This window comes from Phaseolus vulgaris, chromosome 5 (genome assembly GCF_051622355.1).
Source record: "Phaseolus vulgaris cultivar YP4 chromosome 5, ASM5162235v1, whole genome shotgun sequence".
Taxonomy (NCBI): Eukaryota; Viridiplantae; Streptophyta; class Magnoliopsida; order Fabales; family Fabaceae; genus Phaseolus; species Phaseolus vulgaris.
In genome coordinates this window covers 41350787-41490539 of record NC_143502.1, presented here as the reverse complement: position 1 = coordinate 41490539, position 139753 = coordinate 41350787, and the positions used below count along the sequence as shown (strand labels likewise).

At 32.1% G+C, this 139753-nt stretch overlaps 21 protein-coding genes, 1 non-coding gene and 2 pseudogenes across 40 annotated transcripts in view; 7 read left to right on the top strand and 17 right to left on the bottom strand.

The window, feature by feature from the left end:
- LOC137835829 (putative phospholipid-transporting ATPase 4) overlaps nucleotides 1-6521 on the top strand; it is a 7119-nt gene extending 598 nt beyond the window's left edge. For 2 of the 4 annotated variants that reach the window (XR_016520792.1, XR_016520793.1), the window contains exons 2-11: nucleotides 271-2219; nucleotides 2389-2499; nucleotides 2782-3058; nucleotides 3143-3231; nucleotides 3359-3443; nucleotides 3533-3742; nucleotides 4061-4178; nucleotides 5034-5132; nucleotides 5302-5493; nucleotides 5584-6521. Coding sequence is in view for 2 of the 4 variants with exons in the window: in XM_068644537.2 (XP_068500638.2) it covers nucleotides 403-2219; nucleotides 2389-2499; nucleotides 2782-3058; nucleotides 3143-3231; nucleotides 3359-3443; nucleotides 3533-3742; nucleotides 4061-4186; nucleotides 5034-5132; nucleotides 5302-5493; nucleotides 5584-6249 (3672 nt within the window). In the remaining 2 variants the exon portion in view is untranslated. Of the gene's footprint in view, nucleotides 1-270; nucleotides 2220-2388; nucleotides 2500-2781; nucleotides 3059-3142; nucleotides 3232-3358; nucleotides 3444-3532; nucleotides 3743-4060; nucleotides 4187-5033; nucleotides 5133-5301; nucleotides 5494-5583 lie in introns of all 4 variants that reach the window. The other 2 variants (XM_068644537.2, XM_068644538.2) reach the window with 1 other exon arrangement.
- Nucleotides 6522-7967: 1446 nt separating this feature from the next.
- LOC137835828 (casein kinase 1-like protein 2) lies at nucleotides 7968-9911 on the top strand (annotated as a pseudogene). The gene is made up of 7 exons (XR_016521248.1): nucleotides 7968-8186; nucleotides 8269-8309; nucleotides 8795-8864; nucleotides 8973-9138; nucleotides 9199-9289; nucleotides 9390-9457; nucleotides 9650-9911. The product of XR_016521248.1 is annotated as a casein kinase 1-like protein 2 (transcript).
- Nucleotides 9912-13169: 3258 nt separating this feature from the next.
- LOC137834420 (uncharacterized) lies at nucleotides 13170-13940 on the bottom strand. Its single transcript, XM_068642476.2, has one exon. The coding sequence runs from the start codon at nucleotides 13776-13778 to the stop codon at nucleotides 13416-13418; it is 363 nt and encodes a 120-aa protein (XP_068498577.2). The 5' UTR covers nucleotides 13779-13940; the 3' UTR covers nucleotides 13170-13415.
- A 4351-nt stretch (nucleotides 13941-18291) lies between these two features.
- Nucleotides 18292-21556, bottom strand: LOC137835838 (eukaryotic initiation factor 4A-10). The gene is made up of 5 exons (XM_068644551.2): nucleotides 21331-21556; nucleotides 20722-20791; nucleotides 20514-20620; nucleotides 19237-19667; nucleotides 18292-19084 (listed from the first exon to the last, which is right to left on the bottom strand). The coding sequence occupies exons 2-5, from the start codon at nucleotides 20787-20789 to the stop codon at nucleotides 18449-18451; spliced, it is 1242 nt and encodes a 413-aa protein (XP_068500652.1). The 5' UTR covers nucleotides 20790-20791; nucleotides 21331-21556; the 3' UTR covers nucleotides 18292-18448.
- A 3967-nt stretch (nucleotides 21557-25523) lies between these two features.
- LOC137835837 (seed linoleate 9S-lipoxygenase-3) lies at nucleotides 25524-29374 on the top strand. The gene is made up of 9 exons (XM_068644550.2): nucleotides 25524-25967; nucleotides 26098-26384; nucleotides 26454-26694; nucleotides 26787-27107; nucleotides 27210-27295; nucleotides 27445-27552; nucleotides 27682-27986; nucleotides 28074-28337; nucleotides 28417-29374. The coding sequence occupies exons 1-9, from the start codon at nucleotides 25751-25753 to the stop codon at nucleotides 29168-29170; spliced, it is 2583 nt and encodes an 860-aa protein (XP_068500651.2). The 5' UTR covers nucleotides 25524-25750; the 3' UTR covers nucleotides 29171-29374.
- A 26-nt stretch (nucleotides 29375-29400) lies between these two features.
- TRNAP-UGG (transfer RNA proline (anticodon UGG)) lies at nucleotides 29401-29472 on the bottom strand. The gene has a single exon. It is a non-coding gene; the product is annotated as a tRNA-Pro (tRNA).
- Nucleotides 29473-30559: 1087 nt separating this feature from the next.
- LOC137835835 (linoleate 9S-lipoxygenase) lies at nucleotides 30560-34244 on the bottom strand. Its single transcript, XM_068644547.2, has 9 exons — nucleotides 33986-34244; nucleotides 33556-33839; nucleotides 33235-33472; nucleotides 32816-33136; nucleotides 32608-32693; nucleotides 32378-32485; nucleotides 31975-32279; nucleotides 31621-31884; nucleotides 30560-31517 (listed from the first exon to the last, which is right to left on the bottom strand). The coding sequence occupies exons 1-9, from the start codon at nucleotides 34191-34193 to the stop codon at nucleotides 30761-30763; spliced, it is 2571 nt and encodes an 856-aa protein (XP_068500648.2). The 5' UTR covers nucleotides 34194-34244; the 3' UTR covers nucleotides 30560-30760.
- Nucleotides 34245-45803: 11559 nt separating this feature from the next.
- Nucleotides 45804-50756, top strand: LOC137835836 (linoleate 9S-lipoxygenase). The gene is made up of 9 exons (XM_068644548.2): nucleotides 45804-46196; nucleotides 47466-47749; nucleotides 47939-48176; nucleotides 48269-48589; nucleotides 48716-48801; nucleotides 48885-48992; nucleotides 49084-49388; nucleotides 49479-49742; nucleotides 49829-50756. Exons 1-9 carry the CDS (start codon nucleotides 45989-45991, stop codon nucleotides 50583-50585), a joined length of 2571 nt encoding a protein of 856 aa, XP_068500649.2. The 5' UTR covers nucleotides 45804-45988; the 3' UTR covers nucleotides 50586-50756.
- A 1721-nt stretch (nucleotides 50757-52477) lies between these two features.
- On the bottom strand, nucleotides 52478-56726 carry LOC137835827 (seed linoleate 9S-lipoxygenase-2). The gene is made up of 9 exons (XM_068644536.2): nucleotides 56239-56726; nucleotides 55755-56044; nucleotides 55392-55632; nucleotides 54844-55161; nucleotides 54598-54683; nucleotides 54386-54487; nucleotides 53999-54303; nucleotides 53604-53867; nucleotides 52478-53480 (listed from the first exon to the last, which is right to left on the bottom strand). Exons 1-9 carry the CDS (start codon nucleotides 56486-56488, stop codon nucleotides 52727-52729), a joined length of 2610 nt encoding a protein of 869 aa, XP_068500637.2. The 5' UTR covers nucleotides 56489-56726; the 3' UTR covers nucleotides 52478-52726.
- Nucleotides 56727-61166: 4440 nt separating this feature from the next.
- LOC137835826 (mitochondrial import inner membrane translocase subunit TIM23-2) lies at nucleotides 61167-62171 on the bottom strand. Its single transcript, XM_068644535.2, has one exon. It carries the CDS (start codon nucleotides 61979-61981, stop codon nucleotides 61415-61417), a length of 567 nt encoding a protein of 188 aa, XP_068500636.1. The 5' UTR covers nucleotides 61982-62171; the 3' UTR covers nucleotides 61167-61414.
- Nucleotides 62172-63382: 1211 nt separating this feature from the next.
- On the bottom strand, nucleotides 63383-66087 carry LOC137834419 (U-box domain-containing protein 51). Its single transcript, XM_068642475.2, has 8 exons — nucleotides 65934-66087; nucleotides 65737-65834; nucleotides 65518-65639; nucleotides 65239-65421; nucleotides 64879-65146; nucleotides 64721-64780; nucleotides 64221-64631; nucleotides 63383-64096 (listed from the first exon to the last, which is right to left on the bottom strand). The coding sequence occupies exons 1-8, from the start codon at nucleotides 66085-66087 to the stop codon at nucleotides 63383-63385; spliced, it is 2010 nt and encodes a 669-aa protein (XP_068498576.2).
- Nucleotides 66088-68506: 2419 nt separating this feature from the next.
- Nucleotides 68507-70439, top strand: LOC137835824 (uncharacterized). Its single transcript, XM_068644533.2, has 2 exons — nucleotides 68507-69768; nucleotides 69927-70439. The coding sequence occupies exon 1, from the start codon at nucleotides 68520-68522 to the stop codon at nucleotides 69765-69767; it is 1248 nt and encodes a 415-aa protein (XP_068500634.2). The 5' UTR covers nucleotides 68507-68519; the 3' UTR covers nucleotide 69768; nucleotides 69927-70439.
- A 1168-nt stretch (nucleotides 70440-71607) lies between these two features.
- LOC137835825 (threonine synthase, chloroplastic) lies at nucleotides 71608-73949 on the bottom strand. Its single transcript, XM_068644534.2, has one exon. It carries the CDS (start codon nucleotides 73911-73913, stop codon nucleotides 72366-72368), a length of 1548 nt encoding a protein of 515 aa, XP_068500635.2. The 5' UTR covers nucleotides 73914-73949; the 3' UTR covers nucleotides 71608-72365.
- A 4530-nt stretch (nucleotides 73950-78479) lies between these two features.
- Nucleotides 78480-83234, bottom strand: LOC137835823 (PHD finger protein ALFIN-LIKE 3). 2 transcript variants are annotated; one of them, XM_090302019.1, is made up of 6 exons: nucleotides 82865-83112; nucleotides 82351-82383; nucleotides 81628-81694; nucleotides 81297-81525; nucleotides 80517-80655; nucleotides 78480-79040 (listed from the first exon to the last, which is right to left on the bottom strand). In XM_090302019.1, exons 4-6 carry the CDS (start codon nucleotides 81401-81403, stop codon nucleotides 78756-78758), a joined length of 531 nt encoding a protein of 176 aa, XP_090158145.1. In that variant the 5' UTR covers nucleotides 81404-81525; nucleotides 81628-81694; nucleotides 82351-82383; nucleotides 82865-83112; the 3' UTR covers nucleotides 78480-78755. The 2 variants fall into 2 exon arrangements, with proteins under 2 accessions (XP_090158145.1, XP_068500633.2); XM_068644532.2 differs by lacking the exon at nucleotides 81628-81694 and having other exon boundaries at nucleotides 82865-83234.
- A 1652-nt stretch (nucleotides 83235-84886) lies between these two features.
- Nucleotides 84887-87627, bottom strand: LOC137835822 (nuclear transcription factor Y subunit A-8). 2 transcript variants are annotated; one of them, XR_016521231.1, is made up of 6 exons: nucleotides 87398-87627; nucleotides 86574-86842; nucleotides 86121-86233; nucleotides 85973-86047; nucleotides 85438-85637; nucleotides 84887-85366 (listed from the first exon to the last, which is right to left on the bottom strand). XR_016521231.1 is itself a non-coding variant. In XM_068644531.2 (6 exons), exons 2-6 carry the CDS (start codon nucleotides 86806-86808, stop codon nucleotides 85100-85102), a joined length of 843 nt encoding a protein of 280 aa, XP_068500632.2. In that variant the 5' UTR covers nucleotides 86809-86842; nucleotides 87398-87627; the 3' UTR covers nucleotides 84887-85099. The 2 variants fall into 2 exon arrangements, 1 of the variants encoding a protein (XP_068500632.2); XM_068644531.2 differs by having other exon boundaries at nucleotides 85438-85590.
- A 3454-nt stretch (nucleotides 87628-91081) lies between these two features.
- On the bottom strand, nucleotides 91082-98605 carry LOC137835821 (polyadenylate-binding protein-interacting protein 3). The gene is made up of 15 exons (XM_068644529.2): nucleotides 98269-98605; nucleotides 96816-96979; nucleotides 96572-96733; nucleotides 95878-96014; nucleotides 95508-95698; nucleotides 94601-94778; nucleotides 94253-94483; nucleotides 93400-93527; nucleotides 93204-93267; nucleotides 93056-93089; nucleotides 92571-92887; nucleotides 92321-92461; nucleotides 91877-91972; nucleotides 91727-91783; nucleotides 91082-91418 (listed from the first exon to the last, which is right to left on the bottom strand). Exons 2-15 carry the CDS (start codon nucleotides 96949-96951, stop codon nucleotides 91389-91391), a joined length of 1902 nt encoding a protein of 633 aa, XP_068500630.1. The 5' UTR covers nucleotides 96952-96979; nucleotides 98269-98605; the 3' UTR covers nucleotides 91082-91388.
- A 2693-nt stretch (nucleotides 98606-101298) lies between these two features.
- Nucleotides 101299-103372, bottom strand: LOC137835820 (pentatricopeptide repeat-containing protein At2g13600). 2 transcript variants are annotated; one of them, XM_090301976.1, is made up of 2 exons: nucleotides 103126-103372; nucleotides 101299-102105 (listed from the first exon to the last, which is right to left on the bottom strand). In XM_090301976.1, the coding sequence occupies exon 2, from the start codon at nucleotides 102051-102053 to the stop codon at nucleotides 101370-101372; it is 684 nt and encodes a 227-aa protein (XP_090158102.1). In that variant the 5' UTR covers nucleotides 102054-102105; nucleotides 103126-103372; the 3' UTR covers nucleotides 101299-101369. The 2 variants fall into 2 exon arrangements, with proteins under 2 accessions (XP_090158102.1, XP_068500628.2); XM_068644527.2 differs by having other exon boundaries at nucleotides 101299-103372.
- Nucleotides 103373-107045: 3673 nt separating this feature from the next.
- Nucleotides 107046-108673, top strand: LOC137835818 (endochitinase PR4). The gene is made up of 2 exons (XM_068644525.2): nucleotides 107046-107522; nucleotides 108094-108673. The coding sequence occupies exons 1-2, from the start codon at nucleotides 107117-107119 to the stop codon at nucleotides 108501-108503; spliced, it is 816 nt and encodes a 271-aa protein (XP_068500626.2). The 5' UTR covers nucleotides 107046-107116; the 3' UTR covers nucleotides 108504-108673.
- A 391-nt stretch (nucleotides 108674-109064) lies between these two features.
- Nucleotides 109065-109708, bottom strand: LOC137835819 (uncharacterized). The gene has a single exon (XM_068644526.2). It carries the CDS (start codon nucleotides 109665-109667, stop codon nucleotides 109095-109097), a length of 573 nt encoding a protein of 190 aa, XP_068500627.2. The 5' UTR covers nucleotides 109668-109708; the 3' UTR covers nucleotides 109065-109094.
- A 3460-nt stretch (nucleotides 109709-113168) lies between these two features.
- On the top strand, nucleotides 113169-114395 carry LOC137835817 (pentatricopeptide repeat-containing protein At1g62350). Its single transcript, XM_068644524.2, has 3 exons — nucleotides 113169-113629; nucleotides 113706-114101; nucleotides 114198-114395. The coding sequence occupies exons 1-3, from the start codon at nucleotides 113336-113338 to the stop codon at nucleotides 114225-114227; spliced, it is 720 nt and encodes a 239-aa protein (XP_068500625.1). The 5' UTR covers nucleotides 113169-113335; the 3' UTR covers nucleotides 114228-114395.
- Nucleotides 114396-114633: 238 nt separating this feature from the next.
- Nucleotides 114634-120215, bottom strand: LOC137835816 (uncharacterized). The gene is made up of 10 exons (XM_068644523.2): nucleotides 119861-120215; nucleotides 119311-119461; nucleotides 119017-119200; nucleotides 118398-118468; nucleotides 117893-118030; nucleotides 117715-117806; nucleotides 116539-116810; nucleotides 116080-116165; nucleotides 115787-115888; nucleotides 114634-115054 (listed from the first exon to the last, which is right to left on the bottom strand). Exons 1-10 carry the CDS (start codon nucleotides 119971-119973, stop codon nucleotides 114893-114895), a joined length of 1371 nt encoding a protein of 456 aa, XP_068500624.2. The 5' UTR covers nucleotides 119974-120215; the 3' UTR covers nucleotides 114634-114892.
- Nucleotides 120216-122565: 2350 nt separating this feature from the next.
- Nucleotides 122566-125656, bottom strand: LOC137835815 (peroxisomal membrane protein 13). Of its 2 annotated transcripts, none has more exons than XM_068644522.2 (5): nucleotides 125376-125656; nucleotides 124770-125003; nucleotides 124328-124650; nucleotides 123721-123813; nucleotides 122566-123120 (listed from the first exon to the last, which is right to left on the bottom strand). In XM_068644522.2, the coding sequence occupies exons 1-5, from the start codon at nucleotides 125398-125400 to the stop codon at nucleotides 122899-122901; spliced, it is 897 nt and encodes a 298-aa protein (XP_068500623.2). In that variant the 5' UTR covers nucleotides 125401-125656; the 3' UTR covers nucleotides 122566-122898. The 2 variants fall into 2 exon arrangements, with proteins under 2 accessions (XP_068500623.2, XP_090158144.1); XM_090302018.1 differs by having other exon boundaries at nucleotides 122566-123417; nucleotides 125376-125580.
- A 1857-nt stretch (nucleotides 125657-127513) lies between these two features.
- On the bottom strand, nucleotides 127514-128665 carry LOC137835814 (putative purine permease 11 pseudogene; annotated as a pseudogene).
- A 174-nt stretch (nucleotides 128666-128839) lies between these two features.
- Nucleotides 128840-139277, bottom strand: LOC137835813 (protein NLP8). 11 transcript variants are annotated; one of them, XM_068644515.2, is made up of 8 exons: nucleotides 138959-139265; nucleotides 138734-138843; nucleotides 138379-138631; nucleotides 137093-138189; nucleotides 132498-132542; nucleotides 131575-132318; nucleotides 130966-131089; nucleotides 128840-130416 (listed from the first exon to the last, which is right to left on the bottom strand). In XM_068644515.2, exons 4-8 carry the CDS (start codon nucleotides 138050-138052, stop codon nucleotides 129353-129355), a joined length of 2937 nt encoding a protein of 978 aa, XP_068500616.2. In that variant the 5' UTR covers nucleotides 138053-138189; nucleotides 138379-138631; nucleotides 138734-138843; nucleotides 138959-139265; the 3' UTR covers nucleotides 128840-129352. The 11 variants fall into 11 exon arrangements, with proteins under 11 accessions (XP_068500616.2, XP_090158522.1, XP_068500617.2 ...); XM_090302396.1 differs by having other exon boundaries at nucleotides 137093-138185; nucleotides 138375-138631; nucleotides 138959-139262; XM_068644516.2 differs by having other exon boundaries at nucleotides 138572-138631; nucleotides 138959-139262.
- Nucleotides 139278-139753: the final 476 nt, after the last annotated feature.

Genomic DNA, 139753 nt, shown 5'->3' with positions numbered 1-139753 from the left:
AACCGTCACAAGATCTCTCTTCGGCTTTGTTTTTTTTTTTAACTTTCGGATTTTTTTTTTAAATTTCTGATGTGTGAACGCTTGAGGGGTTTTAATGTTTGCTCTTTTGTTTCGATTTCGTGTTTCTACGTTTCGCGCATCAATTTAGGTTTTTTTTGGGTTGTTTTGGTCAATTGGTAGCTGTCTTTTAGGTTGCTTGATATTTATCTAATTATCATCACGTTTGTGTGCAGTGGTTGATGGCTTTGTTTTGTGTATATATTTTGTCAGGTTTCAGAAAAACAAAATTGGGGATAAGGGGGGAGGTTTAACTGGTCCCCGGAGGCTAGAAGCAAATTTAGGTTTTGCTTTTTGGTGGTGATGTGCAGCTATAAACTACCTTTGAGCTGAAATCTGGGTAGAATGGCACGGGGGAGGATCAGGTCGAGGCTCCGTCGGAGCCATCTTTACACATTTGGTTGCCTGAACCCAACTACCACTGAGGAGGTGCCTCATCCACTTCAAGGTCCTGGCTACTCGCGAACAGTCTTCTGCAACCAGCCTCAGCTCCATGAAAAAAATTCTCTATTTTACTGCAAGAATGATATATCAACCACCAAGTACAATGTCATCACCTTCATGCCTAAGGCATTGTTTGAACAGTTTCGGAGGGTTGCTAACATATACTTTCTTTTGGCCGCTTGCCTTTCGGCTTCTCCAATTTCACCTTTCAGCCCACTGAGCATGATTGCTCCTCTGGCGTTTGTTGTGGGACTTAGTATGGTGAAGGAGGCAATGGAGGATTTTCGCAGGTTCCTTCAGGATGTCAAAGTTAATCGACGGAAAGTTACTCTCCATATAGGCAATGGCACTTTTGGCCTAAGATCGTGGCAGAAGATTGTGGTTGGGGATGTGGTAAAAGTAGAAAAGGATCAATTTTTTCCAGCCGACCTGCTTCTCTTGGCGTCAAGTTACGAGGATGGAATATGCTATGTGGAGACAATGAATTTAGATGGGGAGACCAACTTGAAGGTGAAGAGATCTTTGGAGTCTACCTTGTCTCTGGATAACGATAAGGCTTTTAAGGATTTATGTGGAACAATATATTGTGAAGATCCAAATCCCAATCTTTATACTTTTATTGGGAACTTTGAGTACGAAAATCAGGTTTATCCTCTTGATCCTAGTCAAATTCTCCTCAGAGATTCGAAGCTTAGAAACACTGATCATGTTTATGGAGTGGTCATTTTCTCTGGACACGACAGCAAAGTCATGCAGAATTCTACAAAATCCCCTTCAAAAAGAAGCACAATAGAAAAGAAGATGGATTATATCATATATACTCTTTTCACTGTCCTTATATTGATATCTTTTATTAGTTCGATAGGATTTGTTGCAAAGACCAAATACCAAGCCCCATCGTGGTGGTATTTACGGCCTGACAATATTGAATACCAGTTTGATCCTGGGAAAATTGGATTGGCTGGGATGAGCCATCTGATTACAGCGCTCATTCTCTATGGATATTTGATTCCTATCTCGCTTTATGTTTCTATTGAGGTTGTGAAGGTGTTACAGGCAACCTTCATTGACCAAGATATTCAAATGTATGATGATGAGACTGGAACTCCAGCTAATGCACGGACATCAAATTTGAATGAAGAGTTGGGTCAGGTAGACACCATCCTCTCTGATAAAACTGGCACTTTAACTTGCAACCAGATGGACTTTTTGAAATGCTCCATTGCCGGTACCGCATATGGTGTTCGTTCCAGTGAGGTTGAACTTGCTGCAGCAAAGCAAATGGCTTGTGATCTTGAGGAGCCGGACTTGGATATGTCTAATTTCCCCATGCGTAAGGAGACTAAAGGGCCATGGGAAAATATCACTGAAGATGTAGAATCTGAACTGGGGACTGTTGTTAATTCCAAAGGTGATGAAGATCGAAGGACTTCCATAAAGGGATTTGGTTTTGAAGATGATCGCCTTATGAATGGTAACTGGATGAAAGAACCCAATGCGGATGTCCTTTTGATGTTTTTCCGGATATTAGCAATTTGCCATACTGCCATCCCTGAACTAAATGAGGAGACTGACAATTGTACCTATGAGGCCGAGTCACCTGATGAAGGGGCTTTTCTAGTAGCAGCTAGAGAATTTGGTTTTGAATTTTATAGGAGAACTCAATCAAGTGTTGTCATTCGTGAAAGATTTGCTGCCTCAGGACAAGTGGTTCAAAGGTGAGATGATCCTTCACAACAAAGTCTACCATGCTTATCCTTTTCCTATTTTTTTGTGAGAAGGGGGGTGTTCTGACATTTGCTTTTGAATGATTTCCTTTTTGATGCCATAATTCTTACTTTTTATTTGTATGCTTATTTATTTTTGTGTTTTGGTTGAGTTATACAGAGAATATAAAATTTTGAATCTGCTGGATTTTACAAGCAAAAGAAAGCGCATGTCAGTGATTGCACGAGACGAGGAGGGAAACATCATTCTTTTTTGCAAAGGAGCTGACAGGTTAGCATATTAGTGTAATTTTTGTCTTTAATATTGTCAGCTCAGCTGAATGGATGGTGTTAATGATCAAGTAGGACCTTCTATCAGTTTCAACAATGGAATAATTAAAATCCTCTTCATGATGGAGTTTGTATTCTACCAGCATAGTATATAATCACAGCAATTCCCTTCTTCCAGAGAAAGTTTGTTGTGAAAATACACGTGTATGCTGTCTTACTATAGACACTTTTAATGTCCCACAGTAAACTTTGACATCCGTTATTTTTTTGCTTGATTGTGCAGTATCATATTTGATAGACTGTCTAAGAATGGAAAAATGTATTTGGACGCTACTACTAGACATTTGAATGAATATGGAGAAGCTGGTTTGAGAACACTAGCCGTGGCCTATAGAGAGCTTGATGACCAAGAGTACTCTGATTGGAATAAGGAGTTTCAGAAGGCCAAAACAGCTGTTGGGCCTGACAGAGAGGCAATGCTTGATCAGGTTTCAGATGTTATGGAAAGGGAGTTGATACTTATTGGCGCTACTGCTGTGGAGGATAAACTACAGAAAGGGGTAGGTTTATCATTATTTATATGGTCATATCTTCCTGCTTCGCTCTCTGCCTCTACCATATCTCCAACATTTTGTTCTCCTCAGGTGCCTCAATGCATTGACAAACTTGCTCAAGCTGGTCTAAAGATCTGGGTATTGACCGGGGATAAGATGGAAACTGCAATCAACATTGGGTCTGTCTTCTGCAAATTATTTAACCACATAACACCATTTCATTTTTGTTCTAAATTTATTTGTCGAGTTACTTGAAAATGTCTCTGTAATTGAATTTTGTGAAACTTCTGTTTCTGTTCTCTGCAGATTTGCTTGTAGTTTGCTTCGACAGGGCATGAGGCAAATCTGTATCACAATGAATTCAGATTCTGCGACTTATGATGCGAAAGAGGTAGTTTTTTCATTGAGATAAAGTAGACAAAATTCACTAATAGACATGAGTTTCATCTGATATTAGGCTTGGCTCTTGTAACCCCACAGGTCATCAAAGGAAACATCTTGAATCAAATCACCAATGCCTCGCAAATGATAAAGCTGGACAAGGATCCACATGCTGCATTTGCATTAATTATCGATGGGAAAACTCTAACATATGCTTTAGAAGATGATGTCAAACTCCAATTTTTGGGACTGGCTGTTGGTTGTGCATCTGTTATTTGTTGTCGTGTGTCTCCAAAGCAAAAAGCATTGGTAAGAACTTTTCCTTTTTCATTGGTTCCATTGTGAGATCTACTGTAATAGTTTATACTGCATCTCAATAAAGGATCACTATTAATGATGCTACTAGCAATAATTGGAGTGAGAAACATTGACAACTACATGTGTAGCTCTATGTTGAGGTTAAAAGATTGGTTATGGAGTTCTGTTGTGAATTATTTTTATATAAATGCCTCTGCAGGTAGATTTGATCGAACTTAATTTAATCTCTATCTCGTTATCAAGTGTATGAGTATATATAAAATGTGTACTGCTTTGTTGTGTCTTACTCCCTTATTCCTTTGGAGTCAGGTTACAAGGCTAGTGAAAGAAGGAACTGGGAAGACCACTTTAGCCATAGGTGATGGTGCAAATGATGTTGGCATGATTCAAGAAGCTGACATTGGTGTTGGAATCAGTGGGGTTGAAGGTATGCAGGTCAGTGTCCATCTCTTTTACGCATAATTATGCACGCTAAATTATATCTGCACATGATGTATTCTAACATACCTTTTCATGTCTCAACACTATATGATTATTCATTTTCACAATACAAATCAAATTTTGGTTTTGTATACCTTTAGTATTTTAAAAAATGACTGAGGTTAGGAATGTTGGGAGCCTGTCATGTTTGTGTTTTAGACTTCGTTCTTCAATTTGGACTCAGGAGAAGTTTTTTGTCAAGCCTTTTCAATAACTTTATTGTCATTAGCGCTGACCAAGGCCGAAGCTTCTTGCTTTGCATGGAATCTATCTAGCTTCCTTGTTTTATTAAAAACTACCACATGAGGAACATCCAGTCTGAATTTACATATTTCTGATGATATATTGAAGAGCAAAAGTTTTCATTGTGCTCAACACTATTTCCATCCTATCAGCTGCCCGTTCCCTGAATGTTAACAATGCATTCTGCGTAATAGTTAATAAAATTAATATTTATTTGTAAAATTTCTACTCGATTATTTGGTCTAACTTGTAGTTTTTGCTATGAAATATGAATATGGGCTATATCCAAATTGTCAGCTGATCAACATTTAAATTAACAAATTTGTGTGCTTCCATTCATGTGAAATAATGCAAAATGATGAACTTGCTGATCACAGTTCATATTTACAATGTTACGTCATCAATTGTGAAGAATAATTTGGTTAAAATCTACAATTGGCCTAGAACACTCGTTCTATAGTACTTAGGATAAAGAAAAAACAGATGTGTACCTTTTCTGTTTGGAAGCATGTACCATTTTGTTGAAGTTGTGGAACTCAAGCTTTCAAATTCTTTTCAGGCAGTAATGGCCAGTGACTTTTCTATTGCCCAATTCCGGTTTTTGGAGCGGCTTCTGGTAGTCCATGGACACTGGTGTTACAAGAGAATTGCACAAATGGTAATTGATATTTTTATCTTGAATCTTGATCATTATTCTCATGTCTTCAATGTCTTTGGTGTCATGTTCACTGTTATCCTGTGCATGGATAGAAATAAATGTAATATCTTTTGCATTTTGTTTCTGTTATGTATATTTCCTTTCTAAAGTAATTTGTTATGTATACCAGATATGTTATTTCTTCTACAAAAATATAGCATTTGGCCTCACCATTTTCTACTTTGAGGCCTTTGCGGGCTTCTCTGGACAATCGATTTATGATGACTGGTACATGATATTGTTCAATGTTGTTCTTACATCATTGCCTGTCATTTCTCTTGGAGTTTTTGAACAAGATGTTCCATCAGAAGTTTGCTTACAGGTTTGTTCTGTTGAAACGCCGTCAATGTAGTCTGTATTTGTGTCCGTGTTTGGATAAATCTAACCTTTGATGTGCCATCGCTCGTTGCAGTTTCCTGCACTGTATCAGCAAGGACCCAAAAACTTGTTCTTTGACTGGTATAGAATCTTGGGATGGATGGGGAATGGTCTTTATTCCTCCCTCGTCATCTTCTTCCTTGTCATTATCATCTTCTATGACCAAGCATTCCGTGTCAATGGCCAGATCGCAGACATGGCTGCTGTTGGTACCACGATGTTCACTTGCATCATATGGGCTGTCAATTGCCAGATTGCACTGACAATGAGCCATTTCACATGGATTCAACACCTCTTTGTGTGGGGCAGCATAACCACTTGGTACCTGTTTCTCTTGTTATATGGCATGCTTCCACCAAAATATTGCAAGAATGCCTACAAAATATTGGTGGAGGTTCTTGCTCCTGCTCCTATTTATTGGACAACAACCCTATTAGTAACAATCACATGCGTTCTTCCTTATCTCGCCCACATATCCTTCCAAAGATGTTTTCACCCCATGGATCATCACATTATCCAAGAAATCAAGTACTACAAGAAGGACATTGAAGATCAACACATGTGGACGAGGGAGCGGTCTAAAGCAAGGCACGAAACGAAGATTGGATTCACGGCAAGAGTGGAAGCAAAGATTAGGCATTTTAGAGGTAAGTTGCAGAAAAAGCAGCAGTCTTCAGTGGGGTCTTTGTCCCCATCATGACAATTAAAAACACAATCTATTAGTTTCCAATGGTTTTAGGAGTTGCATTTTTTAATTTTTTTTAGCTCTAGTCTCATTTAAATTCTTTTCGTGCTTAAGTGTGGGGGTGAATTAAAGCCCCATGCATTAAGAAAAAAAGCATGGGAGCTGTTGTATGTAACATATTTAAGTAGAAGAGCTCACCAAGCTAGTAAGTTCTGAATGATCGAAAGTGTATTTCAAGTGATGCTGAAGAAATGAAAGCAGCCAAGTAGTGTTAAACAGTTTTACAATTTATGTTTTCTCTGACAGTATAGCTTGTTTCGAAGTTAAAAAACTATATCATTGCATTTTTTTTTATGAAAAACGCCATTTCTTTCATTGAAAAAATGTTCACATTAATTTTATTTACTCATCTTAATCACATTCAGTGACTCGCAATTAACTTGATCAGTAGTTCAAAATTATCTTCTGCTAGTAAAAACTGTTGAACTTTTTGCTGACTGATATTTAAAACTCTATTAAAGCACTTGTATAGAAATAGAAGCTACGAGAAAGATTAGAAATCTGAAATTAAAAAGTGACAGAAAAAGAAAGTTAAGTGTACTCATCCCCAAGTGGATGGAAATGGAGTCTAAAAAGAAAAGAGGACAAAAATGGTTATAATATTGTTGCCACATGAGTACAAATTCTCGTACAATTTTCTCTTTTGTATCTGTCACCTGTCAGGACTATTTTTGATATGGCAGCACTGATCTATCTGTACTTGACAACTATGGCTATCCAGATCTTCCACTCACAACAAAAAAATTACATCAAAATATCTTCTTTTGCTTTATACTTATCAAATTATTTTTCTTATTCTGCTCACATTAGAGTATGACCTTCTTTTCATTTACTGTCACTACAAAATTCTATTATTAGCTAATTAAATATAATTTTAAAATAATTATTGCACAAATATATATAATTTATAATTAAACAATAATACAAAAGCCTTTTTTATCATCAATAAATTTAAATGAAATCATTAAAATATCAATATACAATCTCGATCTAAGTGGTAAAATAACCTTTATAAGAAAAAAATATAGATTTAAGTGTTGTCTGTAACAAAATTTCTTAAATTTTGTGTAAAAAATATGAAAATAATAATATTTTTTAAATATACTCTCTTAATTTAAGCCGAATATGAAGGGTTTGGGAGTGTGTTTAACAAGTTATTTGACAATAAAAAAAAAACTGACTGTGAGAATGTTTTCTATTAAAAATAATTAATCAAAATTATAAAAATCAAGTCATTAATAAATCTAGCAAAAATTTCTCATTACCAACACAATGATAAAAAAAAACTCAAGTATTTTATATAATCTAATTTGACTATTTCATAAATTGGTTTAATAAAAAAAGTTTGTTAAAATGTAAATCTATTTTAGTGGTTTTTATTTCTGAATTATACCCTAATTGTTTTTATTTTTCCTTTTGCTATCCCTACACTTAATTTAAATATAATTATTATATATGAAAGGGAAAAAAGGATGAAAAATACTTAAATTTTGTTAGAAGAAGAAAAAACCACAGTAGCAGACAGTTGCTGCTTTCTGCATGCTCCTGAAAAACACATAAAGAAAATCCGTTTGTTTGGATGAAAAGCGCAAGGAGAAGAAGAGAGCATAGGCATAACAACTCTCTCTCTCTCTCTCTCTCTACCCTAGAGAGAGAGGGAAAGTCTTCTTTCCAATTTTATCCTCACTTTTTCCTTATTTCGCATTTATATCCTCTTCCTTTCCACTTCAATTTCTCTGCTACTTCAACCTCCTTCCTTTCTCAGTTATCAATTTATAGGGTTTAATTCCTCAGCCTAGGGTTTCGCTCTCATCCAATGGAACCTCGGATTGGAAACAAGTACCGTCTTGGCCGCAAGATTGGTAGCGGATCCTTCGCCGAGATTTATCTTGGTTTCTTCTCTTTCTTCCACGCTTTTAATTTATGCTTATTTACTTTCGTTTATTTTTTATTTTAATTTTGTTTTTCTTTCAGGTGTGAATATCGAGACAGATGAAGAGGTTGCAATTAAGCTCGTGAGTACTGTGACTTACTCCAATTCAGAAATTGTTGACCTCTGCTTTTCATGTTTGTTAATCCGAAACACAATTTGCATGAATTGGTAAATGTTACTCTACTTCTTTTAGGTGTGTGTGGTCCGTTGTTTATCATCTTTTGTTGGGAAATTGTAAAGAGTTGTATATATATATTATGAAGTCTCGTGGAGGTGTTGTTAAGTTTTAGCGAATGTGCTTCATGGGAGCGTGTGATAAACAATGTAGTGTTGGACGATGTTTTAATTGATTTAATTTTTATAGAGGAATTAATAGTGCAAAAGGTGTGCCGTAAGTCTGTTTCTTGATGAATTTGTCCCTTGTGCATATACTTGGTGCAGCTTATCCTCTGTCATTAATGGCATCGATGATAGTTGACTTTTTAAAGAACTGTGTTGACTGTTGAGGATTAGAGATATGTTTTAAGAAATGTTTCTTTTTCCATTTCTCTTTGCCTTTTGATTCAGGAAAATGTCAAAACCAAGCATCCTCAATTGTTGTTAGAATCAAAGTTATATAAAAGGCTGGAAGGAGGAAGTAATGTCCTTTCTTACTAAATTTCTATCCTTCCTATCTCTTTGCTTACTGTGTGGAATCTGTATTACTCAGCTTAAATGTTTTTGGTTCACTATTTTTATTTGACAGCTGGGATCCCAAGCGTGAGATGGTTTGGTGTTGAAGGAGACTACAATGTCCTTGTAATGGATTTACTGGGCCCTAGTCTTGAGGATTTATTCAATTTCTGTACCCGGAAATTGTCCCTCAAAACTGTTCTCATGCTTGCTGATCAGATGGTGGGCTGTCTTGTATTGTGTAGATACTCTTCTAATTTACGTTTACATTTTGTTTTAAATGGGGCAATCTCATACAGATAAATCAAGTTTATTCATTCCAAATCATTTTTACATAGGGACATCAAGCCAAACAACTTCCTAATGGGTTTAGGGAGGCATGCAAATCAGGTATTAGTTTGATGCTTGCTTTTGTAATCATTTTATTTTTGTCCCTTTCTGTCATCTCTTGAACTTGGATGCATCCTAATAAAGTTGACCTCTTTTATAGGTTTATGCCATTGACTTTGGTCTTGCTAAGAAATACAGAGACTTCACCCATCGACATATTCCTTACAGGTATGTTGTTTCTTTTTCATTTTTTTTTTATTTTGTGTGCTTGTAGCAAAGCTAAAACTATTTTTTTTAAGAATTAGGATAGTGGTAAACTGAATATGGCAAATCCAATATCTGAAAATGTTATATCGTTATTTAAGGACACTGACTTTTTAGAGTGGTTTCCTAATAAAAGAGTTGTTGCTTTTTATTCAGCAGCACAGTGGTGTGTGGTGGGGGAAGTAGGTGGTGCCTCTGGTTTGTTACTTTATGCAGCTGTGAAGTATTCTAATTGCGGCAAATATGAAGCTAGTTTATTTTCACTAGACCTCTGAGTAGTAGTAGAATAATATTGATACATCTGTTAACTACCAAATGTGAATGTGTGATATGGAATTGCTTGAAAATTTTAATGTACCTGCTATTCAAAGTTCTATGATTAACTGAACAAGTTAACTGATAGTTGCTTATATGAAAATTGAAAGGTGCAAGTGATAATATAGAGTTTACACAGACAATCAAGTGGGAAATTTAGTAAATTCTCCTCTTTTATATTTTTTAGTAAATTCTCATGTCTTTTTTATCATGTTTATTAACATTCAAGTGGGAAATTTCATTAGCTACCAACTGCGTTAAACGGTGCTACAATACTACAAATTTCAGGGAGCGACCTCTTTTCATGTGCAAAAGAGGTACTGCTAATGGTGTGTTTGGTTGGAAGAAAAGAAATAGGCTAAAGCAGCTTTTGCTGCAATTTATTTGGGCAATTCGTAACCAAGATATGTCTTTCTAAACGTGATTTTGTGGGTCCATTCATCTTCCATTAGTTTAGAGATCTGTAGTTCTAATTTTGATGAGATTTTTTTGAATTATTGAATGTGATTGAGAGGAATAATTTAATTAATCACATATTTTATATTCATGTATTCTTCATTGAAATCGCCAGAATTAATTGTCATTTTTAAACAAATAGGTCTTATTTCGTTGAGAAAATGTCGATTATTGGGCAAGAAAGTTTCATTAAGGTACACATTAAAGCTATCCAATCTATATTTATAACTGATTCTAATAGTGTAAAATATATTTAATATTTTTAAATTTAGAGATATTAAACACGTAACTTTTTACTTAAACGAATTTTACTTTTTACTTCTGTTTATACCACTATAAAAATTAGGGAAATATTAATATTATTTTGTTCTAAAACAAAACTTCAGTGCTTAATTAATTTACACATATATTTTTCCATTTTTTATATCGATATTTTAGCCAATAAATTATTTTATACTAGTAATAATTCATACAATTACATTTAAAAATTGTCTGTATTGCATTAAATAATAAATAATTTAAATTTGATGAGTTGTTAATTTATATGGGACTTGACTCAATGATGGCCTGCCATAACAAATTTTGATATCTATAATGATTAATACATCAAATTGCGACTCTAAATTAATTTGCCATTGATGTATTATTTATTCAATAGGTCAAGACATTGGTTTAAGATTTAGTATTTTTATTGGGGTTTAAAGAGCTCAAGTTAGTATTAATAAAATATTATATATAATATCTTAATTCTATGATACAAAGTATTAAATAAAATACGAATGTATTAAAATTTTAAAATAAAATAAAATAAAACAAGTTATCGTACTAACATTAAGATTTTAATAATATTTTAATTTATTATAAACCGTATTCCTATTTTTTATACTATAATAAAAAAAATTCATTATAAAAAATTATATTGATCGCAACACTATCAATATGGTAGTTATATATATTTTTAAGAATTAGTAATTATATAACTGTTATGTTTTGATCACAATAAACATGGTAATTATATATATTTTTTAAAATTAGTAATTATATAATTATTATTTTTGAATAATAATATATGATTAATTGCACTTAAAAAATTTATGTATTTTTATGTATAATAATAGATGCATTTAAAAGATTAGAAAATTTATGTGTATTCCTATTTATTAAAATAAATTATAAATTTATACTCAGATATAAAGTGGGCGAATAAGAATATTGTTTATTCAATTTTTAAATAAAAAAATAAAAAAATATAGATATACAGGTTTGTCGGTACGGCTAATATTAAGTTAATATTAAAAAATTATTATTGGTTATTATAAGGGAGCTTAAGAAATGATAGTGTAAAAATATTATCATTGGTTTTGGAAATTTATGTACAATTCTAAGAAGAATAATGGCTTCCTGTGTAATTCTGCATGCATGTCATTTCCTTTCAATTGTATTAACTTGTGTATATTGTTGAAAGGCTAGCATTGATGACCTAAAAAAATATTATATAAATGTGGTGATATAAAGTTTCCAAATAGAATTTATCATATATTTTTTTAATGATTTTGGGACCATTTATCCCATAAAAAATTGAGATTAGAGTTACTAATTTTATTTTGATGAGGTGATGTATAAATTTTGCTATATGGTTTAGAAATATTGGTTCTAAATTTTCCTAAAGTAATTGTTATTTCCTGCATGAGATACTCTGAAAACATGATTTTTTGTAAAAAAAAATTATATTATAATGTGAATGTGGTGTTATCTTCGTTATAAAATTATGTATAGCTTTATAAATATAATAAATTATAGTATTGAAATTAGTGGATTTTTCAATTCATTAAACCATACAACGATTTTTAATGAAAAACCTTATTTAAATGAAACAAAATTTTCTTTTGTGTCATTACACTTGGTTATGGTGTTATTAATTTGAAATAAGTCAAACAAAATTGTAAAAAAATTAAAGTTTATTAATCTTAATTTGACTCGCCTCTCTTAATAAATACTATTTTTAAAATATAATTTAAAAAATTATGTGATAAAACAAATTGATTAAGACAACATTTAAACCATTTGGGTATGGAAAATCAACTGTGGATATTAACTTAAATCCATAATAGAAAAAATATCAATAAATTATTTTATCTCTGAATACATATATTTCAAGCCTATGTTCTTATGTTTTTTCTAAAGTCATCATTTAAGTGTTTTATTCTCTCTTTAATAGAGACAAAAAAGTATTAAACAAAATAAATTTTTCTGTATTGTTGGTTGATGAAGCATTGAAAAAGATTTGTGACTTTGTTTGAAACTTTATTTTCAAACCAAATTTGTATACACAAAGTCATTGAGGTCTGCAAGATTGGTAAATGCAGTTTGGAATGTTTAATGATATTTGTGAATGTTGAATCATTCTATCAATATGAAATAAAACAGAGATGAATAAGAGATACAACAAAGATGAACAAAACAAAATACTAAATAGAACAGAGATTAATAAGACAACAATAAAGATGAACAAAACAAAATAGTAAAAAAAATTAAAGAATATGAGAATGAATATTTTTTTTTAAACTAAAAAAATATCAGATAAATATTTCATATTCCTTCTATATTTAACTAAAAAATCAATAATTAAATCCTAGAATCATAACCCAATAAAATAAACTTATTCACCACCATAAAAATAAACAACTCATAATTGAAAAAACCCTCAATTAATACCTTTAATAATAGGATTAACTAGCAGGGATAAAGGAGAAAACTTCTTCTTTGGGCATCATTTTCTTCCTTACCCTCTTTTGCTTGCTTTGAATTTAGAAACAGAACAGAAACAGAGTGATTCTGTCATAAAGCTTTCATTTATTTTCTTCTTGACAGATATAATTAAAATACAAATTGACCAATCAAAATCTAATTCAAACCCAGTAGATTCATCTTAAATTTGAACTGATAACAAAGGAATTCAGTAGTAGTAGTAGTAATGGATTTTCATACAAAAGGGAGTTAAACTTCTTAACCAGAAACACAATCTTGTTGGAATAGGATAGAACAGAACTACTATCACAGGATGATTTAATTTAAACATTTACTGAGACAAGAAAAAAAGTAACTCTGATTACAGAAAAGAAAAGATGAAGATGAGAGAAGAAAACATGATTCACCACCATCCATAGAGAGCTTGAGTGTATGTATGCTTGATCCACCTGAAACTCTTTCTCAAAGAGCCTTTCATTTTGCCCTCTGCTGCATATATTTTATAGCCAGCAACTCTCTTCTTCCTCTGCAACTCAGGATCACTAAAGCTCCAACTTTTTGATGGTTTAGCAGCTACCCTTTTGCCCTTCTTCACCTTCATCTCCTTACCACTGCTACCTATCTGGTTTACATAACCAGAAGAACCATTATTAGCACTGTGACACCTCAGATCTTGCATGCTTGTTGGGGCCACCTTGCCTCCACAGTTGCTTTCAATCTGGAGCCTTTCATCTCTGCATGATTTGGATCTGAACTCCATCACCATGCCAACCACAATGCCCTCAAGAGTAGTAAGAAAGAACAAGTTCAGATAAAAGGGTTTCTGGCTTTGCTTTTTTGTAGTTGTGTATTAGCCATAGTTTATTGCTTCTGTTACTTTATTTTAGACTGTATTATAGTGTTGATCTTTTTACATTACAGTTCATATATTTTTTTTTTGCAAAAGATTGTGATATTAAATTGAAAACTCTTTGTTTAATTTATATAATAAAATCTTTTTGAGTTGGAGGCAGCAGAAGATGACATGTTTTGATTATGAAAATGTGTAGGGTAGGGTGACACTGATGCAACTTTCTTTGCATAGCATAACTTTATGGGCATTTGGATTCACTAGCTTTCACACGTGCAAGTGTTAAAATTAACAGTCAAATGGAGCATAAAATAACATTTTTATTACGACTCATTTTTATAAAAATATCAAAATGGAATTTTTTGTTCTGTAATTGTTTAGATTTATAGGGTTTAGGTAATACCTGCTACAGGTTTGGATAATTGATTCTGATATCTGGATTGTGTCTTTCTTTTTCGTATTTGCATTTGATGTTCGGTTAATTTTGTAAAAGGTTATCCGACGATTGAGTAAATGTTTTGCATCGAAGTAAATGATATATTGATAAAAATATATCTTATTTTTTTATTATTATTTTTATTTATAGTATTAATAGTAAACTGTTTTGTTTATAGATTATATCTAATACATATTTTTAATAAAATAATATTATCTAATTTATTACATGTTTATCAAATTTATATCGTATTATCTTATTTATCATATTACCTTATTTATCACTTATTTTTTATTAAGGTCCATTTCAAACCGGATTATATTCTATAACAAAATATTTAAATAATAAAATAATATTTTTATCCGTGACTATCCTGAATAAAGACTTAGTAAATAATAAATTTCGAAGATTGAGAGATGAATAGATCATGTAAGAATAGAAAAAAATTAAAAGTTATTTTGTGATTATATGTTTCAATTTGAAAAGGTTTTTATTCAATTATCTTCTGATTACTGTTTTTTGTTATATATTTATAGATCATATATAAGGTTTACTTTTTTATTTTTTTATTTACCAACATTCTAAATTGTAAAAAAATCTCTACGATAAATGTTTTATTTGTAGCTTAGGTTACGGAATGTATAATACTTTTTAGATAATTTACCAAGACTCCTTTAAATATAAAATATATTTAACATGATTTTTAGATAATTTACAAAAACTTCTACAAATATAAATATATTTTAAATATTCTATTTATATCTTTTTAAAGTTTATTAAGTTTGAGAAAGATGATAGAGAATAACTATTCTCTAACTTTTAAAAGAATGAAGTGTAAGATGTTTGATTCAATTTTTTGTGTTGAATGAAAAAAAAAAGAGTAAGCCTTTGCAAACAAGGTACATCAGTTTCATCTGTGATAGAAGAGATTTAGTGAAATTATTTCACTTAGAAACATAAGCTTAAAATTACAACAATTGAAGATCATGATGAAATATATAAAAAATAAATAAAAAAAATGAACAACCGAGAAAGGATTTGAAGATAATAAAATCTAGAATGATTTAAAGCAAGAGAATTTTATTTAAACCTTGCAAAAAGAGTCATGAAAATTAGCTTACTTCAACTAATATGAAGTAATAAAATAATAAGAAAAATATGTTGAAATCCAGCTAAAATATCTAAAAAAAATAAACAATTCAATGTTAAAATCATTTATTTTAGACAAGATAATCAAAAGATAAGAAAAGTTGAATGGTTTGGAGGAATATCAAATCAAGGGTATTCATCATGACAATTCTTTCACATTTGATAAAGAATGGATTCACAACCTCATGTTTTTAAACAAATAACATTAACAAAAATGAGAATGAAGATAAAAAAAAAATGGTGAAAGATGACGATGAAAATGGTGAGGATGAAAAAAAAAACTGGGAAAGACAAGTTTAAATTGTTAAAATCAAAACTTGTTTTTTATCTACACAAATAATTCTTATCATTTTCTAATGAGTTTCTTGTAATTTTGAAGAATGTATTTATTTTAATGATATAATAAATTCAATAATTCTTTTTAAAATAGATTTGTTGGAGATCTCATATTAACTAAATATTAGAATATTTTATTATATATAAGTGGTGCAAACCTCATCCCATGAACCAGTTTTATGAGGTTGAGTTAGACTTAAAGTCTACTTCATAATATGATATGAGAGTCATTTAAAGTTTATCCTAGCGAATGTTTGTTGCTCTTATCAGGTCACCCGCTATCGGATCGTTATCGGATCACCCATAATATGTTATTTCACGCACGAGCGAGCTGTCATGCTCGACGTGAGTAGAGTATGTTGGAGATCCTATATTAAGTAAAAATTAAAATATTTTATTGTATATAAGTTAGTGCAAATCTTATTTCATAAATCAATTTTAGACTTAAATAATCTTCTAAATAATTATAATAATATAGAAAATTTTAACTTTAACTCAGATTTATAAAATTAATTCATAAAATAGGTGTCAAAATTTTCACGAGACTCTAAGATGAATCTATGTTGATGAAAAGGCAAAATGCTCTGATTTTCATTTGACCATTCTGGACCACCCTCTTGAATACTGCTCCCATGGTTCCCCACATGTCACTGCTTCGTTTCTGCAACCCAAATTGTAAAAGAAAACCCTCCATTTCTGCAACTCACATCAACTTTTCACTGCCAAATTCAAGTCTAGTAAGAGGAAAAAAAAAAGACTCTAAACGAAATCATGAATAGCTTCCAAAGGTAATTATTAGGGACCTCCCAAGTTCCAATATTTGTCCTCTTTCATTGCAGCAAGCATTTGGAAAGTTGCTCTCACAATTTTCTACAAACTTGGCTTTAAAGTTTTGGCCGAAAGTGCAATCTCAAATCAAATCAATTAATTATTATTAATAATTATGATGATAAGTGTGTTAGCACCATTAAAATAATGATGTTCAGTGTAATTGCTAGTGTCCCACTAAAAGAAGTACTTGATGAGGAGTTAGCATGTATCTTTCACTCTCAACAACACTTTCATTATGCACTATTATTGAAAACCATGGATTTTAACACTCTACAAATGTGTTCTTCTCTCTAATTTTTCTTGGTGGGATGGGGCACACATGGTGTGATAACAGTATTATGCATGCAAAACTTTGCGTGTAAAATAATCTGCAATTATTTCAGTATCACTTTTTTCTTCAATCAATCAAAACCAACTATTTCATTGCTATTTTAAAGTTTAATCTTAAGTAATGATATTTGTTTGTTCTTATATAATACTGTTGAAATAAATTTGTTATTTTTATATGTCTGTACTAAAATAGCATTTTTTTTTAATTTTATGATTATTTTCATTGTTATTATGTATTAAAAATGATTTCAAGAGAAAAATTAAAATAAATATAATAAATAACTTACTTAACTTTTATATATCAATACACCATGCAACATATAAATATAATATAATATAAATTAAATAATAAAGAAACATAAACTTAAATAGTTTAAATACTACATTGCCATATTTATTTAAGATTATTTAAAGATTTTGTAATGATTCCCTTCCATCAATTGAACAGTAAATAATAAAATTATCTTCTTTTCTCGCAAATCATTAATTTTTTCCTTAAAAATTACATAAAATGTGAAAAAAAAAATAACAATACCTCCTACTTTTTCTCCTCTTATTAGTTAGTTTGAAGTTTAGGGTTTAAGAATAACGAAAATCCCACAATTTTTTAAAGAGCAATGATAATTTGATACTTCTTACTTCAAATTACACCTCTTTAAATGATAAAAATATCTTTTTATATTTCATAACTTCTATTATTTGAAAGGTGCAATGCAAAAAGTTCGGTGTCAAAATAATATTTTTCTTTCTTAAATTATGCAAATATGGGTCCTAACAAAGAATGGAAGAGAAGAAATTGCTCACTCATCGATATTATAACGCGTAAATCTCAAAAAGTACAGAAAATGCTACACATGTAATACATATACATATTTGATGAACTGTTAAAAAACTATCTTTCATCCTCTCTAAACAATGATATTCAAAATAATTATTATAAATACACTATTTAACAACATTATTGTATAACTTTTTTTTTCTTTTTATTATTATTGTTATACCAGATTCATTTGAATCGAAAAAAGGAACAACTCAATCAACTAGCTGCTTGTTTTTTTAAATAAATAAAATGAAACATATAATAACCCTCAGTGTCAAAAAGAAAAGGACATAAGTTCAATAAAGAAAAAACAATTTAGAGCCTTCAATGATAAAATCATAAACAACTGTCATGATTGGACCGATGAATGTAATTTCTTAACCACGACATCTTTAAATAAAATTAAATAATAACTCTCAATACACTAAATTTCACAGAAAAACTAACATTATTCCACACCTTGGTTACGATGAAATATATATTTTAACACAAATAAGCAAAAAAGGGGTCTTTGGGCAACCTACTAATGAAGCAAATAAACAAATTTTATAGAATCCATTATAAATAAAGTAAAGGGTCTTTGAACTCTACCGGTAAAAATTGAAAAAGAGAAAAAAACACAAAATAATAATTGTCAAAAAAGTAATAGCTCTGATGACTTAACAAAGCATAAAAATTAACCCATCAGAGCAAATCAGCAACATTTGAGGGCAACTCCTCTACAGTGACGTTGTAGAACTTCTGAATATCAGATAGCATTCTGGAATCATCGAATGTCACAAAGTTTATGGCAACACCTTTTCTTCCAAAACGGCCACTTCGCCCTATGCGGTGAAGATAATTTTCAGGTTGGGTTGGCAGATCATAGTTTATAACCAAAGACACTTGCTGTACATCTATACCACGAGCCAAGAGGTCAGTGGTGATTAGAACTCGAGAAGAGCCAGAGCGAAATTCACGCATGATGATATCACGAGTGTTTTGGTCCATGTCTCCATGAGTGGCTGAGACTGTGTGATCATTGCTTCGCATCTTGTCTGTGAGCCAGTCAACCTTGCGCCTTGTGTTCACAAAGATGACACTCTGGGTGATAGCCAAAGTCTCATAAAGGTCGCATAATGTCTCCAGTTTCCATTCTTCCTTGTCAACATTCACATAAAACTGCTTGATACCCTCAAGGGTCAATTCATCACGCTTTACCAGGATTCTCACTGGCCTATTCATGAACTTTCTGGTAATCTCCAGGGCCTCAGGTGGCATAGTAGCAGAGAACACGCCAACCTGAATTTGACCTGGCAGTAGCTGGAAGATGTCATAGATCTGCGTTTCATGCACGAAAATGAAAACTGTTCGTTATTTAACTCAAGATTACTTCATCTATCAGTAATATGCACGAAAGAATGTTAGATGAAAGTCAACAAAAAAACACCAAATTCAATTTTTTTCAACAACCGAATGGAAAACAAACAAACCTGATCCTTGAAACCACGTGAAAGCATTTCATCAGCCTCATCCAAAACAAACATCTTTATGTGATCAGGGCGAAGAGACTGTCTGCGCAGCATGTCAAACACACGCCCAGGAGTGCCAACAACAGTGTGTACACCAGCTTGGAGAATGCGCTGATCCTCACGGACACTGGTCCCACCAACACAAGCATGAACCTTGACGCCAAGATAATCACCGAGAGCTCGCATAACCTTTTCAATCTGCTGAGCAAGCTCCCTTGTTGGTGCCAAAACCAAAGCCTGGCACTGAACCAATCCATAATCTAGTTGCTGCAAAATTCCTGAACAGAATGTAGCTGTCTTTCCAGTTCCAGACTGTGCCTGCTGAATCACGTCCAGACCTTTGCAGAAAGGAACAATCCCCCTTTGCTGAATTGCAGAAGGCTTCTCAAAACCTATAAAACGAAGAATAAGAGATTACACATCAACTTGGGCTACAGTTAACTTCATATAACATTTGTTTAGTTCTTCTAAACATGCCACACTCATCAAAGAAGATTTCGGTTTAAAACAATAATAAATATAGATATCACATGGTTGTTCCCTGCAGATCCGTTTGTAATCTTCTACAAAGTAGTTTGAAATGGTGTAAATTCAGAAAACAATAATCCCAAGCATATGATGTGAAAAAAAAAAGAGATTCAATGCCCTTTATTGGTACATTACTTGATGCTATAAACTCCCCAACATCAGGGGGTCCAGGCAGGGGCCAAATAGTAGCATCCTTGTTTTGAAAAGGTCAATTCAACATTTAGATCCTACGACTCCAGGTTAATGGTGACAACCCTAAAAATTGCACCAAGACTCCACTTCAGTAAATTAATTAATCCAAATTAAATGATAATTTAAATTGTTTTGCTAAAATTTAATTACAATTGTAAGAAGTTCCAGATATGTCAATTGCAGAGACAATGAATGACACGGTATAACTCCAACAGGGTAACCATTACAGAGAACAATGTCTAAAATTAGTTAATAAAAGTAGTTAATCCAAATCTTCAAAAATACTGACTAATTGACACTGACATACACACTTTACTTTTTAAACACACACTTTATTGTTGGTGTATTCTGTAAAAGGTAAATTCAGTTGCCTCGAAAAGTAACTTTGGAGATGAGTCGAATCTTTAAAAAAAGAACCCATCAACCATTGTCAAGAGTGTTTAAAAGATAGTATTCCGAATATTTCTCTAGTATTGAATAAGCACAAGAGGAAACAAACAAAAAATCATTTGCCATACCATAAGCATATATGCCTCTCAGAAGATTTTCTTGTAAACCCATTGCATCAAAACTATCATAGACTTCATCATATGAGGTGAAAAACTCTTGTCCATCGGCAGAAAGCCTGCAATTAATTTCCAAAACAAAAAGGTTACAGAAAACCATAAGAATAAATACACGTCAAGCGTCACACGCAGTGAAAAACAAAAAGTGCAAGGAACTTACAATTCACTCATTTTGGAATCATAATGCCGACCGTCAAATTGAGAACCCTCAGGAGCCAATCCTGCCATCACTGCAGAACAGAAACTTCAGTAAAATTAAACAGACACGTGTACATAAAAAGACCTAACAAATCCAAATCCGACAACAATAATTAATTCCCAATAAATCATCGTGAGAGAACGCAAGTGAAAGAAGGCGAAGGCGCTCTTAGCTATGCAAAATCCTTTTCTTTTCGAACGATGCCAGATAATAAGAAAAAAAGGTTAAACAACAATTCAAAACCACCTATAATAGAATAAAAATACATATTAAACCGATCAAAATTCGGTGAATTAATCTAATCTGCGCCAAAACAGAAAATAAAAAAAGCACCAATCGTAAAAAAAAAAACGATGATGATTCAAAATTTTAGTTCGAACTAAACACAAAACAAATAACAAAAACATAACACCTAGAATCGAATGAAAAAGCTTGGCGAAGAAAGTAACGAGATGAAACACAAATTCAAAACACAGCAAAAAGAGTGATATGAAAACAATAGAAAATGAAACAAAAGCGGATTTGTTAAAATGATGAACGTTGGTGAAGACAGAGAGAAGTTAGGGTTACCTGAAGTTGGTGGAATAGAGAGAAAGAGAGAAGCAAAGAATGGGAAGCGAAAGAGGAATTAGGGTTTCCCAAACTCCTCGGATCTGCGCCGTGGAGTTGTAGGGAAGAGAAAGGAGAATAGAATAGAAGGAATGTGTTGAGTTTAGGTTTTTTTATCTCATTACTTCTGCTTTTTCTTCTACTATTCAATTCTACCTACTTTTTCGTTACATCACCCAAAACAATCGTATCAAAATAAATATTATTATTTTAATCATAAATAAATAATAAATATGTTTTTTATAATTGATTGTGTACAATATTTGTATATTAAGATTTTTATTAGTTTTACTAATTCAGATAAGATTGTGGTAAATAATTAATTAGAGTTTTCAATATTCTTTTTCATGGTTCTGTGTTTGTTTGAATAAAAACCAACAATAGCTCGAATTTAAAATAATCTTTTATATATAGATTATCATTATTAAAATTTGGCATTGAATGAATAAAAAAATGTCCAATTTCGTAGCAGAAAAATTCTATTCTTACGTAAATCTATCGTTCTATTATTAGAAATTGAAATGAGTGGTATATCATAAGTGAATCAACAATTAATGAAGTGATGTTAGTCCTAATTTGGTTACTTTTTTAATAATAATAATAATAAATAATTAAAGTATGTCAAAAGAAGTAATAAAATAATTAAAATAAAAACTATCATACTTTATGTTATCACTCTGTCTATGAAACACGTGTCTACGAAACAGTTAATCTTCATCTCCTCTTCTTGGTATCTCATACTCTTAAAGATTATTTTGGACTTTCGGCTACTATGTTCACTAGATTGGGTTTTGGTTGGTTCTCGATTAGAGGATATGGGCTTTTACTTATCTAATGGGTCAGGATCAACTTTCAGTTTCTGGGTTCAGGAGTGCTCTTAGTGGGTGTGTGTTCCTGTAAAGGATTCAGACTCCGATAATAAAGTCATATTCAATTTACTCAATTATTAGATACAATCACTCTACTATGTTAAACATATCACCTATTTATAATGTTCATTGTTGAACTTTTACTGATTTAAATTTTTACTTTTCGCACCTTACATTTATTTATTTTATTTTAACTTTGATTTTCTTTACAGCTTGTTTTTTATAAGTTTAATTTATAGATTTTCGAAAATAATATAATTTATATCGAATTTTTAAATTTATATGCGTTTATTTCTATATTCCAATTTATTAAGTAATTCTTTTATGATATAATAAACTAACATACTAGGTTTAATTGAGGCAAAACAAAGTCCCAACATATAATTTTTTGATCTATAAATTGATTATTGGAGTTAAATTACAATTTTTTAAATCTTAAATTAAAACTGTGAAATAAATAAAACTCACGGGTATGGAATTAAAGAAAAAAAAAACTTAAAAAAAGTCCATGTTTAAATAATTATTATCGCAGACAAGTACTATTGATGTTCCTATCATCATCTAATTTCACAATTTAGAAAAACTAGTTCATAACAGAAAAACTGAGTAAAATTAACTATTTCAAATATACGTTAAAAGTAAAATGATACAAACATATTTTGGGTTTTTTATTTATGATTAAGTTTATAAGACTTATATTAGTAACAATGCTTATTTATTTTTATAGCAGTTAATTCATAATATCTACAGTATTATTTAATTTATTGTAAAATATACTTTCTTTTAACATCGAGAATTTAACATAGTTAAAAAATATAAGTCGTTATTACTGTTAATTAATGTCAGCCATAAAATACTTTAACTAGACTTTAAAAAACATTAGTTTGTTTTATTGTTATATTATTATATTATTTTTAAAGGGTATTAAAGGATATGGATACCAGAGGGATCTTAATATTAATTGGAAATTTTTTCTAATTACCAGTTGTTTCTCTTTATAGAAAAAAATAATTGGTATATTTTTTAATTATCAGTTATTTCTCTTTATAGAATGGAATAACCTTTATTTTATCTTTGCAGTGTTATGATTCTAGTATTTAATATTGATTATTTCTTTTTCCAGTTTACTCTTTTGTTCATCTTTGTTCTATTTTATAATAAATGGTGTATTTAAAAGAGAAAATAGTACATAAACTACTATTGATCTCGAATTATTTTAATATTTATGTGAGACTATATTAAACCCAAAATATATTTTTATAATTTGAAAATGAGATTCATTCTTTTATTTAAGGACATTTTTATCATTTTACATAAGCATGGACTGCATGTTTTAATTTGTTTAGGTGCAGGAAGTGATTGCATTATGAAAGCCCCAAAATTTTGGTCCAGTAATGTGTCTAGGTCCAATTAGTTATTTGGTTTCTAGAAAGCCCTAGCATGAACATTAAAATGAAAATCCTAATTCATTTATATTTTACAATGTAAAAGTAAGAAAAACATCCGAATTATAAAAATAGTGATGTGAATATAAAAAAATTATATATAAACAGTTATAAAAAAACTAATTTTATAAACTTTAATTAAACTTAAAATTCATTTTTTAATATCAGTCACTTTTTACAATGCATTTTTTTCAATCTTCTTTACTTTGCTATTTCCTTTTAATTTTTTTTTAATTTCATATTTACATTGAAAAGTTATTCTTTTATTTCAAATAACAAAAGTAAAACAATATTTCTACTTCAGTTCAAAGAAAATAGTTTAACAATTTTGTAGCGGATATATAACTATTATACGATTGCTTAAAATTTACACTACAAAAAATCATGAATAAAAATTAATTTTTAAAAATCAAAATAATTAGTTACAATAATAACTAAATTAGATACCAATTTAAAAACTATTTAAAAATAATAGAAACTAATTTATAAATATTTTTTTATTTTTAAAATGGTTTCTAATTTAGTTATTATTGCAACTAAAATAAATTTCTAAAAATTGGTTTCTATTTCATGATTTTCTTGTAGATTAATATAAAAATTATCAATATTTTAAAAATTATATTTCAATAAATTTTAACTTAATTAATATGGAATTACTCATTGTTTCACGAGGCTACATTTATACATTATTTTAAAAACTACATTTCAATAAATTTTAAATTAATTAATAGTGAATAAAAAATTGTATATGGCTAATGATTTTATAAAAAAAAAAAAAAAAAACAAGTTTGCACCTTGCTGTCTTTCTTGCATGAACTCAGTTCGACACCTCACATCACAACCCTTTTCAAAATTATCTTCTTTTCAGGGTTTTATTAAGCAACAACTTGTAAGTATTTTTTGTTGTCAGTTTTCAAACTTGATCTTCATGAACTCTCATACCATACTCAATTTTTACCTAAATTTTTTCTGCAAAAAAATCTTAAGCTATTGTAATACGAAGAACGATATGAGAAAATGTTATGATCATTTGTTAAGACGATTTATAGATTGTTCAATTAACTTTCATGCATAATTTTTTTTTTCTGGCTTCACTTATGGAATTTGTTATTCAAATTGTCATTTGTTTGAGCTCTGTGCCAAGACTCCACCGCCATCGAAATTGCAGAAAACTTGTCGCAGAAGACCATAATCAAAAACTCACAATTATCAGTTCAATTTTCATTTGTCCTATGTGTATGCATGTGAACTTCATATTGTTTTTTTCCTTATAGGATAAGCTTGTTTCAAATTAGATTGCTCATATATACCAGTAAATTTGTGAACTAAAGGGTTACCTTTTTTTTATACTATTAATATTTGTAATGCGAGAAAAAAATGTGATTAATGTATGAAATCTGCCTTTTAAATAGAAAAAAATACTGATAACATTAATATTTTTAAATTTAAATCAACCTCATAAAACCGGCTCATAGATTTGCACTCTGGGATCTGGGATCTCCAACACACTCTTCACGCCGAGAGTCACAGTAGTTCGTGCGTGGGTGGTAACCTGATAAACTTAACAAATACTCGCTAGGATATGATCGAAATGACTCTGATACCATATTACAAAGGGAACTTTAAGCCTAACTCAACACCATAGGGTTTGCACCTGGATCTTCAATAATTAAATATAAAAAAAAGTGTTTTATCCTTTAAATTGTGATTTCTGATACGTAAAAAATATAGTAATAAACAGTGCCACAGAATAGTGAATTTGCTCTTGTAATGGTGTAGACACGTGTTAAGGGTTTGGGGCAAGTGGCTCTAAAGGAAAGTGTATATGAGTATGAGAAGAGTAGGTGTCATCATATAACATCCTCATCTTTCATGCATGGCTCTGGGTTCAATATTTAATATTTAATGTTTATTGCATGCACTTATGAGAGTTTGCGCATGGTAGGTTTTCACAGTGTTCCTGGTTATAAATACCACCCTCACCAGTTTTTTCTTTCAGCATTCCTTGATGTTTACCTAGTCCTTCCCGAAAGAAAGAGTCATACATAGTTTTCGTGGGTTGCAAAGATGTTTTCGGGTGTGTCTGGTCTCATCAATAGGGGCCACAAGTTAAAAGGGACAGTGGTGTTGATGAGAAAGAATGTGTTGGACGTGAATAGCGTAACCAGTGTTGGGGGAATTGTTGGTCAAGGTCTCGACATTCTTGGTTCCACAGTCGATAATCTCACTGCCTTCTTAGGTCGTTCAGTTTCTCTCCAACTCATCAGTGCCACCAAACCAGATGGTTCGTTTCTTCTTCTTCTTTTCACTTCATATCAATATATATACTTTCTTTTCTGTGTATATATTGTTCTGATATATGCAAAAGCATGGTAAAACGGCTTCACTGGTTTTGTCTTCTTTTCTTTGGTTAGCTAATGGAAAGGGGAAGCTTGGAAAGGCTACCTTTTTGGAAGGTATCATCACTTCATTGCCAACTTTGGGAGCAGGCCAATCAGCATTCAAAATTCATTTTGAATGGGACGATGAGATGGGAATTCCTGGAGCGTTTTACATCAAGAATTTCATGCAGACTGAGTTCTACCTTGTGAGTTTGACTCTTGAAGACATTCCAAACCATGGAAGCCTCCACTTTCTTTGCAACTCGTGGATATACAATGCGAAACACTTCAAAAACGATCGCATCTTCTTTGTGAACCAGGTGAAGTACATGTTCTTAAGTCTTCGATAACTTTGATGAAAAGATGAAGCTAACAACATTATATTGCAGATATATCTTCCGAGTGAAACACCAGCTCCATTAGTGAAGTATAGAGAAGAAGAGTTGGTTAACATGAGAGGAGATGGAACAGGAGAACGTAAAGAGTGGGACAGGATCTATGACTATGATGTCTACAATGATTTAGGTGATCCAGATAAAGGTGAAAATTACGCGCGTCCTATTCTTGGAGGGTCTGACACCTTGCCTTATCCTCGTAGGGGAAGGACTGGTAGAAGACCAACAAGGAAAGGTTTGGCTTCTGTTTCTATTTTCAATTTCTTGTCATAATAAAGATTCATGCAACCTTTTTCAGTAATAAATTCTGGTATTTTGATGAAACAGATCCAAAAAGTGAGAGTAGGAGCAGTGATATTTATCTTCCAAGAGATGAAGCTTTTGGACACTTGAAGTCATCAGACTTTCTGACTTATGGACTGAAATCCGTATCACAAAATTTTCTTCCAGCATTGCAATCTGCTTTTGATTTGAATTTCACACCCAATGAGTTTGATAGCTTTGAAGAAGTTCATGGACTCTATTCTGGTGGAATTAAGCTGCCAACAGATGTACTTAGCAAGATAAGTCCACTACCCGTGCTCAAGGAAATCTTCAGGACTGATGGTGAACAGACCCTTAAGTTTCCTCCTCCAAAAGTAGTTCAAGGTATCTCACATTAAGTATCTAAAATGGTCCGAAACAAAATCAGTGCCTATGGATCTCTGAATCACTCTTATCTCACATGGTTATTTGTTATTACTTGAGCAGATAGTAAGTCTGCATGGATGACTGATGAAGAATTTGCAAGAGAAATGATTTGTGGTGTAAATCCAAACTTGATTCGTCTCCTTCAGGTAAGCCTAATCAAGATTTTGTTATTATAAAAAATACACCAAACTAAAAGGTTAGATTTTCTTTGTGTGTTACTTTGGCATTGATAATATTGGCAGGATCATAATCGATCATATATTTTCTTATAATGATTCTATATTTACAATTGCAGGATTTCCCTCCACAAAGCAAGCTAGATAGCCAAGTCTACGGTGATCATACCAGTCAAATTACAAAAGAACACCTAGAGCCTAACTTAGAAGGGCTCACTGTTGATGAGGTACATAATATGATGAAACTGTGTTTCTTGGTGATAGTTTATTTGATGAACTCTGTTATCTTTTGTTTCGTTTTATTCTAGTTGTTGCTTTTATGAACAATAACTAGTAAAATATATTTGGTTGGGAAGGCAATTCAAAGCAAGAGATTGTTCCTACTTGATCATCACGACTCAATCATGCCATATTTAAGGCGAATAAATGCAACATCCTCAAAGGCTTATGCTACCAGAACCATCCTTTTCCTGAAAAAAGACCGAACTTTAAAGCCACTTGCCATAGAACTGAGTTTGCCACATCCTGGGGGTGATAAATCAGGTGTTGTTAGTCAAGTTTTTCTGCCTGCAGATGAAGGTGTTGAAAGTTCTGTTTGGCTTCTAGCAAAGTCCTATGTAATAGTGAATGACTCCTCCTATCATCAACTAGTCAGCCATTGGTATAAATTTTCTCAGCAAAATAACATAAAAGCAATTCAATCTACATATCTATAGAATGATTGTTAACATCTTTGCATGGATAACAGGCTAAATACACATGCAGTTGTTGAGCCATTCGTCATAGCAACAAACAGGCATCTCAGTGTTGTTCATCCTATTTATAAACTGCTGCACCCTCACTACCGTGACACCATGAACATAAATGCCCTTGCTCGAGGAGATCTTGTCAACCACGGTGGAATCATAGAGAAAACCTTTGTATGGGGAAGGTATTCTATGGAAATGTCTGCTGTAATTTACAAAGATTGGGTTTTTACAGATCAAGCATTGCCTGCTGATCTTATAAAAAGGTGATTCATTTTCATCCTGGTTTAATTGTTAACAAAAGTTGAAAACATAATTGATGGCATGTTGTAAATTGTGATACAGAGGAATAGCAACTGAGGATCCAGAGTGCCCTCATGGCCTTCGCCTCTTCATAGAAGACTACCCTTATGCTGTTGATGGACTTGAGATATGGGATGCTATCAAGACATGGGTTCATGAATATGTTTTCCTGTACTACAAATCAGATGACACACTGAAAAAAGATCCCGAGCTCCAAGCTTGGTGGAAAGAACTGGTAGAGGTGGGTCATGGTGACAAGAAGAACGAGCCATGGTGGCCTAAGATGCAAACACGTGAAGAGCTGGTTGAAGTTTGCACTATTGTCATATGGACTGCTTCAGCACTGCATGCAGCTGTTAATTTTGGACAGTACCCTTATGGAGGTTTGATCTTGAACCGTCCAACTCTCAGTAGACGATTCATGCCTGAGGAGGGTTCTGCTGAGTATGAGGAGCTGAAGAAGAGTCCTCAGAAGGCTTTGTTGAAGACTATTACACCAAAGTTTCAGACCCTTGTTGATCTTTCTGTTATAGAAATCTTGTCAAGGCATGCTTCTGATGAGGTGTATCTGGGGGAGAGGGACAATCCAAATTGGACATCTGATACAAGGGCATTGGAGGCTTTCAAAAGGTTTGGAAAGAAGCTCTCAGAAATTGAGAAAAAACTCTCACAGAGAAACAATGATGAGAAACTGAGAAACCGCTATGGACCAGTTATGATGCCTTACACTCTGCTCTTCCCTTCTAGTGATGAAGGATTAACTTTCAGAGGAATTCCCAACAGTATCTCTATCTGAAGAGAAGGAATCTGAATTCCTTCATCCACTTGCATGCTGAAACCTACTGTGTTTTTTTTAAAGCCTTTCTTCTTCAGCCTTAATAAAAAAGCAAATCTGCCTGTAAATTGTTTTGAAACAATAAAGGCAGAGTTACTGCTTTGTGCACTAGTCTTGTAATTTAGAACAAAAGTGTTTTACAAATATATATTTTTGCATGAAAAATGTTAAATATTGAAAAAACATTATAAGGGGCATTCCGAGAATCGAACTCGGGACCTCTCGCACCCAAAGCGAGAATCATACCACTAGACCAAATGCCCACTGTTGATGTAGTAATTAATGTAAACAATTTATCCTTCAGAATTTAATCACAACTAAAAAAAATACAAACGTTATCACTAATATGTCCATATTTTTAATAATACGAGAAAAAAATAATATAATTAAAAAAAATAGTCGTATATATTTTTTATCTACAGTTATTACAATAATTATTACACTAAAAATACAATTTTAATAGGAAAGGACAAAAATGGATGAAAATAAATAAATGACTATTTAAATTATCCTTAGACAGAATTTTTTAATTTTTAAAAAAAATATGGAATTTGAAATGCTCTCATTTCATATAAAAATTTCAAATATTTTGTTTTAATATGAAGATTCAGATTTATAAGATTTCATTTTTATTATTTGGATATAGTATTTCAATTGCATTAAATATAAAAATTATCATCAAATAATGATGATTACGTCAATCGAAAAAATTGATAATGAAAGAAATAAATTGTAATCCTACGATGATATTTGATTAATTTAAATTGCATAGTTTTTATATTTTAACAATAATTAAACAAACTTTTTCATTTTCTTCATATCAAAGTTAAAAAAATACCTGTTATGCCTTCCCAACCACAACCTCTTCTGCAACAGATTCATTCCTTTTTTGCAATTCTATTTGATAAATAACATTTGAAGAATGAACAAAAACTTTGTATAAAGTAGAAAAAGGATAGAGTTGAAAAACAACCTCACATCATCAACATCAGATCCACAATACAAATCTCTTAAAATAACTGAGTCAATTTGTACAAATTTTCTTCACCAGATAAAACTGATTATTTGTAGAACTTGTCCACCAAATGCCATTGAAAATTGAAAAAACAAACTTCAAACTTAGATCAAATTTATGCTGTCGTGTACTTAACTACTACCACTTCAGTGCTAATCATGGAAATCTATCAAACAGCACAACTTGAGTGTTAATCCTATTGCTGTTTTAACAGACTGTGTCTATCACATTCAAACTTTTCATTATGAACCATGTTTAACAGAAAGAAAACTTGTATCTTGAGAAATGAACATTCTTTAAGAAGTAATGAGATGCATTTTGCAATGCCAACAATATTTAAACATGGGAACTGCTTTTTATTATATTCTCAAGATCATACAAAGTACAAACACATTTCTTTATTAATAAGAAACACACGAGAAGATTCAACCAGTTCAGATGCATAACTTAACCATACATAAGTGGACGAAGGAATCAGATTCCTTCTATTTTGCTTTTACTGAAAACAGGAACAGTGCTGCAGCAACCATAGAGCCTTAGATGGAGATACTGTTGGGAATTCCTCTGAAAGTCAAGCCTTCCTCACTTGAAGGATACAGCAGAGTATAAGGCATTTTAGCTGGCCCAGTTCTGTTTCTCAATGTCTCATCATTGTTCTTCTGTACAAGCTTCTTTTCAATCTCTGCAAGCTTCTTTCCAAACCTCTTGAAGGCCTCCAATGGCCCTGCATCAGAAGTCCAATGGTCACCACCATCTCTCTCTCCCAGGTATATCTCATCAGATGCGTGCCTTGACAATATCTCTATGACTGTAAGGTCAATAAGGGTCTCCTTCTTTCCAGTAATAGTTTTCAGAAACTCCTTCTCTGGGTTCTTAGCCAATGCAGCATACTCAGCAGACCCTTTCTCAGGCATGAATCTTCTGCTAATAGTTGGCCTGTTAAGGATTAAACCACCATATGGATACTGTCCAAAGTTAACAGCTGCATGAAGTGCTGAAGCTATCCATATGAGGGTAGTGGAGACTTCAACCAAATTTTCACGACTTTGCATCTTTGGCCACCATGGCTTATCTTTCAAATCACCATGACCCACCTGAACAAGTTCTTTCCACCAAGCTTGGAGTTCGGAGTCTTGCTGAAGTACCTCGTCTGACTTGTAGTAGAATGCCACATACTCTACCACCCAGGACTTGATGGCATCCCATATCTCTAGCCCATCAGAAGCATAAGGATAATCCTCAATCACAAGCTTAACACCGTGGGGAGCAGATGGATCCTTAACTGCAACACCTCTGCACTCAAACAACATTGACGAGTTGATTAAGTTTAGATTGTCTATTTTTTAAGCAATACATATGTTACTAATCTGTTAATAAACTTTACAAGATTACTCACCTCTTGACAAGATCATTAGGCAATGCTTGATCGTGGAGAGACCAGTCCTTATAAATCACAGCGGACAGTTCCAAAGCGTATCTACCCCACAAGAATGTTTTCTCTATAATACCGTCTGCATTGACCAAGGACTTGCGGGCAAGTGAGTTAATGTTCATGGTGTCACGATAGTGAGGAAACAGGAGTTTGTAAACAGGGTGAACCACACTCAGTTGCCTGTTTGTTGCTAGGACGAATGGTTCAACAACTGCATGAGTGTTTAGCCTGCAATTCACGTTTACGTTAATCATTTATAGGTACATAGATTAACAAACTTAATCGCATGGATCTCAATGCTAATTAACAATATCATACCAATGGCTAACAAGTTGATGGTAGCACGAGTCGTTCACAACAACATAAGCCTTTGCCAGTAACCAAATGTAAGCTTCAACTCCCTCGTATGCAGGAACATAGACTTCGCTAACAGGACCATGTTCGTCGCCCTGAGGATGCGGCTTACTTAACTCAATGGCCAATGGTGCCAAAGTTCCATCACTTTTCAAGAAAAATATGGTTCTTGTAGCATAAGTCTTTGTGGCAGATGCATTTATTCTCCTCAAATATGGAATGAGATAGTCATGGTGATCCAAAATGAACAACTTCTTGCTTTGGATAGCCTGTTCAACCAAGTATAATTATTAATAGATTGCTTTGTAGTTGCAAAACAATAGCAGGAAGATTGCAGAGAAATAATTTTAATGTGAAACTTGATTACCTGCTCAACAGTGAGCCCACCTAAGTTAATCTCCAAATGTTCTTTCGTTATAATGGAAGTATGATCACCAAAGGATTGAGTATCCAGCTTGCTTCGTGGTGGAAATTCCTGGGACAATTCAGCATGTGACGGATGAGGTCAGCAATCTTAATTTGAAAAGCAAAGTGCATTCATTCAAACTATTTGGCTGCATGTACTTTGTTACCAATCAACTTTGAAATCAAGCTCACCTCAAGACTCTTAATGACATTAGGATTAACACCAGCAATGGTTTCTCTTGCAAATTCTTCATCGGTCATCCATGCAGACTTATTGACTACGCCAAATAATAACAATTCAAAAGTCCACCCATGTGATTGAATGCAGAATGAAAAACAGGAGTACATTGCTAATATATAAAGATGTAACTTTTGTTCTTGTTCAAAGTATGTAGCATACCTTGCATGACTTTAGGTGGTGGATACTTGAGGAACTGTTCACCATCAGATCGGAAAATTTCCTTGACAATTGGTATAGGAGCGTATTTGCTGAGAAAGTTTGTAGGCAATGTAACTCCACCTTCATAAAGCTTGTGCACTTCAGCGAAGTTATCAAACTCAAGGCTCAAAAGATTTCCATCGAATGCATCAGTCAACACTGGCAACACATCTTGGGATACAGATTTCAATCCGTAAGCAAGAAAATCGGATGACTTCAAGTGACCAAATGCTTCATCTCTTGGAAGGTAAACAAAGTCACTGGGCTTCTCACTGTTAGGATCTGTTAAGAGGAACACATAATACATGTTAGGATCCTAGGAGAGTAAGGAACAACCTTAACCAATCAAGTTATGACAAAAGAGAAACATGAAAAGTAACCTTTTTTAGTTTTTGGTCTTCCCGTTCTTCCTCTGCGAGGGTAAGGTAAGGTAGAACCTCCAAGAACGGGGCGAGCTAATGCTGCACCTTTATCTGGGTTGCCCAAGTCATTGTAGACATCATAATCATAAACCCTGTCCCATTCCTTCCGTTCTCCACTTCCATCGCCTCTCACATTCTTCAGTTCTTCTTCTCTGTACTTGAGAAGTGGAGCTGGTGTCTCGCTAGGAAGATATGTCTGCATTATTATATGATAAGTTAGTGTTTTTGATCCATGCCATGTCCTAAAGATGAACAAGGTTCATATATGAAGTAGCTTACATTGTTGGCAAAGAAAATGCGATCACTCTTGTAGACTTTAGAATTGTAAATCCAAGAGTTGCATATGAAGTGAATGGTTCCATGATTTGGAATGTCTTCGAGAGTTAGGGACTTAAGGTAGAACTCAACTTGCATGAAGTTCTTGATGTAAAATGCCCCAGGAATTCCAAAATCAGCGTCCCATTCAAAATGAACATCATATGCATCTTCTCCAGCTCCCAAGGTTGGCAATGAGACCTGCCCTCTTAAATTCGTAGCCTTTCCAACCTTCCCTTTTCCATGTCCTATCACATCAAACACACCCAAAACTCAATCAACTTAAAAAAATCAAATCTTTGTGATAAAAAACATCATTTTGCCATCACTGTTTATGCATAGCATTTCACGAGAAAAATGGGGTGATTAATGAGATGAAAAAAAGTGATTTTACCATCAGCCTTAGTAGCACTGATGAGCTGAATGGAGATGTGGGAAGCAAGAGCAGTGACAGTATCAACTACACCACCGATGATGTTGATTCCTGTTCCAATGACACCCTTCACACTTGTGATGCTGTTGATATCCAACACATTCTTTCGCATAATCACCAAGTTTCCCTTTATCTTGTGACCCTTGTTTCCTCCTATGATTCCGAACATCTTGCTTAACTTTCAACGAACACTGTTGTTGTTCTTCTTCTGTGTGTGAGTGAGCAACACCAATGGCCATGCTCCTATTTATATACACCAGCAACTGTCAAATCTAACGGATAATAGGTTTTTTTTTTCTTTACTAACTACCAACTTCACCAATAGTGTAGTTTGAAGTGATTTTTTTAACAGTTTAACACATTATTAAATCATTTTTATATTCTTAATGTGATATTTTAATTTATTTTTTGGCCACCACCCTTTGCCACGTCATTGAATATACGGACCTGATACTCTATCCATCAAAATTTATAGTACTATCTTACAACTACTTTTATTAATATTTTATTTAATAATTTCATTTATATTTTAATTAAATGATTTTATTTTATTAATATATAGAGTTTTTAAATGGAAGCAAGAGAAAATGTAGGTTTTCAAGCTTGTTTTTTCCTTTAATTTATGCTTTGTTTTCTTGTATTTGCCTTTTGAACAATTTTTCTTACACACTTCACACCTCTTTATAATAATATTTTAAATTAAAAATAAATAATATTATTAAATATTAATTTATTAGTATATTAGGTGTATGTTTTTATTGAATACAGTGCCAACATAGCACCCATTTGCCTTCACATAGCTTCTTCATTAATTTCATCATCCAATTCATTTTCTTACACAATATAAATATTTAAAATTAATTTTTTTCAGTCTTTCAGATTTACATCTACTGCATATCTTTCCTGATCTATTGGAAGTTGTGAAGATTTATGGTAGACTCAAACTTCTATAGTTATTAATTAATTGCATTGTATAGACAAAATCATTAAATAAATATATTTTTCTTATATTTTTTAAGTATTTTTTAGATTTTTTAAATAATTACAGTAAAAAAACTGTTTAATTGTGTCATTATTAATATTGTTTTTACTTAACAAATAAATTAATTTGTAGGCTCAATATGAAGTTCTACACAAAAATAATTGTAATTGAAAGTGATTAGGGTTTATTTAAAAATATTTATTTATTTAGTGAATAAAATAAAGAGTGTTGTTGCATTGACTATTCTATCCATACTGAAATGCATTGATCATTTCTATGTAAAATCTGCCAAGTTTCTTATAATTTGCACTACTGTATTCAAATTTAGGTGAAATTTATAAATATCATTTGAGAAACATGAAAAATATCACTATTATCATAACAATTAATAATCTCCGTTTCTAAACTATGTTTTGATGTGCACCTTTTTTTATTTTATTTTACCCTTTTATATTTCTATTCATTAACTAATTTTTTAGTTTCTATTTTCTAAAAACTCTACCCATAAAAATAGAAAGAGTTTTTATTGTATAATTAAAATTATAATTTTAAAAAAATTATAACTTATGTTTTGCTATAATTTTATTTTAATTAAAAAAATTATGAAAACTTTCTATTACATAATTATAACATAATAAAATTAATAAAAAACAATATTTTTATAATGATCTTTTATTTATACTGTTTTTAATAACTTTAATATAAATTTTAGTAATATCTTCTATATTTATACTATTTTTTAATAACTATAATACTGAGTCAAGAGACAATCCATTAGAGAAAAAAACTCTCTTTTCAAAATACCATTATTAAAAATTATAAAATATAATAAAGTATTAATATACATAATTATATTATTAAACGAAAGTTGACGTAAAATTTTTAAAGGAGTGTCAAATATTATTTTTCTAAAGATATATCGTTTGTAATATTCAAGACGAATGATTTCGTTTCATTATTTAAGAACAAATAAAAAATATAAAACTTTTTAAAAGTGTAGAAAACATAAATTGAAAATATAGCTTCTTAAATTTGATAAATGAACGGAGTGAATCATTTAAGGTTGGTCATTTGGAATGGATCATCTCGAACAGGTCATTCAGGATCGATTACACAGATGGCTCACAATTTGTTATTAAAAAGTGCAAGACGAGCTCACTAATTTAACTTATTGATTCATTTAGTCTTGTTCGGTAGAACTCGTAGTTCATACGATTCAATTGGAGTAAGATAAATTGGTCTGTTGGCCCACATATATAAAAAAATAATTATTTTATTTTCTGAAAAAAAAAACATACCTTACTCATCCATGAATGTAACTTTTATTTTATTTTATTTTTAAAAATTGAATTTAATGTATTTTAAAAAAGAATATTTTAATCATCTAAAAAAGTTAATATGTTAAGAGTGAGTGTGAATTTAATTTTAAGAAAAATCTTATATTTAAAATTTGTTAATAAAAAAATAAGTTTCAATAATATATTTGATTAAAAAATTAATTATCTTCATTAAATCAAAACCTTTTAACAATCAGAATTTGAATTCATTTATATATAATTCTATGAACTGAAATAGGGATAAAATTTTATTTTTTTAATAATAAAAATAAATTTTTTATAACTAATAAAATCTATTTTATTTTTTAAAAATATTTTCTTGACATCCTTACACAAGACGAAACAAACGTCAAACAGATCTATAAAGGATTAATCAAATTGTATTGTCACTCCTATAAATGAATAATGTGAACAAAAAGTTGGTTTGAGAATATATATTAAACTAATGATGTATTTAAAATTTATTGGTGGGATAATTTTCAGGATATTAACTAAATCATTTGATATTAATTACTTTTTAATGATAAATATTTGATGAAATAAAAATTATAACCAAAATTGAATTTTAATGAATAAGAAGTAATGTTATGCATTTGTTAAATGGAGATTCAGCGTCTGTATGAATTTCATTTTAAAAGTTGAGTTGAAATTAATTGTAGTTAAAAAAATGTAATTTATTTAAAATATGTATGATAAAAAATGTTAAATATATTACAACAATGTTATGTATAATAATAGTTGGTTTGAGTCTTTTAACTTGAATTAATACAAGTAAGACGAGTGTGACAATTTTGATTTATATATAATAATTAGACTAATTTATTCATATATAATGATGTTTTTATTTAAATGCCATGTGATTATTTGCCAAATTAAAAGTATCTAACTTTTTATTATTTTTTAAGACAATGAAAAATTAAAACGTTATTTCAATATTTTAAAATTGTAAAAACTTATATTTTGAAGGTTATGTTCATTATTAGATTTAAGATTAAGCGAGGAATCTTTTATATCTTTAATTATGAATTGAATTTTAGTATTTTTAGAAGAATTTATGAACACTTAAAATAATTTTATATGATGAATTATTTTTAACATTCATAATAAATTATATATTTCGAAAATATTTTCGTTTAAAAACTAATTACATAAAAGTGAAAATAAAATTATATGTTATATACAGTAAAATACTGATACGTAAAAAAAACATGTTTTACATGAGATTTTGTATCTACGTGGATCCACCTATTCAACAAAAAAGAAGAAAAAAGACACGCTTCTCAGAACAGTGTCACAGACCTGTTTTCTTCTGGATGATACCATTATTATGAATTATTTAACTTCGTTTTTATTTTATGCCAACAAATTTTTTTAAAAAATCAAACAAAATAAAAATCCATATTAAAATCATAAAAAAGTTAAAAAAAACGCAATATATAATTTTATCATTACATATATTAACATCAACTTTGAAAAAAAAAGTAAATAATAGTTCAAAATTATATATATATATATATATATATATAGACGTAAATTATTTTTTTAAGATCATATATAATAAATGTGATATAAATTGACATAAAATAAATAAAAACAAAACGCGTTTAGAAAATATGATTTTAAAAAATAAAAGTAAATTAATGTGGACCCATTCAACACTTACATATGTGAATGCATCAGAAAAGCAAATTCCCACATGCTTTTTTTAGATAACTTATATTGTGCCTCCAATAAATAATTATCAATAATATTTTTAAAATTTAACCATACTTTCCATCTTAAGGCTTAATATTAAAATTTAACATATTATATTTTTATACTAAACAAAATTAAAAAAAAAAATCAACATCCTTTCTTTTATGTTTAAATATGAAAGAAATTGCATTGTTTTTAGAGATGCGAATATAATATTCCTCTCTTCTTACATCAAACGACAATAAATCACGTTAATATATGTATTATATTATTATTATCTTTTTTGTCTCTTATATATGATCAATGTAGTTTACGTGGCACAAGAATTATAGAAAATAAAAGGGTTTATATAATTAAATAATAAGGAGGAATTAATAATAAAAAAATGAACGTGTGGAGCACGAGGGTGAATATAATAATAATATAATATGTTAGCTTGCAATAGAAAATAGACACGAATATCACGAGTTTTTGGAAGAGCAAAACGACAGTAAAAAAGATCACGTGAATGGGTCCTAACCTTATCTTCCAGAGCATCGAAATGCTTCTCCATTAACACCCTTACACGTTTTAGGTTTATTATTATATTTTATTAATCATTTCTCAGTAGGTACCTTCTACTTTTTCTCCATGCATGCACTTCATGCTCATGCTTCTTCTTCACCCATCACCATTATCAAACTCTTTTTTCATCATTTTTTTTTTCTCAATGTCCACCTAATAATATAAAATATCAAATATACTTTGTACTGGTATGGTCCGATCATCGATTTTCCTGATCGAGAACTCAACGGACGATCAGATCGACCGACACACTTAAATCATTAATGCTCAAGTCAAGGTCAGTAAAGTTAAACTATTATTAAAAATTAGGTAATACAACTATAACTGTAATCCATTTCACTAATCAAACACAATAAGTTAAACTCATTAAAATAATATAAATAGCGCACATTCTAAAAAGAAAGGTACGTCATTATTACTTGTACACACCTGAGTATCGAATATTTTTTTTACTGACTTGAGCGTCTGCAGGTACCTTCCCCATTTAGTATTAGTATTCACGCGAAACTGAGAGTCGAAAGAGTAACGTGAAAACCAAGAGGATCACAAGAAAGTTTTAAGAACCTATCTGAAGAAAGGAAAAAAACGAAACCTTCAATAATTCTATAGATTTCATATTGCTAGCAGAATACATACTTTAATATTAGAATCGACAATAACAACTACAATATTATTTTAATTAATTAATATTTTTAATGTAAAAGATTTTAAAATAAAATTTTGATGAAACTACATCTCATTTTCTCCTCTATAGATATACTATAAAATAAAGTGAAAGCAACAACTCTGCGAATAACAACACATGGCTGACCAATGATGGAGGACAATGATAATTTTTTTTGTTTGTTTTAATATACATGGATAATTTAAAAAAGTATTTTACCAAATCAACTTTTGAATAAACTACACTGAAAAATCTAATAAAAAATAATTTAAAAAAGAAAGAGATAAATGGTGGACCACACCCAAAACCCTTATCTCTATTTTTTAATATCGACAAGATGGTTTCTAAAATCTTTTAAAATCATATCCAAACACCACGTGCTAGACACGAATAATTTCATAAAAAAATCTTCAAATTATTGTCTTTCAAAAAACAAATAGAGTAGTTATTATAAAAAAAAAATGTCATCATTGGATTCTAGATCATACGTATAAAGAAAAAAATATTAAAAAGATTATGTTTGATCTTTAAATTTTTTTATCATCAATAAAAATATCTTTGATAAAAGAAATTAAAGGTAGTTTTGTATTTTTTTTTATAGTTTTTAAGAAATTATTGATGGTGCAATGAAGGAATAATAATATTAATAATGGTGGCAGGTACAGAACACAGTGACGGTGAGCCACGAAAAGTAAAGTCAGACAAAACAAATTATTGTGCTGGGACCTCCTTTTTTATAAATATTTTTTATTTTATTAATTAAACATAAGATTTTATTATTTTATGGAAATTAGAGTATCAAAAGGTAATTTCCCTATTTATTACTACCTCTTTACTTCTAACTACAATATTTTTTTTCATTCATAAAATAATAAAAAATAATAGATAATATATCTGATTCTGTTTTTTAAGAAAATGAAACTATTTTAAACTCTCTTGAGTATAAATTAAAAGCATATTTTAATCAATAATTAAAGAGGAATATGAAGCAATAATAGAAGTGTTTTTGTTTATGTGGGGATGATTACCATAGACACGTGTCGACGTTCTATTTGATTAAATACCAACCCATGAATAGTATTTAGCTGTTGAAAGTAGCCTATGTGGGCCCCCCTTAGTAAAAGACTCAATTCCAGATTCACAATTTTTAAATTCTGTACTATACCATCGACATTACCTTTCTTATAAGAGACAATCATTACATAACGATCTTGAAAATATTACTGGAGGATATTTCAGAAAATGACAAAAATAATAATTAAACATAATATTAATTTTAAATTTATTTAATAAATATATCATATTATCAAATTAATATGAGATTAATTATAATATTTATAATTCAGGTTCTTTCATATATCTAGGTAAAAATTACATTTTAATAGCATTTATCTTTTTTAACTATTTAAGATGAATGACTTGAACGTTTTAGTATTTTTTTTAAATAAACATTTTTGTCTTGCACCAAAAGAGATCATCAATCACGATGAGGATATCTCGGAGGATACAAACTATTAGAAAAGAGAGGAGAACTTCTTGGTTCATACAAGAACAATTGACGTCCAAGTTAAGTTGAGAAGGACGTCAAGAAGATCTTAATGGTAACAACAAGAGACATGACAAATGATAGATAAAAATTAGTTGACACTCGAATGATCGATGCAGACCAAATGACCTTGTTAGCTGAGTTATAGAGGTTATGACAATTTTATTATTATGAAAAATGTTGATCAATTAATCAAACAAAAAAGGAAAATGCAGAAACAGCGTTACCTGAGTCATAAGGTGGAAGTCCATGTCTGCAATGGCTTTGGAAGTAAGTTTGAACAAGCCAAGAGAGGAGAAAGAATCAGAACTCATGATTCCGAATGGATCGTTAATGTTTACCTGTGTCTCTTCTTTTTCTTCTGCTTCATCTTGGGCCTGTGTTAGCGTGTTATCAATCAATCTTCACATTGTTCTTCTCCTTTTGTTTGTGTTCCCTCTTGTTTGGTCTTTTTCTCTTGCGAAACTTCTTCTTATTAATTTTGGTTTGGTCATCGCGTTCGGGCGAGCTGGTATCGTTGTCTTCTACTTCGACCATGACTGCTTCTGTGGTTTTTGGTCCTTCTAGCTCTTCAAAAATCATTAGGCGTTCCTTAAACCCTAGCACTTGTTGACCAAACTCAAGAAGTTGAATGTGAATTTTTATGTTTGATGCAATTTCTCCATTCAAATCTTCCCCTAATCTTAATTTGTTTGAAGATAATATGAAGCATTGAAAATATATGAGATGTATCATTGGAGATTCGACCTGGATTAGTCATGTTCTACATTAGGGAAACAATTTTTGTTTGAAAAACTATATGCGACTAAGTGGTTATCAGTCATTTTGGTCAGACTTTGCTTGAGCTCTTTCATGTTGGCGGTCATCTTTCTCTTGTTTTGCTTTGAAGACATGCACCAAGTTCTTCACAATCTTTTTTCCATGGCAATGACATCTCATTCGGCCTCGACCTGCTTCACCTCTAAAAAAAATCTATATGTAATGTCCTTAATTTATCCCTAACTAGGCATTACCTACCACTACAAAAAAATCATGAAATAGAAACCAATTTTTAGAGACCAAAATAATTAGTTACAATAAGAACTAAAATAGAGACAATTTTAGAAACTAAAAAAAAAATTGGTTTCTGAATTAGTTTATATTATTTTCTATTATTGTTAAATAGTTTCTAATTTGGTATCTAATTAGCAACTAAGGTTTTAACTACCAATTATTTAGTTTTTAAATTTGGTAGCAAAAACCTTGGTTGCTAATTAGATACCAATTTAGAAACTATTTAACAATAATAGAAACTAATTTAGAAACCAAATTTCTTTTTAGTTTCTAAAATTGTCTCTAATTTAGTTACTATTGCAACTAATTATTTTGGTTTCTACAAATTAGTTTCTATTCCATAATTTTCTTGTAGTATACATGATCATTATTACTATCATTAATATTTTTATTATTATAATTATTATTTTTTATTAATGTTATTAATAATTAGTTAACGAAAGAAATCAAAACAAATCTTATAACCACAACCACTAGATCAGAAAAATATTGTTGTCATATCATCACCATTGTTACCTTTTATTTTTTTATTTTATTTTTATTATTATCATTATTATTATTGATAATATTATTGTTATTAATAAATAGTAATATTAATAATTTGATTATTCATATTAATAATAATAAGATTATTAATAATAATAATACTAGTAATAAAGTAATAATAACATTATTATTATTAAAAAATAAAAAATAAAAATCCTTCTGCTAATAATAGTAATAAAAAATAATGATATTATTAATAATAATAATAATATTAATTACAAAAATAATTCGTATAAAATAACTAGACGCATTATCCATTATCATAATATATATTATGTAACGACTAGATGTATTGTCTACTATAATAATTCGTAATTCGTATGTGATGACTAAATACATTATTATTATTAATTTTATTATTATTTTATTAATAATATTATTATTACTTTTAATAACATTGTCATTATTATTTTTATTAATAATATTAATAATACTTTAATATTAAAAATAATAGTAATGTTATTATTGATAATAATAAGAATAGAATTATTGATAATATGGATAATAAAATTATTATTAATAATAACATTAATATTATTATTACTACTAATAATATTATTATTAATTCGTAACATTAATATTAATAATATTAATATTAACAGTAATAAAATTATTATTATTAATTCGTAAGCAAAATCCTGTTAAAATTATCTATATACACATATGTAATAATTTACTAATAATTTGTATTTGTAAGTAATAGTCGATATGTAATATTGAATTTATTTATGGATAAGGATTTATGGGTAGTATCTATATGTAATGCTAAATTTATTTATTGAATTATATCCGTATATAACAATTCGTAGTTAAATTTGAATTTTCTTATAATTATTTCTGTAACTAACAAACAAGAATAATTAAATGTGAAACTAATCCTAAATCAACTCAATAATCATATTCAGACTAATACGATGTTAATTACAACATTCTCACTTATCTAGGTCTATCTATGTTGAGGTCCAATGCAAATCTCTTAATAGGTTTTCTTAGAACAAATAAATGTTACATTTTAATAGCATTTATCCAATATCAACTACCTAAGAAAATTGACTTGAGTGAATTGGAGTAACTTTTGTAAGTGCACACCCTCATACTACATCAAAAGTGATATTCAAAACTATGAGAAATGAGATCTTCTCAAATTATACAAGAAAAAATTAGAACAAATTGATTCTAAAGTAACTTTGAATTCATTTCTTGATTAACATATACAAACTCTGATAAGAGAATTATTAAATAAGACAAAAGTAAGCATTAAGATTATGTAATTTTTTATACACTCTTAACAAGATAATAATATGTATTGGTTAGAGTCGGACGATCCTATAACCCTCTGATATCTGATGTCTCTTGATCTTATAACCCTCCATATCGGATGTTGCTCGAATGACTAATGTGAATACATCAAGGTAAAAAGGAATACACGATTAGTTTGAGTTATACAACTTATTAATGATAAAGCTGATTACAACGGTATAAATAAGTACATAACAACATCCAAATATAGAATACTCACTTACGCATCAAAAAACTTTTTGCAGGTGCACACCAGACCGCGAGATTCGAAGCCTACACGTGAGAAGAAAAATACGATCGAACAAGAAGAATTAATTATCCAACTGATAACAGATAGTGTCTTATCCCCTTACAATTACATAATATAATAATGATAAATCATATTAATCACAACCATAGTCAACAGACTATTAATAATAATGGTGATATAGCAAGGATGATTGAGAGTGAGGATGGAGGAAGCAAGGAGCTTGTCTTTTATAATAAAAAATAAATCATTTGCTCACTTTACATATCTTTCAATCACTAAGTTCACCTCCCTTTCTATTTCCTGTTTGCTAGCCTAAAAGTAAGGACCAATGTGTTCTTGGTAAACAAAACGCGTAAAATAGTATTTATATCTCTCAACTTAAACACAATTATTATCCTCTAATAAAATCTAAAACTAACCAACATACTTTAAATACATGACTAGTTAAATTAAAACTTAACTATACATGTAACTCATTATATCTGAATTATTATAGTTATTTAAAAAATAAAAATGCCATGAAATTGACATTTTAAAAGTAGTGGACCTGAAAAACTTGTACTATAATTTTTGTGGTTGAAAAATTAATAAAATGACTTATTTAGAAAAATAAATTTTTTCTTCTTGGCATCTTTCTAAATTGTTCTGATTCCCTCAAGATTTGGACTCGACGTGATTATCCATGGCCGATCATAGATAGAATAAGATTATAATTATTTCAAATTAGTTGTTAATTTTTCTTGATCGGATTGAAAACTAGACGCGTACATCAACACTTATCACTTCAAAGTTAGATTTTACCACCATTAAATAAAGACATTTGATTGCTTAAATTTTAATTAAGTGTATAAGTTTGATTGTTCGATTAAGTATATATGTTTAAAAAAATTTATTCAAAAATATTTCTAAAATAAATATTTTTTTTATTAATTACAATTATATTGTAAATAAGTTAATTTAAAAAAAAAACATTATAAGAGAACTAGTTTATACGTAATCTAATTTTATGTTAGGAAGAATTTATTTTTTTAATTTTTTTTTTGGAAAATATTAAAATATTTTCATACGGGCTTATTAATGATGAAGTGAGCCTTGTGTTATTTTTATGACAAGAATGATGAGATTAAGAGATAAATCTTATAAGCTTCCTCTATTATAACATGGGCTATGATATATATGTAAAAATTAAGATTTTGGAATTATAAAATAAAAATAAAATTATTATTTTTTTCCTAAAAATGACTCCTCCAATAAATCAATAAAAAAAATAATATTAAAATAGAGTCCCGTAATATTTTAATACATGTGATGTATGACCAAAATATATTAAAGATAATAAATATCTTGAAATAGTTCTAATAAAACACGTGCCTCAAAACACAATTACAAACATAAACTATTAATTCACCTTATCTAGTTTACGACCTAAACCATGTATGATATTATATACAAAACTCGTGATTAGCTCATACAACCAAATTATTATATTAAAACCAATCTTGAAAATAATTAACATCATTATTAATAATAGTTATTGATTATTATCGATTTTGAGTAAAAAAAATAAATATAAGATCCTATCTGATTTGATGTTAAAATATTTTTCGATTGGATTGAATTAAAAAAAAAACTGATTAAAATCTCAAACCCCAACTTGTAAGAGGTGGAAATGATTCCCATTGCAAATGATGTTAGTTTTTTGGGATTTTTTTTTTTGCATTGAAGGAATAAAAGTGAAGAGTATTATAAAGTAATGGAGAAATTAGTATAATATTAAGAGTAACAGAGTCCACTTGACAAAAACTAAGGAATAATTAATGATGTTAAACTGGTTTATGATCGTGGTTACGCCCGCCACATGGCTTAATCGTGATTTGAATGAGTAAAGGAATAAAAAAAACAAAAAAAACATGTGTTTGGGTTTAGTGTGTTATAGTTGAGGTTGATGTCTATAAATAAGAAGGTTGTTTGGTTGTGTTGTTCATTCATCGAAGAAGAGTGTTTGGTTGAAGAAAAGAAGTTGAAAAAATGTTAGGAGGAATTTTCGGAAACAAGGGTCAGAAGATAAAGGGGAATTTGGTGCTTATGCGAAAGAATGTGTTGGACATCAACAGCATCACCAACCCTGCCAACGTTGTTGACACCGTCTTCGACATCTTCGGCTCTGCCATCGACACTGTCACTGCTTTTGCCGCCTCCATTTCTGTCCAACTGATCAGTTCTACCAAGACTGATGGTAATAACTCACTCACTCGTCTTCATCTCATATTAGGTTTTCATTATGTCCAGCTGCACACCAATTATAATATCTCTTATAATAGATATTATAAAAACGACACAATGATTAAGTTCACTTACTAAATATGTGTCTAGTCAGCCCAATTCAATTGGTCTTGTCTTCATATCCAACCATATCAATTATAGATAAAGATTTTTTTTTATGTTATACAAACTTGATCTAATGATTCGCTCTTGTAACGATATAAAAAAATTATTAAATAATAATCAAATTTAAAGATAAAAAATAATTAATTTAGAGATTAAAAAATTATTGATATCTAATGTAGTTTTTATTATTAATAAAATATTATAAAATAATTTTTAATATCTAAATTAGCTACTCAAATTTTAGTTATTAATATTTTAGATTTTAATTAATCTCTAGAAAAACTAATAGACACTAATTTAGAACGTAGTAGTTAAAATCTTGATAATTAATAGTTGAATATCAATTTAGATTTTTAGTGTTAGAACGAGTTAAATTTAAAATCTATTTCTGAGTATAAAGTGATTTAATAAAGTTACTCAATATTTTATTTTAATATGGTTACTCACTATAAAGAATCCAAGACTTCATTAAAATGTTTCATACTAAAACTTCAAATGTTAGTATAATTTTTTTCTACATGTTTAATGATCACGTATCAGTTATACTTTCATTTAATTACAAATCGTGAATTATCATTATTAATAAGATGATTATACTAAAAAATAATTAGTTTATTATTATTATTATTATATATTACGTGTAAAGCTGTTTAATATTTTGAATGCATAGACTTACCTTTCTCATACCATGCATCAATAAAATAATACATCTTTCATCACGCAAATGCTTTTTTAATAATAACAATAGTCATGTATTATGTCATGAAACTAATATAATATATGCTTATAGTATAATAATTCAACTTTCATTAGGTAAATGCTTTCCCAATAGAAACAAAACTTATTTTAGTAATACCTTCTTTAATTATGTCATGAAAACGATTAGTTGACTTTTGTTGGCCGAAGGATACTGATACATACTATGTGTAGTAAAATATACGTACACATCTACATAAAACAAAATACAGATATATTTTATAAACATTAATATATATTATGAAAGTGTGATAGATCTGACTTGTTTCTTAATTAAATAATTTATTTTCTTAATCATTTCAACAATATGAGAATAATAAATTTGAAAAATGCTAATTTTTGTGTGTGAAATTTGATACAGCACTAGGGAAAGGAAAAGTTGGAAGTGCTACAAAGTTAAGAGGGCAAATATCTTTGCCAACCTTGGGAGCGAGTGAAGAAGCATACGATGTTAGCTTCGATTGGGACGCTGATTTTGGAATTCCTGGAGCATTTTACATCAAGAATTTCATGCAGAATGAGTTCTACCTTAAGTCTTTCACTCTCGAAGACATTCCCAACTACGGAACCATTCACTTCATATGCAACTCTTGGGTCTACAATTCTAAAAAGTACAAGAGTGATCGCATTTTCTTTGCCAACAACGTAAGCTACTTCATATATCATCCTTTCTTGTTCAATTACATCGTCTATCGTCTATCCTCTATCGTGTTGAAGATTCTATATCTACTACAGTAGTATATAGTATCGTGTTGAAGATTCTATATCAACTGACTATATAGTAAATGCAAAACTTATAGTCGATTTTATAAGGTTGAGTTCGGTTTAATGCAGACATATCTTCCTAGCGAGACACCAGCTCCACTTCTGAAGTACAGAGAAGCAGAATTGAAGAATGTAAGAGGCGATGGAACTGGAAAACGTGAGGAATGGGAGAGGATTTATGATTATGATGTCTACAATGACTTGGGCAACCCAGATAAAGCTGCAGCATTAGCTCGCCCCGTTCTTGGAGGTTCTACCTTACCTTACCCTCGCAGAGGAAGAACAGGAAGAGCAAAAACCAAAAAAGGTTACTTTTCATGTTTCTCTTTTGTCCTAACTTGATGGGTTAAGGTTGTTCCTCTTAGGGTCCTAACATGTGTTCTGTGTTCCTCTAAACAGATCCTAACAGTGAGAAGCCCGACGACTTTGTTTACCTTCCAAGAGACGAAGCATTTGGTCACTTGAAGTCATCAGATTTTCTCGCTTACGCATTGAAATCTGTATCGCAAGATGTGTTGCCAGTGTTGACTGATGCATTCGATGGAAGTCTTTTGAGCCTTGAGTTTGATAACTTCGCTGAAGTGCACAAGCTTTATGACGGTGGAGTTACATTGCCTACAGGCTTTCTTAGCAAATACGCTCCTATACCAATTGTCAAGGAAATTTTCCGATCTGATGGTGAACAGTTCCTCAAGTATCCACCACCTAAAGTCATGCAAGGTATGCTACATACTTTGAACAAGAACAAAAGTTGTATACATCTTTATATGTTAGCAATGTAGTTCTGTTTTTTATTCAGTGTTCAGTCACATGGATGGACTTTTGAATTGTTGTTATTTGGTGCAGTGGATAAGTCTGCATGGATGACTGATGAAGAATTTGCAAGAGAAACCATTGCTGGTGTGAATCCTAATGTCATTAAGATTCTCAAGGTAAGCTTAATTTCAAAGTTGATATGCATATGTAACCAAAAGGTTGATTTAAGATTACTCATTGTGTGCTAAATTTAATGCAGGAGTTCCCACCACGTAGCACGCTGGACACTCAAGCCTATGGTGATCACACCTCTATCATAACGAAAGAACATTTGGAGCCTAAATTAGGAGGGCTCACTGTTGAGCAGGTAATGATATATATGAGTATCCAGTTTCACATTTCTTTGATGTGAATCCAATGAGTAGCAATTAGTTAATGAACTATACTTGGTTGAACAGGCTATCGAGAACAAGAAGTTGTTCATCTTGGATCACCATGACTATCTCATTCCATATTTGAGGAGAATAAATTCATCTACCACAAAGACTTATGCTACAAGAACCATCTTTTTCTTGAAAGATGATGGAACATTGGCACCATTAGCCATTGAGTTAAGCAAGCCGCATAGTCAGGGTGACGAGCATGGTCCTGTCAGCGAAGTCTATGTGCCTGCATACGAGGGAGTTGAAGCTTACATTTGGTTACTGGCAAAGGCTTATGTTGTTGTGAACGACTCATGCTACCATCAAATCGTTAGCCATTGGTAAGCTACTGTTAATTAGCATTAAGATCCATGTGATTAAGCTTGTTAATGTATGTACCTATAAATGATTAACGTAAACGTGAATGGCAGGCTAAACACTCATGCAGTTGTTGAACCATTCGTGATAGCAACAAACAGGCAACTGAGTGTGGTTCACCCTGTTTACAAACTCCTGTTTCCTCACTATCGTGACACCATGAACATCAATTCGCTTGCCCGCAAGTCCTTGGTCAATGCAGACGGTATCATAGAGAAAACATTCTTGTGGAGTAGGTACTCTATGGAAATGTCCTCTGTGATTTACAAGGATTGGTCTTTGGTTGATCAAGCCTTACCCAATGATCTCATCAAGAGGTAACTAATCTTTAAAAGTTTTTTAACAAATTAGTATAAAAAAAGGTCTCAGATTTCATACTAATGAATGTTATTTGGGTGGTCAGAGGAGTTGCAGTTGCAGATCCATCTGCTCCCCACGGTGTTAAGCTTGTGATTGAGGATTATCCTTATGCTTCTGATGGGCTAGAGATATGGGATGCCATCAAGTCCTGGGTGGAAGAGTATGTGGCGTTCTACTACAAGTCAGACGAGGCACTTCAGAAAGACCCTGAACTCCAAGCATGGTGGAAAGAACTAGTTCAGGTGGGTCATGGTGATTTGAAAGACAAGCCATGGTGGCCAAAGATGCAATCACGTGGAGATTTGGTTGCAGTCTCCACTACCCTGATTTGGATAGCTTCAGCTCTTCATGCAGCTGTTAACTTTGGACAGTATCCATATGGTGGTTTAATCCTGAACAGGCCAACTATTAGCAGAAGATTCATGCCTGTGGAAGGGTCTGCTGAGTATGCTGCATTGGCTAAGAATCCTGAGAAGGAGTTTTTGAGGACTATTACTGGGAAGAAAGAGACCCTGATAGACCTGACAGTGATAGAGATATTGTCAAGGCATGCATCTGATGAGATATACCTGGGAGAGAGAGATGGTGGTGACCATTGGACTTCTGATGCAGGGCCATTGGAGGCATTCAAGAGGTTTGGAAAGAAACTTGCAGAGATTGAAGAGAAGCTTGTGAAGAAGAACAATGATGAGACATTGAGAAACAGAACTGGGCCAGCTAAAATGCCTTATACTCTGCTGTATCCTTCAAGTGAAGAGGGGTTGACTTTCAGAGGAATTCCGAACAGTATCTCCATCTAAGTGCTTCATGAATGAACTTCCAAGCTTTTGAATAAATGTGAAATAGAAGGAATCTAATTCCTTCATCACTGTTGTATCATTAACTGCATATTCCAAGTTACTATATGTATTTCTGCTTCTTATTAATAATCAATGAAACTTGTCTTTTGTTTTGCATAATACAAAATAAAATGAAAGCAATTCTATTGGCATGCAAACGGAAAATAATGAATATATATAATAATGGATAAATTAATAATTAAATTATATGAAAAAATATTAAAATAATAATAAAAATTGTGATGTGGTTATATAAAAAAAATTGTAGATGTCAGTGACACAATTTTAATTTTACGAGAAGACCACTTGTGCCATATACTCTCGTCAATAAATTATTTCTTATTAGTTTTCATCTGAAAAAAAATTACTTCATTGTAAAAATATTGATATTATAACTTAATTATAATTATAATTATAATTATTAATTTTCCCTATTTTTTTTTAATTTTGTGGTTAAATTTATATCTTCAACTCTTTTTTTCAATTTTTCCACATTTCACTACTAATTTGTATATTTTTAATGTATTTGTTTTATAATTTCTAAATATGACCTACTATTCTTATATATTTACCAATTGCACAATACTGATTTTTTTATTTCACAATTAATATTTTTATATAAAAATACTTATACTAAAATATTGTATATTTTCAATATTTTTTTTTATAATTTCTAAAATATTACCTACTATTCTTATTTATTTATCAAATGTATAACACTAATTTTTTATTTCACAATTAATACTTTTATATAAAAATATTTATACTAAAATATCAAACATTAAAACACAATTATTTTTTAAATATGTAAAAAAAAACTACTTTAAATACCAATAATTTTAAAATTTTTAAAAATAATATATAAAATTTAGTTTATATAATAATTAATTATTTTTTATTTTTAAATTGATTTTTTATTTAATAATTTATTTAATGAAACTTTATACTTTAAATATTTTTTATCAAATAATTTAATAATTTAAACTTTAACGAGTATAATTAAATATTACATAATCTAGTTAATTTTAATACTAAATTTTAATTTATTTTAAATAGATTTAATAATTGAATAATTATAGGAAATACACGACTAAGTATACATATAAAAGTCCTCCGAGGATTACACGTTTTCAATTCAAATTGAAACGTTTTTAATATAAATTGAAAATAAATCAAATTACTGAAATTTAATAATAAAGTCATGTCACATAAACCAAATGGTGTCATAATTTCTTTGAAATCTACCACTCACAAACAAAAAGTATCACAATGCAAACAATAAACTACCGGTGATAAAGTTATTTTGGGCTTGTATTGGGTCCTTCTTTTTTTAACCCATCATGTATTCTGGCCCATGTTTTACTTCTTTATTTAATTTTATATAAGTTCACCCTTGTAATTGCTAAACACACCAATTTTGTGTTTCTTCCTCTTCTCGATCTTTCTTCTCTTTCACTTTCCCTTATGGTTCTTCAGTTCATGCCATTGTTGCTTTCTTTCTCTGTTTACAGAGAGCTTTTCACGGTGTTGAATGATTGTTTCCTTTTAATTACTGTGGGTGGGTGCCTTCACCTTTCTTCATCACAGATTCATCTGAACAACTGTATAACTGTATTAACACTAAGAACATCACTTATGTACAAAAACCAAGTGTCACCTACGACAGATGTTCTAAATTTTTCTGATATATTCGCATGTGTCATTCTTTTGTGTTATACTGACATCTGTGATGATTTTAATGATTTTAAGAGTCATTCTTATAGGTATCTTCATCTGTGTTTAGCAGTAATAATTTATATTTCTTATATGCTTTTAGTTTTAAATATATCAGTATAATACAAAAAGATTACTGATAACATCAACTTGCTCAATCTGCAGGTATATTACTAATGGTGACAGGAGCTAAACACAAACTAACTCCTATTATTTGCAAACAAAAACCAAATCGAAGGGCTGAATTACAACATATTTAAACACACAAGAAACACAACATAATTAAAACATTAGATAAGATGCAAGATTTATTGGATCTCTTTAGCCTTGCATCTTTTTTTATTGGAAAGAAGCAAAACACAGTAACTAAAGAGAAAGCACAGGCTCATTCAGATGGAAATGCTATTAGGAATTCCCCTGAAAGTCAAACCTTCGTCACTGGTAGGATGAAGCAAAGTGTAAGGCAATTGAACTGGTCCAACTCGATTTCTAAGTTTCTCATCAGTGTTCTTCCTTCCAAGTTTTTCCTCAATTTCCTTCAGCTTGTTTCCAAACTTTTGAAAGGCTTCCAAGGCTTTGGAATCAGAGGTCCAATATGGGTTGTCCCTTTGGCCAAGGTAGATCTCATCAGAGGCATGCCTTGACAACATCTCTATCACTGAAAGGTCAATCAGAGTCTGAAACTTTGATGTAATTGTTCTTAAATAGGCCTTTTGATGGCTCTTCACCATTTCTTCATATTCTGGTGTGCCTTGCTCAGGAAGCAACCGTCTAGAAGAAGTTGGGCGATTCAGAACAAAACCTGCATAAGGGTATTGACCAAAATTCACGGCTGCATGGAGGGCTGAACCAGTCCATATGATAATGGTGCAGACTTCAACAAGCTCCTCAGGTGTCTGCAACTTAGGCCACCATGGCTTGTCTTTCAAATCACCATGTCCTTTCTCCACAACTTCTTTCCACCAATGTTGGAGTTCAGGATCAGATTTGACATCATCTTCTTTTGCATAGTATAATGACACATATTCTTGGACCCATGACTTAATCACAGCCCATATCTCTAGTCCATCAACAGCATAAGGGTAGTCTTCTATCAAGAGACGAAGTCCATGTGGGGCTGATGGATCCTCAACTGCCACTCCTCTGAATCAAGCAAAATATATATATATACTTACATGCATCCATAATGCTTTGCAACAAAATATAAACCTATATTTCAAACCATTATTCGATCTTAATGTTATATGTTTGAAGAGATTTACTTACCTCTTGATAAGATCTGCAGGTAGTGCTTGATCAGTGAAAACCCAATTCTTATAAACCGCTGAGGACATCTCCACAGAATACTTTGAGGGCAAAAAGGATTTCTCTATTATGCCATCAGCATTAATTAGAGTCTGCCTGGCAAGTGCATTGATGTTCATGGTGTCACGATAATGAGGAGTTAGAAGCTTATAAATTGGGTGAAGGGCACTAAGCTGCCGGTGTGTTGCTATGACGTATGGCTCCATCACTGCATGAGTATTTAACCTATCAACAGAATACACATTTCATACATTAATTAGTATAATATGTTTCATATATATATATATATATATATATATATATACAGAGAGAGAGATCAGAGATTGAATTGTTGAATGCATTGAAATTTTTTGTACCAATGGCTCATGAGTTGATGATAGCAAGAGTCATTTACAACTACATAGGCTTTGGCTAGTAGCCAAATTGTACTTTCAACGCCTTCTTTTGCAGGTAAGATGACTTGACTGATAGCACCTGAGTGGTCCCCACCAGGATGTGGCAAGCTTAATTCGATGGCCACTGGCTTCAAAGTTCCATCTTCTTTCAAGAAAAGGATAGTCCTTGTGGCATAAGTTTTGGCATAAGTCTGATTTATCCTCCTTATATATGGCATGAAGATATCATGGTAATCTAAGACAAATAACCTCTTATTAGCAAGAGCCTGTTCCACAAATGAAATTCATATCAGAACAAAACTATTTTTTACTTTATGAAGTGGAAAAAAATTAGTACAATATGTTTACCTCATCCACTGTGTTTCCATCAAGATCAAGCACATCTGCTGTTATCTTACTGTTTTGATCACCATAGGTTGCAGGATCCAGATTGCTTTTTGGAGGAAACTCCTACCATTCATTACAGAAGAAAAAAAACTGTTCCTTAGGACTTAATACATCACTGGTGAACATCAAATTTGGTTTTGTAATCTGTTTTAGAAACAAGTGTTTAAACTCACTTCAAGACCACGAATCACATTAGGATTTACTCCTGCAATCATCTCTCTTCCAAATTCTTCATCGGTCATCCATGCTGACTTACTCACTGCCCAATAAACAAGTAAAATCTTTGTTAAAATGGAACCATATCAACATGCATAACGAGTTCTTCATCAATTGCATATGTTCAAAGTAGCATTCAAGATTTCAAGTATATATATATATGTGTGTGTGTGTGGAGTTCTTGATTTATATGTTTATCGCACCTTGAATGACGTGAGGTGTTGGAAACTTGAGAACTTGTTCACCATCGGTACGAAAGAGTTCTTTGACGACTGGTAAGGGGCTAATTGTGCTGATTACGTTTGTAGGAAGCTTAATTCCACCTTCACAGAGGTCACGAACATCTTGGAAGCTATCAAACTCTGTCGGGGTCAGGTTAAGGTCGAACACAGATTCGAAGGCTGGTAAGACAAACTGAGATATAGATTTTATTCCATTTGCAAGGAAATCCGAAGATTTCAAGTGACCAAAGTTTTCATCTCTTGGAACATAAATTTCTCCTGGCTTCTCACAATTCGAATCTGTTCAGTTCAAAATTCATTACAAAACAACAATATATCAAAAACTTCATCGTCTGACAAAGATAATAACGTTACAACATTACAAAGAATCAATATTTCAACGTATTAAAAACGTATTAAAAAGTGAATTTTAAGTTTAAAACTTTAGACTTAATCTCATAAAAATGGATTGAAAGTTAAGGTTTACACTTACATAGTTAAGTAAGTGGATTCAAACACAGAAGACTAACCTTTCCTTGTTGGATATCGACCAGTTCTTCCCCTACGAGGATAGGGATGAGTGGCAGAGCCTCCAAGAATAGGACGAGCGAAATCTTCATTGAGATCTGGATTACCCAAATCATTGTATACATCATAATCATAGATCCTATCATGTTCTACGCGTTCTCCAGTACCATCTCCTCTTAAATTCTTCAACTCCTCTTCTCTATAATGCACAAGTGCTGCTGGTGTCTCACTTGGAACATAACTCTACATTACATCAAACGAGTTTTATATAACTCTTAATCAGTGTGAAATTAAGCAAAGAAATTCCCATTAGAGAGGGTCTAATAAACTACTTATATTCTGAATTTGAATAGCAAACTACATACATGGTTGGCAAAGAATGTGCGCACGCTCTTTTTGTAAATGTTAGCGTTGTAAATCCATGAGTTGCAGACAAAGCGAATGGTTCCTTGATTTGGAACGTCTTCAAGAGTCAAACTCTTGAGGTAAAACTCAACTTGCATGTAATTCTTGATGTGAAATGCAGCAGGGATTCCCATGCTTCCGTCCCATTCAAAACGAACATAGAATGCAGACTCTCCCGCTCCCAAAGTTGGTAACGAAGTAATGATCCCTTCAATGAACGTGTCCTTTCCAACTTTTCCTTTTCCATTTTCTGCAACACATAGCACTCACAATATCAAGTCACAGATCATATATATGAAACAATAACAAAATCATATACAGTAGAACACTGGTTGATTTTCATCAGAAGTTACTTGAAAGTGATGCTTATTAGTTAACAAATTAGCTTAACTTTTGATATAGATGAAGATGGAAAAAATTGAAAGGAAGAAGAAACTGTTTAACCATCAGATTGAGTGGCACTGATGAGCTGGAGAGAGACACTTCTGCCTAAGAAAGCAGTGAGGGTGTCAACTGTTGAACCAACAACGCCGAGACCAGTTCCAATGACTCCACCAACGTTTCCTTTGGTGAGATCAGAGACGGAGTTGAAGTCCAACACATTCTTGCGCATCAGCACCACTGTCCCTTTGATCTTGTTATGGCCTTGCCCTCCTGGGTTCAGGATTCCCGACACCCCTGGAACTTGAAACATCTTTTCAAAAACCTACCAACACCACTGTTTTTATTTCCCAGAACTAGGAAACAAAACAAGAACAAGAAAAAGAAGAAAGCCTGTGTCTGTTGTGACCAAACCAAAACCTAGCTTTGTTATTTATAGCTAGCTGTGTGCATTAACTATCAAGAATTACATTTTAAAATGTAAAATGTTTTAATCTTTACAACATCTCTTAACATTAATGATGCTGTTTGTTGAAGTTTAACAATTGTTTGATCCTAAGGATATGTGCGTGATAATTTAGAGATGCATGTCCCAGATAAGGATGAGCATGCACGAGTCCTGAAAATGCAAGGTGTCACACAGAATCCATGCAGAAAGGACAAAAAACCATGCATGAACACAGAGTATGAGTGTGCATGTGGTTCGTTTGACGTGAAGGGCAAGTGTCAAATTGGGAAAGCTTTCAAAGGTGACACATCCCAAATGAATTTATAGCAATATATAACTTTATTTTTTGTTTTTATCAGTTTAATCTTTAGTTTTAAAATGATGACCTATTAATGTGTTTAATTAGTTGTTTATCTTCTACAAAGCTCTTGTAATAATGTGATTTCTCCAACTTCTTGATTCTTGTGTCTGTAAATTGATTTTGATATTGGCTTTAAATTCTTAAGCATAATTTTAGATGCATGATTAAACTAAGTTAAGTAATTTTTCATCTTTCATTTATGTTAAATTTTTTATTTCTAAGCTTTTTAATATCTTTTATACCTAACTTGTAATATTTTATTCAGGTTTTTAATAGTTATCTTTTACTTTCAAATTAGCCCTATTTACATGTTAATTTTGATTGCGTCTTTACAAAAAAATAAAAATATGTGAATAAAAACACACAAAAGTTATTAGAAATATGAATTATTATACGGAACAATTTCGAAGGTATAAAGTTTTATTTATTTTTATATAGAAATGAGTTGTATTAAGTCTAATTAATTAATCTTTTAAGCAAACTTATGAGATAAAATTGTCTTTACTTTTATATTATAAATTAGTTTAATCTGAGATTTTCAACACCTTATCTCTCATACTAAATTACATAAATGTAAAATTATCTCATAAAGACATAAATATATAGTATATGACATTATATTTATTGGTGATTCGATATGATAGCATAATAAATTTTAAGAGTCTTAAAGTAAATTTTGATGTATATTAAAAAGATATATAATTTTGTAGATCACTTTCTTTAACTTGCATTCAAGTGTCAGTGGTTGATGTACATAAACTGTTTGTTCCAAGTTGCCAAAGAGATGTATCAATGGTCATTATGAAAAAATAACTTGGGTGAGAACAAAAATTGTTGTTGGTTTTACTACAAAACTTGGTTTTAAAAACCCATTTGCAACATTGTTGCATAAGCAGGAAGAGGAGTAAGAGAGCATGTATATTTGCAGCATGGCATCATACTCGATTTGCAATGGCATGAAACCAATCTGGATTAGTAAAAACTTGTTTAAAAGAAATAGGTTCATAAAAAAGAATGAGCAGTAGTAAAACTAAAATTGGGCCATTACTTAAAAGAAGAAAAGCCCAAGAAATACTCTGCATCATTTTTCTGTTGCTCTTTAATAAATGTTTAGTGTTCTTCATAAACAAAAAGCCTGGCGATGAGATGGAGGGTTCTTTTGTCCCTCTATTTTTCCTTGAAAAAAAAATTATACTTTTTAACATTCTTTAAAAACACTCACTTTGAATCAATTTTAATAATGTAATAGCATATATTAATATTTTAAATTAAAATTGAAAAATATAATTAAAGTATTAGTATATTGATTATTAAGTGCTTTTTTTTATTGGTGAGTACAAAGGTGTTTTCCGTTTATAAGAGCAGCTGGCAGGAATAATTGGAGCCGAATGGTTAAAATCTTTTGTAGGAATTCCTTATAAGAGTTCTTAAATCATTTTATTTTCACAGTATTTTTGTTATTACTTTTAAAAAACTTATTTTAAGAAACTTAACTTCAATTCTATTCTAATGATAATAAACTGTTTCCAACGGATTTGGGAGGATTTGGGAGCTAAAGAAAGATTCTTTTTGCCTCTACCTTCGGTTACTCGCTCTCCAAGCTTCCTACTTCACTTTCCTTCTCTCGGTCGTCATGTTCCACAGACAGGAATAGTACCTACAGAAGGCACAAAAGACACTCCCACACTCAAGTCAATCAAGAATAACACTCAAGTGTCAGAATACGGTAGATAATGACGTACCTTTCTCCTTAGTAACACTCAAGTGTCAGAATACGATAGATAATGACGTACATTTCTCCTTAGAATGCACGCTATTTATATTACCTTAATGTACTTTCATTGGTGGACCAGATTAAAAAGTTGATTCATATTTAAGATTGCATTAAACAACTCTTAGTTATGAATTAACCCTGCTGACTTAATCAACCCATGCCTCGTCACCACGATCAATCACGTGTCATCATGTGACCTTCTAACCAAGGTTAGGTGGTTAACTAGTCAAAATTGCCCAGTAGTACATAAACTTTAACAAACTCACATTTTTATATTCAATTATATGTCAAATAAATTTTACTAGAAGATATGTTTAATTTTAATTAAAAAAATGATTTCTATTTTGAAGGAATTATTTTTTATACAATAAACTTTTCTTTAATTAGTAAATTTATTTAAAAAATGGGTTTCTTAAAATCAAACTCATTAAGAACAAAAAAATCTTGCTGAGCAGCTAAAGCAGAACGCCAAGAGTTTTTTTTACACACTGTTTTCAGGTGAAAACAAGAAGATCAAGTGCAAATTTTCACTGTGATGGGTCCTTGTCCCAACAAAAAGCATAGTTGGCATTTATACGGCCATAGTTTCTTCTCTCTTGTCCTCATTCTTCATGTTGTTTTCTTCCATTCAGACAACCCAAAATGTTTAACTTCAGTTTAGCTCTACGGACAATAATACCAAACAATCTCATTCGAAATGAAATTTGTCCCATTTTCTGGGGGACAAATTGAATGCATCTAAGGACCACATGAACAAAACCAAAGCTTACGAATACCATTCATCATGTTATGAGCCTTTCTACTGAACGGAGAAACCATCAAAGCCTTTTTCTCAATAAGTAGAATTTGTCCCACCAATTATACTGTAATAATAATCAACTAATTGAGCTCTACTTATAAAGGAAATGGAGTGTCAAAGCATAAAAATAACTTCAGTATCAAAAATGAAGTTCAGAATAATCAACCACTGTTGAGCTTAATTTATTAACGAAAAGAAGAATGACTGTATAAACACCCTCCTCCACACTTTCTATTCATTCACTGAGTAGAAAAAGTCCAATCCCAAAAGGAAACAAGTTACTAAACAAAAGTAGAAATATAATTTCGGTAAAAAATGCGTTCAAATGCAAAAGAATAACAACTGTATTTTTGGGAGCTCAAGATCTGTAGGGTCATGTAAAAAGTTTTTTTTTGTGTATGTTTGAGAAAAAACAGCAACATTGGGTTTAAACTTCAAACCTAGAAAGTTAGAACACCATGAAAACTACCTAACCCCACCCCGACTAGGCTGACACTAGTAAATTTCTAAGTTAAGACTTCTATTATGTTGGAGAAACCAAATATCACAATCTTTCAGAAGGATACATAAGAAACTAGAGTTGCACAAAAACACCACAGAAGGAAAAAAAAGAAGGGGGGAAATCCCTCGGTGCTAATTGGCAATATATACCCCTTCTATAGAAAACCAATCCCCTTCTATAGAAAACCAAACAACATAAATATAGCTCAGAAACTTTTCTTCAGTCAATTCTAGCCCTAAACAACACCTAGCAAGACAAGCATGAAGCCATGATGGGAAATTTGTACACAGAAAAGCTCAATGAATATTTTTATTGCTATGGTTTGAGCAAAAGAATTAATAGCATCAATTAAGAGGTAAGAGATTGAGGTGGCTAATAGTGTTCTAGCTTGTTTATGAGCTTATTGCATCAAAAGTGTAAGGCTACATTACCAAATTAGAAGTTCTAACATGACAAGAACAGAATCCACATCGCATCTACTGTCAACTGAATTCCGTCAAAACACTAATTACTTTTGCAAACATTCTTTTAACGGGAAAAAAGTTCCTTGCAGACACTAATAGTGGTTTATCAATGAAATAGCTCCATCAGATAATATGCAGTCAAACCATAGTAGATCAGCATATGTTTTGTTAACTCGTATAGAGCACAAATGTCTCCTTTCAACTAAATAAAATTATTAGCTGAATAAATGGCATGATAGTTATCTACAATACACTATTAGCTATTACATAATCATATAAATAAGATTGAACAAAACACACTTGCTAGTATCTCAAGATATAAAGAGATAGGAGGGCATAAAAACAAGCATACCAAACTTATTAAACAGAACATCTCCACTGATATTCTACCTGAAATCACCAGATGATACATACTTTATGCTAAAAATTGGCACCCAATTCATTGCTCTAATATCACAGATCTTATTAGAGTCAAAAATGTATATCCTCTGAATTCATTAATCATAAGAACACACATATGACGCGGGATTCTTTCAGCACAAATATTAACTAACCAGTACTTCTATCAAATCATGTACCACAAAATCTTTTTGCGACGCCCATTACACAATCTTCCAATTGCATTCACTACAGAAGAACGATATTTCTGATACTATATATCCAGCATTAAAGCCGTCCTAATTATTCATGCATGGTGATTCGACAAATTACATTAGAAAGGTTAGCCATTATCAAGCTGAAAAAAATATGCATAACAGTAAAACCAATTGTTTGCAACGGCAAACACTGCCACATGCTGGTATAACAATGCTTATACCCCAACAATCGCTCAAAATTGATAGTAACCCCAATAAAGGAAGAAAAATTAAGTGCTCACAAAATGCGTCGTTCTCATATAGGCACGTAGCGTTTCAACGCCTGCTTCGCCGTGACAGCAACTCCAACCACGACGCCGCCAACGGCTCCCGCCACCGCCGCCGACCGCACCCCTCTCGCGGCGCGATACAGCGCCCCAGTGCCGAGTCCCGCCGCGACGCTGTTCCAGACGTCGTCGGTGTCCCTCGCCGCCACGATCCCGCTCTCGATGCCGGCGTAGAGCAGGCCAATGACGCCGAGGCGGTTGCCCCAGGAGCGCCCGGCATGACCGGAGGAGTTGAGGACGCGGTTGATGCGGAGCTTGGCGGTGTCACCGGTCTCGAAGGACTTGACCCCTTCAACGAGGCCGAAACCGGCACCGCCGACGGCGCCGGCGAGGTAGCCACATCCGGTGTAGAAGGTGAGGTTTTCGCCCCAGGATCGACGCTTGCGGCGAGCCTCCTCGACGAAGAGATACTCGGGGGAGGTTGGGAGCTGGTAGAGGTTGCGAATGGGGACTTCAAGGTCCTTGTAGGGGTTATAGAGACGCGTTGGAGTCTTTGGATCGGATCCTGAATCTCGATCGGGGGTCTGGTACGCCATTGGAGAGGCTTCCAGACGGTGGAGGTTAGGGTTAGGGTTTGGGTTTCAGAGAGAAAGGAACAATCAGAGAGTTGCAGATGAACGAACGACGCTGTTTCGAGAGTTATGATTTGGGGAATGGCGGCGCGTTAGAGACCCGGTCCGGTCTGGTTAGATTTTTATTTTCGGCTCGAACCGGAAATGAGAAACTTCTTGCTTGTTAAGTCTTTTTTTTTTCTAACTTTTTGTGCTTTATTTTTTCTTTTCTTGCACGAAAATAAATTATAAAAAACAAATTTGAATTAAAAGAAAAGTGAAGGGTGGGTGGAGTTTATCAAATCAGAACAAAAATATGAATACACTATTTAAATTACAAAATTACTGTAAATTTTCTACCTCGACAATACTTAGAACCATTGTAAAAATAAACTTTTAATTAGGGTTTTTCTATTGTAAATTTAGACATCTATTTACTACATTTCTAAAGAAATTCATATTATTTTTGTTTCTATAGATCTATTCGATTAATTCTAGAGAATATATAAAAATATATGTTTTAGATTAATTCGATTAATTCTTTATTCAAATTATCTAAATGTATTTCTCATATTAGTTATCGAATCAAAATATTTATCTTAATATTATATAAATATTTAAACATATTTAAATACTTTTTTATACTAATTTACCATTACCAACTCATCTATTAGTTAGTTTATTAATAATTCGGTTAACTTATTTATCAACTTTTAACCAAGTTTATAAAATAGTCTTTTATTTTTCTAAATATACAAATAAAAATTTGTACACATACAAATATATCGAATATACTAAATAAATGTGGTTAATTGATATATACAAATTTAGAGAAATTATTGATCTTTTCTTTTCATTCTCATATTAGGATTTTTATTCATACTATACATAAATTTACATGACATGAAACCTTTACCCATGATTTTGCCTAGCTAATTTTTTGAAAAATGTCATGAAGAAAACACAAACTTGGAGAAAAAGTATTATAAAATAGAACAAATATGAACAAAAGAGAAGAAAGAAGACAAAAGATATGAGAATGAATATCTTTTTAATTGTTTTGAAATCAGAATAGTTGGAGAACGAAATAATCAATCAATAAATACTACAATCATAGCAGACAAAAACAACAAAATAAATGTTATTCACCTCTATAAATAGAAACAACTAAGAATTAGAAAAAACATTTTTTTTAACTGTTGTATAAATATCCTTTAATAAGAAGAAAAATGTACATCTAGAATTACTTTAAGTTTTTTAACATCTTGGGAAAAAATATGGATTTATGTATGATATTGAACTTTTGCAATGAGTTTTTTCTCATCAACTTGTACTTTCATAAAAGCATAATTTGGTGCAATTAAATGTAGTAAGTTAGTCATTAACCTATTTGTGAGGTACAATGTTAGTGACTACTTCTCCTAAATTTCGAAGCCGATTTAACTCTGGCAAAATGACAGAATCAAGTTCTGGTCTATCTCTTTTTCTCATCTCACAACACTTTAAAGCCAACTTAGCAAAGGATAAAGTTTCCTCAACAGGCCAATCAGTGACATTTGGATCAAGAACCTCTGAAAATCTACCTTTGTCTATAGCCTCTTGAACTAAGTGAGCCACACCCATAGGAGGCTTTCCTGTTATAATTTGCAATAACATTACACCTAGTGAATATATGTCTGATTTAACACCCAATAGTCCTGTTTGTTGATACTCTGGATCAATGTAGCAAAGTGTACCAGCTGCAGTTGTCTTATGGTATTGAGTGCTTTTGTTAGCTACTCTAGGGGGAACTAGTCTTGCCAAACCCACATCAGTTATTTTGCTAGCATAGTTACAGTCCAACAAAATATTTGCTGGTTTGAGGTCACGATGCACAATTGGCTCAGGCTTTGTCTGATGAAGGAAAAGGAGGCCTGTGGCAATTTCAGATGCTATTTTGAATCTAACTTTCCATTGGATTGTTGGTGTGTTATCTTTTTGGAAGAGACGATCTTCTAAACTTCCATTTTCCATGTACTCATACACAAGGCATCCATACTCTGGACATGCACCTAAAAGTTTAACCATGTTTGAATGTTCTATTGTGCTCAAAACATTAACCTGTCATGTACCAATTTTGAGAAAAATATAACTAGTTATAACCTTTGTTGTCAAATAAAGAGGACTTCAGTGAATTTTTGGTTAAAATTGTAACATGTTTTTGGAAAAGTAAAAGTATGAGTACCTCTTGTTGAAACTGCTTCTCCCCTTGGGTTATGTCAGGTCTCAGGGCCTTAACAGCAACATCAATGTGATCAAGCATCCCTTTGAAAACAGGTCCATATGCACCTTCACCAATTTTGAGGGCATTGTCAAAGTAATTAGTTGCTACTTCAATTTCTTTGATATTGTATCTTTTAAATAGAACTTTGTTGTGTGCAATTTCATTCTTATCTTCTTCTTCATGCATGACTTTTACTTCAGTTTGCTTTCCTTTTTCACTTTTCATTGCTTCTGGTTTTAATATTTCACTTGACTCCATTGTTGCCTTAGTTTTTTGTCTTCCCACCTTTGGCAATGTCAATGTAGACACTTCAACGAGCCTAGCTTTTTTCATGTCTCCCTCTTCTTGTCTAATGTTTTCATGCTTCATTTCCTAAATGATAAATATTAATCTTTACAAATATTGTTTTGGAGAAATATTATATTAAAAACCAAAGAGTGAGGTGAAATTTTTAACATTACCTTTTTCTTTTTTCTCTGCATTTCGAGTTCTAATTTACTTATTGTTATGTCCATGCCTTTCTACAAAATAACCAAACTCTAGTTATCCATTTTTTATGGGAAAACCATGCAAAAAATCTCAAGGGTAATACAAAATTATATAATGAAACATCACCTACCAGAGACTTTTTAGAAGATTTTCTCCTACAAGTGCAACTGTTTGGATTAGTGACTACATCTTGAGTTTCATGTGATGTCTCACTCATTTGATGATCAAACAACCTTGAAGAGTCACCTTTAAGAAAACTTTTATTGGCTGAATTTTGTAAAGAGCAAGTTTGATCTAATGGTTTTGGGGAAGTAGTATCTCCATTGGTCTTGTGTAGTGTCACCTGAGATAACCCCTCATTGTTTGAGCCTTGCCAAAATCTAGATTGGAGTGATTTTCTGCATATATAACAGTATAAAAAATGTATAAACTCATTCATCAACATTTTCTTCTATTACCATCAAATTATAAATGTTCTGTGCTCACACACCTGTTTAAGTCTTTGGACCGAAAACTTTCCCTAATGCTTTTTAGAGATTTTGATGGAACAATACTAATATTTTGTGAATGAGGTCGAATATTCTGCACTTTTCTTTTTGATATGATGTGCACCATGCAAGATTGTGGCACAGACCTTACCAAGCTAGTTGGCACATCTACATCTTTAAATTTCCTGCACAACATAATTACCACTAAATATTTTTGTGTACATTCATTTCTGATTTCTGCAGAAACTTCTATATTGTTTGTGAGAGAGAAAGAGAATGACCTTATAAGAGCATTGGAGCGAGAAGCACCAACAACAACATTGCTGATAGAGTTGTGAATTATGTAATTAGTAAGTGCATTTGCTACATCAATGTCATGCAGAACTAACTCTTTAACTACGACCTGAAACATTCAATGATCATAATCATAAACTCATATAAACATATCTACATTCATATTAACTCAACCTTAGTAATGAAACTAAAATAGTTTTCAGCACCCCTTTTCGAGCACAAATTCCTCGAAAGGAAAGAAAAAACTGGTTCAATTCTTCTTCTGTTGGAGGGCAACCTTGCTTGGGGAAAACCTCTAAATCATCTACACAAACCAAATCAAAAGTAAATGTGTTCATTAGAAACATAACACATTGCTCAAATATATTGTTGCAGGTTTAAAGCATGAGTTTGAGCAATGTACTGTGATATAAGTTCTTAGTTATGACATGAACGAGTGTGCAAGGAGAATTATTCTTCAAGAGATGTTCCACAGCCCATTTGACTGCGTGTTGGCTGTTCCGATCACTATCAACGGCGATGAAGGTGGATTCTTCTTCTCCTGCACTTGAACCCATAATCAAGAACAACGTTGATTTCACAAAATCTAACACTACAATAACCAATGTGGTTGTTTTCTCATTGATTCATGTCTACGAGTTTGAACATTTTTTTTTCTATTTTTAGCATAAATACACTTAAATCCCATTGTATCTTAAATGTAAATCCAACTTTAGCTTATTTCCAGTAAAATGTTACTAACAATAAAATTTTAAAATCATTTAAAAAAATATATTTAATTTTTTACTTATAATCTGATGCATGATTGTCAACCTATCATTCTATAAGAGATCTCTAAATCCTAAATCATAAATCCTATACGATACAGTGTTGATATATCTTCGCATTCAACACAAAAAAAAAATTACATTAATAAATAAAATTAAAGACATTTTAAATTACTAGTAAATTTGATAAACATTCCTCTTATCATAAATTCATTAACTATTATTACATGTTTATTAGAATGAGAAATAGAGATATAGTTTTCCATAAACTTATTTTTTTCCTAAAAATATATATATACCAAACAATAATTTCTCGTTGAATACAAATAAATGATCTAATCATATATAATAAATTAAAATTAAATAACAGTGTACCATTAATGAAACGCGTAAATTGATCGACACTATATATGAAATTATTTTAACTTTTTTAGCAGTCTTAAATTCTAATTATATATCATTCCATGCACCAAAAACAATTAAATAACTATAATTTTTTTAAATTACATATTGTAGTTAAATTCAATTTTTAAATGTAAAGGAAAATTCAAAGAATGTTCCTTGTACATAGGGTGGTAAACTAAAAGATAAAGTCAAATGTCTAAATACAGAAAACATGTTTTGCACAAAACGTAACAAAGGCGAAATAATCGAACATGCTTCAATCTTGTTAGACAATGGTTCCTATTAACGTAATAAACAACAAAAACACAAGCTGTAACACGCTTTCTTCAACATTATACAAGGAATCAAATAATACATTTTAAATAAAATATATATAAGTAACCTAGTTTTTTTTAATATTTATTCATTTTATTCAGTAAATTTTACTGAATAGAGATATATAAAGCCTTGATAATATTGGCTATATATTTCTGCTTTTTTTTTTTTAAGTTTTATATTAATCTTTGCACTTCTGTTTTTAGGTAGATCATTTTTAAACTGAGAATCACACCAATTTTATTTAATTTAAAAAAATGTCAATATCATATATTTTATTGATCCTATTCATGTTTTTCGTTACTTGTCATTCTCAATTTTATCTTTAATGCAATTACGTGACTCCAAATTTTTAAAATATTTTGGTGATCTCACGAGGAAAACTCGGCTATGTAATGTCTTTTGCAAGTAAACTATCAAATTAATCTTATAAACAAATGCTATAAAATATTAATTACTTTTTATCTGGAAACCGTCATGAAAAAAAAAAAACTTAGGTTCTAAAATTAATAATTATTATTAAAAAATGTTCTTTAAAATTAACTCAACACAAGTTATAAAACACTCTCACCACTCGTGTGAGATTATATATTATGAATAGTCGAATAAATGATCATTTAATAAACTCAACATACTTTCATTGTAATAAACTTTAAACAACTCTAATATCATATTAAGAAGTGAACTTTTAAGTCTTATAAAATCAACTTATAAATGATGTTTGCACTAACATATATACTATAAAATATCTTTATTTCGAGCTAACATTTCCAATAATTATCTCATTTTAAATTTTAATTTTAATAATCAATTTGTAAACAAATTCAATAATCAATTATCATTTATAAGTTATTTAAATCGTTAGTTTTATGGTGTGCAATAGTAACTAATTCTACTTATTTTAATGTCTTTATGGAAGCCATGTTCAGAGGCAACAACAAGAGGTACAAAATTAATAGCAAAATCTAGGAAGTTGTGGGAAAAACAAAGTTTAAAGAAAATATATGCAGCTATAATTTGCAATGGTATTATTATAAACTTGATGCAGAAGCAACGTGATTACGTGAATATGGCATAAATTGAGTTAGTCCAATTATTGGCTCGTTGTAATAGTCTTCAAGCATAAAATAAAAATACTAATATTTTTTTCCTTTAAATTTGACCATTTCGAAATGCACATGGAAAATCGTTTACACCATTTTTAGAAAACTTTTGTTCACACTGTAAACAATAAATAACATATATTTAATATTTTTAAATAAAAATAAATAAAATATTAATTTATTAAGATATAAAGTGTATGTTTTTCTATCAAACTCTTTTTATTGAATTGCAAATAGTTTCTTACTCATGCATGACATAACAAATTGCATGTATATAATATTTCATTAAATTCATATAATAAAATATGGTAAAAAAATTAAATAATTAATAGAATAATATTAATCACCTATTTACGTCTATATAAGCAAAGATTGTTCACAACATTAAGCGAAAAACAAATGGAAGCAGAAGAAGAAGACGCGCCACCAACCTTCTGGACGGAGAACGGCGGCCACCGCCGCCTCCGCCGATCTTACTCGCTGTTCCTTAGCTCCGGTGCAGTTCTGATATGCGTGCTGGTGATTGCACTTGCATTCATGTTGGTCATAATTCCCACCATCTTCTCCGCGTTGCACTCTTTCCCCTACCATCTCTTCAAACCGAATTCGGTGAAGAAGAGCTGGGACTCCCTCAACTTCGTGCTTATCCTCTTCGCCATTCTCTGCGCCTTCCTCAGCAGGGACAACACCAACGAAAGTTTCTCCGACACGCCACACCAGTACGAGAAACCAAGCCCTGCAACAACGCCGCCGTGGTACGAGGAATCCGATCGCACGCCGTACAAATCGTATAACAGGCTCAGGAGTTTCAACTCCTACCCGGATCTCCGCCAAGAGTCGCCGTGGCTAGCCTCCGATGAAAGATGGCGGTTTTATGATGACACACACGTTAACGGTTATTCTAGATTTGACTTTGAAGAACAGAGCGTCAAGAAGACAGAAGTGGTAGATAAAGAAGTTCTGCCGTCACCGGCGTCTCCACCGCCAGTTCCGAGGGAGGAGAATAAGAATAAGAATAAGGAAAGAAGTGCAACTAAAGAGTCGTTGACATCTTTGAAGGGAAAGAAGAAGAAACAAAGCTTTGAAAATCTTAAGCATATTCGAAATTCTGAACCTCATTCACAGCCTCGAGCTTCCTCTGTTTTTCATACTCTGTTTCCTTCTAAGAAAAGAAAGAGGAAGAAAGTTGAGTCTGCTTCATCGCCGCATTTTTCATTATCCAAAACCGAACCAGTTCGTGGGAGTGTGGCTAGTTCCCTTATATCAAAAAAGATAGAGACTTTCTCGAAGGAAAATGTGGCTGTTACTGGTAACGAGTCACCTTTGATTACTATACCTCCACCGCCGCCGCCGCCGCCGTTCAAGATGCCGGCGTGGAAGTTCCGGGTGCAGGGTGACTTTGTTAGAATAAATAGCATTAGTAGCTCGAGTGGTGGGTCGCCAGATTTGGAAGATGAAGTTGTGGAGTCAGGAAGAAGTGAAGATGGTGAAGAATCTGCAATGTTATTGTTCTATGATCCCAGCCCTGATGTTGACACCAAAGCTGATACTTTTATTGAAAGGTTCAGAGCTGGTTTGAGGATGGAGGAGAAGCAGGGGATTGGTACATCCAATCTACGCCCTTCTCCAAAACCCAAAGCTGTTTAAGGTGCAAAATTGATGTCTTTATTCTTTGATTCGTTTATATTTTTGCTTTCTTTCTGAGACTTGTTCTGAAGTGAATTTTTTTGGTTCTCACGTATGCATTTGAGTCCAAGTTTGGACTTTATAGCATATGCTTAACACTTCCTTTGATACTGCTTGCAGTGAGCAACACATCACCTTGCTGTGATTGGTTTGGTTAGCAAGAGGGTTAACACAGAGTTAATAAAACAATGGTTCCTTGGAAAAAGCAATGCCTCTGAGGAGTGGAAATAATAGACTAAAATGCTGAATCATTCCTTTTATGTTCTTGATTATTCAGCATCCCTCTTTGGCTGGATTCTAGTTTGAAAACCTATGAAGTTCTTCCTTTGAACCTAAAGAAAGTAAGCACAGACAATTAGGGAGAGAGCATAAGAACAGCCCAGCAAAACATTCTTGTTTAAGGAAAGGTTTGTGCAGTTTTTTCAAAACAAAGAGTAGTTTCTGCCAAGTTCAGTGTAATACAAGGAAGTGTTTTACTCAATCTTACACGAAAAGTTTTATACAGTTTTCTTGTTGAAAAGATATAGAAACACCAGATGCTATTTTTTTTGTATTTGTTATTTAGTTGTAATGAGTTTGATCTGTAATATGGCCAGAAAAACAAGTAATAAATTTTCCATTTTAAAAAGGGAATTATACTGGTTGGTGTATAATAAGATTACTTATATGTTCACAACTCCTGAATCAATTGTGAATTGTTCTTTTTCTCTCTTTTGCTGAAATGTAAAAGAATCATATTTGAATCATAATTTGACATTATTTTCATTCACTTTTGAGACTTAAAAAAGTTGTTGTTTTATTATAATATAATATTTTATTTTAAAATTTCATATACTTGATACTAAAAGAATTGTCTTTTTATTATAATATAATATTTTATTTAAAAACAATTGTAGAATGATTTTTTTTATTATTGGAGTCTAAAAAAACTTTATTCAAAATGTAATTTCACATCACTGTGGCTATTTATATTAAATTTTATCAACATTTTTTAAATAATTAATATTTTAATATATTTTAAAATATACATACTATGTTAATTTTGATCTACACAAATCAAGTATTAAATAATTTTGCATTAATAATTTTTTTTAATATGATCTATATTAAAAGAAGTTTCAAAATTTAACAGTTAATTTTGAAAAAAAAAATCTGTTGGTAATTGATTGTTAAATTTAATTATAATATAACTGAGTATGTAATGTGCTATTATTAAATAGGATGATGATCTATACTCCCTCACACCATACGTGCAGTACATGTCTCCCAGTAAGTGCAGTAATACAAGCGAAGTGTTTTACTCAATCTTTTACCAAAATTTCTGTTCAGTTTCCTGTTGAAAATGTTATAGAACCCCCACTGGTTTTTTGTATTAATTATTTAGCTGTAATGATTTTGATTATGTTGTAAGATATGACTGGAAACACAGCTGAATTTTGTTGTTGCTGAGAATAATATTGTAAAAGAAATCTACAAAGATGTGAAGAAAACAAAACTTTTTTTTCTGTATTGAAATCTGGTTGGTTGCAACTTGCAACATAATCTCTGCTCTTTCTTTGTGAATTCGAAAAACTAAATCATGTTAATGGGTTAATTAAGGGATGCGAATAGTGTTCATAATAACTTGTGCAAGTTGTACTAAAAAATGCAACTCCAATTCGTCATTGCCTTTCTTGTCTTTTCTGCAAACAATGACTCCAACTCAAATGCATATTTGCAAGGGCAATTTTTCTGTTTTGATATCAGTGGGACAATAGCAGTAAACTACATTGGCAGAATGAAAAGCAGAGCGAAGAGAAGATATCCAACACAGTACATTTCATTCAACTTTTCTCATATTGCAGATACAGTTGAAGGCCTTTAAAACTCAAATTTCATACTATAAAATATTATACTTAATGGCTATGGAAAATTCATCTTTTGAAGAAAGTGCAAGATGAAGCATCTAAATTGACTACAATTTCAATGTGTGTGGCTTCAATTAATCCATGCATACAGCCGCAGTAGTAGTGCTGCCTTCATGTAACTCAATACAACATGTATGATTTTAGTCCAACAAGGCAGCTCCTTCCTGTCCTTTTCTTCTTGATTTAATCACTTCTTCTCACATATTGAAGAATTTCTTCCTAAAACCCAACACAGCTTAATGCCAATAACACACCATGAAAGAAAACTGTTCTAATTATATTTGTTGGGATTGTTTTCTTTGAGGGGTTGGTCCATAAGAAGCCAAAAATACCCAACATAGCTTACTGCCAATAACATATCATGAAAGAGAACTGTTCTAAATATATTTGTTGGTTGTTTTCTTTGAGGGGTTGGCCCGTAAGAAGCCAACAAAATGCATTCCTCCTCGTATCAATTCATTTTTCTACGGGAGCAGCAATGACTCAACAAAGAAAAATCTACAACAAAAATCCTAAGGTTGCCCCAATATGGATGCCATAATGCATCAAGCAAATTATTACAACACTCAGACCTAGCTCATAGAAAAGACGATTCAGTAGTGCCTAAAAGTAAACAAATACTAATGAGTAACTCAAAACTTGCAGAGCCTACCTAATGAGCCTTACTCTGCAAATACGTCTTCAAAACATCCATAACAGACCCAAAATCAGCCTTCACTTGCATGGGTGGGTTAGCATGGCGGCAAGCCATGTCCTTGATCTCCTTAGAATGGTAATCAATCTTGGATTGAGTGAACTTCAAGCCATGAGCAGTGCTAACCACCACAGTCCTATCAGTGGCCTTAATAACCCCACTGTTCCTGAGCTTAAACAATGCCGTCAAAGCAACACCAGTGTGGGGGCAAATGAACATCCCAGTGGAATCCGCCTGCGCCATAGCATCCATCAGCTCCTCCTCAGTCGCCTCCTCCACAATCCCATCGCAACTCTTAATGGCATGAACAGCCCTATCAATGGAAACAGGGTCACCAATCTGAATGGCAGAGGCAAAGGTAGTGCTGGGCCTCACAGGCTTAAACTCCTTCCACCCAGACTTGAAGTACTGATACAAAGGATCTGCATTTGCAGCCTGAGCACAAACAAGCCTTGGGATCTTGTCCACAAGTCCAAGCTCTTGGCACATCTTAAACCCTTTGTAAAAGGCATAAATGTTGCCAAGATTCCCACCAGGCACAATGACCCAATCAGGAACCTGCCAATCAAACTGCTGCAGAATCTCAATAGCAGCAGTTTTCTGCCCCTCAAGCCTCAAACTGTTGAGAGAATTAGCCAGATAGATGGGCAACTCAGCAGTGACTTCTCGAATCAACTGCATGCACCCATCAAAATCAGTGTCGATACTCAACACAAAGGCGCCATTGGCAATGGGCTGAACAAGCTGGGCAAGAGAGATTCTATTAGCAGGCAAAAAGACAATGGAAGGAATCCCGGCCGAAGCGCAATACGCGGACAGCGCAGCAGAGGTGTCGCCGGTGGAAGCGCAGCCGACACCAACGACGGGGCGGTTCATTTTCCTCAGGCGATTGACTTGGCTAACGAGCACGGTCATGCCGAGATCCTTGAAGCTGCCGGTGTGGCTTATTCCGCAGTGTTTGACCCACAACTCGTTCATGCCGAGAAACTGTTTGCCGAAACGCTCGGCCCAGAAGAGGTTGGAGTTTCCCTCGAAGGCGGAGATGATGTCATCGTCGTGGATCTCGGGGAGCACCCACTCCTTCTTGCTCCAGACGCCGGAGCCGTAGGGCCAGGTGGTCCTGCCGACGCGGGAGTCGAAGAGGGAGCGCCAGTACTCGCCGTCGAAGCGCTTGAGGGCGGCCATGTCGTGCTGCACGTCGAGGAGGCCGCCGGACTGGGAGCGGTACACGATCTCATCGAGGGAGTAGGACTCCGTCGAGGAGGGGTCGGCGTTGAAGGGCACGTACTTGGCGGAGAAGAGGTGGTGGTCGTGGGGCGCATTCACGCGGCGGGCCTCGTCGCGGATGTTCTCGTCTGCAGGGCGGCGCTGCTTGGCGGCGGCGGAGTTGTTCTGAGTGATGGGGGACTGGGCCCGGATAACGAAGTGGGCCGTGGGCCTGGGAGAGGCCCGTTCAGAGGTTTGGAGAGAGAAAGGAAGAGACTGAAAGAGAGTTGTGGAAGCCATTGATTGATCCTTCTGTTGTGCTTTCGATCATGCTTCCTCCTTTTATATTACTCCTTCTCAGATCTATATACAAAATAATACCATTTTCTCCAAAAAATTATGTGAAAATAACCTTTTTTTTATCTTATTATTATAATATCCTAAAAATTTTAATCTAACTTTTTTTAAATATATTAACATAATCTTTATTAAATAGATTATAATAGACTTCTTGTGACTCAAAGTTGATTTTTTTAAGAGATAGCATTAAGAAAAACCATTTACTCACTTTTAGACTCTAGGGTTTGGGAATTAAGATTTTTTGAATATTTTAAATTTAAAAATGACAAAATAAAATAATTTTATTTAATATTCATTGGTGATATTTAACTCTTACTATAAGAATATTTTGAAATTGTCTAAAAAAAATTGAATCCTTCCTTTTTTGATCCTCTCTAACCTAAAATGTAGTATTTGGGGATGAAGAATATCCATATATTAGATGTTTGTTCTATTATTCTAAAAGAAGAAGGTTAGGTTAGAATATGAATAAGGTGGTATAAAAAGCATCACGCAAACTCTAAAGATTGAAAAAGAATTTATAATTTTTTTAAGGTTTGTGATGACTCATTAATATATAATCTATCCAATATATTGAAGAACCTAATAGTAATATTAAAGATTGTTTATAACTCATACTTGTATTATATTGAATACGTGAATAATATTAAATTTTAAAGATTCTTTGTGGTCCTTTGTGAATTTGGTTGAAGATGATATTTTGATGCCTTATGTACTACCAGATGGTCGAAAGGCCAACTAGGCGACAAAATCGATTAGACGACAAGATACAAAGCTAAACACGTAATTAGATATAAATAAACCAACTTAAGTGGTAAGTACGGTTAAGACACAATTGGGCCTCCGTTTGGACCCTAAAGCAGACCCATAACAGCCATAGCCCGTCTATAGCAGTATAAATAGCAGAAGAGACACAACACCCAAGGTAACTATTCACTCCCCACTCTTCTGGTACTTAGCTCTCGGTCTGACTTGATTGTCAGAGTGTCTTCGCAGGTACCCCCATCGTGTCCAGACCAAAGGAGATCCAGTTGAAAGAAGACTGACCGAAAGGCCGGAAAGACGAGAAGATCATCGCAAGAGGAAGTGTTCTGCAGGATTTAATACTTGTAGGAACATCTTATATATATAAATTTGGTTAATTTCTCATTTTATTAATATAATAATAATAATAATAATAATAAGACCTTTTAATTTTTATATTTATTTTCTACTTATTATTATTGTATTAATAAAAAAAATCATGTTTTAAACAAAAATTGCGAATATATCATCAATGTATTTTGTATTCTTACACTGGAACTTTCTCTTTAATTGATGTTTGCCTATTTAAATGAACTAAATTACATAAAAAAATCAAATGATTTTAATTAAAACTTAACAAGATTAGTTTATTTTTTTATTAAATTAAACTATAACTTATCATATTAAAAATTATGTTTAAAGATAACATTTTGGTTGATGGTAATTCTAATAGTTCGATTTAGTTTAGTGAAATTGTTTTAAAAATTGAAATTAATTTACATTAATTCACTTGGGTGATAAATTTCACTGGGTTCAGAGTACATGGACATGGTTTTTGAGGTAGGGACCCCTAAAGAAAACTTGGAATTTTGTTCTTATAAGTACATATATTTGATTTCAAAAGCTCTTATAAGTTCATATATTTGATTAATTGCATATTTTGTACTAATAATCTCATCATTATGCAAATTTCTTTATCTTCCATTTAAATGTTCTTTTAAAAATATTATATGTGCTACTTTTATTTTATTTTTGTCGATACTTGATTTGTCTAATTAATTAATTATCTATATTTTTTTCAGGAATCTATCAGTTATACTTTTTCTAAGTTAATTTATTATATGTATCTACTCCTTATTTATAATTTGTGGATAATCACTATTCACCTATCTCATTCACTCCTCTTAAATGGTGTGTCAGTATCAGATACTCACATCGGATATCGACACTCGTATGATACTTGTAAGATACGTATACGTAAAATGTCTAATTCAAAAAGTATTTGTTGAATTTCTGACAATTCTAATACGGTTCTAACATAATTTTATAAAGGAAAAATTCATTAATTTTCTAAAAACTCAAACTTATTGTATAAATTTTTATTATGATTATAAAAATAAAAAACAAATCTTTTTGATCAGTCATGAAAAATATCATTTTTTTCTGAAAAATAATTTAAAAACATATTTGTGTACATAAATCTTTATTGTCAATTTATATAATTCATAATTATATAATATATAGATCTATGTTCCCGTATCCTAATTTTAAATATTATACGTTTCTCCGTATAATTTCCTATTAGTGTCTCTGTGCCGCATAGTTATTCATTGAAAACCTATTTAATAAAATGTACTGCTAAAAACTGTTTATAAGTAAATATGTTATTTTAATACAGATGTTATAACCATTAATGGCATAAATCGAAAAAATAAACTATATTAAAAAACTTCAATCAATCACTTTTATATTTACCTACTATAAACCAAGTTCATAAATGTTTTTTTATTACAGTCTTTGTAGTTTTCTTTTCTTTAATTAATATTAGATGATTGAAAAGTAGGACTGGTACAAATTATGGATTATTATTATTTTTACGCTTTTTATGATAATTATCTTTTAATTAATTGCTTCTTATTTAGTATTATACATCTTTTTAGAGTAGTAATATTTGAGTTCCAAAATGAGACAGTTTTTTTTATCATTTCTTGATTCCATCATTTTCACATTTGGTAAGGATTTTAAATTTGTGTTTTTTTTTATATAAATATTATTTGATTTTATTATTTAGGTTTAATATTAATAATATATTGTATTAAAAAAACAAAAGCTACATTAATTTTAAAAAGGCAAATGATTTTGGTCCCCCTATTGTACACCACCTACCATTCCGGTCCCCCTTTCCCTTTATGGAACCTTCTCGTCTTTCTCTCTTGTTTTCTCTTTCCACCATGGATGCAGAAACTGTAAATTTTCTCAATTCCTATTCAACGGGACAAATTCCACTTTCAATCGCTTTCAATTGTTTTCCCTTTCTTTCAATTTTCTCCTTTTTCCTATTTTTACATAGGAAAAGGAGAATTTTTATAAAACAGATTTTGATTTGTGAGGGATTTGAGAAAGTGGCGAAAATTAACTTGGGGTACTCGAGGAAGAATCGCGTCTCAAATTTATAGCATCAGAATCGCGTTTTCAGTTATTAGGGTTCATTTATAGCATCAGAATCGCGTTTTGCGTTATTAGGGTTTAGGGTTTTAGGGCACTGTACTCACGATTTTACTCTAATATTGATTAAATTAAATGTTAATGATCAAACAAAACAAGTACTCTTATATTATTATATATAAATTGACACTTCTTCATTGAAGTTGTATCTTCAATCACGACTTAGTTTTTTTTTTTTTTTAATTAGCTCATTTGCGTAAATTCAAAATAGATTTGCACCATCTTACTAAAATAATATTACTTCTAAAGAAGGAGGGGGAAAAAGATTGAAATTAATGTGGAGAGAATCCTTTGAAGTGTAGTGTATAGAATTAATAGGTGAGAATATTCATTGGAAATTAACAAGCTAATTACATCATCCACTCATTTAAGTATTATTAACAACTTGTCTAATAAAGACAAAATAAGTCAATAAAGTTAATATTCAAGAATTCATTAAAATTGTAAATTATATTTAAAAACTTATAAAGAAGTTCAGTTATAATCCCTCTTTTATGGAATTAATCTTCAAAAATACTTAACCTAATTGGTATTTTAGAAATTTAATTAGGACCAAGAAACTAATTAGGACCAAGAAAAAAAAGTATTTTTAATAAATTTTGAAGTATAAATAAATTATTTGAAAATATAATATAAATGTTATTTCAAAATAATTAGTTGACTTTATTTTAATTAATATTCAATCTTAATTATATTTGATGGAAAATATAATTTGGACATTTTTTTCCACTAAGTTTTACTTTTCTAGTTCTATTTACTATTTTTAAATGTTTACTTCAAAAAAAAAAATTCTCATAATTAATTTTTTTTTACCTTGAAACAGACGTTATGTATTCAATTAAACTGTGGGGGCATTGGCACTACCAAATTGGTGGCAGTGAGAGTATCAATAATTAAGAATGAGTTGTTTTAGCCTTTAGCAAATGTCAACTATTATATATAAATCCCTTTCCCATCCATTCCAACATTGGTTATTTAAAAATTAATTATTGTTCATCTAAATTTAGTTACTGCTCATATGCATTTATTTGTATGTGTCTCTCTATACATATAAATGCATTTAATGTTACACTTACTAATCGAATTTTTTGTAAAATCACATAAATAAATTTTAAAATATAATTTCTTATAAAGATACAATGTGTGACACTTTTTAACGAAAAAATAATATAATATATACATATTGATTAAAATATATTGAATCTTGAATATAATTCAGTCTGGTTTGGTCTCAAAACACTCGAAAGGGACTGAAAATTAAGATGTTAAAATGGCATTCATTCATTTGGCGAAAATGTGGTAGCAGTTGAATTTCCTTAATATTTATGGTGGCCAGAGACATTGATATAAAGCTTATGCCAACGTGGATTCAAGGCTTGGGAAAAGACACAAGTTTCCCCAGACAAGCAACAAAAAAGAGAAAATCTACATGTGTCAAACAGAAAAACTAAGCATGAACTACATCTAGAAAGAAAAACATATTAACCAGATTAGTAAAGGGTGGAACAAAGTTTGTCCATGAAGGAAAGTTGATTAGCGAGCTCTCTTGTTACTGCAGGATGGACACTTGTATTGCTTGATGTGCTCTGCCCTGGCTGGGGTGATCTTCACGCATTTCCCATGGAACCACTTCTCGCATATGTCACAGCAAATCCAGAACTCATCAGTACCATAATTCTCACCACATGCCCCACACAAGGTCTCTCCATGTTCATCTTCATCATCTTGCTCCTGCTCTTGCTCTTCTACTACTTCTTCCTCATCCTTTGGTTGTTGTAACAATGCCTTTGACAGTCTTCCCTGGGTTTCAGAAACCCTCTGCTCCACCAGCCAACAATTAGATAAGAACACAAATAATATGAGTAAAAGAGAACCACAAACAAGATGACACTACCCATACAAGTCAGATACTCTTAAGCTCCTCCCACACATATTTGCAAGAACATCTATACAGAACCTAGTGACTGCTCCATTGACGGCCATTGATGATGAGATGCCGCTATCAATGAATGTCCACATTCTAATGTTCTTATACACTGAATTAAAAAAATAACAACGGAAAAACTTTATATTACATATTAGGATCCCTCAGTAGTATTTATCCTACACCATCTTTCATTTGAATGTGAGGTCAAAACTAATACAAAAAAAAAAGCAAAGGCTAAGGATAAAGTTCTTTTCTTAACAAATTGTAAGTGCAACACCTCAGTCTTTCAGAACAGATAATGATTGAAGGGTAAGTTATACTGTTTTGGGTGACAGGGTCTAGAATGAGGAAGAACTCTTTTACTTCTTGATCTAAATAGTCGTTTCCCTTTTAGCTTAAATCAATCAATTAAACTACTTGTGCTCTTTTCTTCTTCTTCTTCTCTTTTCCAATTCAGTGCCAGCCAGTTTAAATCATCACAGTTAATACTAAATGTTTGCACCTTGAAATGGCTTAGGCAAGGAATTGAAAGGTAAGCTGTAGCTACAACCCTTATTTCTAGCCTTTATCCTAACGTTTCTAGTTCTAAGTCTTAATATCAATTTTCATCTTAGCACATGCACCATCCCAAACCAATTCTCTATTTTTTTCTATTTGAAAGAAAATGGTGTATACAAAAGTTTCACATCGTTTAAGAATTGATAGTTTATAAACACTTTACACTCTCAACTCTTTGAACATCGTTTAAGGACAACTTTCACAGAAGCATGGGGCTTCAAAATTCACAATATCTTGAATACAGTGATAAACTTTATCAATGTTATCTTAAAATACTTAAGGTCGAAACATTGACCCTACTTGTGGGGACAAAAAGGAAGGTTCCAAACAACTACATTTAGCCGTCTATAGGAACAAAAAGGAGGGTTTGAGGTCACTCCTACCCTTTAGCTCTCAATTTGGGGGTTTGTTTTGATATGCAATAATTGACCTGAACAACATCTCAAAGTCAGAACAAAGGGTATGAAAGAATTAAAAACTGCAAAGAGGAAAAACTATCCGATAATCCATAGCTTCCCATACTTTAGGTTAAGGGTTATATGTTGGAGATACCATGATACGAAAGTCCTAAAACTTCTGAAAATACTTCCCAAGATGTTATACTGGTTATAATATTTAATGCACATGTAATACATTCTTTAATCCTTTACCAAGGGAACTTAAATTCAGAGAGGTTGCTAAAACTCTATAAACAGCCTACACCTGAAAAACATCCTGATTTTTTTTCATCACAGCTTGGAGAGTTAGGTATTTATGAACAAACTGTATTTACATTTCATGTCAAGGTTTGAGGAGAAAAAATTGTTTACCACTTTAGTGATAGACTTAGATTTGTTTCCACTGTTGTTTGAAACTGATGACTTCTCTTTAAGTGGCTTCTTTGCTCCACCACCAGCAACAACTTCAAATATTGTCGGTAGTTCATTGATCATACTGAATAGTCGTTTCCTGCATTACAAATGTCAAATCATGAGTAGATTGATGCATGAGAAAACATAATCAAATTACCAACTATCAAGAAAAAATACACAGCCTACTAAATGATGATGACAGAGAAAACATTCATGTAGTGTCAGATAGGAAGTCAACTAGGGAGATTCAATTCACATGAAACTAGTATTAAAAGCCCCTACTACTACTTTTTCTCCTTGCACCATCTTAAGACAAGCCAGTAAACAGTAGTCACGACACGACGCAGTTACTCCTTTCTCTCTCTCTCTCTCTCCTATTATTCCTCTTCAACATTTTTTTCTCAGAAAGAAAAAGGTAAAATGTGTTATTATATTCTTCAACATCTTCGCTATTCTCCATGGTGGGCAACTGCTTCTACAATGATTAGTCAGCAACAAAATTATAAATCAACTGAGATTAAAACAGTGATGCAGCCAAACTTGTACTCAGCAAGGAGGGTGGTGAAAGGAAAAACAAAAGTTAAAAGATCCCACAGGAACGTGACTGAACCAAGGTGATAAATCAGAAAAGTTTGAACTAAATTGCTTCCTTAGTTCCCTTATTTTCAACCTCATCTCGAACCAAATCCTTTACAAGTTGACATGAGATATATGAGTTATGCTCTGAGTAAGACATACCTGTCAGTTTTATCAAATCCAAATCTGGCTCCAAAATAAAAGGCAAGGGCAAGCAACCATGTATCACTATGAACAGCAACTAAAGATAGCCAGTCTTTTTCCTGCATGCCATCCCTAGCAAAGTTAATGCCTAAGACAGGCTCAGGAAGCTCAGGAGGAACTTCTTCAACAGGTAAATTTACTTCCCACTGCTCACTGGGTAATCCATATAAGCACAAATTCTCCTTCTCTGAAAGAATAAAACAAAGGATATATAGATAAAGCTCATACACAGATAAACTAGCTACAAAGGAAATAAATTTAATATGGATAAAATGACTGGTAATTCTACCTTTACAGAATACTTTTATTTGCAGCTAGAATAACTCCATAATATCTTTACTCCCGAAAAAAATTTACTGCCAAGAGATTTTTAAGAAGTATCAAGCATTTCATGTCATCCTATCTCTGCGGCTAGGGTAATGATACAATAATATCTCTCGGGGTGAATGATGCTAGGGATGGAAAAACAGTGCATTCCCCTCAACTATGTAACTTTGTAAGGTCGACGTAACCGATCACAAACCTTATGGGGAAAGCTAGCATCATACCAACCCTAGTGGCCTACTGTCATTCCTCAAGTGTCTATCATATATCCAAAGCCTACGGCAATATATTTTAATCATAGAAGGAAATAAGTACCGCAATATAATTTGCAGCTACATTGACTGATGATTAAAAAGAAGGCCATTCAACCAAAAAAAAAAAAAGAGGGCGTTCAAAGCTAACAGTCAAATGATAGAGAACAGTAAATTGTCATCGTCAAATGAAATAAATCCATGACCAAGTTACCACAACAAAGATAAAAGCCACCCATATTGAATTGACATCCCTTTAGCAAGAGCCTCAAGATGGGTACGGTGAAAATCAAACACTAGATAAAATAATCATGCTCGAATATCAACCTAATTTCAGTACATGTACTAGAAAAGTAAGAGCACCAGAAAAACCCAAGAGCCAGTAACTGCAAACCGCTAAAAAAAAACAATTCAAACCTAAAATCAGCGTAACTAACCAGGATCACATTGGCTGTAGAAATCTTCAACATCTGCAACAGCACAAACAGGCCGAAAACATTAAACGAGTACGACAAAAAAAAAATAAAAAAATCCAAAACCTTCATGCATTGAAATCTAAAAAAAAACAAGATCAAAATCCGTCACGTGAGACTCATCAGGCTGAAATTCCGTGAAGGCATAGAAAAGGGTTCGATTCATTCAACACAACAAACAGGCGTGACGTTCTGTTTCCCTCTAAAACCACAACCAACCGAATGTCGTAACGGAACAGTAACTGGTCGCAGGTTAACATGTCATTCTCAACAGAAAACGACAAAAAGAAAGAAACCGCTACAGTAGATCAGTGAACGATCCCTTGCCATGATTCGTGATTTGTGGTTATTATTTTTTTCCGGTTTCATAATTTGTTAACACATCGTGAAAAGAAAAGGAACAGGTATTTGCGAATAACAGTGGTGGATAAATGAATTTAACGGTGCATGTAACCGGAATTGGAAATTGAAACGTTACCGGCGGTGAGGGCTTTGATGATGCCTGCTCTTCGGCCCTTGAAATCCTCGAATATGTCTTCGACGGAGCGACTTCGCGCTTCCATTCTCCGAGAACGTGAAAACGAGGTCGTTTAGGGTCTCACCGCACTGCACAAACGCAACTTCGTTTCACGAAATTCAGAGAGAGAAGAGAGAATAAACGAAACGAAACGAAACGAAACGCAGTCGCAGGATTATGGTATGTGCTGCGTTTGAGTATAGTGGAGTGAAATTTATTTCATTTGCATGATGAACAATGAATCATCTTCCTTCGATTCTCTGCGCTCGCTTCCACTGCAACTAAGCTGCAACCTCACTGCTTCCACACAATTTTTATTTTCATTTTTTCTTTTTATTTTATTCCGTACAATGATTTTATCGTGTGGGACCCACCGAGTCACGCAACTTGCAACCGTCTCTTCTTTTTCTGTCTCGTCTTATCTTTTAATAAATAATATCGTTTTTTTAGGACTAATGTTTTCAAATTCTAACAAAAAATTAAATAAATATATAAAATACACGTATTAGTTAGAATAAAATAATTTTAAAAGATTATCTAGGAAAATATATATTGAATTTTTTTTCTCTAAAAATAAGAATATTAAATAAGTTTATGTCCCTTTCTGCGGTTCTATCCAAGTTTTTAAATTTAGTATTTATTGACATTTTCATATTTTATTCCATCGACATATATTAATATTATCACTCAAATTATAATATTTTCATCTGTCCATTAACGTATCTCAGTTTTTTAAGAAGCTGGTAACCAGGACAAAAATGATGATTTGCTTCTATTTTTTTGGTTGTCCTAATTAATATAATAAATAGTGCCAAATGACATCAAATTAATAGTTGGTATGTTATTATTAGTTTTTTTATTAGACGGTTCAATTTCACACACTAATTATCAAAATATATAAATTTTAAAAAATTATTGAATTGAGTATCTCGTGTCAACGTGTTTCACAAAATAATATGATTTAAATTGAAATTGTAAGTTACAAGGATCAGACATTCCTCTTAAATGATGTGTCTGTGTTGGACACGGACACCAATACTAACACTCGTGCAACATGTATCCAATTCAAAAAATATTTTTTGGATTTATGATAATTTTAGCACGGTTTTAACATAATTTTAAAAATGAGAAATACATTCATTTTTTAAAAACTCAAATTTATTGTATTAATTTTTATTATGATTATTAAAATAAGAAAAAAATTCTTTTGAACCAGTTATGAAAAATATTTTTCTGCTCTAAAAAAAATTTAAAATAATATTTGTGCAAATAAATCTTTATTGTCAATTTATAATTCATAATTATATAATATATTTTTTAGATTTATGATAATTCTAGCACAGTTTTAACACAATTTTAAAAATGAGAAATACATTCATTTTCTAAAAACTCAAATTTATTGTATTAATTTTATTATGATTATTAAAATAAAGAAAAAATTCTTTTGAACCAATCATAAAATATATTTTTCTGCTCTAAAAAAAATTTAAAATAAATCTTTATTGTTAATTTATAATTCATAATTATATAATATATAGATCTTATATCATTATGTCCTATATTTAAAAATTAAAAATATATTCATAAATGTGTCTTTATGTCATGTCGTATTACTGTATGTCGTATTACTGTCCGTATACAAATATATTTAAACTAAATTCATATCAGTTTAATCAGATTTCTATTGAAGTGTCACTTTAACCCATTTTATAACTTTTTAAAATTTTACTCATAACTAATAGTGTAAAATTGCACCTAATAGTAAAAAATGGCTATTATTAATATCTTCTTAGCATGCAGAAGTTGTTTTGTGTTTACTGTTGCACCTTTCATACGGTTGTTGCAGTTGTGACTATTATTTCAATAAACAACATTATCCACCAAAATATCTCTGTGAAGGAAAATGATTGGCCTATAGAAAATATCGGAACTACAGTTACAGAATTGGTATTAGAAACCAAACATTAGAAGCCACGTAAACCAGTTTCAACAAGACATGTTGCAGAATGGCATTAACATAGAAAAGCAATGTTATTGACAAATCAGTTTAAAACAACTTTAGCGTACACAACACGTCCATGTCAATGTCCATGGAAATCCAAACAAACAGCAATAAATAGCAACAGTGTAATGAATATGAGCCAAGGATGACTTCCCAATGGAGCACAACACTAGCAGAAGCCAGAGTTTAGTCATTCACATGTAGACAAATAGAGGGTGCTTCTGAGTGGTGCCACCACCCTTATCAGATGTATGATTCTGCATGTTTCTTGCATCACTGTTGGAAGCATATGTGGCATTGTCATCACCATCTCTGTAGTTTTCCATTTGATGCATGCTAGATTCTGCAGTATTTCCACGTGTACGAGTTGATTGTTGAAGCTTTTTAGTGTTGAGAAAGCGTCCACCAGCACCTCTTGCTCTCTTCAGTGCATGCAGGTGGCGGGACTCGTGAAGATAAGGCTGCATGATCACAGTGTTCTTAGTTTGGTTTAAGAGAAATGGTAGAGAGAAAACATAGACACGCTTATTACTTTCCGATCCTTGATGGGTTTGTTTTGTACTTCAAGTTTTGCTCGATTCTGTCTTCGCCTCAGAATAGCATGGTACTGCTTTGAATTCACGTATATGGGTTCTTCTGTAATGTCCAATTGCAGAGGAATTCGAATAGGAGCAGTTTCCACTGGCTGGACATTAGGAATCTCATCAGTGTTTTTCAGAATTGGTCTTCATGCTACAAGTGTCATGGTTTTGTTGTGCATGGTGATTAAATAATTTAGAGAACTAAAACTGTAAGAAACATGGCTCTTAAAAGAGGATGAAGAGAAATATAAGTAAAACTGAATTTTATGCATGTTGGAAGAAAATAGCATCCTATCAAACTCAATAGGAACTATGAAGGAATAGATAAGTAAAATACATTGACCAAATCATAAAGTGATCAAAACTGAAGATTGTTTTTTACTTCTTTAAGGTGAATCTCAATATACCAAAAAGTAGATAAGGTGACAAATAAACAGTAATGAAAAGAAAGACATGAATAATAATCTCTAATGAAGTACTAATTACCTTAAACTGTGAACCATATGAAGAAGCCATTAGGCTGCTATAGCCTGGATCAGCATAGTGACCTGCAATATGAGTCTGAAACACAAGTTTTAGGAAAACATATGCATGTATCTTCCATCCACAAGAACTTGAGGATATATCTACTTACAAGTGTTTGGCTGTGATCCAGTAGTGGAGGAGGGAAGGTGGAATCCTGATTCCCCATAAATGACCTGATGCCATGTGTTGAATCTGTAGAGCTATGCTCAACAGACATTTGACCTATTATCCAAAGCAGAGCAAATACTTATCAATATGGTATATCAAGTAACATGCAGGGAAGTTGACAAGAATTTTCTGATGCTGATTAAGCCATGTAATACAGTTTCCAATTTTGGAAGAAAATCTTCTATTATCCAATAGCCAATGCTGAGTGAGGAGATAGTGCAACATAGAATCACATCACAGTCATATAACTATAGTGCTCCATTTCATATCTATTGCAAAACAGTGTACTGCTACAGTATCTTGCAAAGCAGAAAGAAATGACAAGACAATACACTAGTTGATAAGTACAAGCATTCAGAATTATACAAAAAAGACAGGGTTTAAATCCAACTACCGGATTGTGATGAACCAAGTTTGGTAGAAGATTGACCCGAATGAGTCGAAGATGAATCCAGTTCTTGGAATTGAAAGCTCAATGTTTTGGTCCTGTGGCATTGTTGTGGCTGAGCATCCCCTTTTAAGCTCAAACTTCTGGATTCTGAAGGCCCCCATGATGGGCATCCAAGAACATTGGGTGATGTTGAATGAGAAGAAAATAGACCACAGTCTTTCTCACACAAGCAATTCATTGTTTTTCGATCTCTTGAACAATAATCCAATTGACTTCAAAAAAGAAAACAAAAAGGTAAATAGAATTGAAAAACAAAAAGATATAGAGGAAATGATCTGTGTTGAAGAACTCTTTGGGCTCTTCAATTCAATCAACAACAGTCAACAGTTAAGCTGAATATCAACCATGGAAATGCTTCAATGAACAACAAGTTCCTCAAATTCTCTTCTTCATCTTCCTTTCTTTTTCTAATTTATTTGTTTCCCTTTTCCTTAGATTTCCTATACAGGTGCATGGAATTTGGACTTCAATTGTGAAAAAAGAGGATAAACCAATAATAGGAAAATTAATCAATTTCACAAACATGGCTTTCAGGAAACAGTCACAGCTTACAAACTTATCACCTCAGGAAAGCATGAACAAAAGCCAATTAAATTAACCAAATAGAATACATGTAAATTGTTCCTCTTTAAAGTTTAATCCTGGAAATAGTGCAGTCTTCTGCAAAATAAGAAAGCTCACTATCTATCTAAGGAAGAATTACAAATGAAAGAAGAAAGAAAGCAAAGATAAAAGGAAAAGGAAAAAAGAAGGAAGAAGAGAGACACCTTGGAAGTTGGATGAATTGGAGAGGAATCAGAAGGTGTGCATGTCTTGTGGGTTGAAAGTTTGTAATCAAAGAAGAGTCTCTGAGTCACACATCACACTTGAATGAGTGCATCATTGTTTTAGTCTTTTTGGTCTCTTGGCTTTAGTGCTAAGTCTTGACCCTTAAAGTGACTTCTACTGAGTCTTAAAAACAGTGACTCTGTTGCATTAACACAAACCAACTACACTCATCTGCTACCTCCCCAACTTACCATGTTAAAGAGAGAAAAACCATTTTTCAAAATCAGAATCAAAGTTTCAAAATATCTTTGAATTAAAAATAATTTATGGTGATGCATTCAACTTTTGTAGTTTTCTTGTCCCTACTGATATTCCTTCTTGGCTGGTTTTGGAAAAATAAAATAAGAACTTTGTAATGGAGCATCAGCATCACACACTCTCATCATCATGCTTCCTTCTGCTATCATATGCTTTTCTTATTACACCTTCAATGCCTCCAAATTTTCAGCCTCAGTTCTGTGCTGCATAAACCCCATTGATGTATTTCTTTTATCTGTTCTTCTTATTTAATTCTGGCAAAGTAATAATTATATACAGATTCATTTATATTAAATCTGCAGAAGACAACTATTTTCTTTTATTAACTCACCAAAAAATAGAATTATTGTTTCTGTATTAATAATATTAACAAATGATATGGCGTAGAGAGGTAGAGAAAAAAAATTCTTATATTATTAATTAATTAATTAAAAATAGTATATTTGGCATTTTCTAATGTAGTTAGTTTAATAAGTTTGTAATTCATTTAAATTAAATTCATAATAATGGTAATAATAATATAAATGTACTTGAAAACAGTTTTTGTATTAATTAATTACTCTAACATTTTGATTTGATGGATTAATAGTGTAAACAAGTGTGTTCAAATTATTGAAAAATTAACTCTAATAATAATTTATAATCTACAACTATTAATAAAGAGATTATTTATATAACCATTTTCTAGTCGCAATTTTTGGTATATACTATTTATTACCAATCTTACTATTATAAATATATTTCATTTTACTATTTTATTATTTAGGATTTGTAAGTGTTTTTTGAAACTCAATTAACTATCTATGATAAAATTATTTATTTTATAATTACTTTTTATAAGCATATGTTCTTTTAAAATTTGATAATAATTTTTATTGTAAGATTTATGATAAGAAATTTTTTTTCTGTTATCATAACAAAAAAGTAGACACACAGGTCCATGTATTTCTAGTAGTCTAAAACATTAATAAAATGGATTCTTCTTGTATAAAAATTCTCATTATTTTATCCTTTAATTAATATTTTTTTAAAATTAAAATGACTACCAATAACAAAAAAGAACTACATACAAAATAAATAAAAATCACCTACAATAAAATTAAAAAATTATTTATATTTGTTTTTATAGTCACTTTTTATGAAACTTGTTTAGAATTTAATATCTTTTATTTTTAATGACAAGAATTTGAATACATTAAAAAGGAATTCTCCTTATTTAATGTTATAGATTTAGTAAAATAAATAATTAAATATTTAATTTTCAAAATAACTAAATAACATATTTGTTTAGTTACTATTTTTACAAAATTATATATGTATATATTTTTTAAATTGTATTATTTTTTATTTATTTTTTAACGAATTATTCATAAAAATAACGAAAATATGAGTACACATTATGCTTTGTTTTTACTAGTAGTAATAAAGACATTATCTCTTTTAACTACTTTTTTTGTGTATACTTACTAGTTTACTAAGTAACTCTTTTTTTAAACTAAAATAATAAAAAAAACACATCCATAATAAGAAAAATTGCATATAACACATTTAAAAATCATTTATTTTTATAACTACTTTTTATGAAATTTTCTTATAATTTAATTATATTTTTTATCTTAATAATTATTATAATAATAATTTTATTATCATTCGTTTTCATAAGAAGAGAGTGATAAGTGAAGGGACGTATGTTTTTACTTACTATTGTAGTTATAATGATTTTTAAACACCTTAAAATTGTAGTTTTTTTATTTAAATGAAATTACTTACTATATTTATATTTTTAATGTAAAAAATTGTTGTTTCCCTTTTTAATTAAATTTTATAATGTTTACTTTACCATCATTAATTTTGTAGAATGGTATTAACATATCATAGTTTTCCAAAAAAAAACAAAACCCATAATGATGATAATGAATGCTTAATCACAAAGAGGGTTTTATTACCTCTTCTTTCTTGTCATAATGATGCAGGAAACAATAATTGTTTTGACTATGAATTTGAACAAGTTGATAATAATTGAACAAAGATACACTCATTCAACATAGTAGTCAGTGTTCCCTTTTTGCTAATTTTTTTAATATTTTCATTTAAATTTATTATTTATAAAATATGTTTTAAATGTAATTTTTTTCACAATTTTTTATTATTATTATCGTGTAAGGAAGTAAAGACTGATAGGATACATCTCCATAAGTGAAAATAAAATAAATTTATTTATTTTTGAGAAATTAAATGTAAACTATATTGTTTAAATAATAAAGTATATGCTTGATCCTATTTTTCACTATATACTATTACATTATAAAAAACAATCTTTAAAAGTCTTATAATTGTGAATTTATTTTTAAATAAGTTAGTATATTAAGTTGGGTATTATACAAAGGATTTTTTTTTTTATATAATTCAAGTTTAATATATAAGTATTTTTGAAATAAATTATATTTTTAACTTGCATTAAATAATTTAAATTGTAACCTTATTCTCCAACAGATAATAAAACTTAATTTAAAAAATTATTTGGTTATTATAGTTTCAAAATATAGTTTATATATTTTGAAATATTTATTTATAGTAAATTTAAAATATTCATTTTCTTCCATTAACATAACAAATACTAACTATATAAAATTAATTTTTAGCCTATATAAAATATAAACTAAGATATTCTTTTTTTAAGGTTAAAAAACATATTAAAAAAAGAATAAATCTTAGACGTGTAATAGTATATCCTAAAACAAACATGTCAACGGTTGGTTAAGTGTTTTTTTCTAATTTGTTTCCCATATAAAATACACGCTAAAATTATTATCTAAATCATAAATTAGAATATAAATATGACAAATAAGAGTCTTAATTAAATATTACTAGTATTTATTTTCTCTTCATTTATGTATGCATTTTACACATCATCTGGAGAATTAATCATAAAATTCTCATCTCAAGTATCTCAAACTATTCTCATTTTATTCTTATCAATACATAAGCTTCGGTATGCTAATAATTCATAATGAATAAAGTTTCTTAGACATGAAAGTCATAAATAATTTAGCCACACTATATTTTGTGATCAAGAGTTAGTTGAATATTCCATTATGTTCTTGAATATTGTACAGAGTGGATTCGGAAACATGTCATTGCGTTTCTTTGCTATTGGAATATATCAATATACCGATTTAAGTTTCTATTTTTCTGCGAAACTAAGGTTCAACTACCATCCACAAATGCCCATATGTTAATAAAAACAATTTTGAATTACTGAATAATTCAAAAAATCCTAAATAGTTTCTAACCAATCAGAGTTTACAGAGCAAGTAAATGGTAGCAGATATGTGCGAGTATGAGATAAATGGGGGCAGTTGAAGTTAAAAAAAGTAAACTATGAATTGTACTGAAAAATGGAAAAATAAAAAAGGATGGGAAAGATGAATCTGAGATAATCTATTACACAACCAAAGCCTGAGAAACCCCAAAAGGTATATGCATGGGTTAAAACAAGGTCATAAAATTATATCCCAGAATTAGCAAACTTGGCAAATAACATGACATGCCTTTAGAGATTTTCGCAACAGCTGCAGATATCCTCGTTTAAAACTTATCAGGACAACCACTTCGTTTATTCTTTTCAAGCAAGGATTTGACTTGCCAACAAGAATGCGAATAGCCAAGACGTCAATAGTCCCGTCCCTTGTATGGCATTTCCTGTAAAATATTGATTTGAGAAGATAGAGTTCTCAGAACACTAATAACCAGATAAAGTTCCTCAAAACTGTTTTATATAAGACGACAGGTAAGATTGTTCAAATTCAGTTTGATATGCGTAACTGAAGACACGTCATGTTCCACCAATGTACTTGTCAAGGAAGAATATCCAACATGCTTGACACATCAAGGTGGAGCATTAACCATGTATGAAGTCATTGAAATTCATGGTTTTATATTTATCTGCCCAGTGTTCAAGACATGAGCAATACCAATTTAAAAAAAAAACTAAGCACGAGAGTTCTTACGGGCAGGTAATTCGGCATGTATAAAGCTTGCCTAGGATGACCAAGGAGCTGTCCATACTGAAATCAGATGATGACGAAGATAAGCAATTACCCTGAAGCATCAATATTTACGAAACAGTCAACAGAGAGATACTGTATGCGATCTTATACCTGTGGTGCATTCGGATGAAAATATGCTTGAGACGGCATTGGTGCTACCTGAGGATTATACATCATAGGTTGTGGACCAGCAAAAGTAGGTCCAATCTGCAAGACATGTACAAAACAATTAAGTTTATTAACAGAACCAAGGCTGGAGGAGATTATTAAGCCAAACCCAACAACTCTGCATGGCTTCTTTTGTAAACTATTTTACGCAATCAGCAAAATGAAACCTTTATTCTTATATAGATTAAGTAACGAGCAGAAATTTAAAACACCATAGGATAGGATAACCTGCACCAACGTGCAAAATGGATGTGGAACAACCAGGTTAATTTGTCATAAAATCCTAACGCTTTTATACTGATGATATGAAATAAACTTTATGGAAGTAAATTCACTCCCTAACTATATGCACTTCCATATATTCAATAAATGCACCAAATGACTTACTCCAATACCCATGGGCATGCCTGGCATACTTGGTACAGTAGTTACAGTAGTTGGAAAATAGAAGGAACCATCGGACACTGGAGTGGGAGGCCGAGCAGGTGATGGAACAAAACTCTTTGCATTAGGGTTAAGCTTGAATTCCTTACAACATAAAAGGTGAAACTCAGACATATGTCGGTAATATAAAAGACTTGAACCAGATAGTGAAAAAAAAATCCTTTGTCAAAAAGTCAAGCTTGAACTTTCACACCTTTGCATTAGGATTCAGAGTTGACTTTTCAGAAGACAGTGAACCAACTGATGAACTTGGAGATAAGCCAGGACCAGAAGATGCTGCAGTGCCTCCAACTGAATCTAACCCATATGGGGTCCCACGTGAATTTACAGATTTTGTTTCCCCATTAACCTTGCCAGATGCTGAACCCTCAATTAAATCTCCCCGTGATCCCCGTAAAATTTCGTGAGTTGTTGATGTAGTATGAATTGAAGGGGCATAGGAGCTAGCATTAGGAGATAAAACACCTTTATCAGAGCCATCCTTCTTCAAGTAGAGTGGTCCCTGTGAATCTGCACCAAAATTTGCCAAGATTAGAGGAATATAAATATCATGAAAGAAGCAGACACCAAAGTGAAATGTAGGTCATAGCTTCCATTCAGAAGCACTTTAAAGAGTGTTCAGGCTCAACATTTTAAATCCGCTCAATTTAAGAAAGCTAAGAAAAAGATTTCACAGACCCTCAGATTTTGACAGTTGAACATCTTCAGCTTGCTGCATCAATTGAAGAAAATAAAAAAGAGATTTGGAGTGTTAGAACTAATATCAGTCTCATGAGATATTTTCGTTGACACAAGTTTAAGAGATAATGCACAAACTTCAACTCACAATCAGAGTTGCTTCCTTGGTATCATTGTCTCCATGTTGATTACTAATTGAGTTCTCCAGAATCCTACAGATTTGCATATTAAAAATCATGACAAAGATGAATTTAATGTTCTTCATTCGGGTACAAAAATTATGTATACAAAGCAGTACAAAGAGAATAATAAGTATATACAGAAGAGAAAAAGCAAACAAACACCTGCTTTCCCCTTCCACTGATGAATAGCGTACGGCAGGGAGTTCAGATGCTAACTGCTTAGCGTGATCATAAGAACCAGAACGGCTTAAATCAACACAGGTACTTGACTGAGATGATTGTGTGTGATCCTGCAGACACAATTAACAAGTACTAAGGTGAGTTTAGATAGTAAAATAATTATATCATAAGAGGAGGGTAAGACAAGGACAAAAGCATGAAAAAAGGAATACTTCATATCAACAGTTCTCCCCAACAAGACTCAACTGCATCAATTGGAGGTTCAAATTGTACCAATTTCAAAAGCATAACAAGACTTGGGATTGTTAGGACATGTTCAAACAGAACTTAGTGACGAATGTGTCATTTAAAATAATAGTCATATACCAGAATTCTCACTGATAAGTAGGAGATACAAACCATTGTCTTCAACACATGTTTGGTTAAGCTCATTTTCAAGAAATAATCAATTTATTTTTGCAAACATTTTGAAAGAGCTTCTACAAAAATAAGCAATTACTTCTACAGAATTGCATAACCAAATATTTTTGGAATGTAAGAAAATCTAAAAGAAACTATTTACTTTAAATAAGGAACAGATACATAAAATATGGTAGTTTTAATAATTTACACACTTGCAAAGACCTGATTTAGCCTTACAAAACTGGCTTCTATGATGACAACAACCCAGGTCTTATAGGGATGACATTGGTCATAGCTCTAATCTATATGAAAACTTAACAGTAGTACTTAATCAGAAAAAGAAGGTCAAGCCAGTGCCCTCCAAATGTGACAAACAATTAAAAATTACTTAACAGTACAGTTTGAATAATTAAACAATAAATTGAGGTGATACCACAGAGGAATTTGCCAATGTTCGAGCTCCTTCATTGCCTTTTCCACCACTAATCTCACTAGACCTCTTAACAACCGAACCAAATACACCACCAAAAGTATCAGAATTGTGGGAATCAAACAGTACATCCTCATCAAATCCACTGTCATCAGCACGTTTACCCCTATAAACTGAAGAAAATCTAGTTTCTTCATCAATATCGAAGTCTCCATGCAAGTGAAAGCCTCTTTCCTGTTGAGAAAATTTATATAGGTTGCAGAATTCAATAGTCTATTAAACAAAAAAACAGCAGAAATTCACAAGCAGAAATGAAAAAACGAGAACAATAAGTATTAAAACCATGCTAACCTCCGCGAGATGAAGATCTTGGGTTTCCTCACCCTCAATTTCTCTTGCTATTCTTAAAGCTTGCTTTTCCAATTCTCTTGTCTGAGGCCCTTTTTCAAGCTTTGTTGTATAGAGTTCCTCGTCGAACGTGCTCTTGACACCAAACAATGCCTCATTTGTTTCAAACTGATCCCATCCCCTTGAAAAATACAAAAAAAAAATACCAATGTAAACAAAAATAGGCATTCTGTGAAAATTTTGAATTTAGTCAAATAAAGAAGAAAATACATGTGTATAAAATAACCATAGTATTTTAGTTAATTTCATATACTCACTCCAGCCTCTCTTTAATCATTAAGGATATACCGTAAAAAAATCATATTTCCTTTTGCTACATCAATTGTGGCCAATTATCTTATAATAATTCCTTTGGAAGCATTTATTAGCTTCCACAAATGATTATTGTCTAAAAGCTCAAAAATATACTTGAAGCAACCCAAGAAAACAAATAGAATGCCTACAAACCCTCACACAATCTTTATTAAAATCAGATCCATAACAAAGAGTTCAGATATTATAGATAGCAAGTGAATGGATCCTAAACAGAATTATGGTTACAGAAGTTACCCAGAAATACATGTTAGTACCTATGAAGAGGTTTTATTTCTTGGTCTCCAGTTTTTATTCTTTCGACATACCCAATAGGAAGTGTTGATAATAAAAGGAGAAATGGTGTCAATGAAAAATGGAGAAAGATATCATTCTAAAATCTACTACTTACAGCTGGACACTTCTAAAGAAATTTCTTATTGTATACTAAAAATATGGTGTACTAATAAAGGCAACTAACAGTCTGAATGGGAGTCGAAGTGTTAAGAAAAACTGATATTTATTCAGTTCACAAATTATTCTATAAAAAGCAAGCAACCTGTTCCAATGGCCATCAAATATGTTTTCCAGTTCTGGGCATTGTGGATCATCTTCATCAGGTACCCAGGGTTTTAATTCTCTCCCTAGCTCAACATGACGAGATTGAGATATCAATGAATCAACCATGATTTCCTGATGCATATCATGGTGAGATTCATTTGGTAAACCATCCCTGGCAATAGCAACATCCTGCCATGATTGAAACGCAAATAACATTATCAGCAAAAAGTGAAAAATGTGTTAAAAGCTACTTCTCCTAATCTAAATTCACCAAAATCATTGCCAAGTATACAGCATTCCAACAGAAACTTTAGCTTAGTAACTACCACATTCCAAAAGACATTGCAAATAGTTTAAAAGTAGGAAACCTGTGCTGTAACTTGAACAAGATCTTTGGCAGGTATAACTAAAATCTTGATAGGGGGCTTGCTGACAAATTCTGCACCAGATTTCTGTCCTCGTGATGAACCGTCTTTTGTTAAGCGAGCCATTTTCAAAACAATTCCTATAAAATGATGATATTATAAAATTAATTATGAAAACAGAAGCAGAAGTTTATTCAGATAGTGATCTAAAACAAGCCTAGTGAAATCCCAGTTAGGCAATAACTCCTAAAACAAAGTCTTATTAAAATAAGACAAATCCTAACAAAAATAACAAAATATTCCAAAAAGGGATAATTTCCCTGAATAGCATGTTCATCGATTTTGCTACAGTTGGCTGTGAAATAATACAAGATAATGGTCTTCACAATACAACCAAAATCAATAAAAATGGGGATAAATGTGTTTTTAATTCCTATACTTAGTAAAAATTTGTTTTTGTCATTATACTTTTAAATCGATGAAATCAATCTCCAACAACTTAAAATATGTGACTTTTGTACCTCCAATATGTGATTTTGTCACCAACAAAATTAGTTGGGAGGGACAAAAAAATCTATTTTCAAAAGTTTGAGGACAGATTTCATCGATTTGAAAGTATAAATACTAAAACCAAGTTTAACTGAAAGTAAAGAGACTAAGACATATTTTTCTAATAAAAAACTACAACAGAACATACCAAAATCTTTGTCTGTGTTTGTTGCATGAAAGACTCCAGAGTACGTGGATCCATTTTTCACCTGGACTTCCACCTGGTGCCCAATAAGACATGTTGTTAGATATACTAATCGATCATGTGAAGGACTCTCGCAATTGCCACCTTTACTGCCAATCACCACACCTTTGACAACAAAGGAAACATATCAACATTCTGAATGCGGCAACAAATAAATAATAATAAATTACACAGCCCTTAATTTTACCTGTATTTGTTAATCTGCTGGCATTTAATTTGCCAGACAAGATTTTATTCTCAGATTTAATTGCCCCTTCTCTTTCAGATTTTCGGCGGCCATATCCATTGGAGGATTTGGGCTGCCCAGCTTGTTGCAAATTCATCCTCACTTACAGCCCCTGCCCCTCTAATCTGAGAATGATAACAAAAGAAAAAAATAAATATATGTATTCATGAGATAAAAGAAAAACAAAGTTTTTAACATGAGATTTCAAGGCACAGTTTATGAAATCGCTGATTTCCTAAAAGAACATTAGAAGAGGAACTGCTGCTAAAAGAACATACAAGATATCAAAGAATAGAAAATTTGGTGAGCTGAAAAATGCAAAACCACTGAATAATTTGCACATCTACAAAAACTTATATAACTATACAGTTTTAAAAAAATTACCTGTAACTAAATTGAAAATTCTAAATGGTATTTAGTGAGGCTGACACATGTTAAAAAATAAACCGCAAAATATCTGACACACTGGAAAAGTAGAGAATCAGGTGGAAAGTATACATTTGCATATAAGTGACAGTAATTGTCATCACAAAATAATATTCAATGGGGCTTAAACTACACTTTTAAAAAAATAGAAATTACTCGGAACAAATTTGTAGCGTCAAAAAGTTAAAAAAAAAAACATCAAAAATTCAGGTTCCAGGTTGACGGGGAAAAAATGCCCTCCCACACAAATTGACTATTACTGCTATTTCCAAGAGGCATTTAAAAATTAAAGAAATTACTCGGATAACAGCAAACAAGCCAGGGTCAATGAGAAACTCGTGGTTTGGGGGGAATTTTACCCAGTTACCTCTTATTCTTCCCCGCCCCTCTTCCCCGTTCCAATCACAGCCAAAGTACTAATATTTGCCTACTCTCACTCATTTATACCAAGGACCCTCTATAAATCAGAAACACACATAGCAAAGATTCTACGAGGACTTGCAGATTGGGAACGTCCCTAACTCTGTTCCAAGCCCCCGACGCATACGTGTTATTTGCCATCCGCTCCCTACATTGCGAACTTATTTGAAGCTCTATTTCTTTCACAAATACAACATTTACCGAAATATACAGTATTCCAAACCCTAGAAGAAAGAGAAAAATCAGAAACCGAAGTGCCTGGATTTTATACTAGGCCATATGGAAACTTATCCTAGAGTACAACGATTGGAAGTTGAAGTTAAAACTCAAGATTCGTGCGGCGTAAACTATCGCTAGTCCTATTTACAGTTCCCCTGGCGGAAATAAATCTTCCATTGTGGTCCTCCTCGGGAAACTGCGGCTTCTCCTAAGGTGAAAACCCTAATTTTACGAGCTGTTTTTAAGAGGATCAAAGCATGCATAGAAATAAATAGCAAGCAGATAGGTATTGAGAAGAGAAACGAAGGAGGAGGCAGGCAAGGAAGGAATTGAAAACGAAGTAAAGCACCTGTGAGAGGTTGATCAGAACCTAACTGACGGATTCCGGCAGAGGTTGAAAAGAGGATGTAAAGAGGGACGGTTGTGTCGGTTAGTGATTGATTGAGACGATTGAGGGGCTGCTTCGGTGGGAGGGCGCGGTGGCCGGAGGATGCGACGGAGAGAGAGACGGCGGAGGAGTTCGGTTCGTTAGGTTCTCTCGGTGTGATCGAGAGAGAGAGAGAGTGGTTTTTGAGATTTTGAAGGGAGGTGCGAAGCAAGAGCGCAACGAAACGGAAACACCCAAAAGACAATCAAGAAATAATCTGCTGTGGTTGGAGTATCGTGCGCCCTTTTCCCTGTATTATATGGTACGCATACATGTATTTCTCTGTATAACAGTTTTCATAATCTGTTTTTTTTTTTGTCTTTGAAAAAGATATTATCGTATCTAATCTAATACATACGATTAATGAAATACTTTGATTTGTTAAAAAAATCTTATATCATTATGATTTATTTGATAAAGATTCACCAAATCTTTTAATAATATTTTTTTCATAAATAGGTATTCAATTCATCCAAAGCACAACTATTTAACTTATGGAACCTAATAAAAATAGTTAAATATTAATAGTTTTTCTTACAAAAAAAATTATTTCAATCATTAATAATGCCATAAACTCACAAATTAAATATTTTAAATTATATTTATATTTAACGGCCGTACATGGTTTAGTAAATTATTTTTCAACAAATAATAATGATTATAATATTAATAGTCTAATAAATAGTAGATAGATAGTTAATTATTTATAAAATAAAATGGATGGATGGATTTGATTCAATTTTTTTTTTTTTACTTATGAAGGGATAATAGATAAATGAAACTTTTTAATTCCCTTACTTTTAGTCAATTAGTAATATACATATTATTTTAATATTTATTTTGATAATTTTTCTTATAAAATGTTTTCTTTTAGGTTTAATATGATTCTATTTTTTTAATGATTTAAAGTTGTACTTTTTATTAAATTGTTTTCCTTAAAAGAGACAGATTCTGTAAGTATTATATGTATTGTTACCGTTGAAACCACGTTGAATTTTTCAAAAAAAAGTTAAAGATCAAATTAAACTTTTTTTAAAAAAAAGTTAAAACAAAATTAAACCTTCTAAAATTTGATAAATAAAGTTTATTTTTTTTATTTTTTTAACAACTAAAAAGATAATTAAAGTCTTTGTTTTAGGTAAAAACTGATTTTTTTCTCTCGAACAAATTCGTTTTCGTAGAATCATTTTACAGCAAACTTTCTCAAATAAAAATTTATTATGATTATAACCAGTTACGAAATTAATTATTTGCATGTATAATTAATTTTTAAAATAATTTAATATTTGCAATATATATATACAAATCTTAGCTTCATAAGTAAATATAAGTTCACTCTAAAAATAATAGTACAACAAAAACATATGAAATAGTAATGCAAAAACTCACCATCTAATTCTAATGATGATTCATGTATTTAAGTGAATTTAAAATACTCATTTACACTCAATTATTACAACATTCACATATTTTGACCATCGATAAATTTTTATATTATTTAAATATTTGAAAATATTATTTCCCAAAAACTTAATGTCTGAAAGTGAAATGTCGAATTTAAATATTGTTAATTATGTTTTGATGATTGAGCTTTTTTAAATTATTTTATATGTTGAACTTTAAATTAGTTGTACGATGCTCATTTTGTCATCCCATAATTAATATTTTAAATTAGTTATAAAAACAAAAACTAAATACAACAATGGTTAAGTTTAGTTAACATTTAAATAGTATATTGGATTAAGAAACGCTTATTAACACAAGTGGTAATCACATGTAATTATGATTAATTTGATTAATGTTCATATCTTAAAATCTTAATAATATTACCTCCAATATAAGAAATTTCTGTTTGTAAATTAAATTTCACAAGTTTTTCGTTTATATATGTAATTTATAGCATTTTTAATTTCATTTTCCTAATCATTTACTACTCAATTAAATAAAAAAGTCTACCTCTTTAATAATTAAAAAAAGTTTGTAAAAATTAAGTACAATACAGTTTTCTTTTTATAAATCTCAGAATTAAGAAATTAGTTAATTCAGTTCATCGTATTAAATGTGTCTTGACTTTATACTTTTTAAAACTATATCTAAAATAATTAATAAAACACTTCAAATTAAAATATTTCACGAAACGTTTATTGAATTAATAAAAATTATTTCTAAGAAAATAAGTAATATAAGTCGGGTTTTATATATAAAAAAACTACCCATCACTTTAATTTTGAATCTTTTAAAGATCTATAAAAAAATTATCTATTTATCGATAATTAAAAATTATTAGTTTAATCAATTAAAAATAAGATGAGTGTATACTAATTCTTACTTTCTTATAAGGAATGGAGTTGAGGAGAAAAGAGAGAAAAACAATGGAAAATATAATCAATAATTGAAAGAAAAAAAAAATTAACACACAAGTGATGCTAGATTATAATTTAGAAAAAATAACTAATTATCAAATTAGTGGATTTCAAATTTAGACAATACAATACAATAAAATCATGAAATAAAAATCAATTTTTAGAGACCAAAATAATTAGTTTATGTTATTGTTAAATAGTTTTTAAGTCAGTATCTAATTAGCATCAAGGTATTAACTACCAATTATTTAGTTTATAAATTTGGTAGCAAAACCCTTGATTGTTAATTAGATACTAACTTAAAAACTATTTAACAATAATAGAAACTAATTTAGAAACCAAGTTTTTTTAGTTTCTAAAATTGTCTCTAATTTAGTTACTATTGTAACTAATTATTTTGGTATCTAAAAATTGGTTTCTATTTCATGATTGTATTGTAATGATATTTTTTTCACCAATAAATTTCAACTTACGCAATGAGTAAAGTGGTTTTTTAATTTTTAAATAATGGAGACTTCAAGTCAATTCGTATTTAAGATTTTGGAATATAATAGGAAATTTTAGCATGAACAGCATAAAAAAGTTCACATTAAAATAAAATTGAGTATTTATATTCATAATGAAGTTTCCATGGTTTCTGTGTAAATATTTTCTAACTATTTAGTTTTCATTTGATTGTTGATGAGTAACATCATCTACCCAACTCCATCCTGCAAGTTTTCTGATTCTTCTTTGTTGCATAAGTCTTCTGACTTCAGCTACTTCATTCCACAAACCTTTTCTTGCATAGACATGTGCTAATGTTAAATATGGTGCTGCATTACATGGTTCCATCTTAACAAGTTCATCAGCAGCTTCTCTCCCAAGTTCTACATTTCCATATATCTTACAAGAACTCAAGAAAGAGCTCCATATTACATAATTAGGATCATAGGGCATTTCTTGTATTAAATCCCTTGCCTTACTCAAATTTCCGTTTCTGGCATAGAGATCAATCAAGCAAGCATATTGATCAATATCAGGAGACAAGCCATAATTTGATGTCATTTTGTTGAAGTATTCCACCCCTTTGTCAAGTAATCCTGCATGATTACAGGCTGTTAAGACAGCAGTGAGGCAGATATGATCAGGAATTAACTCTTGCTTGGTCAATAGACAATCAAAAAGTTCCAAAGCCTCTGAACCTCTCCCACATTGAGCATAACCCATGATCATGGATGTCCACAGCACATTATTCTTCTCAGAAGTCTGATCCAACACGCGTTGAGCCTCGTCAATATCGCCACCTTTCGAATACATATCAATCAAAGCACTGCCCACAAACACATTCCTTTCCGAACCCATTTTGATAACAAGAGAGTGCACTTGCCTTCCTTGAAGGAGCAATGCAAGGCTGCTGCAAGCATTTAAAACAGTACATAAAGTATGATTAGTAAGACCCAAATTTCGCCCCCTCATTTCTACAAATAGCTTCAATGCATCTTCACTGTACATGTTTTTAGAATATCCAGATATCATAGAATTGTACACAACAATATCCTTCTCACTGGTTTCAACAAATAAGTGTACAGCATCATCAATTTGTCCCTGATTAGCATAACAATCAATCAATGAGCTGACTACAAAATTGTTAGTATCACATCCCTGCTTGATGGTATGAGTATGAAGAGTTGAGCAATGTTGGGAACCATTTTGCCCAACGCAGGCACTGATGACACTGGCAAAGGTAAGACAATTCGGCTTAATTTGGGTGCATAGCATCTCTTTGAACAACGAGAAGGCCTCTATTCCTTGTCCATTGATCGATAATCCCGTAATAAGTGAAGTCCATGAAACCTGATCATGTGTTTTGATGTCACTAAATACCTTCTTTGCATCCAGAATAGAAAAACATTTGGCATAGAAATCAACAAGTGCACTGCTGAGGAACAAGTTATCTTCATATCCAGATCGAATCATGAAAGCATGGATTTGTATACCCAAACACCAATTCAGGGTTTTTGCACAAGAACTAAGTGCACTGCAAAGAACATATTTTATTGGTCTCCTCATCGATCCACTCACTGTGCTTACTGACTCTAGTGCTCCATAGATGCTAGAAATTTCAGAATGGTTCCTAAAGTAATGTTTTTGACATGGTTTGCCAAAGAATTTGTGGGTGAAACCATAAGCAAAATAGCTTGAACCATGGTTATCAAACTGGCGAATCAACTCGTTGACTCGTCCGAGTTTACGTGCCAACATACCCTTACCGAGTTAACTCGGTAGTAGACTCGGTTTTTGAGTAAGTTCGGCAGACTCGGAGTGAACTCGTTCAAACTCGCGAGTCTGTTCCGAGTTGACGAGTTCAAGTGGGTTTTCGTTAGCACAAAACGGTATCGTTCTGAATGGGGAAAATTAAATGTAATAAACTCACTTTAAGGTTTCGCGTTACGTTTTGGTTTCAGTCACTTTCGTTGCGTCTTCTCTGGTGCGGAGGTGGTGCGTCCTCTCTGAACGAATGCGGCGGTGGTGACGAACGAGCGGAACAGGTCGCGCGGTGGTGGCGGGTTGCAGGTCGGCGGTGGTCCCGGTGTTACCGTTGGTGGTGGGAAATTAGGGTTGCGTGATTTAGGTTATTACGATTCTATTTTTTTTATTGGACTGCTGAATAAAGATGGACTCTAAATTGAATTATTTTTATTTAATTGAGATGCAGTTTTTTTTTTTTAATATACTGCGCCTTTTTCTTATATTATATGGTTTAGTTACATGTATTTATCTGAATAACAGTTTCTAAATTACAGTTATATTTAACATCATAAATAATTTAGTAAATTATTTTTCAACAAATAATAATGATTTATAATATTAATAGTCTAATAAATACATCAGTGGTAAGAATCTCATTTATATTATTCAATAAACTAATGTAAAAAAAAATTAACAATTGTGTATTTACAATGATTATATATTCTTATATTTAGAGAAAAAAAGTGTTCTTAATTTGTATATATATAAAACCGCATTAATGCATTTTAAAACTTAATTATTGTATTTTCTGAAATAAACTTTAAACGTATATTTCTTAAATTAAATTTTAAATATATAAAACTGTAATAAAAATTAAGTATACCTTTTTTGAACATATTTTGAAAAGACTTAAAGAAATATTTGATTATATAATCATTTATTATAATATCTATTATTTTGTAAAATAATAACTAATTTTTTCTAGGTACTTACAAAAATAGTAAACAACATACAACAGAAAATAAATCAAAATAAAATAATGACATCGAGAATTTATAATGTGTCAAAACTTTTTCAACTTGATAAATAAAAATCCACCACACCTAATCCAGAAAATATCTTTATTATGAATTACAAAATTTGTTTATCTTATACTAAGAATAACACTTAATCTCGCATAAGAAGGATAAAATAAAATTACTTAATTTATACATAGGGATGTTATTGTGAGACGAGTTATGCAGGTTGTCTTGTAGGAGAAAATGCAAAGTGAATTAACTGTGTTAACCCACTATCCACTTAGGTTCATCTTATATAATTCACAACTCGCACGAGTTAGTCATGAGCGGAGTAGGTTAAGTCACATAATATTATTTTTAGTGTCACTTAAGGTTGTGTCTAAAGTTATTGAAATGAAAGAACAACAATGGTATTTTGTAGGTTAACACAAGATCACGGTTAACTACTCTAATGTATTAATAACTTAATATTTTACTTTTATATTTTCTTTTTATAAAACATATAGTTTCCACATATTAAATGTTAATTTTATATTTATTTAACTTATTTAAATTTCATTTTCAAAAATAAGTTTGCAATGTACACAACAAAAATTAAAATATTTTGTATTTATATAGGAGTCTACCTCATTCAAATAAATAGGTGACCAACATTACGTCAAAGTACACATTTATTAATATTTATCACACTCAACTATACTAAATTTTAACTTAAATATCAAAGTATCTTTTGCATTTACTCAAAATCAAGGACGAAATCCACATAGCCGAAGACAAAACCACTCCCTCCCAATCTTATCCTATGTAAAAACATATTTTATTACATTAAAACTTCTAATTATACAATATACTTCTCACTAGATTCAATAAATAAGAATACAGCACCATCCATTTGTCCCCAATTTGCATAAGAATCGATCAATGAGGTCATTAAAAAAAGTGTTAGTATCATATCCCTCCTTGATGATATGAGTATGAAGAGTTGAAGAATGTTGAAGGGCACCATTTTGCCCAACACAGACACTAATGACACCGGCAAAGGTAAGAAAAATGGGCTTAATTTGGCATAGAAATCACTGAAGAGGAACAAGTTATCCTTATACTACATGACTTGTGTCAAACTCAATCTTGCATATTACCCAATTGACCCCTTAACCTTAAATGGACAAATCCAACTCCATAATTGAATGTCCATGATTTTTATCACTTTGTTTGCTCTTTCATCTTTTGTATTGGGTTGGATTTTGTAAAGCCCAAATCCAATTTCTCTCAATTTATTTAGTATTTATGCATACAATTCATTTATGAGAATGTGGTGACATGCACATGATGTTTAAGTGAATGATAAAAGTACTTTTCTGGAAGACATTTTTAGATTTGCATTTCTGTAATATTTTCCGAATTTTAGAATCCTTTTTCCAAAATACATTTTTAGAGATTGTTTTTCAGAATAAATTTTTGTATTTCGGAATTGTTTTTTCATAATAGAATGTTGATTTTTCAATTTTATATCAAAATTTTATTTTCCAATCTATTTCAAATTTGTTTTTTCAGAATATATTTTTTCATATTCTTGATTTTCAATTCAAAAGACAATTTAAAAAATTTAAAAGTGGATCGAATGCATGAAAAATTGACCTTTATCTTATCAGTTTGGAGATCCATCATATGACCTCAAAGTTAAAAGACTTCGTAACCCAAAATCTAGAGAAGTTATTAAAGTCCTTATTTGATTATATTCTGAATCACTTTGAAACATTCAAAATCGACAATAATTAGTTTCTTAAATATAAGTTGTTGTTAAAATAATTTCTATTTTCAACATATGATTCAAATTTAAATTCGAATTACCCATTATATAGATAAAATATATTCAAAGTTATATATATATTTTGTTAAGGTAAAAAATATAATTATTTTGATTTCAGAAATAGTATTATTAGAATTAATTATTGAGATATTATTCATTTTAGAATTTAAATTTTTTTTCAATGAATTGAAGAAAAAGAAAATTATAAATTCATATTATAACATAATCAATAAAATATATTCACACCTTCTTAGAAAGATCAATCTTTAATTTTTGTGTGAGTTCGTATAAATTTCGTCCTTATCCTTTTACTTTAACAAATAAAACGATAGAAATATAAAGTTCCAACTTTTCCGTTGCCGTACTTCCCCATCCTATCAAACCAAACCACACGCACCACAAAGTCTTCATAATATTCTGAAATTTGAGTAATAAATAAAATAAAGAAAGAAAGAAATAAATAATATGATTGAAGAACGATCGCAATCAACCATACAACTTTGACCACTCCAGATGACTTCACACGTTTTCCTGTAATCATGGTTGAAAATAATTTGGATGAATTTATATTTTTAAAAATAAAAAATAATTATATTTAAGTTGCGTCAATTTCATCTCCTACGTTGGATTCTTTTAAAATTTAGACTTTTCTAATAATATTGAATGCTCCTACTTTCACCTTTTTACTCGCACAAACATTAACATAGACAATGATACCATACGGGACACAACACGGGAACACGAATCTATATATTATACAAATTGATAATAAAGATTTATATGCATAAATATGTTTCAGGTTATTTTTTGGGGCAGAAAGATATTTTTTATGACTGGTTCACAAGAATTTGTTTCTTATTTTTATAATTATAATAACAATTTATACAATAAAATTTGAATTTTTAAAAAATTAATGTATTTTTTTTTTAAATTGTGTTAGAACTGTAATAAAATAAATACTTTTGAATTGAACATACAAATATGTGTCCTAAAAATGTCATAGAAGTGTCGGTGTTTGATACGACACGTCATTTAAGAAAAGTGTCTGATATTCGTAACTTATTGATTAAAACCAAAATAAATGTTAAAATTTAAAAATATAAAATCATTCATCACACAATATGAACACAACTATCACTACGCATATGGTTATGTACCCTTTATTACAATTGACAAATCAAAGTTGACCCACAGCAATCGACATGATAACATTCTAGAATGCATTCAAATTTTGTATCGAAACATTCAAACTTAACTTTCAACCACAAACACTAGTATAAATACACCCCTAACTCAATTGTGGATCCTCAATCAAATTCATACTATCTCAGAACTTCACCTTCAAAATGGGAAACAAATTGCTGTTAGTTCTTGTAGCAGTGGCCCTTGTTATGGGTCCAAAAAATGTGAGTGCTCAGAACTGTGGCTGTGCTGAAGGGTTATGCTGCAGCCAATACGGGTACTGTGGTACTGGTGAAGATTACTGTGGCACAGGGTGCCAGCAGGGTCCTTGTACCACAGCAAGTCCCCCACCAAGCAACAACGTTAATGTTGCAGACATTGTCACAGCAGATTTTTTCAACGGCATAATTGATCAAGCTGATTCTGGTTGTGCTGGCAAGAACTTTTACACAAGAGACGCTTTCCTCAGTGCTCTCAATTCCTACACTGACTTCGGTAGAGTTGGTTCCGAGGATGACTCCAAACGCGAGATTGCAGCTGCTTTTGCCCATTTCACACATGAAACTGGACGTAAGAATTCGAATTTCATATACAAATCCCTCTTTTTCTTGTTAATTGAAAAATTTGATATTCAAAGTTATCGATCAAAGTAGAGTTTTCATAGTATATAGGAGAGTGCAAATCTCACTTCATTTTATGAGATTGAGTTAAGCTTAAAATCTAGTTCTTAATATAGTATCAGAGTTATTTTGAGTCTTATCTAACAAGAGTTCTTAATATGGTATCAGAGTTATTTCAAATTTATCTTAACAAAAATTTACTAGACTTATCAGAATCTACTCATTAGAACATTTCTTAATATATAAGTGAGTGAAAATCTTTCATCATAAAATCTACTTTTTTAATATGGTATTAAAGTCATTTTTAAACCTATTTTTAAACCTATAATATGATATTAGAATCATCGAATATTTTAAAATATTTGTTAAGTTTATTAGATATCCGTAAATAATTATCGTATCATTTATAATATATTATAAATGTTAAAGTTAGATTTTATAATTGAGAAACTTGAATGAAGATGGTGACATAGATTGAGGTTATTTTAAGATGTTTCTAACTGTGAGATGATGGGGTGCAGATTTTTGCTACATCGAAGAGATAGATGGTGCAAGCAAGGATTACTGCGACGAGGAATCGATAGCACAGTATCCATGTTCTTCGAGCAAAGGGTACCACGGTCGTGGTCCGATCCAATTGTCTTGGAACTTCAACTATGGACCAGCAGGAAGTGCGAACAATTTCGACGGATTGGGCGCTCCAGAGACAGTGTCGAACGATGTTGTGGTGTCTTTCAAGACAGCATTGTGGTACTGGATGCAGCACGTGCGGCCTGTCATAAACCAGGGCTTCGGTGCAACCATCAGAGCCATCAATGGTGCACTCGAGTGTGATGGTGCCAACCCCACCACTGTTCAGGCTCGCGTTAATTACTACACAGAATACTGCAGACAATTGGGTGTTGCCACCGGTGATAATCTCACTTGCTAAATATTTATATATATATCATTATACTGTCAATAACAAATGATATCATTTTGTATCATTTATTTTTATTTTTGAAGGCTTCTTGCCTCACTTTATCTCATTGTTGTAATTGCTCCTCTTGCTTAAAATAAAATAAAATAAAATAAAATAAAAATACACTCATTTTTCTTTTAGTTTATTGTTTTGGTTCTTTATTTTTTAATTTTTCTTTTTAAAATATTCTATGTATTCTCCTTTTTTTTATTATTTTTCATTCAATTTTAAGTTCGAATGTATCCATTAATATTGGATGACTTAATTATTTAAATATTTGACTATTTATATAATTATCATCAACTCTTTATTATTATATTATTTAATACTTAACTATTAATTTAACCAGTAATTAATCCAGTTAATTCTCAGTTTAAACGTACAATTTTAATTTTATTAATCATGAATTTTCTGCACTTTTAGTCATTTGCCTTTTGAATGAAAAAACCAATATTGCAGATAATAAAACTACTTAGAAAACATGAAAGGGCGTAATAAAAAGGAAAGGAAAATGATAAAAGAAGAGACAAATTGAACTGCAATTATTTATTATTATTATTGTTAAGTGGATAAGCCAAGAAAAATGGAGAGAGCAACGGCGAGGGAGTAGGCTCCGACGAAGGTGCCAACCAATTGAGGAGGGGGGCGAGTGACGGCGCCGATGCCGACGATCCCGGCCACGCCGACGGGAAGGCGCACCATGAGCGCTTTGGAGGCGGCGGAGACGACGGCGTCGGTGTAGAGGTGGTGGGCCCATTTTTTGAAAAGGGGGAGCGGGAGGGAGTCATCGTCGGGATTCGGAGGGAGTAGGCGGAGTGCGGCGTCGATTTGAGTGCGATCGGGTGGTGCCGGAAGCCACTTTCGGAGGAGCGGGTGTGTGGCGTTGGCGTGGATGTAGTCGGAGGCGGTTTTGAGTTGGTAGGGAAGCACTCCTTGGAAAGCGTGCTGTGTGAGAGCGAGGCAGTGGGAGAAGGCCGAGTCGCATACCGAGTCAAAATCGCCCGAGTTTGACAAACTATTCTCCACTCTCTTTGACGCCGATAACGATGACCCCATCTCTCTCCTCTCTACAATTTTCTTCAAGCTACCTTTTTTTATTTCACACACAAAAATTTGAACGAACCTCTTACTCATAAGTACTAAAGAAAAGTCAATGATAGGGCAAACTAATTTTGATCTCGACTCGGGTTAGAAATAAGATCATTATTGTCTGTATTTCGATCGATTTTCACTATTTTCTTGTTCTTCTTCTTGTTGTGTGTTTTTAAATTCGGATTCTATTTATAAAAGATACTTTAACGTTTGAGTTAGATTTTATTGAATTGGATTAAGATTTTAAATTATAGATTATGATTAAGAGTGTATTTAATACTTTTCATTGATTAATCTTGTTAATCTTATATTGAGACGTCTGTCGACCTTGATCGGACGATGAGACCGTACGAATTAGACGAGTACAAATTTAAATGATGTTAATGTAATATTTGTTTATAAATAATTATGAGTTCAAGAAAAAAAAATTATTATTAAAAAATATATAATAAAATTGGGGAAATTATATTGACTATTTTGTGAAGGGACAGCATTTGGTTTTTTCAACTAAATAGATTTTTCATTTTTGATAGAATAAATAGAATAATATATTTAATTTTTTCTATTTTTTTATCTATTCTATTTTTTTTAAAAAGCTTTGTTCAAGTATTATCCTTGTCTTTGTTTATGTTTTGGATTGAAACAAATTAATATAATTCGTCAAGACGTTTATTTTTATATTTGACATTCCTTAAATTAATTAATCTCAAATTTTGGAAGAAAAATAAGGGTTCCTTATATTTTTAACTTTTATTAGTGACTTTTTCATAAAATAAAGTTGAGATTAAAAAACATCCTAATTTAATTGAATGACTTTTTTTTTTTTCATTCCTTAACCTATGCCCATAAAGTATTGGAAAGCTGAATAGAAAGAAAAATTCAATTTGCAATTATTTTATATAAATATTAAAATTGGTGCAAATGATTTATGGATAAATTCTTCATTTAGTAATTCAATATTAGTGAATTCCACCTTTTCTTACAATTTTAGTTAATCCCTTCTTTTATATATATATATATATATATATACCTGCTACCTGTTACCCTCCGACCTGTTACCTGCTACATGCTACCCTACGACCTTCTACCTGCCTCCCTACGACCTTTTGCCTGTTACCTGCTACCTACTACCTGCTACATGTTATCTGCTACCTACTACCGGTTACCTGTTACCAACTACATGCTACTTCTTACCAGTTACTTGTTACCTGCTACCTGTGATATGTTACCTATTGCATGCTACCTGTTACCTGTTATCTGTTACATGCTACCTGCTACGTGCTACCTACTACCTGCTACCCTCCGACCTGTTACCTGCTACTTGCTACCATGCGACCTGTTACCTGCTATCTGCTATCTGCTACCTACTACTTGCTACCTTTTACCTGCTAGTTGTTACTTGCTACCTGCTACCCTACGACCTGCTACCTGTTATCTGTTACCTGTTACCTTTTACCTGCTACCTGTTACATGCTATCTGTTACTTGCTACCTGCTACCTTGCGAACTGTTACCTGCTACTGTTATCTGTTACTTGCTACCTGCTACTTATTACCTGTCATCTGCTACCTGTTACCTGTTACCTGCTACCTGCTACTTGTTACCTGTTACCTGCTACCTACTACCCTGCGACCAGCTACCTGCTACCTGTTACATGCTACCTGTTACCTGCTATCTGTTACTTGTTACCTGCTACCCTACTACCTGCTACCCTGCTACTTGCTACCTGTTACCTGCTACGTGTTACTTGCTACGTGTTACTTGTTACCTGTTACATGTTACATGCGACTTGTTACCTGTTATTCGCTACCTGCTACCTGCTACCTGCTATTTGTTACCTGCTACTGCTACATGTTACTTGTTACCTGCTACCTGATACATACTACCTGCTACCTGTTACCTGTTATCTGTTACTTGCTACCTGCTACCTCTTACATGTTACCTGCTACTTGCTACTTGTTATCTGCTACCTTTTACCTGCAACCTGCAACTTGCTACCTGTTACATGTTACCTATTACATGTTACCTCTTACATGTTACCTACTACCTGCTACCTGTTACTTGTTACATGTTACCCTGTGATCTGTTATTTGCTACCTACTACCTATTCCCTGCTACTTGCTACCTATTACCTACTACCTACCTGCTACATGTTACCTGCTTGCGACCTGCTACCTATTACATGCTACCTGTTACTTGTTACCTGTTATCTGCTACATGCTACCTGCGACCTGCTACCTACTACCTGTTACTTGCTACCTGCGACCTGTTACCTGCTACCTGCTACCTGCTACCTGCTACATGCTACTTGTTACCAGCTACTTGTTACCTGCTACCTGTTACCTTTTACCTTTTACCTGTTACCTGTTACCTGCTACCTACTACTTGCTACCCTGCGACCTGCTACCTGCTACCTTTTACTTGCTACCTGTTACCTGCTATCTGTTACTTGCTACCTGCTATCCTGCGACCTGCTACCTGTTATCTATTACTTGTTACCTGCTACCTGCTACCTGTTACCTGCTACATGTTACCTGCTACTTGTTACATGTTACTTGTTACCTACGACCTGCTACCTACTACCATGCGACCTGCTACGTGCGACCAACTACCTGCTACCTGTTACTTGCTACCTGTTACCTGCTATCTGTTACCTGCTACCTGTTACATACTACCTGTTACCTGCTACCTGTTACCTGCTACCTGTTACATACTACCTGTTACCTGCTATCTGTTACCTACTACCTGTTACCTGTTACCTGCTACCTGCTACATGTTACGTGCTATCTGCTACCTGTTACATGCTACCTGCTACCATGCGACCTGTTACTTGTTACCTGTTACCTGCTACCTGGTATGTGCTACCTGCGATCTGCTACCTGTTACATGCTACCTGCTACCTGATACCTTCTATATGTTACCTGTTACCTGTTATCTGCTACCTGCTACTTACTACATGTTACCTGCTACCTGCTACCTGCTACATGTTACCTGTTTCTTGCTACCTACTACTTGTTACCTGCTACCTACTACCCTTCGACCTGTTACCTGTTACCTGTTACCTGTTACCAACTACTTGCTACCTGTTACCTGTTATCTGTTACTTGCGATCTGCTACCTGCTATCCTGCGACCTGCTACCTGCTATCCAAAAGATTACTATATATAACATAAAACTTTATCGCCAATTTTTTTTAATTGAGCTTTTCAATCCGTCATTGTACCTTTAGATGTTGAAATAATGACAATCTCCATGCACCCTAAAATTTGAGGGACTTTTTATAATTATAATATATTCATAAACCTAGTATACTTATTCGTTTTAAATTTAAAAACTTTTATACGATTCTTTTCTGTTTCTTCTATACCGTAGAGTTAAAACTAAAAAATATTTATCATTTTCTATAATGTTAGTAAACAGTAATTGAACCATTCCTTTTTTATTAATCTCAGTATTTCATGTTGGCGAACTAAAAAAAACATTGTTGCGTCTTACTTTTTATATAATCAACATACTTCTTCAATAAAATGTCTTTTCTATGTATAAATATATCTTTATAATTCATTATATCTCATTGAAAATTCTATTGTGAATAGCAACAACTATTGTCAAATAAGCAATTCAAAAATATCGAATAAAAGAACATATTCATCTAAACCAAATATAAATTATATTTTGACTATTTTGTGAAGGTTTAGCATTTGGTTGAAAATGATTTTGAGAGTCTGTGAGAGGGTGGCGCTTTGGGGTTTTGAGCGGCGGTTTTCAATCTCGAATTTGAACTGCAACAGAGGAGTGACGGTATGCGGCCTCCGTTCAGGCTACAAAGCGCGGCGGCGCAAAAGGATACTCTCCAAAGAAAGCATTCAAGTCATTCACGCCCTTAAACTCGCCAAATCCCCCGAACACGTTCTCAACGCCAAACTCTCACGCCTTTTGAAACCTGACGCCTTAAACCTGTTCGACGAATTGCTCAGACAAAACCAACTCAGTTTATCCCTCAAGGCAACTCACACTGTCTCTTTCATTTTCAACAATCACCAATTCTTTTAATATTTTTTTAATTCAATTTGTAAAGTAGGTTTTCCACTTCATTCGCGAGGAGGTGGGGCATGATACGCTGCTGCAAATCTACGCCGACATGATTCTGTTGCTCGGAAGAAACGAGAAAATCGACATGGCGGAGGAGCTCTTCTCTCAGGTTTTGGAGAAGGGATTGAAACCGGACACGAGGATGTGCGGTGAGATGATTGGGGCGTATTTGCAAGCTGGGATGACGGAGAAGGCTATGGAGATATACGGGTCCATGAAGGAATGGGGTTGTTCACCTGATAAATTCACTTTCACTGTGTTGATCACAAATTTAGAAAGAAACGGACAACAGCAACATCAACAACTGCTGGAGTCTCTCAAACAAGACTGTCTTCACTATGTGGAGTTCCCTGATAAATTTCTTCAACAACTTCAACAAGATAAAGTAAGATTATGCATACGTACTTCATTCGTGGGAACACATATTTTTTTCTTTTCTATAAATAATAATATCATTATGTTTGTGTTCTTTTGTGTTCAGCCCAGAAAGAGACGTGTGGATCTTGTATGAAATTTTGCAACTTCTGCTTCAGGGTGGTGTTGGTGGCACTTGTTTGCAGCGAATAGTACTATTAATCTTGAATAGAAATCTTATGCTATAATGAGTATTATATGCTCTTGGAATGGAGAAACATTTGTAGTAGACTTTTACCTCATAAATCTAATGATCCTTTCCCAAGTTATAGGTGGTGCTTTTGATATTGATTTGAAAATTGGATTTTGTTTTTTGAGAAAAACGTTTTTGTACATGGTGTGGGGACGAAAATACTAACAATCCTGTTGAAACAAATTTGTATTTAACACTTTCCCTTTTATCATTAGAAATCTGATTACTGTGTGGATTCCCTTTTCAATGGGGTTCAATTCCTTAGTATAATTGAATTTGAAAACTATATGGTATGAATTGTACCAAGAAATGGCAAGGAACTATTATAGCCTGCTGACATTACTAGAATGTGCATATATAAAAAAATTAGTACAATAAAAAGCCTCTCTCTCTCTCCTGATTATTTTTGTCTCTCCTTTACAAGATATTACAAGGCAAAATACAGGTAAAAATTGGTCAAAAAAATTAGTTCATCTCACACTAAAGGGGAAAAAAGCTCGGATGGGAAGTGAGGAAAGAACCAGAAAACTGAGTGACTAAATACAGAAAAATCACAACTGCTTGCTTGCTCAGTTAGCTAAATGGCTGGGACAGTTGTTGAACATGCTGTGCCACATAAACGCACGAGAAAGTACCATCTCGAGCTCCTGGTGCGTCCAGTTCTTAGTTGGAAGGTGTTGAAGGAACATTACCAACTCTTGGAAATCAAGCTTCTGGAGCTGCTCTGACCACTGATAAAACAGTCACAGAGATTAGAAGATGTTCCTTCTCTACTACACATAACCAACATCACTGATAAAACAGATAATATATATTTATTCTAAAACGACTATACTATAAATGGTGACAAATAGAAAAATACATAAACAACCTAATAAACCATACTTAGGGAAAAGCATAACTAGATTATGTGCTTTTAAGTGAAAACAGAAACCAGAGAATAGATTTATTTAACTAGCACGTAGAACGTCTCCTACTAGACCCGAGGACTTGCAAGAAAGGGTAAGATGCTGCACATCAACTTACTGAAAGTTTATGTAACTTGGCATCCTAAATGGAACCTAATAAACAACGAATGGACAGTAGGATATTAACACTGATACGACCTACCTAATGAAGAAACACAAATCTAACATAGAGCTTCTCATTAATCTTTAGTTTACTTATGGCCACCATAATCATTAATCATCCATCACAAAGTTATGCTAGATTATACAGTAAGATAACATAATAGATCACAACTGTTTTTTTTTTATGGTTTTTAAAAATGCACAATATGACAGAAAGTGTTTTCTGGCAAAAAAATGAAAATCATAATTACCATTACCTACTGCAATGTAACAGTAGGGGGAAAGATGTTGACAAATGGACCAACAAATACTACCCCTCGAAATCTTGGCTACAGGATGAAATGTAATTCAAATAACTTGTATTGGTGAAAAGGCCAAAGCAAGCTGGCTCACCGTTAGAAGAAAACTGGCAAATATATACACAAGGAAGTCTGGTAAGGCATCTCCTTCAGCTAGATACGTGTCCCAAAGACGTGTGACCAAATGGAAGGGTACCTAATTGCATAAATCAGAGTTAGCATAAGCATAAAATTATGACAATTTTTTTGTACTACCCAATTCCTCTACTGACTAAATTTACAAGTTTTCAAGGCTTGATATGCAGCCAATGTATGATATATGCATGAAGTTCTTCTAGGGAAAAAAACTATTGCACTCTATGAGAAAAAAAATAGTTGAAAGCAAACCTCTCGAATTAGAAGACAGTTGAACCAGCGGAAAGCAAATTGAAGAAATTCCAGTCCTTGCTCCTCCATATGGCTTGAAACAGGATCTGGTGGAACTCAAAATTCAGTATCAGCTTCAATTTGAGATATGCGAATCATAATATACTCCCACATTTCAAAATATCAGTCACCTTTTAAAAGAAATTGTTTCATTTCATTAGTCAGTTGAAAAAAACCAAGTCTTCTAATTCATTCATTTTACTTTATTTTCAATTTTATTCTTATTTTCTCTCAGTATAGCTGCAAAGTGAAATACGAGAGAGCATTGATATAGTGTGACAGGATAATTAGTCAAATGTTATATTTTCCTAAACTGAGGTTTAACACATGTCCAACATCCATATTCAAAAGTGGAGTCTTTAAGTTCATGCAATTATAGATATACTTGAAGAAAAAACAGCAGTCCTGAGAAAAGGTTACCGTCAATCCTCCTGACCAATTCCTTCAACTTAAAAACAAGCCTTTGAATTCCGGGTTGAGCAAATGTATAATGGTCTTGCATGCCATCAAGCAACTTTGACAGACACCAATAGCAATCGGCCTCTACATTAGAGATTTGATCCGAAGATAAATCAGACATTGACCAATTATCTATGGCCCCTTTTAAGTATTCTGATAGGAAAACAACTAAAAATGGCGTAACAAGATCATTTATCCCCTGAACATATCCACTTGCAGGATGCCGGATTGCCCTGCAGAAAACCAGGAAACCAAATAAGCAAAAAACTTCTAACAATAGCATACTTCTCATGCAAGGATAAACCAGAAGAAAAGAATTCCAGAGTATTTGTCAGGGTAAAGATTGCTACCAATCCAATTGACAACTGAGTGATGTACTTAAAATGGGAAAGCTAGATTACAAAGGTTTACGGTGGTTCTATCATTTTTTTCCTATTTTCTTTTCTCAAGTTATTGCTCCAAATTACTATTAAGAAGAAACAGAAGCATACAATATCATAGCAGCCATTCTCATGAAAGTGCAATAAATATGCATCATAAGATAAATGGAAATAAATATATGATCAGTCTAAAAGTGAATGAAGGTAATTCATCATGTAGATCACCACCACAAGTTTTTGGAGGTTGCTTAACTATGACACGTAATAATAAATGATTCATGGCATATGCTAACCTACGGAATAATATCATCTGTTTACTATTGTCAAAAAAAAAAAAAAAAAAAAAGATTGAGTACAGAATCTGAAAAAATAGAAGCAGAAATCCCCATTCTAAGGTAGTGTTTGGCCCAACTTACTTTGGGATTCTCTTATAAACAAACTAGTTTTGGGAGCTTTTGACTTCTACTTCTCATTTTCCTACTTTATTTCAAATCCAAAGATCCAAGAACACGCAATACAAGAAATTTAAAACTTCAAAATGTTATATAATTATAAATTATCAAAACATTTTTAATTTAAAGCTCTTATTTTTAACTTTAAGTTTGAAATAGCTTTTAAGCTCAAATAAAACCAAGTCAAATTGCTACGTAAATATAGAGTAAGGTAAGAGCCTTATTTCACCTCAAAAAAATTCAGAACACAGAACACTAACTCAAAACTCAGACACAAAAAAAACGAGATATCAGTGGTATCTAACCATGTGTAAAGAATACGCTCCAATGATTTTTGAACTTGCTCTTGCTGAAAGAATGACACTTCAGGTACAGTTCTTGGACAATCAACAGCAATCTAACAATCATAAAATGAAAGTAGTAAAAATGAAGAACCTTAATTTTGCCACTAATCAGTTAGGAATATGTTACAATCGAGAATACCTGGCGAAGCATATTGATCTCATCATCTGAGCGTTCTGTATCAGGAATATCATAATACTGAGCAACAGAGTCAAGATACTCAAGGCGCTTTCTTCTCAAAACTCCTTCCCTTCTATCTGAATTAGTTGGTGCATATCCCTGAACTCCATAGTTCATCATTAAATTTTTAATAAGAAAAGGAGTATCCATACAAAACATGTGGTTAGCCTATTTACTTTTTAAAAAACTATAGGGTAAATACTCATTTTTTTTTTGTGTGGTCTTGTTTATAGTTTATATATGCAGCACCAAGATCCTTATGAAAGAACATTTCTGCAAGCCCACCCTCAATGATATTTTATTTCTATAAAAAAAGAATCAGATATCGCCAAAATAAAACATCGCCAAAATAAAACAATAATACACATTCCTTACAAAGTATAACCTAAACTCCAAAGTATGACTGATAACTGTCATGAAAGTACAAGCTTGAGTAAGATAAATGGCTTAAGATCACATAGCTTACCAAGAGAAGTCTCCACACTGTAGGACGCATGTAATCTGGAACACCACTCCAAGATAATTCACGCAATTTCTCTACAGGACAGATGAGGAAGAAATATAAGGCCTGAATCATTGGTTCATTGCTGAAAAATAGAAAACTAATTGGACATTGCTAATTCGTGATACTGCTTTCTCAGTTAAGAAGCTGAGGGCAGTTTCCCATTGAGGCTTTTACTCTGTGGAATAAAGTTATTAAAAGCAAGTATGGTTTGCACTCAAATGAATGGGATGCCAATTTTGCTTTTAAAGCTTCTCATGCTAGCCCTTGGAATTTCATCTCTCAAGGCTTTATATTCTTGTTGGTTTGTATTTATCCTCTTTCTCAAAAAAAATGTTTTCTAAAAAAAATGAGAAGCATGACATATGTTTTATAAAAGGTATGAACTACTCAGATTGTCTTGCAAAATTATTTTGAACCTTACAATTATAAAAATTATACAAGCAAAGGCAACTGTGTCATGAGGGTATTAATATGGGAACACGGCTCAGCTAAATATGACACTTCCACCAGAGTATAAAAGAGCAATGAGGAATCAGTCATTAGTGATATAAAAAAAATGGAAATGGAGAGCTTATAATACCTAATACAACCAACGTCCCAGAAAGCACCTTAGTGAACTTCACAACCCTGGCAGAATCTGTAGCTCTAGCACCCAATGAAGATTTCTGAACTTCTTCAGACAGGCTCTCTACATTGGATGCAGATACTTTTAACTTATTCTCATTGGGAGTACCAAATGATTTACTTGTACTCTGAGCTTCCTTCTGTGTAAAGAATAGAGGTTTCACTTGATGAAATGCAACCCATCATGAATCTCAGAGATATGTATGTGAGTATAACATACAACAATGAAAATGGAATGTACTAAAATCACCTCTACTCTCTCGGATGTGTGGTCACTTGTGCCAGTATCACTGTATGAGGAGCTCCTTACATAAGTTGGTGAGGATAAGCTTGAGTAATCTGGAGAACCAACCCTCTGGCTCAATAATATTTTACCAGGAATGTTACGACCCTTGAGTAACCTTCGCAAAGGAAGAATGTAAAATTATAAATTCCCATCAATTGTATATGGCATATGCTTCCATTGCCTTTACCCCAGCATTTCACAAAAACAATCCATACACTATGAAAAGAAGCCACCCAATTGGATTGAACGGATCACAATCACATCAAAATGGGGTGGTTACACCAGACGCACATAAACCATTCCTAAGAATTTCACCCATCGAAAATTCGTGATCCTAATGCGAAAAAGATTCAAAATTTCTAATGGGTTTTCTAAATCAAACAGATGAAAATATTAGGAAGTGAAGATCAGCAAATCCGGCAGCGAAATTCTCGAGATCGTGAGTTTTTGATAGAATTATGAGGAAAAATGAAAAGCAAGTAACTAAGTAGAGAGAAGAGAGGAGAATAGATACCCTTGAACATTTCTGAGGGTCTGGTTGAATCGGGAATCTAGGATTCCCACGGTAGTGTCTTTGCTGTGTTGGGCGTTGTTGTTGTTGTTGTCGTCGTCGTGGTTTTTCTTCATGGTTGATCTGTCGGAATGGAATCCGTGTTCGGTTTTGCTTGTTAGTTATTAGTGACACTTTGTTATTGTTTGAGAGCTAGTGAGTGACTACTGAATCTGTGTGTGCAAGCAACATCATGGTTCATGAATCAAAATTCTCTTTTTCTTTTCTTTTTGTACTAATCAATAATTATGCTTTTTTGTTCGTTTTTCTTCTCCTTAATCAATCACACACGTGAGTGCGCAAGAGAACAGAGATCCACAACTCCAATGGGGCAATTCTCTTAATTAAATTTCAGATTGAATCATAAAAATACTAATTATTATATATTCTAAAAGCTCTTTTAATACACTTTTAATTTTAAATTAAAATGTTTGAAATTAAAAAAATTACTTATATAGATACTAATAAACTCTTAATGAAGAAGTGTTAGTAATATATTTCTTAATATCGTACGACATCTGGTCCAACATCCCATTAAAATCGACTGACACATCAAAACAGAAGGTTAATGAAAGTAATCAATGATTAAACATAAAGTAATATACTCTTAATCATAAATTTAACATCCTAATCCGGTTCAATAATGAAAGACACATGATAATCATATAAATAGGCACAATTGATGATAAAAATCTGACACGTCAACATCCAGTACTAGTAACACTGAGTGTCAAACATCAAATTCTAACTTGAATGTCAGAGTGCCTTTTGTAAGTACCATCTGAACTTGAAGAATGGTGAAGTAGAAGGAAAGCACAGAGATCATTAAAGAGAAGAGCCGACCGTTGACTGAAAATAAAAACAATCGTTCTCTTAATTTCAATCCCGTTCGAGAACAATTAACATATTTTTTTAAATTATTAATCAAAATATATTGAACAATATAAAATTATAATGAGATTCATTATATGAAGTGGAATCCATAATTTTTGTAAGTTTTCAAATAACTTAAATAACTTAAAGCCAGTAGAAGATTTTTTATTTTCTTATTAACGTTTCCTTGGTCCATATTTTAGCCAAAATGAAGTTCAAAGTAAGATGCATTTTTGAGGTAGGACTACAATGATTTCTTTCTCTACCCTCGTTTAATTTAGCGAAAACTTGATTAAAATATTATTAAATATGAATGATATTTAAAATATATTTTTTAAATTATTTAAATTTAAACATGTCCGAAATAAAAAAATTACAGGGTAATAATTTTCATTACAAAATTTAATACAAATATTTTTAATATATAATTTTCCAATCACTGAATAATATATTTTTTCAAATATAAAATTTTATTTCTTTCTATCTGCAGTGTCATGTTCCCAAACATAATTCATTTACAAGAAATCTTCTAGATTGAAAAATCTAAAATAGTAATCTGAAAAGTTTTATTATAAATCTTTTAAATTGACCAATCTAAAATAGTAATCTGAGTAGTTTTATTACTGTGGAATCCAAAATAATATTTTTAAGTTATAGATTAATAAATCATAAACTATCTCTAAAAACCTTACTACACAAATATAATTTCAATTTCCAGACAATCCAAAATTAATTTTTTGCATTTCCAAACTGGTTTATCCAAAAATTATTTTTTTTATCAACCCATTTGTATTTTTCAGCAAAGCCCCATTTTGGTTACACAGCTGAAATTATACGATCAGAAATACAATACTCAACCTTTTATTTAACTTTTAAAAGAGTAGTTGGTCAGTGATGTTATCTTGAAATACTTAGAAATCACAAATTCCGAAAATTTTAGATAATTGAATCCGTAGTCTTCCTTACAAAGCTGCATGGAAAGAAAACATGGAAATGCAGAAAAAAAAATCAAGTATAACATGGGTTAAGACGTATGAATTCACACAGCCTTTTAAATGATTTGTCTGATCGGACATGTCTCTTGATTTGTCTGATCGGACATGTCTCTTAAATGATGTGTCCGTGTCGGATACGCATATTAAATACTGACATTCATCAAATTAAAAAAATATTTATTGGATTTATAACAATTTTAACACAATTCTGACACAATTTTTTTTAAAAATACATTAATATTTTAAAAATTCAAATTTATTGTAAATATTTTTATTATAGTTATAAAAATAAGAAACACCAAAAAAAACATCATATTTATATACATAAATCTTTATTTATTTAACTAAATAATAATTTATTAAAAAATAAAAATTATGCATTATCTTCTTTAAAAGTGTTTGTGACATAGTTTATAATATACATTTTAAAAACACTTTTTATTAATAGAAATATATTGATAACTTCAAAATCATAAATGGAATCCTTTAATATGAAGTAAAACCCATTCAATTTTTATTTTTTTAAAAAATAACAATAAAAAAATTAGATATTGTGATGTTAACATTTGCCTTTCCAAAGTGCCTAACGTTAGGTATCACTGCGAGTTCGCATTACGGCGTGAGAACGAACCAATTTTCATGAAAGAATTTGACTGCAACTATTAGGAAGAAATAATTAAATCCAACAAAAAACTTAATGAAGAATCAAAATTATGCATCAGACATTATTAAACCTAAAATTTAACTTAGACTTTATTAGTCATACGCAAAGCAAAGCTGAAGAATATACGAAAAGGAACGTAATTAAATGGCCCACGAAAATCTTATTGAAGGTTATAAAATATTACGTTATGGATACAAAATAATACATATAAGGAACAAGTATAAGCATCCTGCAGATTCAAAGAAAACACTTACAAGGTATAATGCAGAGATGGTATCTTATTTAAGATCTCCTTCCAGTAAAATCAAGACCAACGCAAGCAAAGAGAACAGAAAACTGAAAACTGAATTTAAAATCTGGGATATACACCACTTTGCAGCTTCAGTATCTTCCTTGTGGAATGCTGTCTGTTGCCTCTTCTTTTCAATGTATTTGGACGAACTCTTTTAACAGAACAATTTCTTCACTTATCATTGAGGGTAGTCATTTCCCCAAACATTGTCCCATGAACCACTTGGAGCAGCCTTTGGTGCCTCAATGTAATTTACATCTCCAGAAGAATTGTATGGTCCAGGCAGAAGCTGTCCATTTGGACCTGGTGGCTGAACCTTCTTGGACTTACTTCTAATCCCAAGCAAGCGCAACACAAATCTAGCTAGCTCTCCATACAATAAACCAGAGCGATCAAACAGCTGCAATAGAGATCAAGTAATCTTCTTAAATTAACCTACACTTATAACACAATAAAATGAAAGTGTTGTATACTATAGAATGAGTTCCCAGATTTAGCACTGTGCTGCAGAGAAATGAGTTCAACAAATGCAAAGATACTAAAATAAATATCACATAAGGTGAGTGCTTTCCGAGGAAATAACACAGCCATTAATCGGTGTGCTTCTGAAAATTGTGAGTCTTTAGAAAAGCTGGTAGGGACTTGACATTGGTTTTTCCGGAATAGGCTATCATTCACCGTGGATGACCAAGTACACCTAAATTTTTGTATGAAAGAGACTGCATCATTTGTATACCCTTTCTCATAATTTGGCAGCAAGAAATTATATTTCATTAATATCCAAAGGAGAACAATTTCACCGACAACATTATGTAAAAAAACCCAATCAAACATTATACAAGTGATCCTTCCCAAATATGAAATTTCACAGCAATTAAAAACATGACCTTCCTTTTTCACTGGATTATCATTCCTCCAACAGTCATAGAAGCTGGGTGGGCATACAATTAGCAAAAAGACAAAATTACATAAAAAAGAAAGAGAACGACAAATACAATACCTGGAGAAGTGCAGTCATGAACAGATGGAAAGCCTGCGTGTTCTGGTCTATAAGTATTGATATTCGACCAAAAAAATTAACCACACCTTGCATCTGTCATTATATGCAAAAAAGGTTTAAATAACATATAACAAAAAATCATATGCATATTAATATAGATACCTAAATATAATATTCCTATGCTGCTTATAATAACCATGCACTTTAAATACTAGAAGCTTCACTATGACCAATGATGCCCAGCTACAAAAGATTAGCAGAATGTTTGGAATCACTTCTTTTTCGGAAGTTTCTCAGAAAGTGGTTAAAAATAAGCAAACACTGAGATTATCCTTATTATCATAGTGTATTGTCTCACATGGCTCATAGGCACTCCTAACTAATAATGCCAAGATTGAAACAAAAGATTTCGGTTCTTTTTGCACAATAACATGCAACACCAAAAAGTGAATCACAAACATGAATTGCTAATAGTAAAGAATTAAATATGACTTAAAAACAATCTAATCTAGCAAACCAAATCGGGAGAAACAATGACCATTGTTCATTTTCATCAAACACTCCTAAGGAAGAAAAACTAAATTAACCAAAGCATCATATCACTCACCACACGTAGGACAGAAATCCAAAATCCAGGTGGGGATGGAGGGCCACCAAATGGATTGTTGGGATCTTGATCTCCATAAGGACCACCACCCATGCCATAACCACCCATTGGGCCCCCAAGGCCACTGTTATACATTCCCCCTCCATACATCCCGGACGATCCATACATGCCACCATACCCTCCCCTGTACATACTGTTACCATACATTCCTCCTCCCATTCCACCATAAGAAGATCCATACATTCCTCCTCCTACTCCACCATAAGAAGATCCATACATTCCAGATCCATATCCTGAATTATAATTCATTGTAGAACCATATCCTGCATATATTACAATGATAAAAATAAAAAGGCTCATTAAAATAGGCAAACAATGAATTCCCAAGCATAGAGAAAAGTTTACAGCACAACATATTTTTCAACAAGGAAGAAGCAATCACCTCCATATGTGTTATTTCCATAATTCTGCTCCCACGGCCTTGTGGGCACGGGCCTCCCAAGAGAATTCCTGTTAACAGCTGCAGTCCTGTCAGAACCAGAAACAATTTCCCCAGGTTTCGCAGTCCCAGAAGCCTCAACTACCTCACTCGTGTTGCCAGCTGACGGGGGTTTAAACGGCACTGGCCCAGACGAGGAACCCGCTTGTTCCCAGGGCTTTGGTGGAGGACTATTTCCTGCCACAAAAATTTGCACACAGCCAAAATATCAGAAATTTTTAGCGCCATACTTCGCATATATCAATAAAAAGGAACCCTTTTGAGAATGGTGAGCAAAGGTGAAATTAGGGTTTCAAACGAAATTAAAAACTAAAATAAATTAGAATATAATCGAAGCATGATTCGATTCCAGTATGAGGCCAACAGAAAGCAAACTCGTTTTCAGAATATTCAGATTATACAGGCATCAATTGATGAGAATGAATCGGACAACAGATCGAGGGATTGTTAATTACGTGGAATGCGAAGGATTTTAGGGTTTGGGGAAAACAGAGACATGAAGAATATAAAAAAGAGTGTTTGATAGAGAATTGGGTGAAGAAGACGAACCTGAGGGTTGTGGTTTATGAGCCATGGGAATTGCAGAGAGACGGCATATAAAGAAGCAGTTTTTCTATGCTGAGGTTTAGCTCTTGGCACCCAACCCAATCGATTCGGGTGGCGTTGGCCTTACAATTAGACGGCGAAGAAGGAGGCGCGTTTTGTTTGGCAGAACCTTCTTAATTTCATCTTCTATTTTTCTATTCTATATTCTAAAGTGGGACCCAACTCCTTCACCTATGTAAAGCATTTCTCCATCTCATCCAAATCCCAATCCCATTCCAATCTTCTTCTTTTTTTCCTAAATTCACAAATAAATCTTTCATTATTTCACAAAATTTAATATATTATCTCTACATATCAATGAAAATGAAAAAAAAAAGACATATTCTATCTCTATTTTTTTAAAAATAAAATTCATTATAATAATTGTACTGGAACTGCTAAAAATTGAATTGAGGAGACTGATCCATTTGATATTCCGATAAGACCGATCGAACTAACACAAAATATCGTGGAGTGGCCTAAATTGAACTCGTTGCTTTTATTAAAATAATATCATAAGTAAGCAATCTCGTCAAAGCATAATTAATGTGTTTTAATGTATAATATTCTGACCTCTTTAAATACTCAAATTTACTTACGCGGTATCTCTTATAATATTTACATACATCTGCATAATATCCCTAATTATATCACATAAATGTTCTGCGTAATATTCTAAGTATATCCATAAATGTTCAGCGTCATATTCCTATTATATCACAAAAATACTCCAATTTATATACACATGATGTTCAGATTTTATAAAAAGATACTTTGATATGCCTCTTTAATATCTAGAGAAACCAGTGTCAAAGGTTCAAGCACATGAAGACTTATAAATACATGATTACTCCCAGGGAATACTTTCAACTCAAAACATTATATTCATTATATACATGGAAAATTATGTTCTTACTCACTTCAAAATGTTTCAAGTGGAACTCTCCTATTCCTTAAGAGCTTATTCACTAAAACTTAAAAGTTCACCCAGATTCGGACCAATCTCCAATCGATGAAAATATAATTAGTAACTTATAATGTATTATGTTATTAAAATATCCTTAAGTAATTTGTAATGTGGGTTGTTCTTAAAATTTGTCTACGGTTAATTTTAGTATTTGAATAGTTTTTTTTTTAATTTTAAAATAAAATTAAAGATAAAAGTATAAATATAAAATATGTGTAAGGGAGTTTTTTTTTTTATATATCTTTATATATAAAATATAACTTTAACTAATTTATAATTTTAATTTCATTATAATTTATTGTTTTATAAACATATTTTCCAATAATAAATATTTTCATGTTTGAAAATTAAGTAATATAATAAGATTCCAAATAATTTAAAAATTATATGAAATTTTGTAAACATGGCCTAATTAAGAAGGATATGAAATTTACATTCAGTAGAAAAAAGGTTAATGAATTTTTAATTTAACTAACTTTATTTGACTATATATATATATATATATATATATATATATATATATATATATATATATATATCCAAGAGTAATTATAAGAGAGTTACAAGACTGAATGATAAAGTAGAGAAACTTTGGATTGATTCCTCTTCACACCCATGGAGTTGAATTACACTAGAGGTAACAGTCACCTAAATCGTATTTCTAATAACTTATTATAGAATGCAAATTATATCCATGCTCAAAATTGAATTTCTTAATGTTATCTTATGAAAATGATATTAAACATGTTTTGAGTTTATATATAAAATTAGTGAGTTTTGATTCTGTTACCTATAAATTTGTTTTGTTATTTATTTATTTACATAAAATTTAAAATAATTGTTTTTAGTTCTTATAAAATGTGTATAATTTAATTTTAGTTTTCGTAAAATATTTTTCTTTGATTTTTATCCTTCTAAAATTTCAAAAATACTATTTTTAGTCTTTAATGCTCATTTTATGACATAAAAATATTATTTATTTTACAAATTTTAGAAAAAAAAAAATTAAATGTCATATGTGGATATACATTTCATTAGAATGGTTTTATGTCATCGTATTTAATTCAAGAATAATAAAGTTATTGTATTACAAATTTTACATATTTATTAATATTGATATAAAAAACACCGAAAACTTTTAAAGGTATTAATTTTAATAAATATTGATTTTGGAATAAAAAAATTGTTTATCAGAAAGAAAAATGGTACTTCAGCATAGGTATGAAATGGAATATTCTGAACAAGCAGCAGCATCACTCTGAGACTTAACCAAAGCTTGTACATGTCTTGCCTTTGAATCATCAAGATAATTCTGATGGATGTAAGAGACAAAACCCCATAGAGCCAAAATCAAAGAAATTATCTTGACTCCATCTTATCATAAATCTATAACAACAACAGCCATAGGAGTTTCAGCTAAGTAAACAGTATATTGGAGAAGATGGAAGACACTAGGAAGATCAAGCCAAAATCACCATTGGTGCTTCATTTCTCCATGCAAAGTACGTCACTACTTGAAAATATGCCTATGATATGATAGAAGCACCAGTGGCAACGAGTGATGTGAAGATTTGCATCTCCAAAACAACAGAAAATGTTTACTTCTTCAGAATCTTCTGCGAATCTCCAAGGGTACATAGAAATCAATAATGTACTTTTTCCCTTGGAAAGATCAGATGGTTCATTCGAGTCTTCGTTAGCAGCAAGGGGAAAAGCAGACAAAGTCAGAACCATTGTAGAGTTTATGATAAAATCTGTGAACTTTTGAGCAATGATAAAACATGAGAAAACTACATTAAAAGCTAACTGTGATGCACAAATCAGCGAGTAGGTAGAAGCTGAGACGTATAAGAGTTCAGTGGAGCACATCATACTGCAGCAGCAATTGAGAATCCCAGAACAAAACATATCAAAACAATAATTTCGACGGAAGGTGTAACGAAGTTGAAGCCTAGAACGAGATGGGGAAGGCAACAGTTTGAACTGGGGTAGCTATCCATTTGCTATTTTCACCCTGATCATTGTAAATCTTCCAGGGATTACAGCACCAGATTGGCCTAGTTAAGAAAGGCTATGCTGAGTGCCACAAAAAACCACCATTGCAGTCCCTGGAAGACATTTTTCAGGTGCAGGAAACGGTTCTTCATTATCTGTAATTTGAAGCGACATTAAAGTTTGGTCTTCTTCTGAGTACTTCAAAAAGAACCGCTAGAACATCCAATGAAAAAGTAAATCGTGAAGAAGAAAAGTCCCATTTAAACTCAATAAATAGGTACATCACTCTGCACATAAGTTAGTATTTGAATACGGGTATGCCAATGTTCATTCACATGGAAGAATGAATTTATATAGTATACCCACTGATAGAGAAAAATCAAATTTTCCAAAGCCAAAGCAGAGCAGAATTATCGCTTCCAACTAGAGGTTCATGTTATTCGTCTGTCATTAGAAGTCAAAAAAGAACCAATCACCCAAATCTAAAGTAATAATTCTTATAATCGCCTTGGGGCAGTACTGAATTAGTTATTGTTGTAGCCACGTGACTTGGATTGTCCTCTTTTATCCACATAATCATATTTTACCTATATTATGTCATGAGAAATCAATCAATTTATCTATATTATCTATACAATTAGAGGGTGCGATCACAGCTTTGCAGAACTGTTTACCTCAGTGCTGATTTCTGTTACTACCACTACAAATTTCTATTCTGCTGCTATTTGTTCGATATGTACATAACCATGTATTTAACACGCAATACTTCCAATGAGCCGCATCTTCCTATCTTCCAAAAAGCTGTTTAGAAATGATAATTTGGCAATGCACTAAGTTTGGATAAATGACGCTTTGTACTTGGCATAGGTGGCTTGCGGCTAAGATTCAAACTCCTCAAGATGCAGAACCTTAATGGAAAAGCTAACATCATCTTGTCAAAGCGAGACTTGAATTTTCTCATCGAAGTCATCTGCCACATCTATGAGCTGCCTCCCAAGTAGCTATTGCTACTGCCAGAACTGCTTAAAATGAGAGGTAAATCACGAACAAGAAACCTGACGTTGCATGTACCAATATCATCCAATATTTCTAGACACTCTTGCAAATCGGCATCATTCACCAACATCACCCATTCCTCCTCATCATCTAGATATTTTAGCTGGAATGAACCAGTTTGTAGTTTGAATCTTGCTGCAACTTCTTCATATAAGCTGAAACAACCAGCAGATCGATCAAACTTAAAACGAATGGTGTCTTCTCTATAGATAGCTTTGACAATTAGTTTTGACCCACTGTCAACGATGGTTGACTTAACATTGGACTGATTCTGGTTCTTGAAGCTCTGAGAACCTGACGAAATGCTATGCATCATTGAACCAGAGCCATTAGATGAGTCTGTCAAGCTTGAGGAACTAGGGTGGTTAGGTTCAACAACCCCAGCATCTCCATCTACACCAATGTGCATCTGATTGCCAAACAAGGAATTTGAACTCTGGCCACGAATACTGCATTTAAAATTTTCTACTCCCAAACCACTCTTGTTCAGAATCCATTTATCCTGTTCTTTTGGAAAAACAGAACCCAAACAAGCTTGTTCAGGACAATCCTGCACCTTGATGCAAAGTCTTTCCATTTTACATGACCCATCATCAATTGCCATTGATTTTGAATCTTCACTACAACCAACGGAAAAAGCATTGGTTTTCTTCAACTTTTCGTCCAACTTAAATGCAAAATTCTCAACTTCACTACAAGGTGCAGGTGGTACTGAGACTGATTTTTGTGTAATAGGTGCGGCGTCTTTTACAATACTTTTCTCAGGAAACAGAAGACTTTTATGTGCATCAGTTTCCTGGATGGTTGACCCTCCTGCCACGAATGCCCCCATAGAGGGATCAAACTTCAACCCTCCTTCCACTCCTTGGACAGAGTCGAGCACAGTCTGTATCTTCTTCAGTGATCGATTCACTTTATTAATCTTGCGGGATGGCCACCTTGAAATTCCATGTTGTCTGCATATCCTTTTCAGAGTTGTTGGGCAAACTGGTCAAAGGAGAAATATTTGTCAATAGCAAAATTGTTTCAATTAACAAGAATTTCCTTTTCATAAATACTAAACATCTCTTTTGGACAACATATGGAATTCTTTATTTAAGATAGAACAGTTGTATCGCATATCAAGTAAAATCATCTAACGAGGATGCTATTGAATTGCACTTTGCTTTGAAGGTAGGATACTGCAAGTACCACTCTTTAAACACCCCTATTGTATCTTTCAATACAATACTGACAATTGAATGCTTCAAATTAAAAGATGCTATTTGCAATCAGCACCATTTAAACAACTCCATCGTAAAATGCATGGTGATATGCACTCATTGTTTTCCATACGAAATAGTAACTGGAGAAGAAAAATGAAATTCATAATATCTTTAACAAGGTATACAGCTCAAATGATGGTTGAGATTGGCCAACATAACCCAAAAAGTGTAAATCTGATAAAAAAAATTAATAACAGTCATCTTAATCCAAAATAAATAAGCCAGGTCAACGAATATAAGGAAACCAGTATAAATAGTGTTGGAATCTAACCACCGATGTTTTTTGCTGCATCCTTCAGACTACCCGAAAAGTACTGTTGGAGAACACTCAAGCTAACACTCTTCTCTGAAGTACTTCTATTTTTCTGGACCTGTCTTTTTGTTCCATTTCTTCCCTACACGACAAAAAATGACTCAGGAAATATTGGAAACTGTTACACCACCCATAACTTCTAAAGTTGATGCATAAACTATATCAATTTTTTTTCTCAATTAGCAGAGAACTTAATCACATAAAAAAATGAAGTGTAAAGAGCATTCGGTATTTCTGTTCCTGTTATCTACTCCACAATTCATAATCACTTGCAGCACATGTGTCCTCAAATGGAGCAGCAATTTCACATTTAATTCTGCCATTATATCACTATAATAATAAATTATTAACAGCCAATTTTGGTTGACATATGCAATATTCTTGGTTAACAATTACCAGAAATATATGAATATTAAGAGCTTTAAAAATGTTTATTATATACATTAGGTAGCCATTCATTTCAGGAGGAAAATTATTCGCATAATTAGACATTAACAAGAACATGCTATTACAAAATTTGCAAGATAATAAAATTCATTTATTACGGCCAAATAATAGCATGTGTACCTGGTGAGTAGAAGGCTCAATTTCGTTGTCTCTTGCGTTAGTTGCCTTCAATGACATCATTGGGACAGAATGACAGTCACCATTTTCTAATGGTACTTCAGAGTTTCGACTTGACAAAGGAGAAAAACAGGGGGCATTTTTCTTTCCAAACCCTTCTTGTGAATTTTCTATTCTTGATAATTCGATATCTGAAACTGTTCTCAAACTACTACAAATTCTCTGCATGGTACCTGAGAGATTGTCTAATAAAAGTTGCTGCTCTGAACCCCCTTTCATATTAACAGGCAGAAAGAATTCCAATATGTAATCATCATTATTAGTATAAGTACTCCTTAGCCTAATTGCAACTGCAGCATTCAAATTATACTTGCGTGCATGGTGGACAAGTGGATATTCACTAACATCGTATGTCTTCACATCAGGACAAAAGAAAGGATGATTTGATCGAAGAGCCTTCCCAGCTATGCCTTTCCCTTCCTCAAGAGGATGTTCTGTGCATGCACGGACAAATCCTTCCAGTGCTCTATCAGTTATATAGCAAGCAGATTCTTCAATGCAGAGTATGCTTTTTCCACTATTAGTTGAATGACCCCCTTTAATTATCCTTGTAGCTTCACCTCTTGATCCCTCAGTGTAACAACAGGGAAGCCATGTCAGTGCCAGTGGTAATCTATGGGCATGACAGACAGATCGTAACACATCAACTATCTCAGTCAAAGTAGCCTTTTTGTTGTTTGAAAGACACTGCAGAAGAAGAAATAATATTGCAAGTGAAAAATACAGATGAAACCACATCTCAATCCCCCAGTCCCTCAAATTAATATTTGAAGAATTTTCGCTCAGCTTGTTTTTCCATGCTGGTCAATTAAGGTGGCCAGGTGGGGGAATATCAATAGGCAAAATAAATAAATTCACACACATACCTGGGGAAGACATCGAAGAGGCTTGACAGTCCTTAAATTTACAAGCTGCACAAAATCATGATAAATACATTATTATTACTACTTGCAACTATAGCATAATGTTCAAATTCATAAAATATAAAAAGAAAGGTTACATTTTGTAAAAAATTGAAGAGTTCATGCATAGAAAAAAAGGGTTACTTTTCTAAGTGATTGAAGAGTGCATCCATAACTGAATTGACCGAGATGCATGATGGTCTTCAAAAGATCTTGGCAAAAGTTGAAGATGCTTCCCAGTCAAGTGAATATAAGATACATTTTGAAATTACTCAAACACTTGAGTAATGCGGTCTATTGAATACTTCTTTTGCCTAAATCCTCCATCCCTTCATAAAACCAAGGAACTAAGGGTGTTCAACAGATTGGGTAACCCGATGATTCAATCCAACCCAATAGGAAACAAACAAATTGAGTTGGATTTTGTTTGTGAATGGGTCAAACTCAACCTAATTCAAACTAACTCAATCATCTACCGGTTTGGTGACATGTTATGAATGTATGATTAGAGACCTAACCTAACCCGAGAATGTTTTATTTTCATACAAACATCTATATTGCATATCATCATTTAAAAAACAATAAATAGTTGATTTACTACAAGAAGTATTGGCATATTTCATTTAGTATAATAAGAAAAAAAAACAATCTTAGTACAAAAACTTTTTTTGTTAGTTTTGATTGAACTCGGTTAATAATTGAGGTAATTGAGCACGTGTTTAGTCTTTAGTAATTGTAGCGTGTGTTTTTTAAGAAAATAAATAAATTAATATGCAATTAACCTTGAAGGGATCCATTAAGGATTTTTAGTTTACAAAGCAAAAAACAAAGGGTAAAAGACTCTCTTCAAGGTTAATTGAATATTAAGGTTAATTATCCTTTTAAGAAACACATGCGGGAATTACTAAAGACCAACCACTTGCTCAATTACCTCAACCATTAATGGATTCAAACAAAATTAACGAAATTATTTTTTTTGTATTAAGACTACTTTTTTTTTCTTATCATAATAAAAATGAAATATGTCAATATTTACTGAACCTGACTATTTACCCTTTAAAAAACATTCCATCTTGATAAAGATAGATAGTCAATCGCATCAACCCTAACCCTCTAATCACCATCAGTGCCCACACCTTTGTTCTCCCACACTAAAACTCGTGGTGGTGCATCATGGCCTCCGATCTAGCACCACCATAATGCCCCTCATCTCTCTCAGTCAATCTCGTCTCCCTCAAACATAAACCACGTGGTCATCGTCAATGACGATTTGGTTCTCAAAAACTTCTTCATCGAAGTTAGCAAAATTGAGAAGGACAACAAAGTTCCTGGATACTTCTCTCACTTTGCTACTCACCCCATCAATATTTACTATTTTGTAGATTGTCATTAAGTATTTCCCCATTTCGAAATTGTTAGTGTAACATTTTACTATTGAATGTATGTATGCATTCTTTGTAATGCCTTTTATTCCAATAGATACATCCTATGTATTCATATTTAAATTACATCCTATGTATTCATATTTAAATTCAGATGCTTCTTTGTTTTCCCAATAATCTTCCTATATTTATAGGACCTTCTCTAAATTTTCAAATATGGTCTTTTTAAAAATTGAACTTCTTTTCTCCCAATGCAACATTATAATCTTGTATTGTATTGTCTAATTTATATAATTTTGGTTTTGTGACATGTGATCAATGATTTGTAATTGTTCTATAATGCACAGTTTTTCCACACAAATGGAAAGGAAAAGTTGTGTTGGGTCTACCACTAGAAGTATGTATGACTCAAGTCCTATGTTGTGGGAACCACCAACTACACCCTCCGAAGATCTTACTTAACCTCCATTTGAAGCTCAGTCACATCAATGCCAAAGGTTCCTACACAACTAGGGTCAAGAAAACCTGCTATAAGACCCCTTCAAGGGTTTTGGTTCATTACAATATAGGGTAGATGATAATGCATTTTGCAAGTATTGTGGCAAGCCATATAAGGCTAACACTAAAAAATATTGAACCACTAACTTGATTAAACATCTAAAAGGTTGTCTTATGAACCTTAATAGGGATGTTGACAGGAAAAAAAAATACATCGGCTATTGGAGAAGGATGAGGGTGACCTTAATGTCATGAATTCGAAACTTGTTGAATTTAACCAAGGGTGGACTCTGGTTGCATTTACTAAGATGATAATAATTAATGAACTTCCTTTCAAATTTATTGAAAATGAAGGATTTAGTAAGTTTATACAAAAAGTTCAACCCTATTTTAAAATTCCATCCCATGTGACTATTGCATGCTTGTATTTAATGATGAAAAGGAGAATTTGAAATGCTTGTTATCTAGCAATAAACATATGGTTTTACTTACAACTGGTACATGGACATCATTCAAAATATGAATAATGTGTTTTGACAACTCATTATATGATGATGCATTTAGGTTAAACAATAAAATATTGAAGTTTTTGTTTGAAAGTCGACCACAAAGGCGAAACCATGGGGATAAAATTAGAGAACTGCTTAAAAGGATGGGGGATTGCAAAAGTTGGTTGTGTAACAGTTGATAATGCAAGTGCTAACAGTGAAGTTATTGCATATTTGAATAGAGGTGTAAGTGTTTGGAATGGTCAAACTTTGCTAATTGAAGAGTTCATGCATATGTGGTGTTTCACTCACATTTTGAATTTAACTGTGACTGATGGACTAAAGGAAATTGACTCTTCAATTAATAAAACAAAGGTTATTTGCACGTTTGTTATGTTTTCCCCAAGTAAGTTGGCTACTTTTAAGAAGTGTGCGGAGGAAGTTAGTTTAATGCTATGTTGTGTCTTGATGTGCCAACTACATGGACTTCAACTTATTTGACGTAAGAGGATGCTAAAAATTATGAACATACCTTCTACCAATATGAATATGTTGAGGTTGTATATGTATTTAATCTCCTTACTAATGAAGGAGGATGTCCTAAATTAGAAGATTGGAAATGTTTATGTGTTTTTGTCAATTCTTTGAAGCTGTTTTATGAAGAAACACTTTCTTTTTCTGGTTAATTGTATGTTACTATTAATAACTTCTTTAAGATACTGGTTAGTATTCATAAATCCTTTAATAAATGGAGAATAGCAAGGGGATACACTAATACAAAAGATATGGCATTGAAGTTTAGTAAGTATTGGGAGTGTGCTAAGATTAACTATCTCTTGTGGTTTGCATCACTTGACCCATGTTTTAAATTTGACTATATTCAACTTTGCTTCAAGAAAATGTATGTTGTTGATAAAAGTAAAGAGATTGCGCAAAAATTGGATGATCTCATAGAAAATTGTTTCTTGAATATGCAACAAAAGATCCTATTTACGTTGAAAGTAGTACTTGGAGTACTTTGGCTATAAAAATTGCCTCTAAACTAGCAAATATTCCAAACAATGGTGAATGGTGATGATGATTGGTGGGGATTGGGACGGTCAATTTAGAGCTATATTGGTCCTTCTTGTGTCTATTCACTTGAGACTGTCTTTAGTACGAGAGGTAGTGTACTTGATCCCTTCAATAGTTCTTGAGTCCCCCAACAGTTGAAGTTTTTATTTGTACCCAAAATTGGATCAAAGGTGATAAGCATTTTGTTAATGATTTGGGAGCTTAATCACATGATATTGAAAAGATTGAATTGGGTATGAAAACTGCTATTGACTTTTCTTTTTTTCCATTTGTTTACAATGTGAATAAGAATTAATATTTTGTTCTAAATGTTAAAATTGTTAGAGTTATATGGCTTAGCATTAAATATTGCTACTCTTAAGACTACTACTACTACTAGTAAGAAGACTCTTATGGCAACTGAAAACAATAGAATAGAACCACTCTTTAAGGTAAAACTAATATTGGCTTTAAATTTTGCACATTGCATGGATGAACTTGATCTTACTAGCAATTCATTATATTATTTTGTTGTTTTGTAGTGTTTGGGGCTTTGGGCAAGACTTCATGCATAGGTAATGTTATGGCTTTTGTTGGTTTACACTTTAGATTATATTCACTATTATGTCAATATGTTGTTTTGCGGTTATGACTTGTTAATTTGGACAAATTTTGTTGTATTTCCTTTTATGCTTTGAAATAGTTTGGACAAATAGTGTTGTGGCTTCATTGATTTGAATCCTTGAATTAGTTTCCACGCTTTGTGATTGACTACTTGCATTATTGCTTCAATTAGATTGGACAAATTGTGTTTAGCTTTATTATCAAAATATACTTGTTTGACCATTTCACTATTTCAAAACATTGGTCCAACCCAATCTAACACAAAAACTTTTTATTGGGTTGGACCATGGGTTTATCCAAACTCAACTCAACCCAACTCAACTCGTGCATAACCCTAAAAGCATCCTACTTCCACATATATTTGTAATAGAGGAGCAACAAAATGAGCGTAAGGAAAATTCTGAACTTTATGGTGAAGGTCACCAGGTAAACTGCCATCAAACTCATTCGAAATGCAGTGAGACGGACAGAAAAGTGCAGAAAGGTAAGTAACAGTGGAAAAAAAAACAGTTACCTGGAGTGCACGGCAAACAATTTCAAATTCTCTGCTGAAATCTGGCTTTTCCTTTGTAGTGACAATTTCCAGTACAGCACAACATGACAATTCTGAGTGCACATCAAATATGGGAAATGCGATTGATCCACGAACATGGTGATTAACTGCATGCTCAAACCTTAAATACTCATTCATACTGTAATAACCAACATTTGACGTCCACTCATGAACTTTGGAGGTAAACACACGACCAGGAAGTCCTAGGAAACAATCAGATTTTCCTTCTGCAGAAAATGTAAATGTCCTGGACACTTCACGATATCCTGCAAGCATTTGATCTAGCAAATAAGGTTGTTCACTCGTGCTTAAGATTAATTGATCACCATCCTTAATGGGCACCCAAACTTGTGCCAATATTCCCCCTCCAGCTGATTCCTTAAAGAAGGACAAAGCCCTCAGCATTCTCTCATCGAGTGACAAAGCAGGTGGCCTGGACATTATATAATTATCTGCGACAGAGTTATTAAGATGTTGAGGAGAGCCATTAACCTTTAGCTTAGAATTCAAGTTATTTGCTTCATTTGCATCACTTAAGAAACCAAGTAGGGTGTCCATTTGCTGACACGCAACTTTCTCCCCATAAATGGGAGAGCTTTCCATATCATTGTTATTTCTTCCAACTTCTGACATATAGCATTGCCCATTGTTCTGTTGGACTATATTGAATCCATCAGGCAATGAATATGATAATGAAGCAAATGACGGAAGCTCATTAGCCAAAATCTGATCAGATATGGATGGGCTGTTGCACAAACCAGCATAAGTATCAAAGCTCATGAGCTCTGAGAAGCTATTGGACATATCCTCTGATATTGAATTGCTCATTCTAGCATCTAACGATGTTGATCCCACCAACTGAGTTCCGGAAGATTGCCAATCCCCAATTTCTCTTCCCTTGGAGGAAAAAGGGTACTCCATATTAGGGTTGGAAATCAAACTTCTTGGAAAATTTATCCAATGTTAGAGTTCCTCTGAGTAAAAACTTGCAGGAGACGTTGCTCCCATGTTCACCAGCACTCTCGAAGTCAGTAAGTTTGTCTACTCAAATTAGCTACCTTCATCGATCAAGCAAATTAACATCAGCAAAAAAACGCAAAAAAAAATAAATTACAATTCGATAATTAGAAACCTACAATATCACAGGATACGCGCAACTGCACTAAAAATATTTAAAAGAAGAAAAATAAAATTTCAGCTGTTTAGGCAAAATATTAGAAATCTAATATCAGTATGCATATACATACTTGGTATTTACTGATTGCACGAGCATTTTCGTTGAGTTGATTTAAAGTCCTTTTACAATCTCGACAACACATATTAAATATTAAATATTAATCTAACACCATCATATCCATCTTTGTAACTTATTTTCTACAGTCTTCACACTACCGAGAATCCGGATCCATGAACAACAACCTAAAGCCGGTGTTCCCATACCTCAAAGCTATGCATCCAAACCCCAAAGAGAATTCCAATCTACAAAACGGCACTGCTGAACTAGAAAAATACAATTCAAACACACACCTTAAAAACAACAAGCCATTAAAAAACTAACAAAGTGAACTCAATAACAATGAACTTAGTTAGGGTTCCCAAAACCTGAATGTTGAGGAATAAAACGGCGTAAGATGCAAGGGACACAGAATTTGAAAACCTTGTGAACGATTGCCAAATTGCGAGGGGTTCGAATCCTCGTTATTATGTGTGAACTGTTAACATTAAAAAAAATTGAGATAGAAAACAATTTTGAGAAAGCAATTGCGGATTGGTAGCAGGAGAACCCTAGAAATAGGTTTGGTGAGAGAGGCAGCGAGTGACACCGACCTTGAAATCCTCGAGCATGACGAAATCTGTGTTCATAGAATTCAACAAAAGAGGTGCAAGCAACTCAGCTCCGATGTGGACGCAGAGAGAATTTAAAATTCTGGAAATGGAAATAATTTAAAAGAGAAACGAAACTGTTGCTGAAAAGAAAAGAAGACAAAAGAAAGAGAAAGTTGTAAACGGAATTGTTTGGAGGGAAGTAGTAGAGAGGGTTTTGTTTTCGTTGCTATAAGTGGAAAGACGGTTTTCCTAGCCGTTCTCACCCTTGTACGGCGTTCTTAACTATGTCAACTCACTCGTCTCTTCCGTTTTAGATCCCAATTTTTTTATCAATATATAAAAATATAAACTAATAAATATCTCAAATCGATATTTACTCTCGTCTTTTCTCGTGTACTTTATTCAAATTATAAAAAATAATAATTATGAAATTTTAAATAATTATTTTAACATCATATTTTATTCAAAGATGTAGGCATAGGAATCGAAATCAATAACAATCTAATATTTTTTTTAAGATAAAATTGTGACAGAGATTTAATCTATTCAAAACAATAAAATTGGTGACATGTCACCCCACGATCTTCTAGTCTAGAGTTTTATTAATAATTTAAATTAGCTTTTTTTACTTAAGATGAAAGTCTATGTGTTCTTGCGTCCAATCTCGCTCAAGTAAACAAAATTCGCTTGAGCGAGACTTGTTCTTGTTCAAGCGAGACTCATTTTCGTTCTTGCGAGTAAAGTTTTGCTCAAGTTAGATTGTGAAAAAAAAATTGATTTTAGAAGGTTGGTTTA

Bases quoted from the DNA above. Each gene is read 5' to 3' on its own strand.
- LOC137834420 (XM_068642476.2), bottom strand. From the start codon at position 13,778: ATGGTGATGGAGTTCAGATCCAAATCATGCAGAGATGAAAGGCTCCAG.
- LOC137835838 (XM_068644551.2), bottom strand. From the start codon at position 20,789: ATGGCAGGATTGGCTCCTGAGGGTTCTCAATTTGACGGTCGGCATTAT. The intron at 20,621-20,721 runs GTAAGTTCCTTG...AATTAATTGCAG, and splicing joins GATTCCAAAATGAGTGAATT to GCTTTCTGCCGATGGACAAG. The intron at 19,085-19,236 runs GTTTGTTTGTTT...CATGAAACGCAG, and splicing joins CACGTGGTTTCAAGGATCAG to ATCTATGACATCTTCCAGCT.
- LOC137835837 (XM_068644550.2), top strand. From the start codon at position 25,751: ATGTTTTCGGGTGTGTCTGGTCTCATCAATAGGGGCCACAAGTTAAAA. The intron at 26,695-26,786 runs GTTTGGCTTCTG...TTGATGAAACAG, and splicing joins TAGAAGACCAACAAGGAAAG to ATCCAAAAAGTGAGAGTAGG. The intron at 27,987-28,073 runs GTATAAATTTTC...CATGGATAACAG, and splicing joins CATCAACTAGTCAGCCATTG to GCTAAATACACATGCAGTTG.
- LOC137835835 (XM_068644547.2), bottom strand. From the start codon at position 34,193: ATGTTCGGAATCATAGGAGGAAACAAGGGTCACAAGATAAAGGGAAAC. The intron at 33,473-33,555 runs GTAAGCTACTTC...ATAATAATGCAG, and splicing joins GCATTTTCTTTGCCAACAAT to ACATATCTTCCTAGCGAGAC. The intron at 32,486-32,607 runs GTGAGCTTGATT...GAATTGTCCCAG, and splicing joins ATGTCATTAAGAGTCTTGAG to GAATTTCCACCACGAAGCAA.
- LOC137835836 (XM_068644548.2), top strand. From the start codon at position 45,989: ATGTTAGGAGGAATTTTCGGAAACAAGGGTCAGAAGATAAAGGGGAAT. The intron at 46,197-47,465 runs GTAATAACTCAC...AATTTGATACAG, and splicing joins CAGTTCTACCAAGACTGATG to CACTAGGGAAAGGAAAAGTT. The intron at 49,389-49,478 runs GTAAGCTACTGT...CGTGAATGGCAG, and splicing joins CATCAAATCGTTAGCCATTG to GCTAAACACTCATGCAGTTG.
- LOC137835827 (XM_068644536.2), bottom strand. From the start codon at position 56,488: ATGTTTCAAGTTCCAGGGGTGTCGGGAATCCTGAACCCAGGAGGGCAA. The intron at 54,684-54,843 runs GTGCGATAAACA...TTTATTGGGCAG, and splicing joins AACACCTCACGTCATTCAAG to TGAGTAAGTCAGCATGGATG. The intron at 54,304-54,385 runs GTAAACATATTG...TTTGTGGAACAG, and splicing joins ATGGAAACACAGTGGATGAG to GCTCTTGCTAATAAGAGGTT.
- LOC137835826 (XM_068644535.2), bottom strand. From the start codon at position 61,981: ATGGCGTACCAGACCCCCGATCGAGATTCAGGATCCGATCCAAAGACT.
- LOC137834419 (XM_068642475.2), bottom strand. From the start codon at position 66,087: ATGGGTTCAAGTGCAGGAGAAGAAGAATCCACCTTCATCGCCGTTGAT. The intron at 65,835-65,933 runs GTACATTGCTCA...TGGTTTGTGTAG, and splicing joins AACTAAGAACTTATATCACA to ATGATTTAGAGGTTTTCCCC. The intron at 65,422-65,517 runs GTCATTCTCTTT...TATGTTGTGCAG, and splicing joins CGCTCCAATGCTCTTATAAG to GAAATTTAAAGATGTAGATG.
- LOC137835824 (XM_068644533.2), top strand. From the start codon at position 68,520: ATGGAAGCAGAAGAAGAAGACGCGCCACCAACCTTCTGGACGGAGAAC.
- LOC137835825 (XM_068644534.2), bottom strand. From the start codon at position 73,913: ATGGCTTCCACAACTCTCTTTCAGTCTCTTCCTTTCTCTCTCCAAACC.
- LOC137835823 (XM_068644532.2), bottom strand. From the start codon at position 82,949: ATGGAAGCGCGAAGTCGCTCCGTCGAAGACATATTCGAGGATTTCAAG. The intron at 81,526-82,350 runs GTTAGTTACGCT...TTATTCTTTCAG, and splicing joins CTACAGCCAATGTGATCCTG to AGAAGGAGAATTTGTGCTTA. The intron at 79,041-80,516 runs GTAAACAATTTT...CTGGTGGAGCAG, and splicing joins CTAAGTCTATCACTAAAGTG to AGGGTTTCTGAAACCCAGGG.
- LOC137835822 (XM_068644531.2), bottom strand. From the start codon at position 86,808: ATGAATTGCTTGTGTGAGAAAGACTGTGGTCTATTTTCTTCTCATTCA. The intron at 85,591-85,972 runs GTAATTAGTACT...CCTAATGTCCAG, and splicing joins CATATGGTTCACAGTTTAAG to CCAGTGGAAACTGCTCCTAT. The intron at 85,367-85,437 runs GTAATAAGCGTG...GTGATCATGCAG, and splicing joins AACCCATCAAGGATCGGAAA to CCTTATCTTCACGAGTCCCG.
- LOC137835821 (XM_068644529.2), bottom strand. From the start codon at position 96,951: ATGAATTTGCAACAAGCTGGGCAGCCCAAATCCTCCAATGGATATGGC. The intron at 95,699-95,877 runs GTTTCCTACTTT...CAATCATGGCAG, and splicing joins TTGTTCAAGTTACAGCACAG to GATGTTGCTATTGCCAGGGA. The intron at 93,528-94,252 runs GTATCACCTCAA...TTGTGTCTGCAG, and splicing joins CATTGGCAAATTCCTCTGTG to GATCACACACAATCATCTCA.
- LOC137835820 (XM_068644527.2), bottom strand. From the start codon at position 102,953: ATGTTGGCACGTAAACTCGGACGAGTCAACGAGTTGATTCGCCAGTTT.
- LOC137835818 (XM_068644525.2), top strand. From the start codon at position 107,117: ATGGGAAACAAATTGCTGTTAGTTCTTGTAGCAGTGGCCCTTGTTATG. The intron at 107,523-108,093 runs GTAAGAATTCGA...GATGGGGTGCAG, and splicing joins TTTCACACATGAAACTGGAC to ATTTTTGCTACATCGAAGAG.
- LOC137835819 (XM_068644526.2), bottom strand. From the start codon at position 109,667: ATGAGTAAGAGGTTCGTTCAAATTTTTGTGTGTGAAATAAAAAAAGGT.
- LOC137835817 (XM_068644524.2), top strand. From the start codon at position 113,336: ATGATTTTGAGAGTCTGTGAGAGGGTGGCGCTTTGGGGTTTTGAGCGG. The intron at 113,630-113,705 runs GCAACTCACACT...TTTGTAAAGTAG, and splicing joins AACTCAGTTTATCCCTCAAG to GTTTTCCACTTCATTCGCGA. The intron at 114,102-114,197 runs GTAAGATTATGC...TTTTGTGTTCAG, and splicing joins AACAACTTCAACAAGATAAA to CCCAGAAAGAGACGTGTGGA.
- LOC137835816 (XM_068644523.2), bottom strand. From the start codon at position 119,973: ATGAAGAAAAACCACGACGACGACAACAACAACAACAACGCCCAACAC. The intron at 116,166-116,538 runs GTAACCTTTTCT...GAGTTCCACCAG, and splicing joins ATTGGTCAGGAGGATTGACG to ATCCTGTTTCAAGCCATATG. The intron at 115,055-115,786 runs GTGAGCCAGCTT...CTGTTTTATCAG, and splicing joins TTGCCAGTTTTCTTCTAACG to TGGTCAGAGCAGCTCCAGAA.
- LOC137835815 (XM_068644522.2), bottom strand. From the start codon at position 125,400: ATGGCTCATAAACCACAACCCTCAG. The intron at 123,814-124,327 runs GTGAGTGATATG...ATATAATGACAG, and splicing joins GGATTTCTGTCCTACGTGTG to ATGCAAGGTGTGGTTAATTT. The intron at 123,121-123,720 runs GTATTGTATTTG...TCTCTATTGCAG, and splicing joins TCATGACTGCACTTCTCCAG to CTGTTTGATCGCTCTGGTTT.
- LOC137835813 (XM_068644518.2), bottom strand. From the start codon at position 138,052: ATGGAGTACCCTTTTTCCTCCAAGGGAAGAGAAATTGGGGATTGGCAA. The intron at 132,543-137,092 runs GTAACTGTTTTT...GATTTTGTGCAG, and splicing joins TTGTTTGCCGTGCACTCCAG to CTTGTAAATTTAAGGACTGT. The intron at 132,319-132,497 runs GTATGTGTGTGA...CTTCTTCTGCAG, and splicing joins CTCTTCGATGTCTTCCCCAG to TGTCTTTCAAACAACAAAAA.